A 143,275-nucleotide genomic window follows, 5' to 3' on the forward strand; every position below is an offset into this window, starting at 1 on the left:
CACCACCTCATCATGTGTCAGACATAACTGTGAAGTGGCTGAGCACCAGAGATCACCAACAACACCTGCAGGACAGAGGAACCTGTGTGCTGGAAGGGAATATATGTTGATGGCTTTGGGGAAATTGTTATCACATGAAGGTTCTTCTGGGAAAATCCATGAATATGTAAAATGTAGGATGTAAACAGGAGCTTTTTCTGTACTCAGCATGTAAAACAGGTGGAACCATCCCCTGCATATCTGGTGTGACAATGAAGAATATCCTGCTCCCAAACAGTAAAATTATAATCTTAGAGAGTTTACTTTCTTGCTGTTTTTCAGCAACACTCATAGAACTTGTACTCACAATCCTTCCCCAGTTTCATTAACCTTCTCCAATCTCAATATCTTTCTCATAGTTAGGCATCAAAAACTGGATACAGGGTTCGAGGTACAGCCTCACCAGTGCTGCATACAGGAGAAGAATCTCTTCCTAGTCCTGCTAGACACACTATTTCTGATATTTACACTAACAATGGCAATATAAAAACATGACTTAGCTGCTATGCTAATTAAAAGCCGTAAATATTTTTCCTATCTTGCTCTTGGTATTGCTGTAGATTTTACACACCTTCTTAAGAAGTACACAGCATCAGTGGCAGTACCAGGCTGCCGGACAAAAGGGAAGAGAAAACCTCCACAGTGCCAACAACAGTAGCAATCCAGACCTTCACAGTAACCTATGGCAAAGGCAGTGAAAGTACTAGAAACTAACACTAAAAAGGGGAATTTAAATCACACCTTGTAAGTTTTTTAATTAAAAGGGCAAGCTAGTTTTTTACTTCCTGGTGCCTCCTCCTGGCTAAATTTTTAAAGGCAAGCAATATGTGTGATTGAAGTTTACTGATTGAAGTTTATTTAAACATTACTGTGCTTAAATGTTTACATTACTCAAACAGGTGATGTTACAAGGTGAATTAGAAGCCCACAGTTTAGCAATAAAAGATTAGAATTAAGAGCAAATTATTAAAAGCACTTAAAGGTATTAAGACAATCACTGGAATCAGAATATTTCTAACAGTCAAGCAGAGGTGCCTGAAGAATCATTGTTTGAAGCCTCTCACAATACCTTTCAGTTTTCCATCTGCAAATATTCTACAGTAGTTACTGTTTGAACAAAATTGGGTCTATATGAAGAAGTAGTCAGATTGTAAGTATATCTTATTATCAGTAGGACACCTTTTCCAGAAAGCAGTCTACTAAGTAGAGCAGGCCAGTCCTAAGTATGCTTCTGTAGAGCAATTGGTTCAAAACAGGACTGGGCATATGAATAGTAAATACCTAGAAAGCACAATTTTATCTGGCTAATATCCTCTGAACTAACATTTGGCACCCACAGTGCATTGGCTAATGAAATCATAACTTTAAGTATGAATTTGTGAGCCTTCATTTAGTTGGTAAGAATGCTTCTTATGGTCTATAAAATAAATATTAGACCCCATACAGGCAAAGGTAAGGCAAACTACATTAAACATCACAGTGTAGTGTAACATAGAGAACTGGAGGTAGTTTCACAAGTACAGTGCACATACATGTGTTACAGATGACTTGTGGATCTCCAGCCTACAAGAAACATTTCAGTGGTGATTGAAATAGGGCAAGTTTGCCTTTGGTGATTGCATCTTTTCCATTTCCTTTTTGGTGACAAATACCAGCAAAATAATGTTACTGATCTTAACAAAACACCTGATTCTCTTGTTCCAAAATGTATTTCTGTAACAAAGTAATTAATTTTTTAGTGGAAAGCTTCCCTGTATGTCCTTTTTATTTTTAAGTTCAAAGGGAAAAACAATCTAATACTCAACTGACTAACGAAATTCACTCTGAGACATAGAGAGTTCATAAAATTAATGTTTCTAAATGATATTTGTATTTATCATTTTACTGGATTTGTCCAGAAGGAAACTGACTTTCTACACAGCAGCCCTTTGGGTGCTATTCCGTGCATTCATGGCTAGAACATGGCTGGTAGCACACCTGAGTTTTGTCTATTGCTGAGCAGTGCATGTTTGCATAGGATTAAGGCTATCTCTTTTCTCTTCTCTTCTCTCTTCTCTCTTCTCTTCTCTTCTCTTCTCTTCTCTTCTCTTCTCTTCTCTTCTCTTCTCTTCTCTTCTCTTCTCTTCTCTTCTCTTCTCTTCTCTTCTCTTCTTTTTCCCCTGTGAGCAGACTGAGAGTGGAAAAGAGTCTGGAAGGGCACATGGCCAAAACAGCTGACCAGATCTGGCCAGTGCATTATCTCATACCATATGACATCTTGTTCAGCAATGAAAATTCACAGAGAGGAAGAAGGAGTGATCTTTGGGGTTCTGGTATTTGTCTTCCCAAGCAACCATTACACTTTTGTCCTGCCTCCAAGCAAGCAGCATCTCCCGGGGAGAGGCAGACACTCCTCATTTTGCTTTCCACACATCTTTTAATTTTCTTATTAAAATGCCATTGCCTCTTTGTTGCCTTATTTCTATTTTCTCCACATTGTGCCAAAGTGAGTGAAAAGCTGGGTGGATTTTTGCTGGGGCAACCCACTACACTCACTCTGTGACTTTATATTTTTTTTTTGTAGTACCCATTTACTTTAATACTTGCTCTCTACTGCTTACCTTCTCTGATTAATATATTTACTAGATAATCTTGAAAATACTTTTTTGTCTTCACTCCCCTTCATAGTTCCCCGGGGAAAAGTTTGTTTGAACATTTTAAAAATACTTGGATTATTCAATAAGAAAAATGTAACAATTGTGTGTGTCTTTGATGATGCACACAATTAAGATTCTTAAACAGAATTATAAGATGTTTCATTTTCATAGAACCATAGAATATGCTGAGTTGCAAGGGATCCATCAGGATCATCAAGTAAAACTCCTGGCCCTGCACGGGAGACCCCAAGAGTCACACCATGTGCCTAAGAGCATTGTCCAAATGTTACTTGAACTCAGTTTGGTGCTGTGACCACCTCCCTAGGGAGCCTTTGGTTGAAAAACCATCTCCTGATATCCAACCTAAACCTCCTCTGACTCAGCTTCATGAAGTTTCCTTGAGATCTTTCTCTGAGGATGGGAGAAGGCACAAGGTTTGAGAAATATTTAAGAATATCCATATAGACTCTTCAAAATAGTATAAATAAGCTCAAGGACTTACTTTGGAACCTAATTCAAAACTTTTCAGCAATATCATCTCATTTAATGCCAAATATTTCATGATGACACCATAGTGAACATGAAGAATAATTGAAGACACATTGCAACAGCATCTCATGGGTTTTTTATATAAAAATTTTCCCCTTTCTTTCAAAGACCTCCTTTGAAAGAAAGCACATTCATTTTGCTTCATTGCAAATAAATGAACAAAGTACCTGTGGAAAGCTGAAATCAGAATATGGAGACTCCTAAAAGTCCTGTGCAGTAAGAAGTTGGTTAAAATGTGGATCCTGTGACTTCCCCTTGATCATTTACAGCATGATGAGAAGAATCAAGGTTTGCCAGTAAGCAACAACGTGATGATAAATCACCAATGTGGACATCCATAGAAAACCAGCACTTTTTTTGTACATGCTTGAGTACGTGAAAAAACTCTAATGTTGCTCCACACAGCAGTGCTGAAACACATAGGTAGTTCAGCATGCCAATTTATTCACCAACATAAAATGAAAAAAGAAACTAAGAAAAAACCAAAAAAAATTAAAATGGGGTGGAGACTGTTGTTCAAAAGAATCAGTAAAGATCCTAGAATCAATGCAAATACCATCGGGGGGAACAGCAGATCTTACAGGGTAGATGAGAATTGTTAAAAATGAACAATGTTGCTGACATTATGTATTAGAGAATTATATATAAGGACAAGGGGAAAAATCTATTTAAGGTCAACTTGGTATAAAACAAAAATAATACTGACTAAATAAAAATAAAAAGGGAGAAGGAAGTTTCTAATTGTCAGAATACAAAGCTTGACAAGAGCATTTCAGAGCACTGTTAACATGAACTCATGAAAAGGGAAAGGCTGTTATGACATTTCACATTCTGCTTGGCAAGGAAGACATGCATTCATTGATTTTGAAAAAAGTTGTATCTATCAGAAGGCAGGTTGAGGAAGCAATTTTTGCAATAAAACATATGAGTCTTCCCACAAGAACAGCAAATGTTATTAAAAAGGATTATACTGATAGGTTAGCTTAAGATAATTTTGTTAAATATAACTATAAAGCTGGTCAGTTTTATAGTGATAATGAGTAGACAACTAATTCAACATTCAGTTAAGATCGGGCAATCAAGTCAAGAAATACAACAAAGAACGTGGAGAATCAAGTACAAACTTCATCAACATATTTTCTTAATGACTTGTAAGTTTGGTATGACATCTTAAAGGATTTTTTTAAAATACAAAAATCACTTTGGCATGTGGCATTAACACCTGTGCTGGTTTACAAAAACAATGAAAATAAAAACACTTCCAGTAGCCAGTCAAAGAAGAAAACAGAAACTGCTGACTTCAGTTTAAATAGAACTGAAGACTATTTAAACTTCAGTTTAAAGTTCACTTAAAGTAAATTTTAAACAAGTTTAAAGTTTACTTTACAAGTTGTTCTGCTACTCTCTATCCTCTATATCAGTCTAAATTCTGTGGCTGTTTTCTTTAGCTATCTTCAGAATTTTTCACCAAATCTATTAGTGTTGCAGGTTTTGGTTCTTTTGCTGCGATGGTGTAGCAGACCTTGCTGGAGAGCGTCTCTGCCCAGCCCGGTTCAGCACCTCTGTGCACCAAACCCTTCATCCCACGGCCAGACACTGTGCTCTCACTGGCCAGGGAGCCACAGGCTAACTCTGCTTCTGTCTGCTCTTCACAACGCCACAGCAGAAGAGGAGGCAAGAAGGATCTATGCATAGTGACCGCTGGAGTTGTTTATTCACATGATCACCAGAGGCCAAAGACCTCCCAGGGGCAGAGACACCGAGATGCAAAGACCTCGAGCAAAGACATCCCTGGTGCAAAGATGTCCCTCGTGGATGCAAAGATGTCCCTGGTGCAAACACATATCATGGCAGAGGGTAAGGGTTTTCTATAGAGACACAGGAGTGGGGACAGCACATTGCCCAGTGATATCTGGGCGCAGGGGCAGTACATGGGCAGAGTTGGGGTACAGGAACCAATAGGGAAAACCTGAGGGAGAGGCCAGGGCCAGGACCAGAGGTGGGAAAGGCAGAACAATATGAGAAAGGTAGATAATAGGGAAGAAAAGGGGTGGGGAAATACAGAACTCAGTATCAGGGGCCAGACTGCAACATATTAGTAATATCAAGTTATAATTTCTTTTATGAGAAAGAACTGCAATTTCAACATCAAAAATTAAAAGAAAATAGTAGTTTTCTAAAATAGATAAAATATGCTGAAGATATCTGTAAACTTGGGGGAGAAAAAATAAATAAAATAATTCTGATCTAAAAGGCGTGGTTGAAACAAAGAAAAACCACTGATTTTTTTTAATTGTCAAGAAGAACAGTTAAATAACCTTGTGAAACTTATGCATCCATCATATTAGTCAGGCCACATCCTATATGACATTATTGCTCTGGTAATTATCATTCTGTACTCCTCTGTCTTTCCTATCACATGATAATTTCTGCAGATCTCTGCGTGTAATTGGGGTGGCAGGGAGAGAAAGCACAGTATTGCACACATTTCTGAAAACAAATCTCAGTTTTCAAGCTGAATCAGCAAGTTTCAGAAACCTCACCAAAGAAAAGTTACTAAGAATGGTGCTTCAAGTACTCTAATGAAATTTGGCTTCAACAGAGTAAGACACTCTACAGAAGTGAGAAAACACAGAGGACACCCATTTGTGGGATAGGGCCTGTAATATAATTTAGCTAGAAATCAGTCACAGGGTACTTACATTATAACTTACACTTACTATGAACCCAAGAACTACCTAGAATCCACAGGATATTTGTACCTTATGAATCTAAAGTCATTTCCCATAGAACTGGAGGAGACAGTCATAGGAAATGTGCAGGCAAAGAGAGACATTTGTGCAGCTCCAGAACTAGTCAACAACTTGCATGCAATATAATCACGATACTGTGAATTCACAGTTAATTTTTAATTTTGTGAGTTTATATAAAGACTCTGGAAGTAGAGAAAATACCTACAAGTGCATTTGACAGTCTTTTTCACAGTCCTGGAAGTTTCATCTAGATACATTATACTTATTTGTTATGCAAAATAATCCCTTTCAATCAATTTCATTTCTAGAGTGTACTCACTGCTGTAGTCTTCTCCCTTCAACAGTCCTACTCAAACATCTAATTAAAAAGAAAAATTACGTGAATATAAAATTCATGCTATTTTCTTTAACTAATCTAATATGGAGAGACACTAAAACGTAGACAAGTGTGTAGCCTAAGGCTTGGTACTGCAAAAGAAATTAATGTATATGAATGTATGTAATTTCCTGAAAATTTCTACTATGACTTCAAAAGTCAAAGTAGATTATTGGAACCCTTGGCAAAATGCCACTGATTTCCAAGGCATTAATAATATGGAATCAATCACTTCAATGCCAGATAGCTTCCCTTCTAATAAGACTTTATACACCTAAAGTATGGTAAGGCTTTAAATTAAGGTGCTAGATATTACAGTAAACTTCAGTAGCACTAAAACTGGGGAGGGAAATCTTTGTGTTCTAAAATGTGCTTATTAAGTGTGATTCCTAATAATTTGATCAAAGTCTCTCTAAAGTAGTTGTGAAATAGGAATAACAGAATAACAGTAACACATATATATATATCTCTAGGCCATAACGCCAATCCCAGGGATAAGGAAAACAGTGATACATATGGGATTTGTGCTGCACAAGCCACTTTGAGCAGCTGCATGCCAATCCTGGGCATACATCTTTTCTCCAGACAGGCAAGGAAAGGTCATGAAATGCCAATGAATCAAGGTGCTCTCCCCAGCTTGCCCAACTACTAGTAGGGTAGTATCTGCATGTTGCAGAACCACAAAAAGGAGGGTTGAATCAGAGATTTTAAGATTACTGGGTGGGTGGGAGCTGTGCTTTGTGATTGTGGAGAAATGGCTGGGAACAGCTGGCCAGGTTCCCCCAGGGTTTAGAGTAAGATCAAGGTATAGAGTAAGAGTGGGGAGAAGGGGCTGGAGGCTGCTGTCTCCCCTACGTGACAGTATCTGACAGCTCCAGCTTCTCAAACTTCTTCTTTGTTCATACGACTTGTGGTGCCAAAAATGTGTCACATTAAGAATCTCAACCAGACCAGAAAGCCAGTCTCCCTTGCACTTAGCTGCCATTTCCTCAGCACTCTGCTGTCAGACAGAAGACATGTGAGTAGGTAGCTTGCTTGTCACAACAAAAATCATCCATATTCTCTGCTTGTTTCACTGTCTCCCCTTACAGACAGCCTCTATGGTCCCCTGTGTCCCCTACAAACTAGGAGCAGCTTGCGTCTGGCTGAGTCGGAAGCGGTCCTGCACTTACCTTTAGACTCCTCACTCTGCGTCTATGTGTGTGATGCGGCTACAGCAGTAAATTTCCTACTCACATTACAAATGACAGAAGAACTATATTAAGCCATGGAAATTTATATCAGCAGATGTAGTTGCTATGCTTTCTATGCACAAGTACAGCCTCTCTAAAATGAAAATGAAAATGAAACTTTCTTTCCCAAATATGAAGGACCACAGAGATTCAGAAAAAATTACCTTCCTGCTTCCCACACTGCAGTGCTTGTTAATAAATAGATTTTTTGAAATATAGCTGACAAATTTGTACCTTGAAATGACACAAATGAGGAACAGCTAAATCTTCTGGGCTAAAAATCTTCCTGAAACTTCAGAAAGCAAAGCTCATACAAGTTTGGAGGCATACTTTATTTATACACCATTGATAAATGGTAAGTTGATAACAGCCTTTCATGCTGAATGTAGAACTACTAGGACTAGAGCAGATGGTCTTTTTCACAAGACACAATCTTTGTGGCTGTGAAATGCTACACTTTGTTTACTATCCCTCATCCCTCTCAAAACTAAAAAAAGTCCTACAGCCTCTACTGTCCCTGCTTTGCAGCATTTCTGCTAGCTAGCCAGTCCTTGCTTTTTGCCAACAGATGCTGAAATTTTACCTCCAGGAATAGACAGATAAAGCTAAATTCTAATTAGCTGGCTGTACATTGCTTTTTGTCACAGTTGTTGCTGCATCTGGACACAGGCTTCCAGAATACTCCTTTTGATCAGAATGAAGACAAAAAGTTCCTAAATACAAATGTATTTCAAAGCTACATAATACTTAAGTAATAAAACAGTAAGGGTGAAATGTAGGTTGAGACATGCTGAAGAGGTAAAACAAGGAAAAATCATACCAGATAAAGGTGTTTTACAAGAACTAACCTCGACTGTAATAGTGAATGCAATTTTCAAAATTTCAAAGTTTTAACCTTGCCTTCATTCATCTGTTGATTTTGTTCTGTTATTGTTGGGTTTAGTTTCCATTAAAACTACCTCTGTTTGTAGTTTAGATAAAAATTGTGCTTGCATTTGGAAAGACTTGCATAAGACATGAAGCTGGAGAGAATCAATTTCTAAACAGCAATTTGACTACATAGCTAGAGCAATTATAAGGAGGAAGAAGAGCATTAACTCACACACAAATTCCAGTACGTTTGAAATTAAAAAGCTTCTTGAGGTATTTCAGTACAGCCTGAAAACCCTTCAGACTTGGAAGGGCTGACCTGTTTATATATTGCAATATTAACAGAGAGTGGATAGAAGTGACAATACATTTTTTAATTGAAAAACAGTACTGACTGAAGATGTATATTTCTAATGCTTTCCAAAACTCCTCTCTCATGTACCATGCAGCAATTCTCTAATACAGCCACCTAAAACAACAGCAGGCCACAGAACAAGTGAAAACTTTGAGGCTTCAGATCCATGTAGAAATATAAATTAAAACCTTTCCAAAACTCTCAGGTGTACAGTCATGCATCTTAGACAATCGAAGGCTACTCATTTAATTCAGAAACACCAAGAGAAAGACATCAGTTTTGCAACCTTTTTGGACTTTGCCTTCCCCAAAGCCTCAAGCTTTCCTCTCCATTAAACACATTTATCCTGAAAATACCTCATATGCCTCCTAGAAGTTCAGAAAATTAACTAGGAGAAAAATGTCATAAAACTGGAAGACCTTAAAAAATCTGACCCTTGCACTTTGGATTGCAGTAACCCATTGAACTGCATTTCAAAGTTCATACACATCAGTGTTTCCTTCCAATCAGCTGATCCTTGATGCTGTACTCAAAATTAAAGTCTTACATTTATTTTTTTAAATGCTGAGGTTACAATAATATTCACCAGTTTTCCCCTCATATAGTCTATATGGTTTGTTTAAATTAAAAATTCCAGTGGAAAACTCATCCGGAAATGTTTATCTCCCTCCAAAACAAATATTGGAATGATCAGTGAATTCTCAGTCAGGGGTTAATTTGCCTTCAGTTTTCCTTGTTTCTGATGTTTTTATGTCTATATGGTTTTCAAATAAAAATAGAAATAGATCATAAAGAATTCATTGGGAGCTTTTGAGGAAAGAAAAGGAAACCATCTTCCATATATGAAAGCTCTTGAAATTAGTAACTGAAAAAAGCACGAGGAATTGACTACAATTCTCAGAAGACTGCATGTAAAATGCAATAGTTAAGTATCACAAACATGGCTCACATTTTGTTTTCCAGAGTTCATTCTTATTCTGATATTACAGAGGTGCAAATTACAGTTGTTATTCTGATAGTTCACTGTGGCACTTCCCGTGTGTATCTGCTACATTGATTTTAAATAGATCAGAAAATGTCAGGAGCCAACAACTGGATAACCTACAACTCCTTCACAACCTGGTTGCTAATGAGGGCAAGGCTGTAGTTTGGTCAACTTTTATTTCAGACAAAATGCTTTACTAAACCCCTTTGTGATAGTAGATACAGTCAAACAGAATGAGGATTTATTGGAATTAAAAATAACACTCAAAAAATTTAATCCACAGTGGTTCCCTGAGGGGGCTGAAAGCAATCTGAAAAATTTATTATGCTGACATATCACCACAAAAAGAAATGACTGTCAAACTCGACCAGGATATCTTTCTAATGACTTCAGAGATTTCATCTGAAGCTCTTTTCACCTTCACTTAGTATTGTATATTTAAAACTATTTTACTTATTGACCTGAGCTTCTCAGAGCTACTCATATTTCTGATTTGATTTTAAACACAGAAAATAAGCTGCTTTTCCTTCACTTTTATATTTTTCAACATCAAAAACAAAACACCTCTAACAAAATTGTAGCATCCAAGCACACCAATCCAGTTGCTCACCTAGTGAACAAGTGTCTACCTTTACTGTAGTACTAAAGACAAAGAAGGGAGTACTGTGAAACACAGGATATTTACTGTGCAGATTCCACATTCTAGGTGAATAGCAAATGAGATATAGTCCAGAGATCGTACTTTGACATGAAATCTTGCTAACAGGCTATACAGGTCATCTTTAAGGGCAAGTGTTGGGTCTGCAGCTGGGGAGGAACAGCCCCAATGGCACAGGCTGGGGCTGACCTCCTACAGAGCAGCTCTGTGGAGAAGCACCTGGGACTCTTGGTGGATCACAAGTTGTCCATGAATTAGCAGTGCCCGTGGGGCCAGGAGGGCCAATGGTATTGAGGATTTAATTGATGTTTTAGCCATCAGTATCCCAGGATGCCTCAGGAAGAGTGTGGCCAGAAGGTCGAGGGAGCTGATCCTGCCCCTCTACTCGGCCCTGGTGAGGCACATCTGGAGTGCTGTGTCCAGTTCTGGGCTCCTCAGCACAAGGAGCTGCTGGAGAGGGTCTAGAAGAGGGTCACAAGGATGATTCAGGGTCTGAAGCATCGCTCTTATGGAGCTGGGCCTGTTTAGTCTGGAGAAGAGAAGACTGAGAGGAGATCTTATGAATACATACAAATATCTCAAAGACAGTTGCCAGGAGGATGGTGCCAGATTCTTTTCAGTGGTGCCCAGCAACAGGATGAGGAGCAATGGCCATAAACTGGAACACAGGATATTCCACATCAACATGAGTAAGAATTTCTTTTACATTGAAGGTGGCAGAGCACTGGAACAGGCTGCACAGGGGAGTCATGGAGTCTCTTTATCTGAAGACATTCAAAATTCACCTGGATATGTTCCAGTGTCACCTGCTCTAGCTGACCATATTTTGACAGGAGGATTGGACTGGATGAACTCCACAGGCTCCTTCCCTTCCATCCTAACAATTCTGTGATTCTCTCCATTCAGCACCAAGGGATATGCTGTAGATGCCCAAAACATTCTCACAAGTGTGCAAAATGGCATCATTGCAAACATCTGCTGAATTTCTTTACAATACTCACATCTATTAATCCAAGCATCTCATGCGCAGTACAGTGATACTCATTCAAGGAGATATAGAGAGAAGCAGCTCTAGCACAGACCAAATTTCTCTGTTTATTGAAGTAGGTTCCAATATCCACAAATGATGATGAACGTCAGGCAGTATTCACCCATGACTTAAGATATCATTTCATTTTCTCTCTTCTGAACATTACTGCATTATAGAAATATTCAGTCAGGTTTTATATTTACTATCTCAGAGTTGACAGCACAGAAGATAACACGCTTCCAACAGATCTGCCATAATGAACCTGCACACAGGCCATACAAACCAACTTTCTGTAGTGAAGAAACATTACAGCTGGAATTAGCCACATGAAGAAAAACAATTTTCAGGACACCTGTCCCAGGGTCACAGAACAGTTGGAGATGGAAGGGACCTCTAGGCATTACCTGGTCCAACATCCTGTGCTCAAGAAGGGTCATCTAGAGTAGATGGTCCTGGACTATATCCAGAATGCTTTTGTTTTGCTTTGGTTTGCTTTTTTTGCTTGCTTGGTTCATTTGGATTGGGGTATTTTATTCACCAAGAATTAAGACAACACCTCCCTGGAAACCTGTGGTGGTGCTCAGTAACAGTGATAGTAAAAATGTGTTTCCTGAGTTTCAGGAAATACCACCTCTGTTTCAATTTATGCCCACTATGTCTCATCCTCTCACTGGGCACCACTGATGACAGTCTGGCTCCACCTTCTTTGCACCCTTCCTTCCAGCACTTATATACATTGATGCAGTCTCTCTGAGACTTCTCTTTTCCAGGCTGAACAGTCTTGATTCTATCAGCCTTTCCTTGTAGGAGAGATTATTCAGTCCCTTGATCATTTTAGTGGTCCTTCATTGGAGTTTTTATAGTGTGTGAAGGGGAGGGGATTTGAAAAATGAGGAATTCTTTATTAATTTACCTTGAAACTGAAAGCTCCAGGTATTTTGACTTTATAAAACACATCCTTATACTCATCCAAAGAGGAAAAGGAACCATGGGACATCTTCTGAGCAGAAACTTTCCTACAGCAGGACTTTGTAGCATATGCAAAACCTACTTATAGCATAAATGCAGATATGTAATTTTTATCCATATCAATATGTTGTCAAAAGTCACTTCAATGCAACTAAAATATCATTGCTTTCTTTAAACCTTCATTCCTAAATCATAAGCTACCATAAAATGCCAACATATTATTTGATATACAGCTTCCTTAGTTATAGAGAAATAAAACCTGGCAATATGGGCCTTTTAAAAAGTAAAAACAAGCCATATTTACATTTTTTTTAAAAATAAAGGCTCAGTCTCCTTTAGTTGCCTGTCTGTATCGAGCATTGATGAGTAATGCTGAGTAATTCCTGCAGTTGCCAGTATGTGGCCACTGAACTCACCTTGTCTGAATGCCCTCAGAGCAAAGAGATTACCTGCTCCCCTTCTCTGGGGCCAGGGCAGCACCACAGGCTTGGGATCAACTTATTTTCAAATATTTGTCATGACAGAAAGTTGTATAAATACTGCACATGACAGATCATTGCAGTTTTTAAGTCAGCAGAGACAGAATAAGAATGAAACACTAAATAACATTTTATCAACTTAAAGCCCTGCAGCATAATAATTTTTTTTTTGCAAATGTATTATTTTATGTCATTACATAATACACAGGCTGAAAGGCTGACTTCGCCTCAAATTGTGTGGACCTGTGAAACAAATGAAAAGAAAATGCAATGTTGTATATGTAAATTTGAACTCAAATATTGCTCTTATATAGACTAAAACTGATTTTCAGTTCTCTAAGCTGATATTCTTTCTGGATCTATTCACCAGAATTTGACAGCTAATTTAATTACTTTATAAATGTCATTGTTGGTTTTAGGAAAAAGCTGGAAGCATTAATGAAAAATAGAAACTCTGAACATAGCCGAGTCCATATGTTTAAGATATAATTACATTTTAGATATAAAAAGCAGTTTTACTAAGATTTTGCTGAACGTCGAGTAGTTATGTTGCAGCTGGTAACAAGAAAACAGAAAGTTCCAGGGAGCAGTAAGAGACAGTAATGATCCTTTCATATTAATGACTGTCAGCAGATAACGAAAACACCATGCGAATGCCCTGTTTACACTCAGCAATACCATAGCTGTTAATGGACCAGTGAAGTGAAGAAGAGAGCAAGCTGTAGTAACAATGTAGTCACAGCTGGAATCAACCCAAGTAGCAGATTCAGCTATTGAAAAGCGAGGAGACTGCCTGAACTGCTCAGTGTATAGTAGTTCCCTGAGAAGTGCATAACCGGAGTTATGCTGAGTTACAGTTCTCTTTATTAGGAGCAGTTCAAATGAGGTCTCAAAATCAGGGGGAAAAAATCGCTTATTTTCAACCTCCTCCCACCCACTATGAAGCAGGAGCTAATCTGTGCAGAAAGAATGACACTGAAAAAGTATGAACGTTCTTAGTAACTGCTGATTTCTCACTGACAGTCACTGAAGTACCCATTTCCCATCTGGATCTCTAGAGAGTTTTGCTGTCTACTGGGGCCTCACATTGACAATGTCACAAAGAGGCTGCCACACCTGGTAAACCAGAGAACTTTTGTGCACTCCTACATTTTCACACAGGGTCACATTAGGCTGCAGCGAGGAGTTTGCAAAGTATGAAAAGGGGCTCCATGTCCTTCAGAAAGATGTTGAAGGGATCGGAACCATGGGTAGTGCTCTCCTCAATACCCCTAGCTGGAGACGAGGACTCAGAAAGAAGAGGAATGGATCAAGGGAATGACTGCATGGCTGGTGCCATGCTCAGGGTTTTGGGTTCTGTGATCTAGGATGCGCCTTTGAGAGCCAGTTGACCATCAGTGGGGCTCACCTGACTGAATGGGGTGAGCGTGTTCTGGGAAGGAGACTGGCTGGACTTCCCAGCACAGCTTTAAACCATAATCAGCAAAGGAAGGGTTTGTATTCATAAGTGCCAGAGAGGAACCAGGAAACAACAGCACTTCCAGAAAGCAGCAAAAAAATACCTGTAAATCATCCCCCAGGGATTAGGGAAGGATTGTCAAAAATGTGAAGAGATCTCCAGCCCAAATGAAGTGTCCCTACACAGCCGCATGCAGCATGGGTAACAAGCAAGACAAGTTGGAAACCATGGTTCAATTAAAAAACTATGACCTAATTGCTATCATGGAAAAATGGTGGGACAAGTCACACAACAGGAGGACGCATTCAAGGGCTACAAGATTTTTTGAAGAAAGAGTCTGGGAAGAAGTGTAGCAATGTGGGGTTTTGGGATTCCATGTGCTCCTTTGTCCCTCTGCTTTGTATACCATTAGTTCATTTTGAAATATGCATTCTGCTGTACCCAAAATCTATTGGTGGACATCTCTAATCATCTAATCCCTATGCCTGTCCTCCCTTCAGACTCGCTGGGACTGGCTCTGGGGTAGACAGTCCCTCCCCTTCTTTTCCCTTTATAAAGCGATGTCCGGATCAGCTCAGGGTCTTTGCATCTCTGGGCTGGCAGCCCTTATCCTGTCCCAATCTTTCCTCCCCCCTTCTCCTTTCCTGCAACCCCCTTTTCCCCGTTACCCCAAATAAACCTCCCTGCCAGAACAGAGATGGAGTCCAGTTCTTCCTTCATATCACTATATTCCTGCTTGAATTGGCGTGGTTTGGAGACCCCCGCCATACCGCAGAACCTCGGGGGCTGGGCGTACCAGATCCGGTGGGATTACACAGACCGGGGACCCCAGACCGGGGGGGAGCCGGCTCGTGCAGCCCCCCCGGCCCGTGATACATCAAAAAGAAGGGGTAGGTGTGCTGGGCTCTATGTTAAGGAAGTGACAGATTATAAACTGCTGCCTATGAGAAACAACCACAAACAGTTTGAGAGCCTAAGGGTGAAAATCAAAGACAGGACCAACAAAGGACACCATGTGGCTGGGGTCTGTTACAGGCCACCTGATCAGAGGGAGCCTGCTGAGGAGGCTTCTTACTTCAGTGCCAGGATCATCATGCTCACAGGCTCTCATTCTAGTGGGGAATTTCAACCACTCAGACATCTGCAGGGTAAGTAACACAGATATCTGTAGGTAAATCAGGAGGCTCCTGGACTACATCAAGGACAAATTCCTGGTCCAGGCACTGGACAAACCAATCAGAGGAGACGCATTACTGGATCTAATGCTCACCAGCACGGATCAGTAACTATGCCTTGAGTTCATGATCTCAAGAAACACGGCAGAGTCAAGACCGTGAGCTTTGGAAGACTGAATTCCAGCTATTTAAGGAATTAGTTGATGATATCCCCTGAGAAACTCTTAGTAGGGACAGAGGAGCTGATATGAGCTGGCATCTCTTTAAGGATATTTATCTTAGAGAATAAGAGCTTTTCATCACAGTGTATTGGAAATCAAGTAAGGGAGGCTGAAAACTGAAAAGGATTTGCTCCTCAGATTGAAGAGAAAGAGGGAAATGCATAGCCACGGGAAGAAGGGACAAGCGCCCTAGGGCGCATACAGGAATACAGTTTCAATGCATAGGGATGGGGTCAGAAAATCTCAGGCACAGATCAATGCAACTTGAAAAGGTATGGGAAGAATAACAAGAGGGGAGTGTATAAGCAAATAAATAAATTCCAAGGAGAGTGTTCTCCCATCCCTGGCAGATAAGAAGGGAAGTCTGGTATCAAGAGATATGGAGAAGGATGGAATACTCAACAAGCTCTTCACTTCAGTATTCACTGACCTCAGACTTCCCATGTCTCTCAAGTCCCTGAACATCTACATGGGAATTGGGGGAGTGAGCTCTCTCCCATTGTCAATGAGATCACTTTATGAGGCTGAATAACTGCAAGTCTACAGGACCTGATGTGATGTGTCCAGGGTCTTGAGGGATGATGTTGTTGCCAAGCACTTCTCCATCCTATTTGAAGAGTCGTGGTGACCAGCTGAAGTCTTCAATGACTGAAAAAAAGGAAACATCAATCCTGTTTTAAAGCAGGGAGAAAGAACACACAGGGAATTGCAGATTGAGCAGTGTCATCTCTGTGCCTGGGACGACTGCAGCTTCTCGCTCTGGGACAAGTGGCTAGCCTCAAAGCCGCACAAAAGAAGGCTAGCCGCTGCAACCCTCACACGCCCCGGATCGGGTGCGGCAGTGAGTCCCGCGGGCGCAGGGCGGAGTGCCTCAGAGACAGAGGCTGAGCAGGAGACAAGGCGATTATGAAAGAGGTGTAGTCTCTCAGGTCGGAATCCAGTAGTTTATTAGTAAGAACAGAATGAAAGTGCGGGATGGGGAAAGAGCATAGGGGCAGCTGGATTCTGGACATGAAGAGCCCAGAATGTCCAGGTACAAGGGGTTAAGAGGGACCGAAGGATGAGAGGGGTTTACACAGGAGAACCAACTGGAACGCAAGGGGAGTAGGGTTCACAGGGGCGCCAGTGAATGGGGACGCGAGGAGGGAAGGTACAGAATTTTGAAAACTAATGGTGAAACTCAGCTACATGGAACAAAGAAGAACCTTCTAGTTATTTACTCCATATGGGATAGAGAGGAGGAGATATCCAGAACCAATGCTCTTGTTCTCTGATGCATATTAAGGATGCTAGCTGCAAGGTGTCCTGGCCGAGCATCGCTTTGTCACCCTAATCTAAAGGTCTCCTCACACCCAGGGCTCCTCCTCAGTATCATCTGCTTCTACGCTCATCTGAGCCAAAGCCACTGCTACAGATGATCATGGAGCACATCCTCCTAGAAAATACCTTAAGGCATATAAAAGACAAGGAGGTGACCCGAGGCAAGCACATAGGGACTGCTGGTAGCAGAGAGGAACTGGATCAGCTGGACTAACCCTGAAACCTCCACATCCCGCAAGCCCATCTAAAGATGGCAACCCTTCTGCTTCTGGCCTCAGCTGAACCAAGGCCCCACAATGACATGGGTGGTATGGAATTGAACAGTCCTAGAAACTACACTCCTTTTTTTCTGTAACTACAACACAAAGGGCAAATTGTGTCTGACCAAACTGGTGGCCTTCTAGCTAACCTGCAACAGTTGACAAGCAAAGATTGACCAATGTCATCTATCTAGACTCTGTATGGCCTCTGACACTGTGCCACACAACATCCTTGTCTGCAATTTGAAGACAAATTGTCTTCAAATTGGACGTGGACTTGAAGGGTGGACTATTTGGTAGGTAAGGAATTGGCTGGATGGACACATCCAGAGTTGAAGTCAATGTCCAAGTGGAGCAGATGACAAGTGATGTTCCTCAGGGCTCTGTCTTGGGACAAGTGCTCTTCAATATCTTCCTCAATGACACAGACAGTGAGCTCAAGTTCTCCCTCAGCAATATGAGGTTATTTGCTATCCTTCTAAGTTTCTCTCCCTAGCTTATGCTATGCTATCCTTAGAGACAAGGCTACAATACAGAATAAGGAAAAGGAACAACATTAAATGTGATTATGCAATTTACTTTTGCACATTGAGCCAACGAGTGCTCTAGAAGACACATTTCCATTCTTCCCAGCCTTGCTGCTTTGAAATAGCAGTTACTAGCAAAGCAGAACAGAGTATTGAGCTTTAGGAAGTGCAGTATTTGATAGCTGTAGACAATGCAGTGCAGAAGAAAAACGACATTGTTTTCCTTAAGGTATCTAAGTACCTGATGTCAGAAGCTTGTAAATAACATAAATTCTCATTGTACACAAAATTCCTGTCATTCATGAAATTATTCACTTTCAAATTTAAAAAGAAAGTATTAAACATGTCAATAACAGAATATTCTTTGGTAGAGTTGTTTTTCAATGAAAGATAATAGTTTAAATTATAATTGCTAGTAAAATAGGTTATGTAGAAAAGCAATACAATTAGATCTAATTCAAAATTAGTTGTCTTTTGACATGCACATTTTTTTACTGCTGTGGATGACACTAATAAAGTTATATTTAACATCATATGATAAATATGTTCTTACAGTATTTTTACTGAAAAGAGTGTAGAAGTATATCTCAAATGGAATTATGCTGAAATTAGGCCTTTCAGTAATGACTGGCTTTACCCACCGCATGTCTTTGGTGTAATGGAGAGAGCTTCCCCTTAAACAAAGGTACTAAACAAATCCTTTGACAAAAATACTCTTATTTATGGATAAGATTTGAGGAAGTAATGTTCTACAAGAGCTACAAATACAAGGTCCCAGCCCTGTGGAAGACTTGGGGATACTAGTGGATGAAAATTAGACCATGAGATGGTCATGTGTTCTTGCAGTCCAGAAAGCTAGCCTTATCTTGCAAGAAAAGGAGCCTGGCCAGCAGGTCAAGGGAGGTGATCATCTACTCTGCTCTCCTCTCCCCTGCTCTACTTTACCTGAAGTACTGCATTATTCTTAGCATAACAAAGACAAAACCCTGTTAGAGAAGATCCAAATGAGGGCCACAAAAATGGTCAGAGAGCTGAAACACCTCTCCTTTGAGGGAAGCTGAGAGAGTTGAGGTTGTTCAACACGGAGAAAAGACTTATTGCAGCTATTCAATATAAATAGGTTTATAGAAAAGTTGGAAAAAGACTTTTTGGTTTTTAGTGACAGGACAAAGGGTTACAGTTTGAAACTGAAATAAAGTTGGTTTAGTTTTAGGCTGGATCTAAGGAAGAAATTCTTTATGGCAAGGTTTATGAGTCACTGGAAGCAGTGGGTGGCCCATCATGGGAAGTGTTCATGGTCAGCTTGGAGTGGGCTTTGAAAATCTGATCTAGTGAGAGATGTCCATGTCTGAGAGAGAGAGGTTGGAATAGATGATCTTTGAATGTCCCTTCCAATTGAAACAAATCTGTGACTCAATGAAAATTGGATTCACAGGTGTCTAAAGTCAAGTAAGAGGACACTACTTGGACCCTCTGTATACTACTGACCTTACATTTTCCATTACTTAATTGTTACAGATTTGTTGGGTTTTTTTTTTAGGAAAGTGTTAACCTGAACTTAAAGATAGCTAGTGATTGATAATTTGTGTTTTATAATTCATGCCATGGTTAGTTTTATGGAAACACAGACCTTTTGTTTCTACTTAAGATATGTGAATTCAAGTTTTAGTCTTCTCCTTTGTATTTGCCTGCTCCACTAAAAAAATCCTGCTTCTACACTGTGATTTTGCTTTTATAAACATTGACAAGCAAATGAACATGAGAACAATGCTGTTCAATTAACTTCAAAATATATGGGTTTTATTTATGCAATTTTTTATTTCTGACTGTCCCCCAGATTATTTGTAGCACTCTTACCCATGAACAGCAAAAAAAATTTTGAGTAAGATTAGCAGCAATGCTAAATAAGTTTTAGTATTTACTTCTCTATTAAAATACTTTCTGTTTATATATCCAATACTGCTGATAGTAGATTTTGCACTGGCACTTTTGTTTTTTTAACTATGTTTGCATCCCTAGTTTTTTGTAAATATACAACTCCATTCTGTAAACAAAGCTTTTGTGATTTCCATTCCTATAATTGTCAGTGGATCATATTAGACAATGACAGAATTCTAGAAATAGAATTTCAAGCAATATCAGAACAGATGTCTTACAGAAGTTTATTACACCAACACTAATACTTAATCAAGTAAATTTATAATTTCAATAAAAGAAAGTTTGGCAGGGTAGTTTCACACAGCCTAATTTCTGTAAGCCCACTTTAACACTATTTTATCCTATTTCAGTTTCCTCATAATAATAAAAAAGTCTTCTATTATTCTGCTTCAGATCAATATCAATTTTTCTTATTTTTTTAGCTTTCTTCTTGATCAGAATTTGCTTAGAATCTGCATTAACACCTAGAGACCAACTTGAGTGTGTTTCATTTTGATAGTAATTCAACTGCAGAAGTGTGTAATGGGAATAAATACCACACATACTTTTTATTTTTCTTTTAAAAGATTGAATGCTAGAATGTTAAAGAGAAAACATCAAAAGTCTTTTTCTATCTGGAAGCCTGAAGAGCACAACCATCATTCTTTGCTTCTCAAATATTACAACTTAAGTGGCATTCTACTGCACAAAACTGAAAATAGCTCATCCATAACAAAAAAGAAAGATGTAAATATTGTTTCACCTACCTGCAGTCATAAGTTTAGGACCATTTAAATTCTATAAATTGGGTATAATTTGATTTTAAATTCTCAAAGTCTCAAATATTTTTAGATTAAAAAGATTGTTTTATTAAACAAAAAGTACATGTAAAACTAGGTCTATGAAACTCTATATATACTTAAATAATTATATATAAAGAGATTATTAAATAGCGAGCAAAATGACTTTTTACCAGCAAACTCATTCTTACACAACTTGGAAAATTCCAATAAACGTCCACAAAATCCTGTGATCTGAAACCATTAATAGAAGACCTGTATCATCATTTTGCTGATAGTGTTAGCTGACACAGCTTAGTGCCTTAAAATCTTTCTTAGTACTCTACTATACTACAAGACTGCTTAGCACAGGAATTTTCATCACATTGGTTTGAATTTGCAAACAAGTAAAAGCTTATAATATGCTTGAAAAAAACAGGAGAACAGGTAATATGTAAAGTTTTTGAAACTTATCTAAACTGAAAATCCCCAGGAGGATAATTTTATTATAGAACAGAAAGTAAATGCAAACTATGGGTGTGTTCTCATTTTGAATATTGTAAATAACTAAATGTGTATTTGGTCTTAAGAAAACAACAGATTACATTCATTTTATAAATCAGTCTATCCCCTTTTATAAAATCAAATCTCTTCTTAAGATCATGTTTTGTGTTGCGCTGTTTCAACTACAACATACAATGAATTCATTCTTCACCTATGCCTGTGTATACTTTATCACAGTGAATATTTACTTTCAGCAGGACTACATGCAAATTAGTGGCTGTTGCTGTGAACTTGAAAATAAATATGTTGACTTAAAATATGAAACAGCATCTTATGCGTGTTCTACTGCTCCTTGTTACATCTGTAGTCACTTGAAAAAAACTACAGTAACAAATAAATATTTCAATATAATTTTGTTGTGATCCTGGCCATCTACATTTTCCTGTGTTTACTATTCAGATAGATAAAAAGCGAGTTATTTGGATATTCAGTAGAAATCTAGAGACTTTTAATCTTCAGAGCTGGAGACTGAGCATTACTTTCGTAGTGTAGGAAGGAGTAGACTCTGTGAAAAGAGAAAAAAGAAATATATCTCAGACTTTAGTTGTGTAATCCAGCACAAATAAATGGAGCCCTTAGCTAGAAGCAGCTGGGTTTGGTCTTATTTCAGAGATATTCTATAAATGATCTCTCTGCTATCTTTCAGAAATTCTGCTGGTTCATATTTTACAGAAGATATTCCTTCTTCAGTCTGGTTTTCAAAAGCAGATATTGGCATTATCTATAGCACAAAACTTCAGAACCAGGACATAAAAAGTGATTCATGATCCAACCTCTTCATAAAAAGCAGGGAGGCAAGTTCTGTCTAGGAAGGCAGAAGAGAGTATCCCTGAGCTGCTTTGCCCCAGAAGAGCATAAAGCTGGCCTATTCTCAATAGAGTCAAATGCAGGTTTCAGGTAGCCTGACAGACTTCCACCTTTCATAAGAAAGTAAATACAGCTCCATCACTACATATTTTATGACTGCCTCTAAAGCCAGATTATGGCCTCTGTTTTTCCTCTGTTCCTTTCTTCTCTCCATTTCTACCACTGCTGTTACCATCATCAGAATCCAGCGCTTTTATAGCAGACTTCAATTTAGAAATAGACAGAATCAATACTCAAATGCACAGCTTATAGACGTTAAGGAACAAAAGTTCAGCATGGGAACATGAAAAGTATTCAGAAGACACAAACTGCGGCCTTTCTTTATATTTCTCTTGTAACATGTTTTGTAGGACTGCTATATAGACCACTTAAATTAAATGCAAGGAATGAAAAGCTAATGTAAGACTCATTCCACAAAAAGCCCTTTCTACACACCAACTACGAAAGGAATTAAAACAGAGTATGAGGTATTCTGTCTCACAGGAAACCTCTCCCTTTTTCCCTAACAAATTTTATTAAAGAACACTCAAGTGATCAACGGTTTCTTAATTATGGCAAATAATACAGAGTGGCAAAATGAAGTAATATGTAAAGTTTCAGGGACTACATAATGAAGATAAAAGCAGATATTTTTATATAATTGTACAATGATGATATAATTAGTACCTTGAAATGGATAATATTGTCAAAGAATATTCTACCAATACAAAGAGCCTTTCCTATATACACTGTGTTTCTTTTCGAGGAGGAGAAACTTTTCTTCAGGAATTCAAAATCGCTAATGCTAATCCCAAGAAAAGTAAGTAAATCTAGACAATGAAAATAATCTTTGTGTGCATCATCAATCAATTCAGGCTAAGGAATATGCAAACACAATTAATTTTTTATACATTTTTTCAATATCAAGGGTCTTATTTAGTGTCCAAACTTTTAACAAAACAGATTTGGCCTTTTCACTATTAGTCTTATTTAATACCATAAAAGACAATTAGAGTTTAAGAGCATATTGCTTGCACTCTTAAAATGAATGTTCATAATGTATGTCTGCACTTATATCCAAGACAGCAAGAAGCTTACTGCAAATTAACACATACCCCTTTCCCTTAGGTCTTCAATGTATGCTTTCATAAACTCTTTCTCAATTTGCTCACGTTCACGTTCATCTTCTATAATTTCTTCAGTGTCTTTACATACAATAGTTTCAACTGGACTGTCCTTGAGACTTACAAATCTAAAGAGAGATTAACACAAGAATATATGTACAGACTGCTGAATGTCACTGGCCAACATGAACAATAATTTAGAAATTGCTACCAGAGCCAGAAGGAGAAATCTGAAGAACATTAGCTCAATTTTGCATTATGGCATTGTTAGGATGCATATATTATTAGAAATACAGATTTCAAATGGAACTTTCTCTATAACCCCCTTTCCATACAAAAATGATCAGATTTATCTTTTCCCCATCTATCTACATAAATCATTCTTTGTAATAACAAGTATATTTCTTTATTATGGAACTTCTGACAGACTACACTGTAATTTCCCATCTGTTGATGGGCAATATGAACACTGCTTGGCAATTGCCAGAATCACGGGTGTGTTATCAACACCTTTCTAGCCACCAGTGGAAGGAACAGCCCTAAGAGAGGATGGCTATGAGGAAAGTTAACTCCATCCAGAGCTAACTCCACTCTGAGCCAGACCCATATAGAATCTATAATTATTACATAATCAAAGACATGGGTATTGCCTGTAGAAATGCAAAATCATTGTAATTCCAGATTAAAAGGCTTTTTAGTCCAATCCTGCATGCAGCAATAAGGTGGTGTTTCACAGCAAAAACTAGTAAACCCGTGTGTCTTTATTTAACATTTTACTAGCCATGTCTGCCTCTCCCATCAAGATGTTTTTGGAAGCACTGAACTCATCAACAGCTGATTTCCAGGCTACTGGTTCCACTCTGAAGAATGGCTTTGCAACTCCAGAATTCGACCTACTGTCACCCAGTCTTCCCAGGAATAGTAGTTAAACATAAAGACAAATAACATGGGTAACTGGCAGATGAAAATCACAAGACTGCAGATCCTCTGCAATTTACAATCTTCTTAATACCTCCTTTACCACTCTGATATAAATTGGGTCAGAATTTGTAGAAACTGATCCTCATGAAAACATTTCTCCTGTGTGTACCTTACCTTATCTTCTTAAGGACATTTATCTTTCCCTCTCACTTTTACTTACTTTAAACCTGTGGTTGACTCACAGACAGCTGTGGGTATCTCAACGAGGTCATCACCACTGACAACTAACAAACTGAGTTTTGGCATATTGACAAGAGCCCGTGGAAGATAAGTCAACTTGTTTTTCTGCAGGAGAAGTGTCTGCAATTCATCTAACCTGTAGAAATGTAAAAGACAGAGATGACTTAATATATTTATTTCAGAAAGGAACATCTATCCAAGATACTAATACTCACTTAATCTTGTGTGTAACAAAAGCAATTACATGTAACATTTTTTGCTTCTTAAAAAGTCACTCAGCCCCTACTTCCACAAAATTTCATAAACTTTAATGGAAATCTCCAGTAATGGTTCAGCATTGTAATATTAATAGAAAACCTCTGACAAGTAATCAGAAGCATGCTCAAGCTAAAAGATTACAAGATTTACTGTGCTTTCATACAGACGATGTTGACAGAACATGATATAAGGCTTCATCATGTGCATCCTGGAACTAATGAAAAATACGGGTCACCAGCTCACACCTTTGCCCATATGCTGGTTTCTACGAACTAGGTAAGTCTGTGACAGGCAGTACATCCCCATTTGCTGGTTTTCACTAGTAATTAGTACTGTGGGGAGCAACAAAAAGACCAGCTCCTGGTCATAAGGCTCTTGCAAGTTGTCCCAGTGAAATCAACTTAATGACAGTGTTTTGTGCAGGAGCTTTTGCTTTATTTCCCCTGGCTTTTCCTAATGCAATAGGAATTTGTGTCTGTGCCTTTATTCCTTGGAGTAGATAGAAGACAAGAAGCATAGCAAATTGATGAAACAAATTTCTCTTATTTGACTGGAAGAGTCCATTCCTAAAACACTGTTGTAGGCTATGCTTATCAGGCCCATTTAATTTGTTTGAATTCAGGCAAAAATATTAAGGCTTCAGTTTACTGTCAACTCATCTTTGTTAATCACAGATTATTGTAATGCTATTACAGACAATGGTAATTCATTGAGGTTCTTTGATGTCACAGACATTGAAGTCATGAGTCTGAATAAGAGTATTAGTTTACTGATGCATGAGTTATCCTGATGTTTTCTAGTCTTCTGAATGCACATGATGCCAAAGTCAAACAAAGAAAACCTTATTTTGTGGTGTCTGATTATGATATTCAAACATCAAGTCTGGCAACTCAGTCCTAAATAGAGAAGACAAAATGTAGAAAGGAAATAATTTGGAGCTACAGGAATAAAGTTTACAGGGGGAAACAAAGGTTCTTTAAGTTGAGGGGGTATACTTCCATAAAAGAAAAATATCCTCTTAGAAATTCTTTGAAGTTAATAGAATCTCTGGTCAGATCCCTTTGGAAAAAATAACAAGTTAATGTCATCTGTAGCTAAAGCATGTGAATTACTAACACAATTTAAGCCTTCAGCACTGCTGTCAGAAAAATCTATGATTACATAATGTCCCAGAAAAGTCTTTTTTCCCAGCAAAAAAGGCCTTGTGAAAGTTAAGGCTGAATGAGTTTTCTGTGAAGTTTCTTCTGCCTCAGGGAATACTATTCCCAGATCAATAAATAATCCAGAATATTGTTTAATAAACTTTAGTTAGTACGTTTGGGTTTTTTCCTTTAAGCATAGGTAAAGTCTTGTAAACCAAGGCACCACAGCATTCGAGGGAATTTAAAAGCTCAGGGATAAGAAAAGTGTTTTCTCAGGCTAGCAAGTCCCATTAAAAGGATTTGTATAATTTTTTTAAAAACTAGTTCTAGTGGTTATCTGAACTGGGAGAGAAGTATATGTGCACTCATACACATATACTTCAGAGTAGAAGGGGAGGATTGTCCAATAGGGTTTTTGAATCTTACCAATATTTTTCTGCTTTACTAACAAAGTTTATCTGGCTCTTTAAGTAACTTAAATATGCTTTTGTCCACCTTTTCTTCCTCCCCATCTGCCCTCCAGAAGCTTACTGCTGCCAAATCCACATGATGAGACCCCTTTGGTGGAACAGGGGCAGAGTATACTTGGTGAACTTCCCAAAAAACAATGTCCAGATATAATGACAAATTTTTATGAAAGCAGCAGAAAATGTGTTTAGTTAACTGACTGCCATCAATGAGCTAGAAAAAGTAGTTTTTGTTCTTAGACCTTGTCCATCAATAATAACGTGAATGTTTACACGCAAAAATATGTGATACATTTCTAAATGGGACTCTCTATCAACAGTGTCCCTCAGAAGCTTGTTATTTTCTAAATTGTCTTAATAGTTCATAAACCTGTCATTGAATTAAAACACAAATTACCTGTCTATGTCTTCTGGGAGATCTTTCAGGTTGTTGCTGCTAATATCCAACCACTGCAAATTAGACATCCGGAGTACACAAATTGGAATAGAATGGAACTTGTTTGCTGACACATCCACAAATGTGAGTTGTTTCAGGTTACTTAGCTAGAAAGAAGTGGTGCTTTATTTTAGTTACTTTTTGCAAATACAAGAAGACATTTCATTCATCAATCCTTTTTATTCCTCTAAAAGCACTTAGAAAGATAAGAATTCATTATTTTTTTACTCAAACTTTTTTGCCAGCCCTATCTCTTAATCATCATTTTATAGAAAAAAGGAATTCAGAAATACCTACCTCCCAAATTGTTCATCACCTTTCTAACAGCATCAGGGAATTGAATGAAATTTTTACTCTTTAAAACCCTACAGGTTTAGATGACAAGCCTGCAACCAGAAAATTACTTGGTTCTGAAGTGACAAAACACAATTTTTATAACTAATAGATTCTAGGTTACCATTCTCAAAATCAGAGATTTGATAACCCTATCAAAATTACGTAGATTCCCTTCACTACAACTCTACTATGCACTGAGAGTGTAATGCTAGGACAAGATTAGAAAATGCAACTATCAATTTAAGCCAACAGAAAATTTGGCCCAATATTCTTCAATGATCTTTAAAAATATATCTTCCATAATGTAAACTAAAAATATAATAAAGTAGACTAGATATTTGTATTGGAATATTTTTCAAAGGAATTCTATTTTTAAGTAATAAACATTTAGTGCAATGAAGGTTAAGTACTAATGTAAAATATACCTGTTAAAGAAGTTAATGTGTTAAATAAAACTCTCTGAGTGCTGAATCAATTATGCACTCTACCAGTGTTCATAAAACTATGCAGCTAGCTAAAGTGAATGTCAAAGTATAAATGTTAACCAAAAAAGTATTGTAGACTGGAAATTGTATTTCTGAGCTTCTAATAATTTGTCACCATCACAAACAAATTCTACAGAATGTGATACAGAAGAAAAAGTAGCAAAAAAATTTCCTTGGTCTTTGCCTGAAGGTATCCTAGAATATAGAAAACAAAAACCCCAAACCAGACACATTTTCCACTTCCAAGATGAGCCAAACACATGGAAAGGATAAATTGTAAAAAAATTAGAAAGTAGTAAGATACATTCTGAATCCTTAGGAATTATTTTTTAATAATTAAGAATCAAGACCTAGGGGGTTTTTATATTATCTATCCAAACTCCTTTTTACTGCAATACTGCCAGACTTTCATCTTAATTTTACCCTTGCTATTTAAAATGCTCACATTCAGAGCATGGTCAGAGTCAGTTTCTTTTAAGACTTTTTGGTGATGGTTTTCGATGTTTGTGGAGTACAAGTTTCTTGTTTTGTTGGGATTTTGTGGGTTTTATTTGCTTGTCGTTTGTTTTTTTCAGTTATAACCTCATATAGCTGTAAAATCTTATTTTGAGAAATATTTTCAGGGAGATTTATTGAAGCTATCCTATTACAAATGACTACACAATGAAGTTTATCTTTCAAAAACATAATAGAGGTTCGGAGTTTCTGAAGTCAAAGGTATAATTTCAAGATCTCCCCCACTGTCTTAAAACAGTCCTGGTGAGTCATTACCATGGACATGTCTCACTACAGATTCAGAGCAGGCAAACACACATTTTATTCTGACACTTCTTACTTTCAAACCATTTTGTCATTTTGGGGACTGACTACTAGAAATGAACACTCACTCATCATCTGTAAATTTTCCAGGTATTGACTCATTTTTCCAGAAAAAACAGAACCTCTCTTTGAACAAGGAAAACACAGTAACTCTTCTAGATTGTAATAACGAGAGCACAGAAAACAACTTGCACCATCTTTATACTGCATTTACTTTGCAGTTTCAAATTATCATCATAATTTCAAATCCCAAGCAAATATTTCAAGTTTCTCTGGACTCAGAACAACTTACTAAAACTGCTGATACATATATTTCAACAAACTCTCCTCCCAAAAATTTTGCAAATATGGAATTAAAACAAGATCCCACAGGCTTAAATGCCACCCAAAATGCTTTCAAATCATCCCCAAAGGAAAAAACCACAATCTCTAAATACAGAGTAGCAGATATATATTAAAATATACTTTCTTTACTGTTCAATCAAGTTCCTAAGCACTTTGCTTTGCAGTCACTTGCTTTGCAGTCACTTGTCATGCTGAAACAACTTGGTAACATTAACACTAGATGGTAAGGTTATATTCCTTCAACAACAGTAACTAGTCTTATATGCTTTCCTGAAAGTTCTTTATTGAATTAAATATTATAAGCAATTTTAACATAACAGTATTATCTTTTCAATTAATATAGTTTTGTCTTACATTTTTCAAATAGTATGGTAAGTACTTTGGTATAATACTTTAATACTAGGTTAGATTAAAATATACATTTTTCAGGAGTTTGTGTTCCCATCAAAAATTGCTAGCAAAATTTAGGGCCATCTACTTTATCCATGCAAATTTTGGTTCAGCATGCCACAGAACATTTAGAGCCATGATTATATTGTGTATGCTGCAAGCCCTCAGTACTTGTACTTTTAGGGTAATATTTAACAAAACCTTTCAATTTTCTAGAGTATGTTGAAACCTAATGGAGTTTTTAATTTAATCTCTTCATGATATGTTACTAAGAAATGCCTATGACAAATGATGCATTGGAAATTACGGCATCTGTGTATTATATTTTCTAAAGAAAACACTGTATTTTATTTCTTCTTAAAGGACTGATGGATTTTTGCACTTTTTACAACGTATCATTTTCAAACAAGCATGGCTCCCTTATCATTTTTATGTTATCATTTATTTTTGCTTGATGTTGATTTTTATTCTTTTCCTTTGTTAAGTAACTTTGAATCAATCAGTATATAGGCTTTATGCAAGTTCCATTTTTTAAAATAAATAGCTATATTTAATAGTCTAGCTACCTGGACAGACTTATTGTGGTACTTATGTTTAATCATTCTTGTCATTTTTCTTTGACAAACTGCACCATTTTACTTATCTCCATAATTTTGTTCATGGAATTAATCCAGATAACTTTGTAGAGCTCCACTGCTTCTTTTTCTCTCTGTCAGTTAGACCTTCAGTTGAAAGAAAAGGACACCACATCCTGGACTAAACCATTATTTGATTAATGGGTGTGATTTTATTTTTCTTCTGTTTTTTTGCTGTGAAAGGTATTTACTCATAAGGTTCCATGCTTATTTACCTTAGCACCAACAAATTAAAAGATGTAATGTTGTATTAAAATATCATGTTTTTTCAGTGACATATAAGCACAGGAAAGACCAACCCATCAAAGTCAATGCATGACAAGACATGCAAAGGATTAACCTAGAAATGTCTATCCATGCATTATAAATGCACTTTTGCCCAGAAATTTCAGACTCAATGAAGTCAAAGATAAATTTTACCACTTCAGTAGTATAGGCTATCACATATATTGTTTCTCATGGACTGGCACTCATTAACCCACTGAACGCAGTAAGATATATTTGACAAAGAAACACTCTAGGAGTATACTGCACAGTTGCCCACTTCAATATCATTCATTCAAACCAAATCCCTATCTTTGCTTTCATCAAGCTGTGTAACCTCTTCTATAATCTCACTGACATTCATGGATAAAAGCAGCAATTACAGAAACTTAATACAAGAATTTTTAGAGGCAGAAGATACCTTTCATGAATATATATTTGTACCTTCATAGACCAGTTCACCATCAGACTTCCAAACTGGACTCTTAAACTTCATGAGGCAAAGGCATTCAACAGTCAATCCAACCACTTAGAAACACTGTACTAATTCATGTGTTTTGTGACAAAAGCCAAAAAATATGTAACATCAAACAGCATTTCTTTTGGTGGCATCTTGTGTAATGCCTTAAAGACAACAGTTGCCTGTCTCAAGCACTGTTAAGGCCACAGTTAAGCAGAAGGACTTTGCCATGAGATAAGCACAGACTGGAGTGACAAGATGGCTCTAACTCCAGGCCTCATGGAGCTGAGATCTGGCTAGTACATCCTGGGCAGTGCATCCAGACAGAAAAATTTCACACTGTGGTAAACTGTGTAAAGAAGCAACTGCTCATGTGCTTACCACAAGTAAAAAAAAGTTCAGCCCAAGTTGTGGGATGGATGGCATCCATAACCATCAAAGCCCCTCTGAATATGCCTCTGTGGATACCTGGAACTTGGACAGTAAATTTAGTCACCGCTTGGGCAGTTAATTAAGCTCTTAAGCAGGAGCTTAAGATAAAGGTGGTGTTACTGTCTGAGTGTTATCTCAGATCTAGAGGGAAGTTAATAAAGTTTGGGGAGAAGGATCTATCACTGATGAGGACCACAAAGAATGCAAAATTTATGTGCTCCAAGGAAAGCCAACTAGACAACTGTGAGAAATCATCTCCATCTGGGTAAAAGGTAATTCTGTCAGGGGAATATCATGAGCACCAACTCACAGCACAGCAATCCAAGAAACCCACCAACTCAAAACTAGAGAAAAACTGTGCATGTGGACTAACTGCCATCAGAAGTGAGGGAATCATTTAACCAGTAGAATAAGAGAACCATGACCCAATGAACTTTAATTTCTTTGCGTGCTAAAACATATAAATAGTGAAAAGTTTTGAAAGACCTCTGGAATCCCACCACAAAGAAGTCCAGGGTGAAGGACCAACGGGATGCTTCTGGATCTTAGGGTGGTAACTCTCTTCTACTTTGTCTCTCCCTTTCCCACCTCTGCCTTTTCCATTTCCTTCTTTCTACTTCACCCTGATTGTTAAATAGAGTCTGTGTTGTTGACTTGAACATATGGTCATGTTTGCACCTTAATGAGGGGAGAGGCATTTCTCACTAATTGGATCATGATACCTTCATAAGCTATATCCAAGAAATGTAAGTGGAAGAAAGCATTCACCACAATGGCACCATTCTGATTTTGCAACGCTAAAATTCTAAATCTTTTGTAGCGTTAATCCACCAACAGACACTCTTATCCTTATGCCAAACTGTTTACTTGGAAGTTAAACATTGTCCCATTTCACTCTTCATCATTTCATCATTCAAACAACTAAATGTTATTTAATGTCTGATAGATAATTATAGCTATGATAATCTAAGCATTAGAAGTTCATAGAAAGGGACTTTGTTTATTATTAAAGCAGGTTTTTGTATGCACAAATCTTTCATCAAGTCTACAAAAAATGAAGAAATCATTTTTATTCAATATCCACAAAGTATATGCAATACATAAAACATATGCAATATTCACAAGAATATCAGCTATTGATTATACACAGGTGATTGAAGAATGACATACCAATAAGGGCAGGACTATCACCACACAGTTAAAATGCTTAAGAATATGACTTGTGTTTAAGTCTAAGTATAGGAGTTGTTCCAAGCCAATAGAAGAGTCACATGTATGAAATTATGTACCCAGTTAATGATTTCCCGGACTAAAGCAAAAACAAATCTTCTGTCGCAAAAAATAAATTTATGTTGATTAGTTACATTAAATTTTCATAGTTTTAATGCTGCAGCTCCACACAGTCTGCATATATTATTTCACTTTGCCATCACAAAGTCATCTCATTTTCAAATTTCCAAAACTTGTAAATTAAAGACACATATTAGAATGGAAATTTAGGCTCTACCAAAAGTCAGTTATAGATTTTTCATCAACTTAAATAGGTCCAGTACCTCGCTTTGGGAGTGCAATCTTCATATGTTTTAATTAAAAACATTAGAACAGGAAGAACAGCAATGTCAGTAGCATATGGGCATTAACTGACCTAGCCAGGATGTTTGGAGACAAGTGTCTTTGAACCTATTAAACAACTCTTTGAAGATATATTCTGTTCCATCACCAGGAGATGATCAATATTGCTAATTTTCATAGCAGAATTGAGACAAAGCCAAAAACATTTTTTTTATTTCTTCTTCAAGATGCATAGCAATGCAAGAAATACTATTCAAATGGTGCCATCTTAATTATAATTTAAGGATGTGCAACAATTCTGGTTTGCCGTGATGACAGAATGCACCCTGTGAAGTTACCCTTTTCATTCACAAAACTGAGTATGCTCATTTAAGCTCATTCTGAAACCCAGAATAAATCAATATTTCCCAAATTGGGGCATGGGAAGAACATCCAAAATATATGAAAATTTTATTCTGTAGCAACTTAAAAAAGGATATTATAAACAAAGGTAACAGCTAAAATAAAGAATTCTAATATATTGTCTGTTTTGTTTTACACTGATAAAATAGGAACCATTCGCTTGAAAGGCAAAAATTATCAAGGGTGTTTGAAGAAGTAGTATCAGCAGAAGAGAACCAGGTAATGAGGCAATATTGACAGATGCAAAATAAATAATTAGGAAAGTTGTGTAAGAAAAGCAGAGACATAAAACTAAGAATGTACTTCTGTAGCTCTAATTTGTTACAGTCACCCAATCTTGATGACTGATGAAATTATTTTATGTTGTATATACTGGGGCTGGGCAACAATATGTATTCTACCCCAGGCTGAGCAGAGATAGCCTGATAAGCTTGGAAACAAGACTTTCATGAAATGTCAGTCAGAAATCAGCTTGCTAATAAATTAAGTGGAAGACAAAATATTAAGGGGAAAAGACATTTCTACTTCAGCAGCAGAGGTCAGAAGGTTTGCAATTTGTGACCCACCTTTATGATACCAAGAATAAGCATCTCTATGGGTTTGCTGTTTGCTTTTGCTTTGCAAACAGAAATGGTGGAAATACTTTTTGTCTCATCACAGATTAACTTCACCAAAATGCACAAGATTCTTGCCAGTTGTGGTGCTGAGCACTACAGTAGTTTTGAAAAATTTTCTACCAGAATGAGAACCCTGCAACTCGGATCTGGATTTGTCTTTTCTTGAAGCAGGAGATTCATAAAGAAAATCTCCAGATTTGGGAAATTCACAATGAAGATAAGACTACTTTGCACATTGTGACATATCTGGTCTGGAATTAAACCATATCTAGTCAAGCATAATTTTGTAAAATGTCCATCATCAAAATTATTTTTCTTTTAACTCCACAGACCACATGTGTATGACACTGATAGTACACAAACCTACAACTGAGAATTCTGACAACAATTTAACAAAACATGTCACTGCCTTGTGGCTTGACAGGATTATAGCAAATTTTTCCCCCTCCTCCTCTTTCCTTTCTTATAGTGCTGCTAGATACACTTGGGCTTTTTATATAATTTCTTTCAGGTAGGGAAAAAGCTAATAGGAAAAATATTGAGCTAAATTCTTCCCAAAGGATTCTGTTCTCCCTAATTTATAACAGTATTTCTAGGACATTTTATGTCTTGCTTTGACACAAACATGCAAAAAAATTGAAAATAAAGCTAATATTAGTAAAATAATCAGACATGCGAGAGGTCTTCTTCTGACTTGGACAAGAAAGCTAAGGAATGGCACATAGGTTGTGTGTCTGTCCAGTGGGCAGTCTTTTTGTACAAATAGATATCTGGCTACTTTCTAAGAGCTTGTTGGTGCAATTCCCTGGATTGCTAAATATTGTCCTATGTCTCTTAAACAACAAGGAAAAAATGTCTAACAAAATCAGTCATCTGGCCTGTCCCAGAGTAGCTGTTCAGGAGATAAACTGTGTAGAATCAGGTTTCATGGTACCGAAACAGTATAAGCTCAGATACATTTTACACTTTAACTTCTATGCCCTATATCAATATAAGTAGCTTACAAACAGATGTTTTACTACTCAATTCCCTTCAGATTGCAACCAAGATACTTATCTTTGTTTAGTTACACACCGCTGCTAGAGGCATACATAGCCCTAATAATTTTTTAATAGTAAAACAAAAAATCTTTGACATACTTGTGTATATCATGTGCAATATCAGATAATATTTTCTATGACCATGACATTTTACAAATACCTATATAATGCTTGGAGCATATAAAACATGAATATAACAAAAGAAAGTATGACTGCTGAACAAATACGTAGGAGTAACATTTATTATTAATAGCAAGCATCTAAAACTGTCAAGATTTTCACTACCACAAATAAAATCTAATACAGAGAAGTACAAGCTAATGCAGGAACATTTCTTAAACTGACTGAAACCTGGGAAAAGATGGAAAGATGAAAAAAGTAACTTCATGTAAGTGTTGTGTTCATTATGCATTAGTGGTCAAAAAAGCAAATAAATAATTGGATATATATGTGATGCGATATACAGTGATTACCCCCAAATTATTTCCCAATAAATAAAATAACACTATTTACAAAACACCATAATTCCCTTTTTTTCTCAAGGTAAATTATAATAGTATATGGGATTCAGAGATGAACAATAGATAATAACAGAATGGAAATACATTGTTATTTTCATTAAATTTTTGGGCTACAGTAGTTCTGAAAGACCAAAATCATTATTAGGAAAAAAATGTAAATATTAGAACAATTGAGTAAGAAATCGGTAACTCATTATGTATTTTTCCTTCACAATGTTGTTCCCAAGAGCAACATAACTAAAAGGCATGGCACCTCTTGATAAAATGAAACCTCTATACAATTAGATTCTAAAATTTGCAACAACATGGGTTTTTTAATAACTTTGCAGAATTCTGAGGAAAATTATATTTACCCAAATAATGAAAACCTGTATCTCTATGTCACAGTCCAAAGAAGCACAGTTCAAATTTTTTCAGCCTCAGAATATAGCACAAACATCTTACCAGTGTTCTAGTAGAATAATACTTCTTATCAAGATTTCAAATGTCAAAGCTCATAAAAGTTGAATTTTTTGTAAAGCAAATCTACAATTTAAGGTTTATTACTGTACAGATGTCATCATTACCACAGCACAAAAATCTGCAAATAAATCTCCGTGATGCTATGCTGTAAAAAACATGTTAAAAGTTCTCTTTTGTGCTATTTCAATACCTTTAACAGTCAATAAAAATAAATGGGGAAAAGTGAACAGAAACACAGTGGCAGGAAGTCACATACTAAGGTGAAAAAGTACATCAGAGAAAGTACAACACAAGTTTCCTGATTTCTTGTCTTGAGATGCTGCTGACCTCTCCAGGTGTGTAATATAACAAGTCTATCAAGACCTCAGTTATGTTATTGAAATTAATTGAGATTTAAGATGACCTGTCTTTCTTGTAACCTCTTCATTTCTTCCCTTTTTTTGAAAAATGTAGTCCAGCGTTCTAGAGCTCTGAAGCATCACATTAGGCCCGCTAATCTCAATAACTTTTTTGCTGTCTCTATGTATAAGGTTGATTTTGCAAAGTAAAAGATAAGGGAAGTCTGGAAATCTTATTCTTGCAAAGCCATGTTTTAACCTTTCCATGACCTCTATAAGTTTTTGTTCTTGTTGTTCATAAAATTACACATCTCCTCTAAACTCCATCAGTAGTAAACAGCTCTGTGACAAGTCAAAATAGTGAAATAGATGGGTAGTCTAAACAGCAGGTGAAGAAAAGTCTCTATTTTTGTATTTATTCTGAGATTTCCAGCCATTCATTTCTTAACCTGAGTTATCCTGCTTTGTACTGCAGTTTTGAATGACAGAAGCCCCGGCTTGTGAGATAGCATCTCCTCAATAAGTAAAGCAGGGACCACTGGGACATATCCTTCTTTGAATTCCCTCACAAATTCAACATCTCTTCCACTTTACATTGGGTATAATTCTATGTTCTTTTGTCCAGGACTAGTAAAGCAGAGATCTTACCTGAATTCTGTATGAGATAAAAAAAATTGTGGGATGATGTCTACTTTCAACTGATCTGGCTGTCTGTCTTTATATCTTTCCAACTGATCAATGACGATGATGATGAACAAAAATCACAGTCATCCTCACCAAGTTTTTTTTACTGTTGTGAAAAGTTTTTCAATCATGTAACTACCTATAATTAGTTAACAGCTGATAGGAATATATTCAGTGATAAATTAAACACATTAATTTCAATTATACTCTCCAACTTTATTCTTCTTATGGAATAAAAGATACCTCTCATTAGCTGCACTTTATGGAAAAATAAATAACATGCTTTTCTCTCTGTTCAGCTACAACTCCATTTTGATTCTCATCAATCCATGAATGTTGGCACTAGAGACATTTTTCTGCAAGACAAAACATGCGGATCTGAAAGTGCTGTGTATTTGTTCTGCTCTCTGCTTCTATTCAGTTGCTGTATAAAATCCGCCTCAGATTATCTCACAGATGAATGGAGGATATATTACCAGAATTTTGAAAGCCTATTTTGCTCTCAAAGAGATTTAGAGCTGTTTTGAGAGAAAGCAGAGCTGGAACAGTACCAAATACTCTTTCCTATCACAGAATTCTTTCACAGTTAGATTCATGCTTTTTGTAATAATATAGCCATGTTTTAGTGTTCACATTATGCCCCTTTGGTCATTGTTAAGTCTTCCCTTATGCTGTAAAACTACTTGTCTGTCATTCCCCATTACAAAAACATTTCAGACTGTGAAAGGTGATATTACTTTTACAGAACTAATGTGAAAGGTAAAGGAAAGGTCACTGGCACCACAGCATGGAGATAAGCATGGGTCAGATCTCCAATGAAGTGGACTGTTATTATTAGCTGCTGACTTATTCTGATAGTGAAGTGGTTTTAAAATTATGCTATATTAATTAGAAGGCTTTGGAAGCACAGTGTCAAGAGTGGGATCAACTGACACACTTTCCTGTGCCTAACTGCATAATCCTGTTTCCTAACATAGATCCATGTCCTTCTTTAGCCCCTCGTCTCTTTAAACATTTATGAGAACTCCTGCAGCAGTAAGGCCTCCAAGAATCTCCTCTGACACCTAACACCTTTGCACCTGCTTTTTTGGTTTTCACACCTCTCCTGCTAATGTTTGATACTGCATCTCATACCAGTTCTGTAACACAGCTGTTGTTTTTCATGGATTGACACTTTGACCAGCTGCATTGGAAAGCAGCTCATCATGAGCTTTAAGCAAATTCAAAGAGAATATCAGCCCTGAGCAAAGAAGGACAAGGTGAAATTCTGTCTAAAGGAAATGCAACCAAGCCAAGTTATTGGAAAACCATTTCTGAGACTGAAATATGTACACACAGAAATGTTGGCCAAATTACAGTCAACTGGACATTTCCTAGTGATTTAAAATGAAAAATTTACCAGAGGTTGTCTTCCCAGTGCCAAGTTAAGCCCTTTATTACAGAACTCCTCTCTGCTTTGTGGTCCTGAAAAACCCCCACAAATAAAATTCCATTTTTAACACATCTGATACGTGACCTACGAGTGAGTTCTTCCAGTACCTTATTGGATAGTAAAACCCCTGGGAAATTAATGTGCTGTACATCCGATTGCATTTTTTATTTATAATTGTCACACACATTAAAATAAAAAAAACAAATCGCAATGAAAAGAGACAGGTTTGGAAGCATATGGATTTGAAGAATAACGTTGTGGTAAAAAAGCTGGGTATTTTACATTTCTATTGAGACTGCTGGTATCCCACCTACCAGGTAATGGCTTTGAGATGTGTCAGTCATGGATCACAAAGACAAGAAGTTACAGGAAAATGCCCAGTGGGGACTTATTTGAAGTCTTGCCCACACAAGAATAAATCTTGTGCCTCTGTTCTTCCTGCTAAATGTGTAGTTTTGATGAACAGGACCAGAAGGACAAAAAGAAACAGGACAAAGGAGACTGAAAATTTTCCAGTTGTTGAGTCTCATTTTTAAAATATCAATTGGAATTGTATTGATATATAAAAAATTATTTGTTATCCACTTTCTTCATTAACAAGCTCGGGAGCTGGACCCATGTCAACATCATGAGATTTAACAAGATCAAGGGCAAGGTGCTGCACCTGCAACAGCACAACCCCCCTGTCAACACCACCAGGGGATGAACAGATGGAGAGCAGCCCTGGGGAGAAGGACTTGGGGTGCTGCTGGGTGAGAGGCTGGACATGACCCAGCAATGAGCACTCACAGCCCAGAGAGCCAATCGTGTCCTGGGCTGCATCCAAAGCAGTGTGGGCAGCAGGGCCAGGAGGGCATTCTGCCCCTCTGCTCTGCTCTGCTCTGCTCTGCTCTGCTCTGCTCTGCTCTGGTGAGACCCACCTGGAACACTGCATCCAGCTCTGGGGTCCCCAGTGCAGAAAAGGTGTGGACCTGTTGGAGCAAGTCCAGAAGAGAAACACGGAAATTATCAGAGTAATGGACAACGTCCTCTGTGAGGACAGGATGAGAGAGCTGGGATTGTTTGACCTGGAGAAGGCTCCAGGGGAGATCTCACTGCAGCCTTTCAGTTCTTAAAGGGGGCTTCCAATATAGATGGAGACACTTTTTAGTAGGGCCTGTTGTGATAGGACAAGAGGCAGTGTTTTTAAACTGAAAGAGTTTAGAATTAGACTCGATATAAGGAGGGCATTTTTAATAATGAGGGTGTTGAAACACCGGGACAGGTTCCCCAGAGAGGTGGTAGATACCCTATTCCCGTAAATATTCGAAGTCAGATTGGATGGAGCTTTGAGAAACATGGTCTAGTTAAAGATGTTCCTGCCCATGGCAGGGGGGTTGGACTAGACAATCTTTGCAGATCCTTTCCAACCCAAGCTATTCCATGATTCTATGATTTTCAAAGGTCTTCATGTCTGCACTTGCTTGTATAAGGACTCAGCTGAAACTGTCTGTGCATCAGAAATACAAGATTTAATTTGATTTTTTGAAAACACAGTGTGTTAAAGCAGCCAGAAAATATAACCTTTTAATTTCTCTGAATTTCAAAGATCAGTTTATACTGGATTGACGTGAAAACATAAATATGCACTCCGTTCGACAAATTATTCATATGCTTTAACAGTCACTAATTCTTTCACTTTGGTCTACCCAGATGATACAGGAAACATTCAGATCACTTACTGGGACTGCTCACATGTAGTATTGAACACTGTTCAAAGCAGAATAACTTTGAAAAAAAACCTTTTTCAATTTTTTTTTGTTTCAGAACATCTACTGCCAGCATTTCTGCGCTGTTCCTGGTGGAACTGTGGAATGACTTGCCTGTCCTATGACTGACAGCATGTGCTATACCAGATGGTATGGATGGAGGAAATTAAAAGTTCTTCATCTGCCCTCTCTTCTCATTGAAGCTCCTTTGGGTCACATAGATACTGCTGGCGGCAGCAATATTAGTGGAAGAAAAAAAAGAAGCCCACAGAAAAGATATATCTTTGAAATATCATGCGCAGGAAACTCTAATTGTGTGATTCAGTAAATAACTGTAGAAAGTAATACTTTTTTAAGAAAGTGCACCTGAAAATAAGTTCAGAGCAGTATTTCTACAAACTTTTATCAGAAAATATATTATTTATAATACAGCTTTTATTCCTCGAAGAACAAATTTATTGCACCACCTGCATGATGATGATAGCGAGGAACTCTATCCAGTGGTTAAAACACAAATATTAGCATCATACTAATTCTTAAATTCACATGAAAATATACAAGAAATTTGGAAATAAATCCATCTATTTCCTTCTTTCTGTAGCTACTAATATATAGCCTCCAGTGTAATCAGACTATGCTAAGAGAGGGACTGGATAAGATACAGGACATGCCTCTCCTGAGCATGTTAGCTAGAAGAAAAAAGTAATCTCCTCCTAAGAGACTTACAAGCTATGTGCCATATTAGGGAGGATTGTGCCCTAAGCCTCGCAGTGTACTTTCCTCTGCTAAACTTTGTTACTGAGGTCTAGAGGTAGCTGTTACAAACTGGCTGCATAAACATAATGCCATGTAGGTTCCCTTTTCTAACATTTACATTTACATTTTATTTCAATTTATATTTCCACTCATGTCCAGAAGAAGATGTTATTAATTTGCAAGTATGGCTAATGCAGATTTGAATTCAACTGCAGATCCATAAACTTTTTCTGCCAAAAGTTTACTTTCAACTTATACTAATCAAATACTGATGTTAACTGTAACTTTTTAATATCAAAAAATCTTAAACATCCAACAGTAGAATAAATAAAAATGAATTTAAAAGTAGACATTCAAACAGATAGTCCTTCTTTGGACATAATATAAAATGGTATGAAATCCTAAACCTCGAGAAAATAAAAGATGAGGTCATACATCATCAATTCTTTTCATGAAACATCAGATAACCTCATTCTAAGATTTAGTGAGATGGTTTGCAGAGTGCTGAAAGTGGCATTTTCAAACAGAAAAAGAGCTTTCCATTAGAAATGAACCAGACAAGTGAGCAGTGTGCTTTCCTCCTGATGTTATGGCACTCAGCATGTCCCTCAAGGAACAGTTCCAAAGCACACCCAAATAGAAATACTGAAGTCCAGGCACTGGACATACATGTTCCTAATAGGTTGATACAGTTACTCCATGAGGTACATTAGGATAAGAAAAATGTTATGGTTTCAGATGGAGTGTCTCTCTGGCCATTACTCTATGTAAAAATGCCAAGGCAAAATTACTTTCATCATATCTACTGGGCAGCGGCTTGCCTTTATTATTTTTGACTGTTTCACACTGAAGAATACTGATGCTGGTCTTACACACTGCTTTAATCTTCCCTGAAGAAACTTTTAAGGATTTGAAAGTCAAATAAAAATTTAACTTCCTAACAGTGGATAAACAGGAAATATTATTTATCAACACTCTATGTTATGTTTTGTATTAGTTGCCAAGATTTTTCTTTCTTCCTGATGTTGTAAAGGGAAACCATTCTCCTATCAAAACAGTTTGCAGATATTTGCTTGTTTATAATCTCCGGTTCTCAGTACTCATACCACAGCAGAGACATGACCAGCACTTATGAGCATTTCACTCAATTAATGGATGTTAGCAACAATTGTGTTAGACAATAAATGATATAACTTGAGGTCATAACTACTTGTATTGCTTGTCCATGACAAGGTGCTGGCAGTGTGGGGAATTCAGGGTGGTCTCTGTGGGAAGACACCAGGGGCTGTCCCAAATGAACACCAACACTTCCAGATGTCTCCAACGGACCCAGCACAGGACACAGCCATGCTCCTCAGTGAAGAGTATGCTGCCATTCTAAAAACTTGTTTAAGAAAGGGTGAAAAAATCCACCAGAGAAAAGGGGTGAATGAAAAAAGTGCTAAAGTACAGGAGGAATAGCAAGTCAGAGCAGGAGGAGGAGGAGGTGCTGCATGGAGGAGTAGATCTCCACACTACGGCTCATGGAAGACTCATGCTGCTGCAGATGTATACCCCTGAAAAAAGCTCAGCCTGTGGGGAACCCACACGAGGGGAAAACCAAAGTGTGAGGAGGAAGAAGTAGTAGCTATAAACCACTGTGTACTGGCTGTAACTTCCCTTGCCTCCCTGCACTGTGCAAGGATGGAAGAGGAATCTGAAGTGAAGTTGACCTCAGAAGAGAGGGGAGGAAAGATTTTGTTTTAGTTTTTTTCTTACCACTCAAATCTATATTGACAAATATTAAATTAATCTTCCCAAAGTACAATCTGTTTTGCCTACAAAAGTAAATGAGAAACAATCTCGCTGTCTTTTATCTTAAACCATGAGATTTCTTAAACCGTTATATATATATAAATATATATATATATCCCAATGGCATGCTGAGAAGGGAGATGAAGTGAGAAAAGGGTGTATTTGCTTATTAGCCAAACCTTGACCACCACTGTCTTTCTGTTTTCCCTCTTTAGACTGTTCAGACCAATTCAATATTTTAATTCATTAAAGAGTTTCCTGCCAATCATTATAACCATTTGTCCATCTGAGATTCAACATCAGACACCCATTACGTTAGCAAGGATATTGATGCAATTGTTCTGAATAACATGAGCCATATTGAGTATGCCAAAGGCCAAAAACTTTGCAGCATTTCAAATCATTTGACAAAAGTGCTCCTTTAATTGAATGTTCAGCTTCCAAAGCTGCCCTTGAAATGTTGATTCTGGGAAACTAAATTTCTAATCTAAATCAAAAGAGCTTATGTAGCCTACCTCCCAGATCACTACAAATATAAATTGAGTTCCAGCCTCTAGAGAAACACAATAGATAATGTCAGTACTTTTCTTCTTGACCTTTTGTGCCATACTAGCATGAAGTTGCTTGCAGTTTTTGCTGTTATATAAAGTTATTTGTACAGCTCCAATTTTTTTCCATAGCTTTTAAGTGAACCATTATGCAGTAACCTATACTCGGTTTTGTGGCTTTCAATCTCGTTGAATAGGAGACTTTCAGAAGGGAACAATATTTCTGAGCTCTCCAAAAGAAACACTGATCTCTTAGGACTCAGCCCTGGGAAGATTTACATGCACAGATAGGTTTACAAGCAAAGGCTACCCATAATGCGTAAATATGGATAAACCTTTGCACTACAAGACCTCTGCAGGCAACTGGGAAAATACTCAATTATTTTAACATACTGGTGACTGAGGGTAAATTTACCATCTACAGGCTTGAATATACTCACTTTTCTAAGATAATTTTATTTAATTCCTTTGCCTGTTCAGGACATGACTTTCTGATTCCATTATGGTTCCTTTTTACCAGTTAAATTCTACCTATTTTGTTCCCTCGTTTTGCTATCCAAAGAAGGAAGAGAGGAAGGAGAAATGAGACCTGCAGTGTTTATTCTGTTGCTAGCATCTCTTTGCCAGGTCCACTTATGATGGGAAGGTTCACTCTTTGTTTCTATATCATTCACACAATTAACAATTCTTTTCAGATAAACAACTTTACTATGAAAAGTCAGAGGAGAAAATTAGTTACTATTACTTTCCTCAGAAGAGAACATAAGCAGGGCTCAATCAGACCTCACATAAGTTTAATCCACTCCAATATTGCCTGTGAATCACCAGTAACAGATGTTTAGAGAAAAAGTAGGAATCAGTAAAGAGAAGCCTGACCCTTTTCCTTTAAGATCCCCCACTACATCCCCCCAGAAATCAGGATATTAAGAACCTGAGAAATACAGATGACAGCTAAAATTGTGGTTAGGTACCAGCCAATGATTTTATTTCTCCCTGACAATATGTCTCAGAGCAGCTGTGGCAGAGAGCAGTTATGCAGCCAACAGAAAAAAAAAACAATGGTGGGAGATCTTTTCTCAGTCTGTTATATATTCATGCCACTACTCACATGTAATATCCTTTTCAGAGAGATATTTGTAATCATAGCAAAATGCAGTACTGTTTATAGGACTCTCCATACTGTTTTTAAAGGAAAACAGACACTGGGAACAAAAAAAGTATGTATGTGAATTTGACTATCAAGTTACACTTCATTTTTACAGAAAATAGCTGTTTGCAGTCTTCTGCTTATTACCACTGGCCAAATGTCCTTTAGGATCATGTCCTCCTTCATATATCAGAATATACACAAGTAAAACTTAGTCACTTGAAAACCAAAACAAAGTACCTTGGCCCTATTCAACTGCTTCTAAGGCATTTTCAATGATTGTACTAGTAAAACATTACTGCTAAAAAGTGCAAGGAATGTGATTCAATCTGTTAATAAAAGATTTGAACACTGTGATAAAATACCTTTTAAGCCAAATAAAAAAAAAACATGGAAACAAATATAGTTATCTTACTTCAAATGGGAGCTCTGTTATTTCCATATTTCCAGACAAATCCAGTTTTTCTAGATTCTCACAATCACCCAGTTCTGGAGGAACTGACTTCAAATTATTGAAACTCACATTGAGCACTTTGAGGTTTATTAAGCAGCCTGTTAGGGTAAGATAATTCAAATCAGTGTACTTTAAAAAAAAAAAAAAAAGGAAAGAAAGAAAAGAAAAAAGGAGAAAGTAAAAATAAAAGGTATACTCAGTTTAGCAAAGTGAAAGCCCCTTATTGTGATGATGAGTAAGAATAATAAATATTTTCTGCAGTGATCACTAATATTTGAGGAGTTATAATGCCCCTTAATCAGCAATGGTTTTGGTGGGAGTTCGAAAGAAGGTAGCAAACACTTGCAAGGTCTTGTTTCTTCCAATGATGAGATACCTCTTGACCTCAGTTGAAAGCAGAGAAGTTGGCTTTTGGTTTGGCCATTGCAGAAAATTTTCCTGCCAACCGAAAATCATCTTAGCAACTTTTATACAACCTGTTCATTGGGAACAATCACTCCTGCTAAACTTACTATATCAAGAATTCTGCCTTTAGTATCCTGCATTTCATACTTTTGATTATAAAAGATAATGAATGTGTGTCTGTTTCCCTTTATTTTCTTTATTGTGATTTATCATACCTATTGGCTTAATTTTAAGGCCATTATAATATTCTAGGCTACATTTAGTCACAAAGTGTTTTGTTTCTTCAAATTGTAACATTACATAACCTTCAGCAAAAAAAAAGGGTTAGAAACATCATTAAAATGCATGATCCCGAAAAAATGCAAGTTATACTGTGATATAATCAAAGGGGAAGGAATTTGCATATATCAAATAGCCGATGTGTTAGCAAAGGAATAATTAAATACATAGAAAAATGAGAACATTTTATGGAAAGCCCTGTATTACATGGATGATCACAGAGATGCAGAGCCCTTAAATGGTTTCAGTTGGAAGGAACCCTCAAAAATCATTTAGTCCAAAACCCTGTCCAACCTGACTGAACACTTCCCATGATGAATCATCCACAATTCATTCAGGCATACTGTTCCAGTGTCACATCACCTTCATCATAAAAAATTTCCTATGTCCAATGTACATCTACTCTCTTTCAGTTTGAAGTCATTGTCCCTTGTCAGTACAGGCACTGGAAAAAAGTCTCCCTCTATCTTTCTCATAAGCCTGGTTTATATGTTGAAAGGCAGTAATAAGGTGCCAGTGGAACCTCCTCCAGTGTAAACAATCCCAACTGTCTCAGCTTTTCCTCTTAGAAGTGTGCTGGACCCGTGACAATCTTCATGGCCCTCCACTGAAGGCGCTCCAACAGGCCCATGTCTTTCTTGTTCTGGAGGCCCCAGGACTGGATGAATTACTCCAGCTGGACTCTCACAGTGATACCCTCCCTTCAACCTGTTGGTCACACTTCTTTTGATGCAGCTCAGGATATTCTTTGCTTTCTGAGAGCTCATATCCAATGCTCATTTACCAGTATTCTCAAGACTTTCTCTGCGGGGCTGTTCTCAATCCATTCATCCCCCACTCTGCGAAGATATTGGAAATTGTCCCAGCCCACGTGACAGACTATAGCATTCAGAAGGAAATGCAGAAGTGAGAAACATAATTCAGCAGCTGGAAATTGGGAGAAAACAATTTCATGTTTCAAAAGGCTCTCAAAGAAGACTAGATATTGGAAAACCAAGGCAAGATATACAGGATTCACAATCATATATTATTTCAGAGTCCTGGATCTGGTCACAACAGGGTTAATTTTTCCAGGAGCTGATATAGGCCGTGGCTGGGACCCAGAGGTTATTCTATACCACTTTACATAATTTTCAGGATTGGGAGAAAGGGACTTTCTTCAAGGAAGAAGGGGTTCTGGTTCTATCATGTAACCATGGCAGATGGAGCCATATGGTTTATTAATTTTCTATTATCAGGGTTTTTTTCTGTGTGAATTGCTTCTTTTTTTGTACCCTCTGTCATTAGCATTGTGGTTGTTATTGTACATTCTATTAACTTATTGCTGTTTCCAGTAAATTGTTCTTCTCTAAATCTGTAATCTTTGCCTTTTGTGCCTCCAATTCTCTCCAGAGTGCTGCAGGGAGAGGAGGAGGGGAAAGCCAGGGAGTGAGATGGAGTAGTACGTGGTTTGAAGAGTCTCAGTGGGGGCACTGAATTGGGGGATACCATTCCTAAACCATGACAATCAGTCTTCTATTTACAATCAATTTTATTTAATGATTCTGGTGTTTCATTAGATTTGGATGACATTGGAGTGCACAAGACAAGTGCTCAAGTCAGTGTCATAATAGTGAGCTTATCCTTAAGACATTAACACTTAAACTTCTTCCAAAGCAAATGTTGGTTTAGAGTTGCTCACATTTTGCAATCTGTGGAAAGCCTTACCAGAGGCTGCTGGTGCTTCCACAGAAAAGGATATAGCAGTTGAAAGTCCTACATTTTTCCCTGAGAAATTGCTGTTGTCAGAGCCAGAGACATGCAATCTGATGGTCAACACTAGCAGCCACCAGATCACACAGCATTTTACATAAACACTGTCATTTCCCTTGGACAGAACATTGTCTTCAAATGATGATTGGACCACCCACATCATCTCACATGTGGCAGACAAGACATAGATTGTGAGAATTCTGTTATATTAATCTCTATTGGTTACAACAAAAAAAAATAGACTCTTCCACTCAGTTCCTCACAGTTTCAGCTCTGCCAGAAACAGAAACTGAGGTGTATTTCAAATTTCAGCTGTCTTTCTAGGATGGTGATCTTCTTTTCCTTTTCTGTAAGCTGCTGGTTTAGTTAAAAAAACAGAAGGAAAATTTTCTGTGAGACTACAACTGGCATTGTTTTTACACCACACTGCTATCTGACAAGGGTCATTGGCATAATAAAACTAATTTAATGGTGCCGATGTATGAACTACTTTATTTCCATAATTTTAAGCACCTAAAAATAATAGAAGTTTAGTCTACCCATCAGGAAGCCTTACCAGGTGTAGTATCATGATGAAGATATTATATCACATGCTAAGTGTCACAAACATGAATTTACCACTTCATTGCAGCAAAATAATCACTGAAACATAAATGTCTTTAAAACAGAGATTCAGAAAATCACAGTTTATTTACCCAATCAATTAATTCCTTGGGAAAGAAGAGCAAATCCCATTGGAATGAAAAAATAACTGTTTGTTCACTAGCCCTGGAATATTTTGCCTGTTCTTTTAGCACTGGAATATTTTATTGGTTCTATCGGGAATGGAGTTTATGTTTCTCATAGCAACTCATATGGTGCTATGTTTTGGATTTGTGACCAAATAATGGTAAAAACTGAACAGTGCTAACACAGCAGAAAAGCCACTTGTTTCTCACTCTGCTGCCACAGTGAGTCAGCTAGGAGCAGGCAAGAGGCTGAGAGGGGACAGGGCTGAGGCACTGGATCCAAATTGACCAAAGGAATATGCTAGAGTGTAAAAGGTCACATTCAGCAGTAAAAGCTGGAGACAGGGGAGGAATGGGAGGGAGTTTTCCAAGGTCCCTATTGCTCAGGGACAGGATGTGGATCAATTTGTGGTGAGTGAGTGCTTTCACAACACTGGTTTGTTTACATCATTTTCACTTATTAAACTGTCTTTATCCTGATGTATGAGTTTTCTCACTTTTGTGTTTCCCTTTCTCTCCCCATCCTTCTGTGGGAGGCTGAACTGCAGGGGACTGAGCAAGCTGTGTGAGGCTTAGCTGCCTATGAGTGTTAACCCACAACAGATGTAGTTGTTAATTTTTCAGTCTCTGAAATTTCTAACTCTCAGTTCCATTAGTAGCTGGAGAACTAATGCAGGCAGGGCATCTAGGGTTACCATCATGCTAGTCACCCTCTTGTCTAACTGTGTTCAGATGGTCATCTCTGACGCATTAGAGATATGCAGCAGAAACACTTATGAAAAGAAAATCACAAAAAATGTAGCAGCCTTCCTGAGTACTGTGATGGACTCGAGCACAGCTTCTCCATCTGACTTTCACAGCATTGACCATGTATGTAAATGCTCCCAGTATGGCTTGCAGGTATGAGAAAAAAAATAAGTAGGAAATGCATCATATTTTTTCTTGTGATATATAATCTCTCTCTAACCCAACAGAAGGTCATTACAGAATCTACAGTCAATTTACAGTAATAGCTGTGACTAAGATTATGAAAATTACTGGAAAAAGCCATGAATCTTGCAACTGAATTTAATTTCCATAACAAACTCAGGGCAACACAGATGAATGGGATGAATTTTGCCAAGATATGCCTGCAGGGAGAAATCTCTTGGAATTCTGTATAGGGGCTATTTTTCACCTGTGGGGTCTGCAGAGGATTAAGTTATGCCACCTGACAAGTGAGCAGTAGTCAAACATTAACAGCCCCTCTACGATGATAAAACATATATAAGACTAACCAGGATCTCCTGGATAAAATCCTTACATGACTACATAATCCCCTTTTTTTATTTATCATGTTCCATTTTAAAAGGAGTTTATTTTTTACATCTGCTACTGTCATGGAAAAACATAGTTACTGAGTTTCATAATTTTCTTTATTTTTGGATAGTCTTCAGATTGCTAGCCTAAATTTATTCATGGAAGTACTTTAACCATTAATTCTTTTGTCTGTTTTATCTTTAATTAGCTCTTTCCCTTCTCTGGTGTTTACTTCTGTGATGTTTTCATAGGTAACAGACATATTAGAATTTACTTTGCTAGCCTGAATAAGCAATTTTTTCTAATCCCTGCTGACAAAATAAAAATTCACCTCCTTAAATGATCCTAATAGACTTATTTTGCATCTGTTCTCATCTAAAATTACTGGATAGTCCTCCTGTGACTGTTAGATTTGGAATTTCATTTCTTCATTTTTACACTTAATGATCTCAGAGTTGCTGCACAAAAACTGGATACATGACCTTGAACTTCACAATTGTGGATTTAATCTCTCTATTTTTTCAGAAGCCTGTCTGCTCATCAACCTTTCCATATTTCCATGTGTTTTGCAGTGACAACAAACAGCCCAACTTTCTCAGCAGAAAATATCAGTAACCTGGTTCCTCAAAATTACTAAATTATAAAGTCAAGACTGATCCTTGAAAAACTCCACAAATCACCTTCCTCAAGACAAATACCTCCTCTTTCCAAAAAAGCACATTTTTGCCTCTGGTTTAATAAGTCTTTCGTTCATTTTTACAATTCTAATCAAAGTCCATTTTGTTAGATTCAAACATCCATTTTCCATAGTTCTTTGCATCAAATACAGAGATATTCATGGAATACCAGGCAGAAAAGATCTACTACTTGAAACTCAATCATCTTCTCAAAAGAAAGATAGAAACCTAATGAGTTGGGAATAACTTGCTTTTCCTTTATAAATTTTTTATTTCAACCTAGTTTCCATTCAGCACCACATCTTTAATTACTCCTTCATCTAAATAACTTTTTAAATTTTTTACAACCAGCAATCTACATAAGGATAGAGTTAGGCTGTATGACCTGCCAAAATGGTTATCCAGATTACCAACTGAGATGTGTTAAGATAACTTTGTTAGAAATAGAGCAAAAATGTATGACTATAAAACAACATTCATGAAAACTAAAGATTCTCAGATCCTGTGCCTTGACTGAAGGAGCACATAATTGTGGAGCACTGAATCCCAAAATAGTCTTCAAATAACATAGACATTGTCAGCTGGAGGAGGGGGAATAAGAAGGGTGGTAAGGCAGTATGTATGATTTTCACTACCCTGAAATTTTCATTTAGGGGTTTATTAACTTCTTCTTAGTGCAGAAGTTCTCCATTGCCTTTGGTATGCTGCCCAGTCAACATCAGGCTTAATGAGCATTCAATACAGCCATTGAGGCAGCTGTAGGAGGGCAGAAAGGAGGTGACATCCCTTCCATGACTTCAGAGATGTAGAGCAGGGTTTGACTCCCACACATGCTACATATACATTCAAATAATATTCAAGCACAACTTCTAAATTGAAAGTAGTAATAGCAAAATCATTGCTGCTACAATACTGCTCTTGACTATGCTTAATGTCACTGAATTTTCATTTCTATAAAATATGCAAATTCTACAATTAAACAGCTAACATCTCTGTGCTTTCCACAGAGAGGCAGTAAAAGCCATAATGAAATCCATGGTCTCCCTGAAAGTTTCACAATTAAGATTTATTTTCTCCTAGATGGGAGATGCAATATCATAGTTGTTGCCTTAGATTGCATTTATTCACAGTTTAAATTTTTAATTCATTTAAAAAAACCCTGAACTGGTACTTAAATTCTTTAATTTCTTATATGCAATGCAGCATTTTAATAATGGTAATACATCTTCACATTTAACACAAGCCTACGTTAGAGAACCTAGCAAGGTGTCAGAGACAAAATAAAGATAAGGTTATAGAATGCCCTTATTGTCTAAGGATCCCATTCAATGCAAATGTAGATCCACTTGTGCAAACTGTAGTAAAACATTAGGCAAATTTTTACATTAATCTGCAATCATACAGTCCTTGAATTATGGAATGGCTTGGGTTGGACAGGACCTTAAACATCATCTATTTCCAGCCCCAGAGCCATAGCTAAGGTCACATTTCATTAGACTAAGGTTCTGAAAGCTCCATCCAACCTGGTCTTTAACACTTCCAGGGATGGAGCATCCACAGCTTCTCGGGGCAACCTGTTTCAGTGCCTTACCACTCTCACAGTAAAGAATACCTACCTAATATTTAATCTAAACCTACCCACCTTAAGTTTATGGCCATCACTCTCTGTCCTGTTACTACCTGTTGCTGCCCTGGTAAACCATTCCTACCCAGCTTTCTTACAGGCCCCCTTCAGGTACTGAAAGGTCACAGTAGTGTTACCCCAGAGCCTTCTTTCCTGCAGGCTGAACAAGCCCATTTCTTTCAACCTGTCATCATAGGGGAGGTGCTCTATCCCTCTAATCATCCTTGTGTCTCTCCTCTGATATCATTCCAACATGTCCATGTCCTTCCTGTGCTGGGACCCCAGAGCTGGATGCAGTGTTCCAGGTGGGTCTCACCACAGCAGAGCAGAGGGGCAGAATCCCCTCCTGGCCCTGCTGCCCACACTGCTCTGGATGCAGCCCAGGACACATTTGGCTCTCTGGGCTGTGGGTGGATATTGCTGGCTCGTGCAGAGCCTCTCAGCCATCAAGTCCTTCTCGGCAGGGCTGCTCACAATCTGTTCATGCCCAGCCTGTGCTGATGTCAGAGTGTGCCTCAACCCAGGCACGACACCTCACACTTGGTCTTGTTAAACCTCACAAGATGCGTGAGTCCAGTTCGTGGGGTCATGTCCAGGTCACTCTGGACGACAGACAGATTAACCTATCCTTCAGACAGGTCAACCATACAACTCAGCTGGGCGTCAGCTGCAAATTTGTTTGAGGATGCACTCAAACCCACTGCCTACATCATAGACGAAGAGTTTGAATAGCACTGATTTCAATACAGACCCCTGAGGCACACTGCTTCTCACCAATGTCCATCCAGACACTGAGTTCTTGACCAGTACCCTGGGAATGAGACCATCCAGCCAATTCCTCATCCACTGAACAGTCCACCTATCAAATCCATGTCCCTGCACTTTAGAGAGAAGGGGTTTGTGGCAGACCATGTCAAAGGCCTTACTGAAGTCCAGACAGATGACAAGTTAGCCCTTGTCTTGTCCACTGATAAAGTCACCACATGGTAGAAGGTCACTATGTTGATCAAGCAGGAATTTTCCTTGCTGAAGCTATGCTGGTTTTCTCAAACCATCCCCCTAGCCTCTATGTACCATAGCATAGCTTTCAGCAGAATCTATTTCATGATCTTCCCAGGGACAGACCCCAAGATCCTCCTTTCTATGTTATTCTAAAATGGGTGCAATGTTTCCTGTTTTCCTGGGACTTTACCTCACTGTCATGACTTTTCAAATGTCACAGAGAGTGCCTTGGTGGCTACATCAGGCAGTTCCCTCAGGCCTCTGGGATGCACCTCATCAGTTCCTTAGACTCAACTATATTCAGGTTCCTCAGGTGGTCATGAACCTTTACTTAGAGTGCAAGTGACTTAACTCCCCCAGTCCCTTCCTTCACTCAGGAAGCATGAGAAGAGATGTTGCATTGAAAACTGAGTAAAAAATCCTCATAAAAATAGTCAACTTGCAATACCAGTGTTTAATACTGCCTCTTCAAAGAAGGAATATAAACAAAATTTTCCTCTTTCATACAAGACTGAGCTGTTGGACAAACACTGAATGCTGAATAAATGACAAAGGTAGTAGATGAGTTTACAGTTCCTCAGAAGTAGATGGCATTTAAGCTGAGAATTGTGAGTTTCTTCTTGGAAACTCACAAAACATATTAGGAATCTTATTAATGGAAAAGGTTATTTTAGGTATCTAGAAGTCATTTAAAACTGTATTACTAATAGTTTTCCCCTCTGAGTTCTAGAACTTTGGATAAATGGTATGCAAGAATGAAATTTTACACTGTGAAGTAGGAAAGAGACAAAAAAATCCCTGTGATTCTTATTAAAATATGTTTCAAAAGCAGTTATTTTTAATCTTAAATATTTGGAAAATGAAAAATGTGAGAGAACAAGGTACAAATATTTTATTAACAGCTCTGAGATGTTTAATGAATAATTTGTGAGACAAAAAAAATCCTGATATAGCCTTACAATCCCATCCCAGCATAAAGCCTTTGGGATCACATGAAACTGCAGTTCACTACTTCCTATGTGAATATGACAATACATTGTTGGATATTTTCATTTATAGCAATTACTAATGTACTAGCACTAATTTATACACAGCAACTGCACTGCAGCCACAAAGTCAAAGACAGAGCTGATATCTCACTCAGAAGTAAAAAAAAAAAAATCTCCTGGCTACACCCCATTCATTATTTTTTTCTGTTATTCCTAGACAAACCAGATCTCACCACTTTAAGACAGAGAACTCCATTCTGCACTTCTCTTTTTTTTTCACATGATTCCCATTGAAATATTTGCTGTTACACAAAAAAGTATCAAGTCAAAAGTATTCTCAACTGTCTTCAGTTACAAATTTGGTCTTGTTCAAGTACATATATGACTATAAAATTGAAACATCTGATAAGAGATTCGAGTCTTTCTACTCTGATTCAGAGTGGAGTACTATCTTCTAAATCTGGTAAAACAGGAGTGTGAACTTCAATATTCCAAAACTTCTACTGCAGCATTATTTTTTTCAATGAAAATATTCTTACCACCTCATGTTTTCTCATACCTTTACCTCTGGTGAGCATCAAAAGTCATCCCAATATGGCTCACCAGGTTATCCTCTGCTGGATGATTTGTTGATCTAAACTTGACTTCAATTCTGTCTGAAGATTACACATTCAACAAGATGCATGTCACTGCCAACATCAACTATCTGTCATTACTCTCAAGTACATTTTAGCTGTGATATTTACCTAGTTATTGCAGTTTTGTAGACAGAAGACAAACTGATTAATACCTTAGCACTTAACTTTTCCATACACCTTAACTTCTGATTTAACACCCAGTCCTCACTCCTTGCTTAGATAGAGCTCCAAAATCAAACCCACACTGATTATTTTCCATGTGAAAATTTAGTAGATAAATTGACTAAAGTATGAAAGGTTTCATTTTGAAGCAGTACACAAAAACTTCAAAATATCCAGGACTTTTCATAATATTGTCTTATGAAAATAATTAACATTTCCAATACACACTAATGTGTCTGTCTCTGTATGCATATATACATGAAATAAAAGCACAGCTATTTGCAATCATGTACCCCTACACCTAAACAAAGAAAGCATTACACAAATTGAGACAAAACTTCTCTGTAAATTATGCCTTTGCAAAAAGGGCAGTTCTGCTGCCATATTATCAGGTGGCCTATCAACACAGGACATTCAGTAAGACTGCAAAAGATCAGGAAGTTTTGGTAAAAATGTGCTGAACTGTTCAGTTGCACAGCCTTGGAGTACCTTTTTTGTATTATTTCTTTTAGAACTACATCCGTGAATATGTAGAATTCTTGAAAAATAAAATTTCTGAACAAAAGTTAAGAGGAGGATGGTGAGTGTTATAACACTGCGTCTGAGGGAAGGCCTACAGCAAACAATTTTCTAACATTCTCTGGCCCTTCCAGGCAAACATTTACATAAAAAAAACAGCAACAAAAACATTGAAAGGAAAAAATCATGGGTATAAGCTAGCAGGATAAACATATTGGAGGGAAAGTGAATAAATGGGAATAACATAAAAGCTACTGATGAGCAGAAATCACATCATTTCAATGCAATTGAAAGAACAGTGATTGCTACTAGAAACACTGAGACTTTTTCCTCATTTCCCAAAAAATATCTCATACTGGCTCTACATTACCCTCTACTAGAACAATGTACTTGTCATCTGGTCACCAGTGGTGTTCCCCAGGGCTCAGTGTTTGGGCCAGGCATTTTTACAGTCTCTGTTGTTGTTCTGGATGTGGAGATTGAGCGTCTCCTTAGCTTGCAAACAACACTAAGTATTGGCCAGCTACAGGATAGGAAAGATGTTCCGAGTCATCTGGACTGGTTGAATCAATGTGCTGAGGGCAGTTGTATGAGGTTCAATAACACAAAGAGCTGAGTCCTGCCCTTGGGTCACAGCAGCCCCATAAAGCACTACAGGCTTGGGGAAAAGGAGCAGGAAATCTGCCTGGCAGGAAAGGACCTGAGAGTGTTGGTTAACAGTCAGTCAAATATGACCCAGCAGTGTGCCCAGGTGGCCAAGAAGGCTAAAGACATCCTGGCCTGTATCAAAAATAGTATGGCCAGCAGGACCAAGGCAGTGATTGTCCTGCTGCTCTCAGCATGGGTGATGCCATACATTCATCCTGTGCTCAGTTCTGGGCCCCTGTCCTGGCTTTGTCCAGGACAGGGCTAAATTTTGCAGGAGGGGGCATTGCTAATACCAAGAAGGTATTCTATATCACCTCCCATCATTTTTCAGGGGTGAGGGAAAGGGTCCCTTCCAGTCAAGTAAGTGTGGCTGTGTATCACTGCTGTGATCTGTTACTGACATTCTAGCTGTTTCCAGTAAATTGCTCTTATTTGAACCTATCATCTTTACCTTCAGTACCCCAAATTTTCCTCTCCACACTACCGAAAGGGGAGAGGGAGAACGAGAGGGAGAGCGAGAGGGAGAGCGAGAGGGGAGTGAGCCCCACATGGTTTGGAGTGCTTCAGTAGGAGCATTAAATTGGGGAATACCACTTCTAAACCATGACAGCCCCAGTGCCTTGAGGTGCCCTCCAGAGAATGGGGAAGGGTATGGAGTACAAATATTTGAGGAGCAGCTGAGGGAGCTGGGGTTGTTGATCCTGGAGAAAAAAAAGGTGAGGGGCAACCATATCACTTTCTACAACTACCTGAGACGTGGGTGTAAAGGGTGAGAGTCAGTTTCCTTTCTGGCTTGAGAAGTGGGAGAAGTGACAGGCTGAGAGGAAATTACCTCAAGTTGCACAAGAGGAGGTCTAGATTGGGTACTACAGAAAAAATTCTTCACTTAAAGATTGGCCAGGCATTGGAACAGGCCGCTTAAATAACAGGTAGAATTACGACCCGTAAAAATACTAAAAAAAATGTGTGCATGTGTCACTTAGGGACGTAGTTTAGAGATGAAGACAGTGGGGATAGGTTTACGGTTGGACTCAATGATCTTAGAGGCCATTTCCAGTCTTGACACTTCTGTGATTCTGAGATCTGTGTTTGTGCCTTTATTGTGGAAACAGATTTTAAGAGCATTAATAATATTTTTTAAGAATCATTTCCATTAACAGTGCATAATATTATGAGAATAAAGAAAAAACTTTTTCTGCCTCTATCTGCCTCAAATGTTAAGCAACAACACCTTAAAACCTTCTGTTTAAAGGTTCATGGTAGCTTTGGGCAGGAAACCAGTAGCCTTTCCCCTCTCTTCCATACCACTTCTGCTTTCTTACAAACTCCGTCTTAGAAGGTGTTTGTCCATTAAACTCACTAACCTATCTGAGTTCTGCAGTCAAAGTGCTGATAAAACAGTTAGTGTTCATTTTACGTCCATTATCTCCTGCTCATCTCTTTTTCATTATCTGCTAGTGTGTTTAGATACCAGATTGAAACTATAAAACATATCTCAATCTCTACCTAAAATATGCTTGCAAAATGTAGCGCCAGTAACTAAATTAAAAGCATAAGTGTTACTTCATGAATAGAATACTAAAAGAGTAGAAAGTTCTAGCACAGATTTCTGTGTTTGAGGACACTCTTCCTCTTCCTGTTTTTCTAAGTTAAACCTATGATATTAAGGGAGGTGGAGGTTTTAGTCTTTAAGTTGTTATCTTTTAGTGTACATAAGTAATGGCAGTTGTGGGGAAAGCTTAGGACTACTGTGTTTAAAATCAAAGGCTGAGGTATTAGTACACCTGGTTACATGGGCTCAACATTGGTGAACCCATAGTGGGCCCAGTTCCTTCAGCTCTCAAAGATGCCACCTGTTACAGCTATATTTTCCCTTGCAACAGCATTAAATCCCTCTCAATACCAATACAATCTGTCAAACAAGCTTTTATATTGTAAGATCAAAAAACACAGGAGAAACATTAAAATTATTGTTATGTAGCTTAAAATGGCAAGTGCCAAATTATGTAAGCATTAAGAATTTGTTTCTCTAAAACTTGTAACGTCAGGTTGGGTAGATTTAGATAGCTATTAGGAAGAAATTCTTCAGTGTGAGGGTGGTGAGGCACTGGCAGAGGTTGCCCAGAAAAGTGGTGGAAGACCCATCTGTGGAAACATTCAAGACCATGTTGGAAGCGGCTCTGACCAACCTGGTCTAATGGAAGGTGTTCCTGCCCATGGCAGTGAGGTTGGAACCAGATGACTTTTAAGGCTCCTTCCAATCCAAATCACCTGTGATTCAATTACTCTATGATATATCTCTTTACTGAATTAAGATCATTACTGAATCCTTTAAAAAAATTCAAATGTATACTTTCTGCAGGATTCTATTTTTGGTTCCTTTTTCCCAGAATCTTATGTTTCAGTTCATCTTGTTTGAGGTTTAAAATTCTGTAATACTTCTATTTTTCTTAACCTGTGAGGAATATAAAACACCACCTGTTCCCAGAAACAACTCTCCATCTACTTGAATACAAGACATAATGCCTTATAATCAGAGAACAAAAATGTGTCAACTTTTTCCCATGTTTGATCCATACTATATACATTGTTTTCAATACAATTTGGCAAGTATAATTTAAGCCATAGAGATATAAAAATGTAGAGGGGACTGTTCACTGTAAACAAGGAAGACAATTGTCAGAAAATTAACAAGAATATCCATGGATCCTCATTTCCCTGTCATAGTGTAAAATGGCACAACTATAAATAGCTGAATATCTTGGACCAGCTTACCAATCTCTGCTGGAAGATAGGTGATTTGATTTTTTGACAATTCCAGTACTCTCAGATCTTGAAATAGTGCAATGTAGGCTGGAATGGTTTGTATCGATGTATTGTACACGTGCCATTCCTTCAGATAGGTCTGTTCTTTCAGAGAATCTGGGAGTTCCTGTAAAAGAAATAAGAACAGGTAAATAGAAAGCATGAAGCTAGAATTTTTTTACCATGTTTCCAAATAGGGAGTAAAATGCACTTTGCCTTAATTATCTTGATGTAGAATAGCAGTTTGCCAAAGCCTTACAGAAGTTGTCTGCTTTTGAAGAGCATTGCAGCTGTCTTCATCACATATTCATTTTTTTAACTCCTAATGCAATTATTTGCTCTAAAACAAAAACCTATCTGAAGAACTCAATCTGTTTAGTGTCTCGCACATTATCTCCTTTTTCCAGATGGAAGATTTTTTTTAAAACACATTTCAGTGCTTTAATTCACACATCAAGATGCAGTAAAATGCGACACAGAACAGAAGAGTGCATGGAGAATATCTAAATAGGGTTTGCTAAAAAAGAAAGAAAAGAAGGTGTGACTGTGTTCCAAGACAACTGCCAGTGTTTCAAAACTTGTTTGACAAGATGGAACAGAAACATTTCAGATAGTATACACACTTATCACCAGGACTAACTTCGTAAGCTGTTACAGCAAGGTTAAAAAAATTTTCACAGGATTTCATTAGAAGTATAAAATTGATTTTTAAATTAAATAACAAAATTGGTTTTCAAATCAGTCCACATTTGCAAGTCATTTTTGTTTTAATCACGCAAAATCCCTAATTTTCAAAATTCCAGTAATTTTGAAATTTACCAAAATTTCTCAGTAATTTTCAGATTATTCTATTTAACAAAAGTCTTCAACAACACATGAAACTAACATTTATAAAACCTTTAATTCTTACTAAATTGCTTTAATTAATTGGTATTCACTTCATATGTACATATCTTTGTTTGAATTATGTCACCAAATTCCTTGGACTGGAAACACACAAAAATCAATTCCAAAAATTGACGGTCAGATCATTTAAACTCCACTTCCTTAAATATCACATAATTTACCAGTCTGTCTTAGGTTTTATAACACTGTGCACTGGTAACATGTGGCATGAATAATCTGAAACAGTTTCTACCATTAATTTTTCTCTGTAAGAAGAGACATAAGAGTTTAAACCTTTGATTCTTTTATAAGTTTCAGATTTGTTTCCTGTGCCTGAAGAATATGACACAGCAGGAATTACTGGTTTTTATTAAGAGGATATTGCCCACTCCTTTTTTCCTTCTAGATTTCACAGATCTCCCAAGACCTTTATAAGAGTGATGCATTAAATTGTTTTTTTTATTAATGCTGAACTTCTGGATTAGCAATGGTACTACTTAACTCTTAGTTAAATTAAAACATCTAGTTGAAATTATAGATATAGCAGACTGTTGATCAGAAGCCATTTTTTGGTAATTACTGCCTCTCATTTCAGTTCTTTTCAAATTTACACATGCAGACACAAAACCTATGTTATGTCATTCTGTCTTGCTACCTTCCCTTCCATATTTGTTACAGATAATTTTACTTCTTAATTAATTTCCAATTAGGGGTGTGTGTGTATTGCATTGTGATCCATCTTCTATATTTGTCAGTTTATGACAATTAAAAAATAAAATGCCTCCAATGCCTCAGGGCTAGTAGTGAGAAATCCCTCCAGCTCTGTGGAATTAGTTACTATTTTTCATCTTCAGTGCTGCAAATTTTTCTGCAGCAAAATAAAATAATGGATGACAACTGCAAATTCAATTAGTATTGTCTTTCCCACCTGTAAAGAATAGAAAACTTAGCACATAGGGGATAGTATTTAGCTGGAGTGTCATAGATGTCTCTGTTGGGAAGAACCATGATTCAGAGAGAGAGCAGAATAATCACACTGGAGAGGAAAAGATGCAAACAGACACTATTTTCCACTCTATTTCTTCAAAATTCATGTCTGTCTTTGGCTTTCTATTGACCTGCTGGTTTTTGTACTTTGCTGTCACAACACACCATCTCCAGCTCCTTGGTGGTGAATACAGCCTTTTCCCCTCTGAAGCCAACAGCTATGCTGTTCTCCCACACTTGTTGTGAAGGGGGTGCTCCACAAAATTCTCCTGTGCAGCACACAAGGCTCTCTACCAGATCAAGATCAAACTCATTCACCACTTTAGAAAAATTAAGCCAAAATATGAAAAATATTTGTTTGTTATTAATGCTTAAAATTTTATAAAATCTTTGTCTGCATTAAGGCTAGTGCAGAGCACCAAGATGTTCCTATGCAGCAACAGAAATACATTTAGACATGACTTCAAAAGAATGGAAGTAGAGTCCGTTCTTCTAGCAATTGCCAACTCTCCTTTCTTGAGAATATTTCTTTATATTATATGATCATATTTACAATTTGCAAATGCAAACAGGCAAATACTTTACTACTACATGCATTTTCAATATTTTACATTTTAAAATTCATTTATATTTGTGTTGCTGAAACATAAATTGATGTGATATTTTGCTTCATTTACAAACTAGATAGGGATGGGAACTGAAACAAGCTTTACATTTGCTTTACTCTCTGATTCTCTTATGTTCTTTTGTAATCTGCTGCTGCCATGCTAAAGCTGGCAGCCTGCTGATAAATTGCTGCATGAAGATTGACACTTGGAGGATAGCCAGTCTTTTGCTTTTAACAGCAAAACAATACCTGAAACTTGATTGATTTTTGGGAGAGAAAAAGTTGTAAAAGGAAATAAGTAACAAACATACAACCACTGCTGATTATAATATTTCTAATTAGGAGAGAATTTACCTACTAGATATGGGCCTGAACTAAAACTGTGATCAAAGCTCTAAGAAGTTTCAATTCTGTTTCTTTTCCAGCTCTATAATTTTATCTGTCATGGGCCAAAATAAAATTTTGGATCCAAATCTGCCACTCTTCTAAAGAAGTTTTAAGCTAGTCCCAGGAACTCCCTGTTGCAGGTCCCCTGCATGACACTGACACTGTCCTCATGTTCCCCCTGTTGTCCCAAAACAGCTGGGGAGTGTGCAAGGGACCAATCCACACACAAGAGTTCTTTGAGTAATTTACAGCTCAGCACAGAAAGGCTTGCTAGGTGGCAAGCCCTAAACCTTAACAAGGCAATTCTATCAACAAGTAGTTTATCCTTCTGATGTCTGGACTTCACCTCCTAGCCATTGGCTGCCCAGGGTGGTGGCACCCCAGGCAGCTGAAGGCAGACAGGGCTGAGCTCAGCAGGGCCACAGGCATTGGGGCTGTGTCCATGGGGATGGTTTGGGTCAGCTGGACACTCTGTCAGGAGAAAGCAGGGGCTGCCTTGTGCCAGGCATGGCTGCTTCCAGCTGGGTCTGCCCTGTCCAGCTGGCTCTGTGCATCCCACTCTGCTGTTACAGGGGTGCTGGGGTGTGGTCCATTGTCACAGCAGCACATTCCCTGGCCCTTTCTGATGCAGGGCTCTCATGGTGCCTAGGGGCCATTGTTATGCAGGGCCACACCCTGACCGGGAGGTTATTTAAGAGCACTAAGACCTGGGGTGCCCAATCCCAGAACACTTGCCTCAGGAGGCAGCATCTCCCCTGGATGCCTCAGCGGCAGGGGCTGCCAAAGAGGCACAGGGTGAAGGACTGGGGAGACTAGACCACCATCTTCTCCTTCTCCTCCTCCTCCTCCTCCTCCTCCTCCTCCTCTTCTTTCTCCTACTGCCTGTAAGTGAATCACAGGCAGCCTCAGCCAGCATCGCAGGTAGAGGAGTGTTGTGTACCTCTCGCTGCCAAAGCTCAAGAGATGGCAAAGGCAGCAGCTTCTCCTGCCTTCATCAAGCAGGTGACAGCAGAAGAGGCAGAGAGCCAAGGAGCTGCTGCACACAGCCCCTGCAGCCCACCACTCAGCTCCTCACCAAGCCCTCTGGAAGCCCACGCCCTGAGCAGGCAATGGGCAGAAGCAGAAGCAGGGACAGTCAGGGAAGCGCCAGAGACCAAGAAGGAGGTCTTGTCAGAGGAGGGGGAAGGCTTGAAACACTACAACCCCCAAGAGCTGTCTGACGTGGAGCACAATGAAGACCAAAGCTGGAGTGCTAAAAAAGAGAAGCCCCTCATGCCTCTCATACATCAGGCATGGTTAGGGTGCTGGGGCTTTCACACAAGTATATGCCATGGCAGTAGCCCACCTCTACACAGAGGGAGAAAGAGCAAAACTTTGACCATGACTTATCATCCCCCCTGGTCGGCTGAAATGGAAAGTATGACAGCAACAGACATAGAGGGATATGAAGCTGCATTTCCCAGGCCCCACTGCTCACCCCCCAGCTCCTCTTCATCAAGCACGATGGAAGCCCACATCCTCAGCAGGCAGCAAGTAGGACTGTCAGCACCAGTGACTCGGGCAGAGGTCTTGGCTAATAGGGAGAAAGACTGGGAAGATAACAGAGACCAAGAGCTGCTCCAAGTAGAGGACTGCACAGACGAAAATTGGAGTACTGAAGAACAGAGACCTCCCATGCCCCTCCCACATGAGGCATGGGCAGGCCACTCGGACAGTCAACTAGACACACCCACAAGCACTAAGCTGGATCTGACAGGGGGAGTCCATAACACGCCTTCTGATGACCTGGATCTGCTGTCCTACTTGGAGGAAGCCATGGATTGGGATGAAGCAAGTGATTTCGACCTTCAAAGCGAAGACAGATGGGATATAAGGGAAATAATTGCTTTCGAAGCGGTCACTTTATGGGATGACAAGCTGGTGGCATGGGATAGGAAGTCATTTGAGGGTTTGCTACACAGGTCCTCACCCACAACTGTCTGCACACAACGGGTCTCTCTCTTCAGGAGAGCACTTGGTGCTCTGTGCAGGGTGTTCTGGTGCCCTTGCATCACAGCACAGCAAGAGCAGTGACACCCTGCTGCCAGCATCAGGCAGATCTCTGGAGATGGTGGCTGGCCCTGAGCCTGTGCACAATCCCTGTAAAATCACAGAAGATAAGGGACTGGTTCCAGGAGTTATGTCTCAAAACTGCAATATATGGATGGCTGTGGATCCAACCAAGTGTTTTAGTAATAAAAGACAAGAATTGTTGATAACAACCAAGGATTTTTGGCAATAAGATGCCATGAGAAAGATCAGGATGTGTCTGGAGAAGGCAGCCATGCAGATGTGTCTGGAGTAGGCTCTACTGGCCCAAGTAGGGCAGCACTTTTGCAAGACAAACATCCTTGTTGTAGCTCCCAGAGATAAATACAACACAATATCACCTAAGGAGGGGAACAAGGCCTTGGACTGTGGGGGGAATATCAAGGCCACCCAAAACCCCCAAAGCCCTCCAACCCATTTTCAGAAAGATCTGAAAGAATGGACTGTGCATAATGACAAATTTCCACAGCAAGTGAGAAACCTGACTTCAGGGCGGGAAAACCTCTCTATAAAAAGGTACCTCCATCAAGTCCAGGAGGAATTTCCCATGTGATATTAGACTTACACAAACAGGAGATAATAGTTTCCATTCACTCTCCTTGTAACTTTTCTGTTTGGCCAGTAAAAAAGCCAAACAGAAAATGGTGACTGACCACAGACTATGGAAAAATAAATGCTAATACTGCACCTTAAACAGCAGCAGTGTTAACATTGCTAAGGTAATTGCCATAATACAGGAAGGTCATCAAAGTTTAGCTACCACCAACATGAAAGATATGTACTTTATGGTTCCATTTCAGGAGAGCCATTGGAATTGTTTCGCTTTCACGTGGGAGGAGATACAATACACTTTCACCCAACTACTGCAGGGATACCATCACTGCCCCATGCTAGCACATTTTACCTTATCCCAAGAATTATCTGGAATTCCAGTGGATGAAGGTAGAAGGACCTACCAATATATTGGTGATGTATTAATTGGGGGTACAGACATGGATAAAGTGGGAAACATTAAAAAATATAATATTGAGAGCCTTGAAGGTGTAGGGTTAAAGATCCCAGACAGTAAGATTCAGTTCCCTGCTTCAAAGATAAAATTCTGGGGAATGGAGGTGCTATTAGTGTCCCTGCTGAGGCATTAATCTCCCTGTAGCAAGTAACCATGCCACAAACTAAAAATGAGCAAAGCCAGCTGAGCAGCTCTGCTCTATATGGCCTGTTGTCTCTGCATTTCCATCCCAAAGTGGCACCCTTTGACAAAGCACTGAGGGATGTTACCACCACCATGCTCACGCCCCACAGACCTAACTTTGGAATTTTTCACCCCGTGGCTCAACATTGGACCCAATTCCTGGAAATCAAGATGCACTGGACCCATATCCAACAGGCAGTACTGTGGAATCCCTTGTACCCACTACCTGTTAAAGACTTTTTTGTTCCCATCATCTCCCTAAATATATTTTATAGACTATAATGACACCTGGTGTCTTGGTTTGAAACACAGATGTCTGCTAAGGAAGGTGGCAACCTCCCTCAGAATAGAGAATACGACCCCACTTCCCTCTGAATTATTATAACTTTGAAATCAAGGGCTTTCAGGCAAAGATATGGGGAAAGGAATAACAGTTCTTTACCAGTATCTATAACGAGGCCAACAAGCAACAACAGTAGCAAACAACAAACAAAACCAGAAAACTCAGTGGCAGCTTTCCCCAGGCTGCCAGGCACTGTCCCTTTAGTGCAGTTACAGTCGCAGCCAGCAGGGGCGCTCTTGGCTCCCAGCCGGGCAGGGCAGTGCAATGATTCCCCAGAGGCTGCAGGGGGCGCTGTGGTGCGAGGTCAGGTCTGTCTCAGTGGGTAATGGCGGACAGGCCTGACAGCAGGGCAGGGTGCAGCAGGGAGGGCCTGACAGCAGGACAGGCCTGACAGCAGGACAGTCCTGACAGCAGGATGGGGTGCAGCAGGACAGGCCTGACAGCAGGACGGGGTGCAGCAGAACAGGGTGCAGCAGGATGGGGTGCAGCAGGATGGGGTGCAGGGAGCTCAGGGCACCAAATTGGACACTCAGCACTGGCTCACCCAGGCTAGCCAGCAAAAGGTGGCAGAAACTCTGCAGTTGTGGCAGAAGCCGCAGTGCGTTCTGACAGACAAGGGCAGCTACAGCCAGGTTCCTCCGCAGCAGCTGCAAACGCAGCTGGGCAGACGCACACCCCGGGAGGGGGAGAGGGTTGGAATCCCATGCTGTTCCCAAGCAAAAGCTTACCCACCAAGGAAAAGAAGGCAGTGCAGAGCTGGGCTTCCCATGGTGGCAGTGAAAGGAAGACAGCAGCCTCACTGATCTCCCTTGGGTGCCCAACGAGCAAAGTGAAGTTATCAGAGGCCAAATGTTCCCCTTCCCTCACCACACCCTAGCCACGTCTTTTGTCTCTTAAGTATCTATTAGTTTCCTAACAATAGAATGGAGAAAATTCCCCGATTTCCCACACCTGGATTTGCAAGATTAGAAGATATCTTGTACCATTTGAATTGGCTTATGATTTAAGATAATTTTTGCACCTGATATACTTATCAGACCACATCAATGGGCAACAGAAAACATCACATGGTGAGTGTATACGTCAAGTAACTGGACAAAATATGCCTCTGGAGAACTTAAATTCCAAGTCCAAGAAGTGTCAAAAAAGGCTTTACAAAATCAATGAGCATTAGGTATGTTACTATTTAAAGAACAAGAACTATGTGGAATGTTAAATTTAACTGATACAGAATGTTGTATTACCATCTATAATGCCTCTACTTCCATTGAGGAAGTGTGAGCTAAAATTAAAGAAGTAACTGTCCAAACTGCAGAATTGTTTCAACCCATGAAACCAAAAGAATTGTTTCGTGGCTGGAGCCCCAGCTCCTGGTTGGTATCTGTGCTCTGATCATTAGGACTCATATGAGATTGGGGCTCATGGTTACTGCAGTTTGGAATGATGTTGCTAATTTAATTTATTTTCTTAATGATTGGAGTGGCAATTGTTTGATATATGATCTGTTGCATTATTTCTTCTGCTTCATCCTTCTTTTTTCCCTGTGTTTGGTATGTTCACATCACTACCATGGATTAAGACAATGATCAACGATTTTGACCACCAATCAAAATTAAAGTAACAAGGCGGTGTAAGGAAAGAGTTTATAACATTTGCAGCCTATACTTTAAGCAAGCCCTCTGTGCTGGCTATCTTCTGCTTGTACTATCTCCTCTGTCTCTGTATCTCTCTCCCTCCTCACCACCTCACCCTTTTCCCCCCATACACTTAATGAAGTTGGTACACAAAGTAAAGCTGGTATTCTTGAACCAGCATTTGGCATCACTTCAACCTTCATTTGGGCAGAGGACTTTAATATCGAATTGTAACAGTAATTTACTAATAAAACTTAGTGAGTTTTTTTGGACCATCTGACTTTGGTCATTCCTTTTAACCATGAACATTTAAAAATCTTGGGTGCTTCTTCCCCTTAAGGGTGGGACATCACAGTCCCAAGGGAGCAGCATGGGGGGCATTGTTGTGGACATGTTAATAAAACAGGATGATTTGCCAACCTGTACCTGTTGCTTCTTGAGAGAAAGACAAGAGCAGGCAAGGCCAATGCTGACAGGCAGAGCAGGATGGCCCCCATGCTCCTCTTCCGTGGGCAAAGCAGAGACCCTGCCCTTGACTTCTCCCATGCCTTTTGCACTCCAGCTTCTGACCAGCTGGAGCCCAGAAGCACAGAGGGGCTGCATCCCAGCAGAACCACAAGGTTAAACATTCCCCAGGCATTTAGGGTCACAGGTTGGTGGTGGACCTGACAGTGTTAGGTCAATGGCTGGACTTGAATATCTTAGATGTGTTTTTGAGCCTTGCTGATTGCATGATTCCATGAAATATAGTATGTCTCAGGACCACCATTAATAACAAAAGTGGCCATGACTGAGTCAGGAACGGTATGCCGTTTTTTTGGAGGGGGAATCTCTGGGGAAATCTCTGCAATTTACGTAAGAAAAAGAGAGATTTTCTTCATCCCTTCAATGCAGCAATGTTACATGACCCTTTGTAGGAAATGAATACAACACTATCATAAACAGTTGGGAATAACAAATGGAAAATCTCTGTTCTCAGTGAAAATATCTACTATATTAAAAAATAAAACTATGAGAATAAATACAAATATAGTAATTTGGTGCCTTATTTTGTGAGGAAATTATGTGCAAGAAAATCATGATTTATGAGTTAAGAATTTTGCCTCTTCTAATTTACTTGCACATCTGACATTAAAGTTTTTTAAAGCAGGTATACATCCAGATCCTCTACTTAGGTAAAGCAACATGGCCGAGAACAGTCCTACGCTGCATTTGAGGAGCATCATCAGATTTTCTCTGCCAATATTGATATCACAACATTAAAAAATTTGTTTATCCTGAATATTTTGTGAAAAACAATTAGAATTCACTGATTCACTAGAGAATAAACACTCATTAGTTAACTGGAGAAAGTAAACACTCAGAGGGGAAAAGCAGAGTTAAAGTGATTTAATTTAAAAATTCATATGAATATTCATTACATTATTTTGCCTCAGTTTCTAGTTCTAATAGTGTTGTTTCTCTGAAGAACTAATTTAATTGAGTAGATACATGTTTATGTGCACAGAGGTTCTCAATTAAGTGTTTCATCAATTCTGCATTGTTCTTTCCTAGGGATCCAATTCAAACACACAATTCAAAGGTCCATAATCCTTATATATATATTTTCTTTTCACAGTGTGTTTGCCTGTAAAACTCTTAAATTTTATTTTTTTTTCTGAAACATATCTTGGGAACCTGAAATTAACTGTGGCACAGCATACAATTCTCATGCTGTCAAAGTCCCAAGTCTTTCACAAACAGGAAGATTTGCACAGGAAGATTTAGGAGACTCACTGCTGGAGCAATACAACTGAATTATTCCCATTTTTTATTAAAAGAGAAAAATCAGAGAAAACCTGTCTGATTTCATTCACAGTATCAGACTGAGATTCTATGATTATGAGACCAGCACATTTTTTATTATATGCCCTTGTCTTTCCTAACTTCGAATATTTGTTCATTACTGTTCCCAGCTGGCAGAAATGCACACCCAGGAAAGTAGACACTTGAGTCACAGAATCACAGAATTAACTAGCTTGGAAGAGAACTTTGAGATCATTGAGTCCAATCTATGGCCTACGTCACCTTGTCAACTAGACCGTGGCACTCAGTGCCATATCCACTCTTTTCTAAAGCGATTTTCTAAACACCTCCAGGGACAGTGACTCCACCAACGCCCTGGGCAGCCCATTCCAATGCCCAGTCACTCTTCCTGTGAAGAATTTTTTCCTAGCATCCAGACTAAAATATCTCTCTGATATGTAAAAGGGAGACAATTACCCCTGAACCTTAAGGAGGTGTTCAAACAGCCCTAGCCAGATGGAGCTCTGGCAGACAAAGGTAAGCCTATCTCATCAATGTAGTTATCAACCCATAAATCACTCTATTAGTCTTATTCACATAAATACATGTCTTCAAGGAGGCCTATAATCACAAACACTAAAAGTAAAAATGTACCAAAGAGTATTAAAGGCTAATTATTACAAAATTATTACCCCTTTTTTCCCTCACTATTTTGTTGCTGTTAAAGAGCTTTATGTTTTCTCAGATATGCAACAATAATTACAAGTATAAGATACAGTGGATCTCCACTTAATGAAAATACATCATCATATCAATGATATTTTAGAGGTGGAAAAAAAGTGACATGAGGTCTCGAAGGAAGGAATTCCTACTAGGAATTCAAAATGTGTGATCTGCTCTGATCGTCACCTATAGTAAGATCCTCAGAAGATCTGACATTATTTTCAAAAAAACATGATCCAGATTATTTTCAAAATATTTATCCAAGCTATCCCAAACTCTTGTGTCTGAGTGAATACTGTTGCCTATCCTGAGTGAATACTGTAACCTATCCACAAGTACCCTAACTATCAGAGATAAGGAGAGACTATGTTTTCTAGGTGCCAGCTAGCCTCATGGTGCTTCTACTGAAGCATGACCAAAAGCATTGGCTGTATCCCTTATCTGCTAGGTTAATGGTTTGTCTCAATGGACTTAAGGACCTTCTCCAGCCTAAACAATTCTATGATTACATCATAGCATGTTTTATAAAACCATTTTTTAACCTCCTACTCTTAAAATGCAGAATCAGTAAGCCAGATTTTATATGGATATAGAGAACAAAGAAGCAGCTTCTCTCTAGCAAGATTATATTTATAGATAGCCTGGGCACTCTGATATCAAAACCTACAGGAAGGACATGGTAAAGCCACATCCCTGTGCTGGGGATTACTACTCTGTGAGACTTGGCTTCCCAGCATCCATAAAAAGAGCTGGTATAGCCCAGAAGCAAGCCTTGTTCTCAAAATTAAACCCCTAAGTCACACCAGCAACCTACTCAGATTTAGCAATCAACTGTCTAGAGGATATATTACTGCTTCATCGATGAAAGGGGAAACATAATAGAAATACTTATCAGTGAAAAGGAAGATAGAAGATTCAGCAGCTAGTCCCCAAATTGGTACTTTACAGGACTGTGCTGTTTGCTGCTGCCAATGGTAAGTGGCCCATCAACAGCAAATCCAGCTGGTTACGTGCCCATAAATCTGCAAAGGTAATCCCAGCTCTGACTTCTCCAAGTCCCTGAGTGCTTAATCACCGAAACTTTCAACTCATAGATGTATTTGTGGGCAAAACACATTAAAAAAAAAACAAACAAAAAAAAACCACCTAAACCACAATTGACACCACAGCTCCCAGCTACATAGCATACAGCCTTCTCTGATAGAACTATCATATGTCCACAGATTTTTTTCATGTGCAGATTGCCAGACTTGTAGCATTAGTTTTATAGTCTGAAAATTCATTTTGCTTAAATGTGAATTACTTTCTTTTTGTGAGAAAGTAATAGGGGAAGACAGTATAGTGTCTGATTCTGTCTTTGGCTGAGAAGCATCAGTTCAGATTTCAAAAAGCAAGATAAGTGGTATGATTTGTTTAACAGATAAAAACTTTACAAAATTTCTGCAGTAAGTGGATATACACTTCTTTCAGAACTTTGTCAAGTGAGTTTTCACAATTTTAAAGTAATTTTCAGCTGTTAGAGAGTGACATTTCTTTTTTATTTTGAAGGAGCATTAATCTCTAAATAAATCAGCTGTGATTGTATCTTTGTCTGCAGACATCTGAACTATGTCACAGTTTGTCGTTGAAACAGGAAACCCTCCTTAGCTAGGCTAGACCTGGACGGTGAGACTTGATGGCTGTTTGATGTGGCCACACTGAGCATCTGACAAGGAGATATCAAACTCCATGGTGGTTAGGAATGTACTGCTCAAGGTGGCGTAATGTACGTAAGAGTACACCAATTTCTCTTAAATGGAATTTTTTCAGAATTAAAATTAAATGCTCTGGAAAACAGAACAAAACATGCATGTTTGATTTTACTTCCTAATGTAAAGCCTGGTATATGGCGACAAAGCAAAATTTTAATGGTTTGGAAAAAGAGAATAAGCAACAGAAAAGTTTAGTTATGCAACTCTCTGCACCCTGATGCACTAAGGATATTTGCAGTTCCTACTGTATCAGTGTCTAAGGAGCAGTAATCTCTTTTTTTTCCCCTAAAGTACCTCTGAGGTTTACAATGCCAAAAAGAGTGCAGTATTAGACTACACATCTTAAACATCATTTTCAAAATGCAAAGTTCTTGAATGAAGAGATGTGATAGCTCCCCAGCAACCAGTCCATCAATAATTGGTATCAGCTGAAGAAAGATTCTCCCTAGCAGAGCTGAATGGGAAGAAGGGTTTTCTATATTACAGAAATTTCATGTATTCTATGTTTATTCTGAAGGAAAGGAAAGCAAGAAAAATAAAGAAAGCTGAAAAAGAAAACACCATCAGATCCACAATCAAATCTGGGGTAAAGTTACATTTCAGGTCAATCAAAAAATAGTTTTATTTTATTAATTAATATTTTGACGTATTATTTGTAATGAAAATACTACATAAAGGTCAAAATTTGAATTTCACATTATCATTAATGTAGTGTTTCAATCAAATCTTTTGCAACTCCAGAAAGCTTCAGACCAGCTCTAAACCACCACCAGCTCAATTTCAAGCCAGCACTAATTCAGATCTTACCTGCAAACTGCTATTTCACATCAAACACATCTGCAAGTCAAATGTGCATTTTTTTCAGCAAGATCATTGTGTATTGATGCTAATATTAGTTTTAAACTGAGCAGAGCTTGAGAAAGTGTTATCACATCACTAGAGCAAGAATACAGTTCTCTTATTGGTAGAAGACAGCAACAAGCCAAGAAATACTATTTTCATCTCCCTCCACCCATAGGGGAATTTCAGAGAAAGATACCTTATTGCAATATTATTGCTCATACCAACATTTTTGAGAGGGATAAATTACATGTTTCAGCAGAGAATTTAAAATAGACATAGCTGAAAACTAAACCACTAGTTCAGGCTGAGGTAGAAAATGCTTTGGTCACTTCTAACACTGTGAAAAGCATCAAATTCACATGCATTTGCAAAAAAAATGGGGGATTAAAAGTTACAGCCTAAGATACTCAAACTCTTCACCAACAGAAACATATTTTCCATTATATTTACCATCCACTGCTCTCCAGAAAGATGAAAAATAAACTTGTTTTGTTCCTTATTTACTCCATCTGACAAAGCGTGCCTCTTCTTGAGCTCAGGAGTCTTTCCAGAAGTGTCCAAGTTCTTCTCATTAATGTCTACAAAGCCATTCTTGAGGTATTTTGATTGAGGAATGCCTTTCTTACGGCACTCTAGTATGAAATTCCATTCCTGTTTTATCCTGAAATATTTCCAAAAAATGTTTATGTGAATCAGCTGAAAATATATGGCAGGTAACTTCTAAAGCTTAATCTGTGCTCACACAAGTTCTTAACAAACTATAATTATTCATGTATAGTATTGGCTATTTTATTTGTATATAAATATATAAATATATATGTATTATATAATATATATTTTTTAAAAATGCATTTCCTGGAGTTATGCTACAATTTTCTAGACATACATATAGATTTCAAATTATCAGGATTTCATCCACTGACTATAAAACAGTGATACCCAGAGAATAACAGAAAAGTGGAGACTGGGCAAACTGTCATGGAAAAGAACAAAAATTATACTCTTTATTTTGATAGAATAAGAAATGTATTCTCACAGAACAAGTTATATGCATAAACAAAATCAAGTACCTGGTGATATATGAAAGTATTTTCCTTGGGGAAAAAAAGTAAGAAATGCCATTTTTTTCCCTATCTTTTCCTGTTCACGTATAATGATTTAATTTTTACACTAATATCTTCATAAAAGGTAAAGGTCAAAGTTAGCCCATGCCAACTGATTTCAGATGCAATTTCAATGTAACTTCTGCATCACTTCCAAGGCAAACTTTTTCTCATATAACTTCAGGTGCAAATTCAATTTGACATAATTAAGCATTGTCAAAACTCATGCCTTTAGTTAGGAGAGATTTATATCAGCTTAGTCAGTTAAAGAATGGGTTGATTAACAGAAGCAAGTCTTCCCACACCAAAATAAGACTCTGCAGAGCCCCTTGTATCATAAATCTGATCTCACACTTTGAATTCTAGTTCCTGTGGTACATGACACTTGTTTATGTTGTCTCCATCCTCTGGTAGAAACCTTTATCTAAACGATTGAAGAAAACTGACAAATGAAGAAGGACACAAAGTTCAGGATAAAGTTCCCTAGAGAATATAAATGTGTCATGTCCTAGAAAGAGGATTACATGCAAGTTTGCAAAGTTCAAGTAGGAAGTAACAAAAACTTTACATATCAAATTTTAATCATGAGATTTTTCTCTACAATGCTGAGATGTAAAAAAAAAGTCACATGAATTATTTGGTTAATAATTATAGAATTATTTGGTCTGAAAGGGACATTGAAGATGATCTAAATCCAACCCCACTAGATCATCTAGTTCAATCCCCACTGGCAGAGACACCTTCCACTAGACCAGGTTGCTCAAGCTCCCCCCACCAGCCACAAACCAGCCTTGAACACTTTCAGGGATGGGGCATCCCCAGTTTGTCTGAGCAACTTCTTTCAGTGCCCTCATCACCCTCACAGTAAAGAATTTATCCTAACATCCAATCTGAACCTACTCTCTTTCAGTTTGAAGCCATTCTCCCTTGTCCTATCACTACCCTTCCTGATGAAGAGGCTCTCTCTGTCTTCCCAGTAGCCCCTCTTCAGATACTGCAAGGTTGCTATGAGATCTCCAAGCAACTTTTGCTTCTCTGGCCTGAAGCACCCAAGCTTTCTCAGCCTGTCTTCATAAGGGAGATGCTCCAGTTCTCTTACCACCTTCGTGGCCTCCCCTGAACTTGCTCCAACAGTTCAATGTCGTTTTTATTTTGGGGGCACCAGAGCTGGATCTGGAGTCTCACAAGAGCAGAGTAGAGAGGTAAAATCACCTCCCTTGACCTGTTGTCCTTTTGATGCAGCCCAGGACAAGGCTGGCTTTCTGGGCTGTGAACACACTTTGCTGCTTGTGCTCATTTTTTTGTCGAACATCACCCACAAGTCCTTCTCCTCAGGGCTGCTCTCAACCACTTCTATGTCCAAGATGTACATATGCCTGGGATTGCCTCGACCCAGGTGTAGGACCTTGCACTTTGCTGTGTTGAACTTCATAAATTTCGCACAGACCCACCTCTCAAGCCTGTCACAGTCCCCCTGGATGGCATCCCTTCCCTCCAGAGTGATTGCCCCACTCAGCTTGGTGCAGTCAGTTAACTTACTGAGGGTGCCCTCGATCCCACAGTCTGTGTCACGAGCAAGGATGCTGAGCAGTATTGGCCCCAACACTGACTTCTGAGGGACACCACTCATCACTGGTCTCCCCTTGGACACTGAGCCATTGGCCACAACAGTTGGCATGCAGCCATCCAGCCAGGTCTTTATCCAGCAGACAGTCCATCCATCAGATCCATGACTCCCAGCATAGAGTCAAAGATATTGTGCAAGACAGCACTGAATGCTTTGCATAAGTCCAGGACGATTATGTCAATTTCTTTGCCCTTATCCACCAATGCTGTAGCCCCATCATGAAAGCCCCTCAAATTTGTCAGGAATAAAACCAGAATGCCTGGTTTTAAGTCCTGTACAAGAAACCAGTTACAACCTTTGGTACGAGAATCATGTCCCAAAATCTTGTTGAAATAAATAATTTTTGCACACCCATAACAAGGGTGGATAGGATACTGAAGTGCAGAGTACTGTTATGGAAACATGATGGCACATATTAAAAGTCATAATTGACTTAATGCTAGCAAAATAAATCTTTAGAGAGCAAAACTGCATGCCTAAATAGGAAAGGTATTACTGAGACAGTTGTATACATTCTGCACTGACAGAGATCTCAGGGGATGTTAGAGATGCTTGAAAACAGAGAGAACAGCAACGGCAAAGACATACACAGAGCACAGGGACACACTGCAGGCACTTTGTACACTTTTGGAAAATACATATAACCATTTATCAGAGAAGCAAGCCTGAGGGATTGCCAGAGGACAGTTTGAAGGAGCAGCACACTACACATGGAACATAAGAGAACTGCAGAAAGCCCCTTCTGTAATAATGACTGCAATGTGTTCCCAAGTGACATCTTTATAAAACACAGAAAAGCACCTTCTACAAATATTTCAGAAGTTGAATTAAGAGTGAGGTTGGTTGAAGTGTAGCTGGCTGGATAAAAGATTGGCAGACTATATGAAGACAGCATAGACTCAGACTAAGTACATTCTAATGACAAAGTAAGGATACCTTTCTCATTTCAAAAAATACAAAAATATTTTTTAAAAGGTAAATTTGTATTTATCTTCAAACGAAGGAATTAGAAGGAAATATAAGCACTGATAAGCACAATAAAAAAGCAAATGAAGTTGCTGCAGGTGTACAACTGAGTAAGAAAAGGATTTGTAGTACATCAGAAGAACGAAGCCTCAGAGAGATGATGGGAACAATGACTTTTCAAGATATGAAGGGAGCAATAAAGGAATAGTTAAAAAAATTATTGATAGCTGCTGTGTTGGTTTTGCTTGGCCCAATATTTGCTAGTGGGGGGGGGGGGCACAAAACTGTCTCCTGTATGAAGGTTCTGGAAGCTTTCACCATGTTCAGCAGAGCCAGTCTCTGATGGCTCTGAAGATGATGGACGTGCCTCTGGTCAAGCCTGGGCCAATTGGAGAGGTTGGTTATGCCTCTGTGATAGCATATTTAAAAAGAAATCAAAACCATGTGAGCACACACTTCTTTCTAGCCAGAGGAGAAGGAGGTGAGAATATGTGAGAGAAAACATAATGGAGACTCCAAGGTCAGTGGAGAAGGCAGGGGAGGAGGTGCTCCTGGCACCTGCACCAAGAATCCTCTGCCAGCTGTGGTGAGGTCCATGGGGAAGCAGGTTGTCCCCCTGCAGCCCATGGAGTCTACAGGGGATGCAGAGTTCCACTTGCAGTCCATGGGGAGGTGCCCACACTGGTGCAGGTGGATGCCTGGAGGAAGCTGTGATCTAGTGGGAATCCCAGTGGAGAGAGAGGCCTTGCTCTGAGATGGAACAGCCTGGCCTCAGAGGTCTGCACCCCATGGGCGAGGGACCCATGCCACAGAAGTTTTGGGAGGAGGCTCACATTGCAGCAGGTTTGGGCAGGCTGCTGCTTGTGAGATTTGGACCCGCACTGGAGAAGTTCACAGAGAACTGTCTTCCATGGGAGCAACCCCACAGCAATGTAAAGGATGACTCCTCTCCCTGAGCAGCAGAAGAAGATCTCAGTGATGAACTGACCAAACCTCCGTACCCCTCTGCTGCTGTTGGGAAGGAGGGAGGGGAGTAAGCGGACAAACGATGTCTTTAAGGGCTTTATTTTAGTTTTCATTGTCTTCCTCTGATTCTGTTAGCAATAAATCACTTTGCAGCTTTAAGTTTCAGCCTATTTTGACCTCAGTGCATCTTCTCCCTGTACCTTATCTCAACTCATGAGCCCTTTGTGTGTTAACTTTTTTCCTCTCCTCTGCCCAGCTGTGGCGGGGGAGAGCAGAGAGAGGAGATGTCATAGGTGCCTGGCATTTGAGCAGGGTCAAACCACGACAGCTGCATAAATGTTACTCACTCTTGGCTTCAGTTTTCATGAAGAGACCATAATGAACTTCATAAGTAGACATCTGGAAGAATTCCTGGTATTTAAAGTATAGATAGAGGAGGTGTGAGAATACTGAAATATATTTGAAATAAGTCTCCCTGTTTCTCTTAGTGTCTACTGCATTGTAGAATGCTACATACCACATCAAGCTGTGATATGTAAATGAGTTAGGAAGAAAAAGACTGGACAGACAGAAAAACATTCAGCCCAGGGAGTCGCTAGAGTGGACTGAAGGTGCTAGCACAATCAGCGAAGAGTCCACCAACTATGCACAATATCTCCAAATCTTTTCTAAATTTACTTGACATGACAAAGACAAGAAAATAGTTTAAAGCAGACACAGCTCCTTAGCCCATACTGTGATATGTCAACAAGCTGCAGCTAGTGTTTCTAAATTTTCTATCATAGAGGGGGTATCCCCACCAGCTGCAGTCTAGTAGTGCTCAGATGAGAGAATTTTCCAGATCAACATACATGGTAGTTCAAATACCTTTCAGATGCTTTGACATATGAGCCAATTCAATTTTTAGTGTTAATCTGAACTATTCAATCTGTCATTTGAACCCCAGAAACTGCCAGCACAACAGAGTGTGCACATTGTAATGGCAAGTAATAACTGAGAAAAGCTACCAAAAAAACCCATTTTCTTATACTACAAGAAAAAAGAAACAGTCCCAAATCACCTACTCATATTTTGTTCCAAAACTTGTCCACCAGTGAGCATAGCTAAATACCTATGTATTGCTCTGTATTGCTGGGAAGTGAAGTGGTATGGGGAGAGTCTTAAGTGAATCTCAAGGAAGAGAATAAAATTACATGAACAATTAACAGACAGAAGCCAAAAGGACCATAGAATCAAACACCTGGAATTCTTTTATCCTGAAATATTCCAAATTTTACTTGCCAGTACTGTACTGCTCTTTCTCACATTCTCCAGTCCTCCACATATAGCTTTTCTGTCCCTCTGTGAACCTTAATTATGTGTTATTTCCCTCTCATTTCCATAGAATTCCTTCATTTTCTATCAAAGCAATAAATACATCATCTCAGTGCATAATTTAATGCGCTAAAAAAACTTGCCCATAAAATGGGGAGTTTTTGTATTCATTGCTCTTCACTCGAGCACAAAAAATGACTGACTCATTCCTCACCATATAAGTTCTAAGGTTAGCGACATAAAAAACAGAAAGAAGAGGTGAAAAAATCTAACTGAATAAAAAGTAAGCTGCATTGCTACACATCAGTGTAGCTCTGTAGGGTGGACCCCAGGAACACTAGAGCAGAGGGCTCAGATCTAAAATTTTACTCTCTCCCAACAAGGAATATAGAAAATGGTCAGACGGGAGCTACATTGAATTTGAAAAAACAAATTGCCCTCTGACACTCTGCTGTTAACTTGTACAAAACACAAAACCCAGGAGGCTGTTGCTAGCCAAGTAAAATAAAAGGCATATAACAAAAAGGCTATTAAGCAAATCAGTCAGTGAAATATTTACCTCAGAAGAAAGAGAGGCATTAAAAATTAAACTTATTAGGGAATTCAGCATGTATATTACACACTGATATGGAAATCCTGTGTCAAATTTCTTCTTTACTCATACATTTTATGGCAACATGCTCTGTTAAGCTTTTAAAGAATGCCAGTATTGTGTACAAGCACATTTAGAACAGATGGAAAGTGAATTAATAATGAAGCAACAAAAGTGCATAATTTTGTACAGTACATCTCAGAATGAAAACATTATATGTCCCATGGGCAAAGGGTCTAATAATTTACAACACCTGCCTGTACCCTTGGGTTGCACACTAACCAAATTAATCACTATAAGCCTTACTGGCCTGGAGTTGTTACTTACATCAACCCAGTGTGTATCATAAAGCAAAGATGACAAAGCTTTAAATTTGCAGGTTCAGTTGAGATGAAACCAAAGGCATCTATTTGGCTACATGGTTGTCATTCTGCTCTGTCATTGTCAAAAAATGGACATGGTGGTACTTCTTAGGGTATCGTTATGAAAATAAAAGTTTTTAAATCTTCATTTATTCACAATCCTCAAACAAGACAGAATTTCCACCATGTTTGTCATATCTGGAGGCTGTTGCATGAATCTTCAGGAAAGACATTTAAAGAAAAGGCATCTAAACTAGTGAGGCAAATAGAAAAAAATATCCACACAAATAAAATAATCTCTTTAATTCTAATACATTTTCAGAGAAAGTGTATTAAATTTCTGGTCTTGACACTTTAAAGACTCCTGATATTCCAGAAACACATTTTCACAGATGACAAATGAGTTACAAAATCACAACTCTCCTGCGGTTTATGTCTTTTTAATACTGTTTAGCAATAAAATATTTTCACCTTCTTCTAGGCCTTGATCAAATGATTCCAATCAGATTAAAGAAACAACAATCACTTTCAGTGTTAAGAAAGCTGAAGACAGGCAAGTCAAGCCTAATTTAGGTGGGACTGTGAACACAAAAAATAATTTCCCTGGACAAAGGACCCAGATGAGATCTAAGGTTCCAAGTCAGCTAACAACTACAGTATTTCCACTTCAATCATACAAATCCTTCCATTAATTATAAAAAAGGCTGGTTGCATGCTGCTTATGCTGGTCCAAAAAAAAGTTGCATTTCATACCTATATATCTGTAACACAAAAGCACACCTGTCACTAAGGCAGATACATGTGGTGTAGAGGAAATTTTTCTCTGGCAAGTTATTTTCCAATACATTGCCTTTTCCCAGTAAGCTTTCAGGACAATACACTTGTTATGAAACAGGATCAGCAGGGAAATAGAAGATTCAAGTATTTCCATTTTATTTAGTGCTGAATTTCTCTTTGGGTAATCATTTCCCAAATGCTACTTCACTATTGGAGTATAACTTCAGAAAAAAGGTTCACACCATATAATGTTTTTATTATTATTATTGTTATACATATTTCATTTCAAGGACATGGGAGTTCTCTGCTTGATATTCTATTTTCTCCAACAAAAATATGAATCTGATCAGCTTGATGCAAAGAGTTACTATGCAATGAATTCAATGATTGGACCCTTCAAAGGAGCAACCAGCTTGGAAAACCAGTGTGCATTGATAGGGATTTCAGAGACACCAAAGCAAATGAGGAGGAAGTGAGTTCCTTGCAGTTGCTCTTCTTTCTTCAGTTACCCTCTGCTCAATGTCTGAGTAGAAGCTCTTGGGGAAAAGCTATGATTCTTAGGTAAGGAAAGGAAGTTTTGTTAGATGGCACTGTTTGCTCTAAACCAGGACAGAAGAATTGACCGGTACACCTCATGGTGACACTAGTTTAGAACTCCTGAGTGATATTTAAATCAGAATCACTAGCCATGCAGTATCATTAAATAACCCTATGGGATTTTTAGAAGAGCATTGCAGTAAAACTGGAGCTCAGCCCAGAATAATACTCCTGATGGATGGATGAGTAACATTTGCTTCAAATTCAATTGGATTGATTCAATTTCAGTATCACTGCCAGGCTCTTCCATGTGTTTTAAAGGATTGTGGCTGAACAACAGCTTTTGTCTTGCAATGCACTTCCATGCATTGCTTTAGATGCATGGTCTGTATGCACAAGTGCCTACCAACGAAGGCAAATAACTTACATTTATAAATGCTGCAGATTGAAAGCAAACTTGTTGCCTGTAATTTGTGTTTGGGGCCAAGAGACTCCCAGTCTGAGTTTTAGACTTGTTTGGAAAAAGTTCTGAATGGGGTATTGAGTAGAAGAATAAAGATAAGCATTACAAATAAAATCTTAGTTCAGGTACAAATTGAGTTATAACACTGAAGTTTGGCAGAGAGATAGAGACAAATCTTTTTTATTAAACAAACATATAACCTCTCAGGGAAAAAAATCAGTCTGCCCGTAGAGTGTAGTTTGCTTTTTCCTTTTTACTTTTAGCATTCAGGAAGCATATAACTCAAAACCTGCACATTTAATTAGCCAGAGTTTCAGAGAAATTTTTTGGAGAAGAGGCACATTGGAAAAGGTAGCTGAAAAAATTTTATTTTTCCTGCATGTTTTTTGGTGGACAGAGGAGACTGTGCTGTTTCACAGCAAAGATTTAGATAGCTAATCTGGGCAAACAGCTCTGGCATTTCCTCACTTGAATGCTTAATTTGTTAGCCTTCAGATTTATCTTCCTGTTTTTCATACAAATGACAAACATATTGCAATCCTTCAAAAAAATCTAACTGTATACTTTCACTCTTATTTCCTTAAAAAAGAAGAGAAAAAGAAAACAAGTAGAAAGGAAATCTCAATGCAGAAAATCGTCATACTGCATCAAGGTCATCCAACAGCATTCAGGACTTTGGGGCACAATAGAAGATTGTTCACCATTGCTGGAATCTAGAAGATTAAATCTAAAACACTGCTAAAACCTCAAAGTTTTTTCCATAATATGCACTTTCATAGACATATAGAAGATCTTAGTACAGTGCTCACTTTTTTTAGCAATTTGTGTTTGGTATCCAATGGGAGATTTCAAATGGGCTTGTCCGATGGGATCAAGATCATGAAGTAAAATGAAATTAAGCTTACCTAACACTTTTATATTCAGTTGCTGGTTTACCTGTGTTCTTTAAATTGCCACACTTTCACAGTTCCACAGAACAGAAGAGGAAACAGAGAACAGAATTAAATCCACAAAAAAATGTATCCAAGTATCTCAGAAGGCCAGTGTTCTCAGTAGTTGGTTGTCCAGAATGATCTTATACTGGCCAATTGCTTAAACATCTGCCCTGTAAAAAAAAATCTTTACAAGACCACACTATTAATGCAAACACAATTGAAGCTTTTCATTCATTTGTGAGATTTTCCTCTTCAGAAAATCTTCAATCAAAAAATATCTTACAAGTTACTCTTTAATGATGCTGCAAGAACTAAATTACCTTGGCCCAAGGCAAGCAAAGTTCCCTGGAGGTTAACTGGGAGTTTGTCCTCAACTAATACATAATTCATTTCATTGCATATTATCAGGTCATTTTACATAGTAACATGGCATATAAAGGAACTGCACAATCTTGAGGGCATTAGCAAATTGTAACCCCTTTGAAAAAGACTGGGTTTTCTTTTAGAAAAAGGAAATAACAACAAAGCAGCCTCAAAAGGCCAGATTCCAAACTCATCTGTTACATGATTGTATTTGTAGAGAAACTCTATTAATTTTCACCCTATTTAGGAATTCATTCTGGCTTCTGGCAAAAGTAAATATCTAGAATCTTAAATGCTTAAATAATGACTCATAGAACTACATCATCCCATTGAGAGATGCCCCGCCCTGGGGGAGGAACCAAACATTCCTATCTGCTTATAATTGGAGGCTTGGAACACCACGGGAGCACTACCACTGCATTCCCAGAGGATGAGAGCTCAACAACCACCACTGGATGTCCAGAGAAGGACCAGACCGTTCTACAGGATCACTGCCTCGACAGAGCCACATCCTTCACTCCAGTGGGACTGTAGCCACCATTTAATTGGACTGCCACCAGCACCCTGACCCACAGGGTGTCAGGTTGTATTCTGACTTTGTTAGATTAAGCCAGTGTTTCTGTACTATTGCCTTTATTTTAATTTTCCTATGAAAGTGTAATTCTGACTTAGAATCTCTTGCTGGTTTGCTTTCAAACTAGTACACATGTGTTACTGACAAAAGACTAACATAAGGTTACCCTCCTTCCCTCTTACAGAGAGGATTTACCCATGCCTGAATCCTGATTTGCTTTTGTACCAGTGAGCTCAAAAGTTATCCTCTGCACCACAGGAAATCTAAACAAATTAATAAATATATGGCAGGGGAATGTTGACCTGTTGTCCACATTGGGACAGAAATAAGGTTTGATCAAGTTTCATCCCAAATCCTTTCACTTGTCTTTTCCACCATAAGGGAAACAACAAACACTCATCTCTCAGCTGTCAAGGTTAACCCCAGATGGCCAAGTACCACACAGACTCTCACCCCCCAGCCTCCTGGTGGGACGGGCAGAGAATCAGGAACTAAATGTAACACTTTTGCATTAAGAACAGTTTAATAATAAAAACAAAGTAAAATATAATAATACTAATAATATTAATATTAATGGCAATAATGAAATAAGAGGGAGGAAGAAAACCCAAGATAAAAAAATTATGCCAAACACAACTGCTCGCAACCTGCTCTACAACCAACTCCTAGTCCATTCCCAAGAAATAATCACTCACTCCTGGCCAACTCCACCAATTTGTATACTGAGAATAATGTTCTATGATATGGAATATCACGTTCAGGTCAGCTGTCCTGGCTGTGCTCCGTGCCAGCTCTTTCTGCAGCCCCTTACCGGGAGAGAATGAAACACTGGAAAGTCCTTGACTAAGTAGGCTAAGCACTACTTAGCAACAACCAAAACATCAGTGTGTTATCAACATAATTCTCATACTAAATCCAAAACACAGCACTGTACCAGTCACTAAGAAGAAAACTAATTCTATCCTAGCTGAAACCAGGACACAGCTCACATCAAAAAGGGAGCTTATTCTTGCTAGAGAATCAATCATAAGGATGAACTTAGTTTTCCTTTTTTTTTCTTTTTTTTCTTAGAATTGTGGTTGTTAATGCAAACTTTGGTAGAGATGGGAGAACCAAGACTGCTACTCTGGCTGTTTTGAAGAGAAAGATCCCACAGTCAGATGTATTAGCCTGGTTTCCTCTTAGACCGGCTGCTCTGTTGTCACTGTTGCTGCACAGGCAGTGACAATCTGTGAGTGAGGGTGTCCTGAGAGTGCTGAAACATCACACAAAGGTTCAATGCAATTATGCTCTAAACAAGGGCATGGTTTAACCCTGTGCATTTTATTTTTAAAACAGAAAGTGATTTTTATTCTTTTTTGTCTTCTCAGAGGGACGAAAATGATAAGTCATATGTATCAAACATTGCCAACATAACATAAAATTGAACTGTGTCTTGTGGGAAGCAAAATATTGCTTAAAGAAAAAATAAATGTAAAATAATGAAAAGAATAAAATTATTAGTGGGTATATGATTATAATCAAGGTCTTCCTTAATACCCCAACAACAAAAAAATAATCTAACAATTTTTACTCTATTCGCTATCTCCTATTCAGAAGCAATTGAATGTGTCCACTAATTTGACTCCTTTTATTTCTCCTGTCAACTCAACAAAAACACTTAAAGAATTTCTTATGAACATGTGTTCATAATTTCCACAATTAATAAGCCATACTTTTATGCAGCACATGAGAAATAGAAAGGTACAGAATGTGTTATTTTTCTCTTCAATTTATGTCGATGATAAACAATAAAATACATCATTAATATATCACAATCTACATAAGACAGAGCAGGAACTAATGAAATACAAATATCATTTGTGCTGCATTTCTCTTACTCCCATGTGATGAAAGCAGTTAAGAAGTCATTGAAATCAAACACAAAAAATAATTTTAATAATCAAAAATTGTTATTTAATAGATTTAGTATATTTATTATATATATTTATATTTCATATATTTAGTATATGGCAATGTTAGTGGATAATAAGAACAGATATGGTTAAAATGAACAACACAAAAGTAGTCTTACTTCTCCAATGCACTCTGCTCTAATCTTTCTTTCTCCTTTTTCTGACGTTCTTTGTTCTTCTTAACTCGAGTTTCCCACAGTCCTCTTATGACAGAAAAGTCAAATATTATCACCTGATGCCCCATAGTGTTGACATTAAGCTTCTCCTGCAAGAACAAGCCAAGATTTCAGGAAAGGAATAATGAGAAAAAGAAAGATCCAAACTATCATGTTTCATTAAAATTGTCTGGGGAAAAGAGCTGAAGTCATAAGAAATATTAACAATATGTTTTCCATCTTATCCAATTTATCTAGGGTTTTGTGCTGGCAGTAATCAATGTAGCACACAATTGACTTCTACATAAAATCCATGGCAACAGCTACATGTTGAATTTTATTCCTTACATTTTTTTCTTTCCAAGATAAGACAGAGTTGCAAAAAAATACTGGTTTGATTAAGTAACACTGATGAAAATAGCTTTAAAGGCTTTGCATTTTTAATAATTTCTGTGACTAATATTAAAATGAATGCTCATAAAGAATTTATTCATTTTAAATCATGCAAAAGCACTTAATCTGGAGTTCTTGTGTATTGATCTTTATGACCTCGTGCTATCCTATTTCAGTGGAACTTGTGAAATTCCAGTGTTCCCATAAGAATGTGCTTATCTGTGAAAGACATTGAAAACTAGCCCCATAACACAAAAAAATTTACCTGAGGCAGAGACATGGGGAAGGTTTTATGAACACATCACAGTTCCCACTTATTGTCATGTCCTGATTCTGGCCAGAGCAGAATTGACTTTGCAGCAGCCAGGAGGGCCATGGCCAGGACCCTGGGGTTATTCACCTCAGCACACAGTGAGGTGGTCACCCCGCCTTTTTGGGTTTGAGGGAGTGCTCAGTCAGGTAATGCCAGGTTCCTCATAGTGAGCAGCCTTGTGAGTCATCCACCTGTCTTGTACCCTCTGTTATCATTTTTGCCGTTCCGTTTTTTTTTTTTAATTTATTTCACTGCTTTTTCCACTAATGGGTTGAGATAATTTGTCTTATCTCAGCCCATGATCTTTACCTTTTTGTGCCTCCCATTATCTTCTTAATCCTGCTACAGGGGAAGGCAGACAGTGAAAGAGCAGCACATTGTCTGGAGTGTTTTGAGTGGGAACATTAAATTGGGGAATACCATTCCTAAACCACAATGCATGTAGAAGCACATTCCAACAGTCAAAGGCTTGGCAGCAGTGCATCAGGTCCCAAGCAGTTAAGAGCTGATGTTAGCCAGAAAAGGAAGGTCAAAGAATATGTACCTCCTCTAATATAAAGTGTTGGAAAACTGGTAACAACAGACGAGGAGAAAGCTGAGGTACTCAGTCCTTAATGGCAACCTCTTTTCCCACCCTTCTTGACTGGGTGGACTGCAGGATGTGGACTGGAAAACTCCTTGCCACAAGATCAGGTTCATGACCACCTGAGGAACCTGAACACACATAAGTTTCTGAGGCCTTACAAGATGCCTTACAAGATATCAGAGTCCTGAGGGAATTGGCTGATGTAGCTGTCAAGCCACTCTTCCTGATATTTGAAAACTCATGGAAGTCAAGGGAAGTCCCTGGTGAGTGGAAAAAAGGAAACACTGTACCCATCTTTAAAAAGGCTAGAAAGAAGGACGTCGAGCATTACGACACTGTCAGCCTCACCTCTGTGTCTAGGAAAGTCCTGGAACAGATCCTCCTCCAAGCTATTCTAAGGCACATGGAAAACAGGAAGATGATCTGGGACAGACAGCACAGTTTCACAAAGAGCAAGTCATGCATAACCAACCCTGTGGCCTTCTATGATGGAGTGACTACACCAGTGGATAAGGGAAGGGCTATGGATGTTATCTATATGGACTCCTGTAAAGCTTTTGATACAGTCCCTCTCAATGTCCTTCTCTACTTTGGCAAGGCATGGATTTGACAGGTGGACTGTTGGATTAGGAATTGGCTGGACAGTCACATCCAGAGTGTAGTGGTCAATAGCTCAAAGTTCCAATGGATATCAGTGACAAGTGGTGTCCCCCGGGGGTCTGTAGTGGTACCAGTGGCATTTAATATCTTCATTTGTGATCTACTCAAAGGGATCAAGTGCACCCTCAGCAAATTTGGAGGTCACACTGAGCTGAGTGGTGGTGTTGGCACACCTGAAAGATGGGATGTCATCCAGAGAGACATGGACAAGCTTGAGAAATGGGCCCATGGGAATTTCCCCCTTCTTTTCCCACTTTCCCACTTGGCACAAGCGCAAGCTGCTGCACCAAGTGCAAGTGCAAGAAGATAAAGTGAAAGGTGCTGCCCCTGGGTCAGGACAACCTCTTACAACACAGGCTGGGGATGAACAGATCAAGAGCATCCCTGGGGAGAAGGATTTGGGGTGCTGGTAGATGAGAGGCTGGACATGACCCCGCCATGTGCAGTCACAGAGAGCCAAATGTGTCCTGGGCTGCATCCAAAGGAATGGTCAGCAGACTGAGGGAGGGGATTCTTCCCTTTTATTCAGCACTTGTGAAGACCCAACTGGAAGTGCTGCATCCTACTCCATGTTCCTCAGCACAGGAAAGACATGGAGCTGTTGGAGCGAGTCCAGAGAAGGACCACCAAGATGACTAGAGTGATGGAACACCTCTCCTTCGAGAAAAGGCTGGGAGAGCTGGGGTTGTTCAGTCCAGAAAAGAGAAGGTTTCAGAATTTCCTAAATGTGACCTTACAGTATATGTAGGCAGCCTAGAAGAAAGATGGAGAGAGACTTATTTACAAAAGCATGTAATGATGGGACAAGGGCGAATGGATTCAAACTGAGAAGGTAGTTTTGGATAAGATATTCTGAAGAAATTCTTTGCTGTGAGGGTGGTGAGGCGCTGGGACAGGCTGCCCAGAGAAATTATGGATTACCCATCCCTGGAACTGTACAAGGCCAGGCTGGATGGGGCTCTGAGGAACCTGGTCTAGGGGGAGGTGTCCCTGTCTGTAGCAGGGGGATTGGAAGTGAATGATCTTTAAGGTACCATGCAACCCAAGCCATTCTATGATTCTCTGTGTGAAACACAACATGACTTACAACATGGTGCTCCCTACTAAATTGTTACAGTGGTTCAGTACCAACACAGGAAAATAATCACCTACTAAATCTCTAATGCAAGTACACATACAAATCTTGATAAAAGAGGCGAAACTGTACTTTCTTGATTGGAGTCACTGATGGGGGTACAATCATCACAATATACTGGCTTTCATGAAATTAGCTAGATTACCAACAGATGAAAATCAGTTATTTAAACTTTGAACGAGGTTTTATTAGAAAACACATTTATTATACCATTTATAAGCTTAGGAAAGAAAATAAAGAAATAATAGATGAAAGCCCTGATTAACCATCTAACAAACTGTTAAAGAGCAATCTGCCCCTTCCTTTCCTGTGTGTTTTCAAGCCTGCGTCTATATCTTTTTCCTCAGATGCTACTGTGATCATTTTTTTCAAGCGTTATGTCCTTCAGCTGGAGCTATTTATTATCCGTACTCCTGTTATAATATTGAGGACAAAGGGGAAATTATTCTCCCCTCTGTATTCTTCCCCGTGTAAATTTGTAACTGTCCCTTTTCTTTCACCCCCTTTCACCTATACGTCCCACTGTAGTACATAACACATAAAGGAATAATTTATTCTGAGCCAGGAAAACACCCTCATGTCCTCTGGAAAATGCACAGCATGGACTAAAAAGAATTATGCACAGGTACATCCAGAGCAAAGGTATCTACCTGTTCACCTTATTAGTCATCACAGTAAGAAAGGCCCTTACAAATACCTAGAAGTACTGGCTCAGAAACTGGTCAGAGACCACTATCTTTCTATTTACATAGCCTTCTGTATCTTAGGATTTTTATATAAAATGTTATCTTTGCTGTTCATAAAGCTGCTCCTATTGCTTGTTTATGTTTGTGAGCACTAAAAATGAGGCAAAAATAGTTCCCAACCTATCTGGAACTAACAGCTGACAATAGCTAAGTCAAAACCCCATTAAAGCAGTGTAATTAAAACAGTGACCTTATTCTCTGTGGAAAGGTTTATCCTTCTAAAACATACTCGCTATTAATTTACAGGAACTCTTTACCTCATAAAATAAAATGTTCACCTCTGGTTACAGGACAAAGAAACTCAGTGACAAGCACTTCACTCCTCACAGTAACTGCAGACCAGCAGTCACTCTGCAGGGTTTAATTCATTTTAATAGACCAATTCATAGAAGTATGTTTTGGTAGAAAGGCTATTGCAGGAGCTGAATTGTTGCAAGACAGTGAAGTTGCAGTTGGACACTTGACCTCTGCTGGAACTAAATGGCCGTAATCAACAAAGACTCTGAATAAACTGTGAAAGTGCTCCTTTTTCTTGACTTGTTTCCCACCTTCCTGTCTCACAGGTTAAGTCATCTGTTCTTTATTGAGACACTGATTTATTAGATGCTAGGTTGGAAAAGTTCATACAGCTTTTATCCACATATTGCACTAAGCTGCAAGGCATTGTGGTGTTTTCTCCAATGGTAAAATCAAGCAGAGGAGGAACTTGAGTGGGAAGTGAGAGGTGTCCATCATAACCCTCAGAATTAATCTCTTCAGAAGGAACAAAGCCACAAATCCTGGTCAGATTACAGGGTGACTAAGGCTTTAGAAATATGTATCAGGACAAACATGAAATGCTTTTTGACATCTACAACTCTGAAAAAGGTCACCTAGCAATCTTCACAGGGCTGTTGCCTTACCCTATATCGTTATCTAAAAAATGGGCATGAAGTATCTAACATGATGGCAGAATATGTATTTGCCCAAGTTCAGACATTCCCATTTTCCTGATGATGAGATCAGGCTCTCCAGAAAGGAGAGCCTGGCAAACTGGCTAAAGCTAGACTTATCTAATACTACAGGTAGGTTCTTCAGGATACCTACTCATCCATGGCAAGAATTTATGACAGATGAAGCAACTACAAATAATGATTTCCATTCCTATAAATACGTGTTCAAGTTCAAGTGCAGTAGTTTCTTTTTTCCAAACATCAGGTTAGGCCTGCAGAAGGAAACTCAAAGCCATCATCTGTTATTCACAGATGGTAAGTTACATTTTGATAGAGAAATGTCTCATTATACATTTCTTCCTAACTTCTTCTTTTCAACTGGGAACACAGCTGTGTTTCCTCCTATACTTAGGTTATTCACAGGTAATCACTGTTATAATTTTGTCCATTGTCAGAAATCATAGGGAAGTTAGAAAGGATCTCCAGAGATCACTTCATGCAACTGCTCTGCTCGAAGCATTCATACGATTATTGACCCAAATCTGTACATCCTGCAGCACTCTTCCTCTTCCAATTTCCCCATTATTTTGTAGTTCAGCATTGCTCCTTTCACATCCCATACCTATACATGCTCATTAAGGACAAGCTTTGGCTGTACTTGTGAGGATTACCTAACCCACTCATATGGCAGTTCGTGAATAACAAAAAACTATTTATTACCCGAGAAACTGGTAATTGTTACTTGTTTTCATTAAGGACAAGTCCTGACCACAAAAGTAGTCATCACCTGCATTCACAAGACCCTACTTCATAACTACACTGAGTATGCCTCTTAAAGTCATCTTCCTTGACAGACATCTACACTTAAATTATGCTGTAGATCATCAGCACACGTTTCTTAGATGATTCACGGTTATAACATTTATCAGGCTTTTAAGTTATTAGTGGGATAGATCACAAAAGCAGTGCTATACAGTAATGTGATAATTAATGTACAGTGCTTTCCAGGGGGGAAAGGGATTCAGGAACACCAAAAAAAATGCAAACATGTAATTTGCAAGAGAATCATATATGGAGAAACTAGTTCTCAGTGTGCATCTATGGAAGCAAATAATCTTATCCCTAACCATTTACACCTCCCAAGAAGTTATCTGCAAGACCTTAATCCATACCCTTAAAAGGAAACACACTGGGAAGTCAAGCTGATCTTGTCTTCTTTGTAATGATTAGCTCAGAAACATAGCTGGCCATTCAGGATACTTTTTTTTTAAATTAGTGAAAGATTTTAATTAGTGAAAGATTTTCACTAATTAAAGCTGTACTTTACATCTAAAGAAATATGTTTAAGTAATATAATAAATAAAATAATATCAATATTTTAAAAATAGCTCTTTTTTTCTTGGTTTCTTTTTTTTTTTAATAATCATTGCAATATTTGGCAAAGTGATACGAGAGTTTGTAACCAGAGAAGCTTGTATTAGAGGCAGAAGAAAGAAATTTTCTTTGGCTTCACTCCTTCCCACTTTTTATGCTTTTTTTTTTAGGAAGAAGCAGAATAAAAAATCCCTTTGAACACCATGGATTTTGCAACACCTTCGCTTTCTCAACCAGCAGGCTACATCATCTGAACCTTGTCGCAGTTTTCAACAATACAGAAATCACAGGAATTTTTATACCTAGAATTTTCCCTCTCCATTCTAAACCACAGATTCTTCTTTCTCTCCCCAGGGATGTACCTTCAGTTCAAGATACTATAGCCTGCAAAATGTTCTCAGTTTCATTCAAAATCATTTCAGAGTCCTCTGTCTTCCCTAGAACACCTTACCAAGCACCTCTTCTACCAAGCAAGTCTCTCTGACTCGTCCTATGGCTGACCCCATCTCAACACTGAGACCCATTTCCTTTACTAAGAGAATTTAATAATCTGCCACATCTCTGGGCCAGCTAAGGTGAGAAGAGCTTGCTCTGTAAGAGCACTTTTTTGCTGTCAACGTTTGTACTTGGATGGCTTAATGCTATGAGCTATCCCTGCACACACAGAACAGAACAACTGCCTTTACAGACACTTCTGTGCAATTTCTGGTCTTAGAAAGAAGAACCTTTCCTTAATTTTGCAGAAATTTTATTCATTTAAATGCATCCATAAATAGGGCTATTAAAATCAAACACTTCTCCTCATTTATAACGATATTGATGCTCTTAGGCATTTGGAGGATTAAGTGGCAAAGTCATAATCTTAGGGATGATACTCATCATATGTTTTTATTTAAATGCTATAACATTAATGCCAAATATTATTGCTAGTAAAAGCATCTGCCTAAGTATCTGCATGGATTTTTTTTATTTTAGCATTTATTTTATTTTATTGTATAAGCGAACCTGAAGATAGGCAGACTGGTCTTTAGCATCTACTTCAGACATTCTTTTTTAAATAGTAGAAGTATTCCAAAGCTCTAAACCAGAATCTCTTCAGCAAGGTGTTGATAATATACAAGAAGGAAAAGAAGATAACTCCCTTGTAATGTCTATAATATTTATATTTTTTTTATTTATTACTGTTCATGTTGTTGCTACAAATATATGCATACTTCAGATGTCGACTCATCAGTAGGTCTGGAGAAATTTGGTATACTGTGCCTTAAATGCCCTTGCTCCCTTCAGCTACTGGTATCTCCAGCTGTTGTTTACAGGTCTGCCACAGACCTGCCAGATGCTTCCATAGCCATCTGTGATAGCAGCCAGTGGTCTCGTGACCACCTGTATTTGTTTCCACTTGACCTCTGAACCCTGAGCAGGCATTTAACAACTCTTTCTTTTTATTATTCTTTTTCTTTCTCCTTTTTCTTTTTCCTTTTTCTTTTTTTGTCCTCTAAGCTTAATATAAAGGGGGGAAATGATGGCTTGCAATACGTCTGGAAGTGTAACCAACCTGGGGATATGGAGCAACACTGGAGGCGACCAGGCTTCAAAACTGGGAAGCCTTTTGGCAGCTCCTGGTGTTTAATGGTGAAGGAGTTTCATCTCAGTCACCTGCACGTGCATCACAAGGGGGCACAGACTTCGAAAAACAGTTTAAGGGTACGTGAGTTAAAGCAACACTGAATTCTGGATGGAAGACCTTCCACAGAAAAAGAGTGCTTTTCAAATCAGCAGCTTCATTGAAAGAACAGTTTCTTTCTGTGTGCAACATCTGAGATATATCAATCAATGCATAGATGCATTGAGAAGCATACAAAAAAAAAATTAAGGCAAGGCCAAGTCTTGGAAAAGAAGAGTAGTGGAGCACAAGACAAGTATTCTTAGATATGATGACTCTGTGGTCTGCCAGGATTAACTGTACCAACTCTTCTACAGCTCCTCCCTGTTTACCAACATTATCTGTCTTGTCTGCAGTGGGTAGAATACCACGAGTGATAAGCCAAAATTACATTGGCTTTACTATAGTAGAGTTCAACATCCTCTGAACATATCTGGCACCAATGTTAATGCTGACCAACCTGTGTGTGCACAGTGCATTCTGTAGAACAAGAACTGTGTCTTCTCTTGAGCCTGGAAAGAGTCCAACATAGTTTTGATACTACAGATACAGCCAGTATTAGTCTCTGTTAACAGCTCTCCTGATGTCATATGGTGCCTGGTTGCCCTCAAAAACACCACTGTGTATACTTTCCTTTGCTGCTTTACATGAGTTATTAAATTATTAATGTTTTGGTTTCTTCAATTTGCTTAACAACCTGGTTCACTTGGGCCCTATTTCTTTCAGATAATCACTGTGGGAGATCTGCTGAAATGTAATGAATATTACTGTCAGGATTACATGGGGGAGAATGTGAGTGAAATATTTCCTACCAATCCTACAAATAATTTCTCAGGAAATAAGCTCACTCACACTGTGCTTCAGAATTATCAAGTCATTTATCTCTCAAGTCTTTAAATAATTCAGAGGAAACCTGACATTTGGATAGCAACTGAACACATTTTTTATGTTATCAGGAAAAGATTAAATTAGAGAAACATGCTGTGATTGAAAGAGCAATAGAGATTGTGACAGTGTTCATCGTATACAACTATATTTTGCTAACTGTGCACAGCTTGTAAGTGGTGTAGTGCTTCCCTGTGCCACTTGGGGAGTGGAAGAGGTCTGCAGAGTGGGAAGTTGCTCTGCCCTGCTAGTTTTGCTGCTAGTAACAATCTCTTACTGTTCTACACCAGCAGGGAATTATCCCTCCTGCTAATTTGGTTGGTTTATCTGTCACTAGTCTTGCCAAATGTGCAGATTTGACTGTGAGAGTTTGAGGTCCAGGATCTGAGATGGATTGTGCTTCAGAACACACGTGCATGCATGCATGCATGTGATTTCTGGGCCCTGGGGAATATGTGAGCAGGGCAGTGCAATGGAGCACAGTGGCTGTCCCCCTGAAGGCTGGGTCCACAGAGATCCAGTAAATGTGGCGACACCACAGAATAAATACAGGAGGATAGAGACAAGCTGCTCCAGGGCTGGAGAAAGCAGGCCTGACACCTGGACACGAGCCCAGATGTTTTGGGAGTTTGAAATGTTCCTTCCTGCTCTCTCAAGAGTATTGTCTCAGCCAGCTGGCTCCTACATAAACAAACACAGACAGACAGTGACACTTTCAAGCTACTAATTAGTCCAACTTTCAGTGCAGTTAATTTCAGAAATTAGTGTCTTTCCATATCATGGAGTTTAGTCCTGAATGCTTTGATGAATTAAATTCTTTTTTTTGTTTTCTTCTTCAGTCATTTCATGAAAGAGGTAATTATGAATAGAATCTGACATTAGTCTCTTTCACGCACAAATAAATAACTTTTTTATTGTTTACACACCACAACTAAGAGAAAATATAACTTTTATTAATCTACCCTCATACTTCAGGTAAAAATAGCTATGAACATCATAAAATTAAAAATAGATATGCAAGGGCTGAACTTGGTTCCCACACATTTTTGTGTGCATACTTCTCTTTGTCCAGTGCTGCAGCATAATGCTTTACTGACAGTTTTCATTAATCAGTTCCTATTCTAGATGTAAATTAACCAGTCTCACAAACAAGAGTCCTCTTTATCACTGCAGTCTTCACATCTTGATTTTTAGACAATTTTTCACAGGGTTATTCATTAATTAGGTCTTTAATTATGGATTAATTAGCAGTTGAATTACAATATTCCTTATACTTTCTCAACTCTTGTAGCACTAATATGTTTGCCATCAAGCATGATAGATGTTACATATGCAAGGGGATTTATTACAGATGTATTCCCCTAGCATTTCAGGGAGCTGACTAATTATTCTTCCACTGACAATGAAGCTAATGAAACACTGGACTGATGTCTCTGACAAAAATCCATTCTTTTTTTTTTTTTACTGGGTATTGCTGAAAAGAGGTCTAATTGTCTTAAGACTGAGAGAGGGATGATGTATTTGAAATGGGCATGTATTTTGAGGCTGTTTCTTATCAAAGGGAAAACAGTTAGCTCAAAAGTGTATTACATATTTGTAAAGGTGTTGAATCTATGAATGTAGGTGTAGTCAGCAGGTGTAAACAACTGTCTTATGTAGTACACAACAGAGTCCAGGGAAAACAAGAGCATGTGCTAAGAACTGATTAGAGAGACCCCACTTAACCACTCACACATAGATCCATGGCAAATACATTTGCACTCATTGCCACTGAACAAAACATAGAGGCTTTCACATACAATTAGATTATCTTAATTAAGCATAATATTACACTCTTGGGTTTCTCAAACCTGTTTCATGCGCTACGGTTTTTTAACAAAATGTTTCATTGACTTAAGGTTACTGAACATTTGTCTTAAGGTTACTGAACAATTCTCAGGAAGTGAGGCTACTATTACTTTTCATATACATTTAGAGGGTACACCCTCTGAAAATATCTGTGTGGATGACCACATCACCCATATTATTGTAGGCCCTCTGTCCTAATTGACACTAATTAAAGACCCTCAACATTTATCATTTTCTTTTGCTCCCCGGGGGCCATTTTACATGTGTTGACCTAAGAATCCAGTCCTGTCACCTGCCCCTACTGCAGAAGGACAGCAAAAACCTACATCTGGCCTATGCAGTCCTATTTCCAGTGTTAGACACAAGATCATTAGTCATTTAATGAGTAAAACACTCATAGCCAACAGCCAAGATGTGAAATTCTGTGATTTAAGATGGCAGATAATTTAGATAAGTGAGAGATGAGGCTGCTTTCAACTACTCCAGCAGCCAAGTTATTTTAGCTCTAATGGTCCAAATCCCACCATACAGTCATGAGGTGGCATCTGTATTTTATCAGTTCTCTCACCAGAGCTGTGTCTTTAGTCTTTCCCACAAAACTTTTATGCCTGTGAATAGGAGACACAGCTGGACACCTTCCTTTGGAATAATTCTCCACTTTTACCTTCTGTAAAAGGTAAAAGTGCTCTTCTTCTGAGAAGAGCAAAGTGAATTAAAGTCTTTGGTATGATCTACCTTTAGTTAATAAGTATTATCATCCATCCCTGATCCTTGAAATTCTGCTCAGTTAATGACTGCTGAAAGAAAGAGAGCTGGTCAGTACCTTTTAACCTACAGAAAGTAACATGTCAATGACAGCACATAAATATTTTTGGTAGCAGCAGCAACAACAATAATGACAATATTTGACTTTAAATGATAGGCTGTGTTCGCAAAAGATTTAGCAGGCTGTATTTCCTATGCCAGTTAGATTAACTGTAAGTAGCCTTCAGAAACAGAAGTTCTATAACTCTTTTTAAATTCCACTGTAAATTTTGACAGACAACAAAGATAAATGACCGACCTCTCAAACCATTTTTTTATTGAAAATAATTTTCACACCAGCATTTGTCCTTGAGATGTAATAGCAAGAGTTTATTATAACTGAGTCACAGAGTGGAACTTGAAAGGTTTCCTAAATTATAAAGTTTGGATTTGTCACAAGTGTAAATCTACTCAGAGGAACTATGTACAGGGTAAATCTCACTCTCTTTAAAGATATCCACCAGACATACTGCCTTGGACTATATGATCTCTGTTTCGGCTATTTTTCCCATATGCATTACTTTTTAAACATCCATAGCACAACACCAGCAACCTGATAGCTACTTCTCATTTTCACTGCCATTTTCCACCTTGACCCCACACATCTGAAGAAACACAATAATCAGCAAAACTGTCACTTACCTACTACTAAAGAACACAAGTGTCCAGAGCTCCTGAGTGTGCTCTGTAGTTATTCAGTGCGGGACACTGAGGTTGTTTATAGCATAGCATAGCTCATGGCCAGCCAGTTCTGTTTGAGCCCCACAGCGTGACTAGTCTTCCAGATGTACTAATATGCTATATTTGTAAAGTGATAACATGATCTGTGGTCTGACAGCAGAGACACAGGCAGGGTAAAGTGTCTGCACTGCATGACTCAACACAGGATGGAAACAGCAGCACTAGGACAGCATCTCATTTGCTTCAAGGAAAGTGTGACAGAGCCAATGTTACTCATGCTTATGTATTTTCTTTGGAAAAGGACAAGGCGAATAAAACAAAAAAATATATATAGTCTTCATTCCTCTGTTACAGGCCACCTTTTCCTTCCATTGTCTATTCAATTATGAGAGAAATATATATGTACGTACACAATCATTATGCAGTTTTCATGACTGATTGATTTACAATAATTCTACTTTATCTTGCTGATTGTGGCTCACTTTTTTTTACATCTACTGCTTGTCATTGATGGCAGTATTCCTGCTTATTGTTAGTGGACCAGAAAAGCAGGGCTATGGGCAGCCAGAGATCACCTCTGCTGCAGAATCAGCATTGCCAGGGCAGGGGTTGGTAACCTTGAGGGGCTGGTGTGAGGCCCTGAGACATGAGCAAGTGGGAAGGGTACTGGGGGTGCAAAGGGGAAGATGTAGATCTGGACAGAAAAGCTCATCGGGGCCCTCATGGCCCTCCCTGACAACTCAGCATGAATGGTTGACATTTTCTGATTGTACCTTTGATGAAATAAGCCCATTAATTTCTAAATAGAAAGTCTTTCTTAGTCAAAAAAAAAAATGGTTTACACCTAACCAGAGAAGGAAGGAAGGAAGGAAGGAAGGAAGGAAGGAAGGAAGGAAGGAAGGAAGGAAGGAAGGAAGGAAGGAAGGAAGGAAGGAAGGAAGGAAGGAAGAAAGGAAGGAAGGAAGGAAGGAAGGAAGGAAGGAAGGAAGGAAGGAAGGAAGGAAGGAAGGAAGGAAGGAAGGAAGGAAGGAAGGAAGGAAGGAAGTATTAAAGAATTTTTTGGGAGGATTTGGATCTGATGTTTTCAAAAAAGTAGTTTTTTAATCAGAAATATTTCCAAAAAATGCTTTTGATTTAATTTCCTTTTAAATTTCATTTAAAAGCTTTTCATCTTTTCAATTATATCATTATAATTTTTAATTTTTAAAAAAACAGGCTTTTTCAAGAACCTCTGTTTATTTTTCATCCCTGACATTAATAATAAGCATTAATTACTGTAGCTGGGCTTGGCTTAAACTTCAGATACTAGTTTTACATTGCTGCATTTTCAGTGTCCTTGCTGAAATCACATCATATTGGAATGGGAAAGTCATGAGCTATGAATTTAAACATTCAATTTTGTCTTCAAGTCTGAAGGAGGGAGTATCAGGATTCACTTTGATCTTTTGCAGTGCAGCATGTTTCAAGCTATGGTGACATGCCTGAAGGATTCTGCATCACAAATCCTTACTGTTCAGTCACCTGATTCTTCACAAACATCAGTAACAAAAAGTGATCACCACATCCAGGTTTTCTAATACATTTTTATTTTCTGATACAACTACCCACAGATTTCCATATTTTTGCGAAATAGCTATCTGGGTTTCCTGCAGCAGTGAGAATTATCAGACTTCAGCTACAAGAGTTGATGAAGTAATCAGTGAGAGAGACAATATTTTGGAGCACAGAAATAGCACCCATTCTGTATCCAAAAGCATGGTCTACATTCCAGCTTCTGTGCACACTGTCTAGGAAAACTTGTTGCTATATTTTTGTTCAGAATACAACAACATGAAATAATACTTAATTAGAAATTATATTAAGAAACATGTGACCTCAATCTTACTTTTTCAGGATCCATCACTTGCTGTACAGGTGTTGATCTTGGCAAGGGAAGAGATCTTGTGTTCTTTAAATGCTGAGATACTGAAATGTGTTTCAGTAACAGAAAGCTGACCTTGCAGTTAATTCCCTGGCCCTAGCCAAGGATTCATAGATCAGGTATCCTTCAAACTACAATCATAGCTTATCCATGACAGGGAGAGCCTTAGGATGTTTGCTGGAAATGGAATGAGAAAAAAAATCTGCTGGCAAAGTAGGCATCACCTACTTGAAAAAAAAAAAAGGTTGTCCTGTTAAAGAAAAGGCACTAAGGATGTAAAAACATCTGAGAAAGGCCATGAAAGATTTAGAGCAAGTATGAAAAGTGAGTGACTGGGAAGCGAGAGAGAGAGAAAGGAAAGAGAGAAAAGAGAGAGAAAGAATATATAATATTGTTTAATTGTGGATCTTAGTGTACTTGGAAAAAATACTAAGGAGAAGGAAAATTGTAAGTCAATATCTAAATGCTTGCATAGGATAGAGATACCACAAACAAGGGAGTAGTAGACAGCACACTACTCAGGCCAGTGAACAGGCAGAAAGCTTGCTTGCAAACAGCCAAGCCCATCGGTGGGCTTGAACCTATTGAAGGCATGCTTGAGTGACAGAGGCTAGGTCATTCAAAGGTGTTCTCTACGCACTGCATCCTGCATTCTGGTTCAGCATCAGCAGTATTAGTCTGCCAGAGCCAAACTGACCTTGGCTCAGCCTTGCATGCCTGCCACAACATTCCCACAGGAAGTGTTCCTCATCCAGGTGATCCAGTAGACCAACCAGCATCTATGTACTCATATGACACTGCAGTCTACTTAATCATCTTCCTCGACAAGGACTTAGGCCTGGGAAGTGGTACAAAAACAGTCATTTCATAAAGAGGCAGGTCCATTTTGGCTGCTGGAGCTCATCGGTCTCACAAACGGGAGCTATTGCAAAACAGAGAAGGAGCCAGCACTGGACTCCTGACATCCAAGTCTTGGAAACAGCTTGCAAAACTGCCCAAGCTGTTGTAGTGCAGAGCCAGCTGCTCCAGAGGCAGCAGCTGTATTGCTTCCAGTGATGAGTTCACTATGAAAGCAAAACAGCCCTGGTCATGAATCAGTGTACTATCCTAGGATAGCAGATCCTCTACCCCTGAAACTGACAAATCCACAACTCAGATAATCCCAGTGGGGTACATGAGAATTGACTATAAACAAACAAACCAAAGGGTATTGTCTTTTTCCACTCGTGCATTCGCTGGAGAAAAAGCTCCCTGCCTAGCACAATCTCATCTTTACATAGAAGTCACAAAGTAAAGGAAACAAAGGTACTAACAACACACTCTGCGGTATAATTGATTGCAGTAGATATGCTTATTTTTCTGTTCTATCTTCATTTTTTGTTCTATTAAGGATAAGAATATGGAATTAAATTAAGGTCAGTAGAAAACTCTAAACATCAAGGTCAGTTTCTGCATAACACAGACTGCAGTCAAGACCTAGCATGGGGTAGAAGTGGGAACATTTCATGTAGACAAGGCACCTTCATACCAGCACTTCAGACCTAAAAGACTGACAATAGAAGTTACTCTAGTACAGCTGTTATCAAAACATCTACTAGAAGGAAACATTTGACAAATAGGAGCTTTTTAGGGACACATTTCCCATAAATACAAAACCAAGCAAAATCTGTGAAAATACTTACCCAAAGTCAGGCTAAAGAAAGGATAGAACTTGCTGTAGGAATTTATCATTTACTGAACAAAACCATTCAGCAAAAATAAAACATTTTTGTTTGTTACTTTGTTTTCATATTACCCATATGGCCTTCAGTCTCGAGCTGTCAGAGCTGCTGAGTAACTGTAATAATACTGCAGAATCTGTAAGTCACATTAGAAATCACTTCAGCAGGTCAGATTCTTATATCAGTGACCTTTCAGTATTAAGGGGTCAGTCCTTTCTGATACAATCTCAGTATGCACCAAAGAAAGATCCAATTTATAACTCCTGACAGAGCTACAGCCCAGAGATGACTGTTCTGAAATGTGCCTGGAGCATTAGTATGATGAGCTGGGTCTCAAGCAATGTTCATAATTCTGGGCTCTGAGTCACACTGTTTTGCTGTCCTACCTGTGCTGTGAGACCTTTTGTACAGACTTACTTCTGTCACTGCAGAACCACCTCAGCAGGCTTGGCTTATGGTTCATCTTGAAAGTTTTTTTGTGAGGTTGCACAGCTCTTCTGAAAACAAACCCTTCCTCTGTTGCTCTTTAGAGACTTCACTGGAGACTTTGTTGACTTAATGCATAAGTCCTCAAAAGTCGCAGCTCCCAAGTGATCTTGGCATAAGTAGCTCTCAAAGAACGACAAGAGACCTGTATTCTTAGGTATCAGAATTCTCAATACTCAGAATTTCATCAATGCCTTAAAAATAATTTCAAGTCAATAAGACAATTTGTCCAGAGGTAAGTCAACCTCCAATAAATGTGTGAGGACTTTCAAATCATAACAGGAAGAATGTCTGAGTGTTCGTGAAGATTGCACAGGTACTGTGATGAAGAAATGTAGCACTTAATATTCAGAGTTGTACGAGACACCACAGACTGTCAGTAGCCAACAAGGCTGTGGCTGGTTGAGGTCCTCCCAGGAGATTGTTAACAAGGTTATAAAGATTCCCAAGATGAAAACATGTCAGTACTTATATTGGAATTAGCATTTGGTGATCAGCCCTCTGTGTGAATGATGCACACATTTTTAAGTGCAAGCAGAGTTTTACTCAGCCACAGATTCCTTTTAGAGCTACTTACACTTGTACCTGATTTGAACTGAATCACCTCATTTAAGAAGCATTTTCTGAACTAAATAATGGGCATGTTATCTATTGATCTCTCTCATTACATTTAATTGTGCAACAAATTAAAGACACAGGAGCCCACCAGGAGCCCACTGGTGTGAATGAACAGAAATGAGATGTGTGTTACGTTTGATTGACCAGTAATTGCTGAGAACAGGAGGCTTTTTGGTAGGCGCCAGGCTTGGTAGACAGCCTCATTAGATGTGTCATTAAAGGGAGCCAACCATAGCTATCCCTGCACCCTGACCAAGTCAGTGAAGCAACACAAGCTCTGTCTGGGGGTGCACATCTTCATCAAGGTGTAATAGGGCACTATCAAGGGACAAAACTCATAGCTTTCCAGGGACTATTAAACCTGGAAGAAGGAGGGGAAATAAAGGAAAACTCAGTTCCATTTATAGTCATCTTTGCCTGCGTGGAGCACAGGAGAAAACACACCACTGGATTACCAAACGGAGCACCCTGTGCAGGCAGCTGTAGTGCGTTGACCCTGGCTGAATTCGAGGCACACACCAAAGCTTCTCTATCATTCCCTTTTGCAAATGGATGGGGAGAGAAAATATAAAAAGGTTCCTGGGTTGAGATAAGGACAGGGAGAGATAACTCACCAAATACCATCATGGGCAAAACAGATTCGACTTAGGGATATTAATTGAATTTATTAGTAACAAATTCAGAGCAGAAAAAGTGAGCAGGAGAAGTGAAATAAATCTTAAAAACACCTTTCCCCTATCCCTCCTCTTTCCCAGCTCTATCTCCTCTGCCCTGGTGGCACAAGGAGATGGGAAATGGGAATTAGATTCAGTTCATCATTGTTGCTGTTTCTCCCACTGCTCAGGGACAGTAGTCCTTCCCCTGTTCCAATGTGGTGATCTTCCCACTGGAGAGAGTTCTCCAATGTGAGTCCATCCCATGGGAAACAGTACTCCACAAACTGCTGAAATATGGGTCAGTCTTCCATGGGGTGCAGTCCTTCAAGGATAGTCTTCTCTGTGTGTCCCCCATGGGTTTACAAGTGCTACCAGAAACCTGATCCAGCCTGGGCTGCTCTTTCCATAAGTCTGCAGGACCCTGCCAGGAGCTGCTCCAGCACAAGCCTCTCAAGGGGTCACAGCCTCCTCTCAGGCACCCACCTCCTCTGGTGTGGGCTCCTCCACAGGCTGCAGGCAGATCTGTGCATTCGCATGGACCTTCATGGGCTGCAGGGCACAGCTGCCTCACCATGGGCTGCAGAGAAATCTCAGCTATGTGCCTGGAGCACCTCCTCCCCCTCCTTCTCCACTGACCTTGGTGTCTGCAGGGTTGTTCTTACATTTTCTTACTCTGCTCATCTCTGGCCACAATTACATCTGTACAATAACTTTTTCTCCCTCAAATATGCTATCCCAGAGGTGTTACCTCCATTTCTAATTGGCCCAGCCTTGGCCAGTGGCACATCCATCTTTGGAGCTGCCAGGGATTTGCTGTGCCAGACATGGAGGAAGCTTCCAGCAGCTCCTCACAGAAGCCACCCTTGTAAGCCTCCCTGTTCCAAAACCTAGCACACAAGCTAAATACAGCAGCCTATTCATGCAATGCGTCTGAGAGGACGAGGCAACTCTCTACCCTGTGAAAACCGCAGCACACCATAGATCAACACAGATTTATGGCTTGCACTCTGCTGTGGTACAAAAAAGGAAATAAAGAAAGGTTCCTACGCTGAGCTGACTAGGAAGCAGAACACATGCTGTTGTCACCCTCCTCCTGCAGACTTGCTGCTTTGTGAAACCGCAGCAGAAGAGATGTTTTCAAGAAAGAAATAAAGGGTGCCATCTATTGTCCAAATTACAGGGACACCCACATCCTCGCATTTGTTGCATTGAATCCTGAGGTCCTTCTGCCTTCAACTATACTGCTACTGTGGAGAGAGGAATACAAATATCTGCTTTTTCCTTCACTCACATGTGCCACATGGAGCCTCAGAGACAGATCTGCTTTGACAGTCTATTTTATGGAGTGCAGACACATGCAAGAATATGTTACTAGAACACAGAGTAATGCTCTGGCGTGACTGCCTCATCCCAGTAGTCCCCACTGTAATGCCATTCATACACAATATGCAGTTCACAGGGGTCTATGTGTCTATTACTAGGCTACAGACAACAATTTTCCTGGATGTAGGAGCCTTAGCTACAGATAGAAAAGACAAAGAAGAGAAGCTGTCTCTGTCTACTAATCCAGAAGTGTTTTTAATTCATGATCTGCTGCTAGTAAGCTAAAAGGTTCACCAATAAACAACCCTTAATATTTACCTTTTCCTTTTGTTTTTGTTTGTTTGTTTGTTTGTTTGTTTTTATTTTGTAGCCCACATGCCTTGTAAGCATTCCTAAACTATCTCATGTTTGGAAATAATTGTCACAAGATGACACAAAAATAAAATAAGAAAATAAGACCAGCATTTTCAGAGCCCCTGATCCAAAGGGAATTATCTTGAATTTTATTAAATATAGGAAAAGAGGTACCAAAGAATAAAACAAACAAAAAACAACAAACAAAAGATCAGTATGAGCTCATGAGGCTGTCACATGAGTCAGGCCAGCGAGACAAAACTGTGACATCAGAAAACAAATTTGGCCTGCAGTGCCAGCTGCCTATTCCTGTCTTTACAGGAAAAAAGGTGTAATCTGACCTCATATCACCATTCTGACACATGGATAATCAGAGGAGGGTAAGCTAAAGGTGTAGAGAAACTTTGGGATTCTGACTCATGACCGAGGATTGCCTACCAGGATAGCAAATGCGCTTACATTGCCCATTGCCTGCTTCCCACCAGCTGCATTGATGTAAGAGCAGACTGTAAAGGGTCTCTGAAGCACGTTTTTCAGCAGTACTTTGGGCTAGCACCAGAAATGCCAGGTAGTTTTAATGTTTTGCCAGCTCAGGATACAATTCTTGAAGGGCACATGAGCTAGAAGAAAGAGTTAATTACAATAAAATTGTAACCCAGGTGACTGAAAGAGAAAATTTGCCTCCAGAGTTTTTAAAACCTTTTTCTCACTTATATGCTGCCAGCCACCTCTTCTCCCCATATCTGCACAATATTTTTGAGCTTTTTCAAAATTTTTATCACTGCTTTACAATGGAACATAGAGCCATGTGGGAAACAAGTTTTAGTCCATACTTACAAACCATGAGCAGAGGAAGTGTAAGTATGAACACGATCTCCTTCAAGACAAGCAACTTTCAGATAAACACAGCAAAAAAATTGCTAAGTGACTTCTCATCTCAGTGCCGTGCTACTGATTATACACTAAATTTAGATTACACTGGAATGACCTAGTAAGTATTACCACAGTTCAAGTGAAATTCTTATGCTTGCAGCTCATATGACTGAGATAATTTCTAGTTTCAAAGTGACACATAAGAAGCTAGCTCAAACTAGGGCAATAAAGCTCAATCTAGGGTAGTAATGAAAAGTTTGTGGTCACTGCAGATCTTGTGCCATCAGAGTTAAGCTAGTTTTGTAGTGCTTCTCTCTGTAATTTCTTTCATTCTCTATAGTGCTGAAAGAAATTACACTGAATGAAAGTTCAGCCTCAAAATTCAGCATTATAACACTGCAATTGTAAAGACTGCAAGAAGAACCCTGAAAGGAAGAGAAATAACTTAATTGTGCCAGTCTGATGGGTTGTTAATGGTTTTCGTTTATATGAAGTACAAGGTTTTAACTTAAAAGGAGAGAAATACAAAGAACAAGATTAAGAATGGTGCACTGAAGGTGGATAAGGAGAAGTTTTAATTTTATGAGCATTCTTAGCACACATGAATATTGATAGGGTAATTCACCCAGAAACAGTCAGGCATCTCCTCTACACATGACTCATGGGGCTAGTTACCAGAATCAAATATTTAGCTGGAACAGAGCACAGGCTCTTTGCAAAAGAACCTCTATATTGCAAGGACATGACATCAAGTTTGCTGACCCCACAGCTTATAAATGTTCACATAGCCAAAAGCCACAAGATATATATTCCAATGTCATGGAGAGCCAGAGGGCCTGGGAAGCTCTGTGAATAGTACACAGCATGAATGTGGCACCCTGTTCCAGAAGTCTCACCAGTCACCTGCGGAGGAACCAGGTCTGGGTTTGGAAAGTGCTTTGGTTTAGGGATGATTACTGTCACAGGTCCTAGCACCCCTTTTTGAGTCTCCCAGCCAGACAGACATGCTAATCATTCCTGTGACCACACAAACCCACCATCATGTCTTGTGTGCCACAGTCTTCAGATGGAAGACACACTTGAAGATCTTGCCAGCCTTTGCAATGGAAGGCATTACACCAATTCACTCCTAGCAGCACAGCAGCAACAGCATTATCCATTACCAGTACAGCTTTACACATTTGAGCTTTGTATTGTTGACAACAGCAAATATTAAAGGTGCTACAATCATTAAATATATATTACCTTTCAGTCTGTCAAGCAAACATTACAAGAGGGGGCAGTGGCAATTACAGAAGGTAATTACAGGTGGAGACAAAGCAGTTTATCACAGCAGAAGATGAATTGTAAGAAAGGATGAAGGTCCCTTGTTCTGTCTGGGCAATTCATACAGATTAAACAATAACTTTAAAATAATTAACCTAGTAGGATGTAATGATTTTTAAAAAACAGTTTAAATGGTGTTTAATTTGTTTAAATGAACTATCCCATTAAGACCCAAATTCATCATTTTGATTTGGAAGGGAAATTTTAATAAGCCAAACCTTTAGCACAGCTTTAATAATTGTATTACAGATTTGCAGATGAATGTCTGAGGTGGAACAGATCCTAGTACAATGAACTCATAAGTAGGACTGGTAATGATTTCTCAGAATGCTTAAAATCAGAGACACTGAGAATAATTTTGATGGAAATATTTTGCTATGTTTTTAACTATTTCCAACAACAGATAAATGTACGTTTATACTAGGGCATAGGTTCCTAACATAGATTCAAAAAGTCATGTGAAGTACCCAGGTACTACAGTGGGTATAACAAAATATCCAAAAAAGAAGAGGAATTACTGAAATTGCATTTTATAGAGAGTCACTGTGGTGAAAATATCTTTTAATGAGGCCCTTTTAACTTCAGGAGGTTTTGAACTAAGTTTCATACTACTGCGGGCTCCTGTCAGACAGTGTTTTTCACCAGCTGATCAAACTCCTCCAGTGCTATTGAAAAAGAGTCTCCTGCATCTCATTTGTTTGGAGGTGAGTAGCCCTCTCCTTGTGTTCTACCCATAATTACTCACAGAGAGTTTGTGCTGGTTGTGCAAAAGCTAGCACAGCCTTGACCTGGAAAAGAACAGGAAATGAATAAAGGATACCTCAGTCAGATTTCTTGCCTCTGCAATAATTAAAAAACATGCAGGATGCCAGGATTAAATGAACTAGGTAAAATACACACTGTGTGAAAAAGAGAACAATTAAAATCTATGTTTCTCAGTACAGGAGAAGAAAATAAGGATTTAAGCAGCATTTCACTGTGTATCCTCAAGCAATGGGTGCCAAAAAAAAAAATGGGAGATGATAAGTTGTTTTCTGACTGTCATTGATTCTCAGGTAGTTTGTGTTTTAAATAGTATTCCAATCCAATCTGATAAGGCTAATCGGAAGACTGTATTTCAGAGATTTGAGATCTGCATTATAAGCAAGTAATGAAGGAGCACCAAAAATCAGATAATTTTTTTTTAAGGTGAAAAGTCACTTTTTGACTGATTCAAGTTTGTTTTTAATCTCTTGGGGGGCTACATGAGGCTCCTGATAGGAGGCAGAAGAAGCTGACATAAAATCTGCCAGAAAAAGAAAACCTACCGGACCTCCTTCAGTCATTTTACCTTTCTCTCTGCCCTGGACACATCCATCTGCCCTTCACTTCTTTTGACACTGACCAGTGTATCCATGATATCTCTTAGGAGCTATTATTTCCCTGTTTGTGTCTGGTCCATATAGACAGTAGTTTGCTGGTATACAATTTTGGGAGCAAAACTAACATTTTCCCAGTGTCTTCAATGACCTATTCTGGAAGAGAGTAATGCACACCATAGCAGCTTCTGCCTGCAGACCTAAGGTCTGAGCAGCATATATAGGTGTATGCAGGCCTTGGTCCTCTATGATGGCATGTAGTCCAAGCCTAAATGTAGTGTTTAAGGCAAAATTCCATGAGACAGGGCAAGCTGAGCTCAATTTCATCAAAAGGGAGGAGTTTTTATGCTCCTTTTTTGCCTTATGTGTTAAGATCCAGAGCAGGAGATGACAAGAGACAATCTTCAACCTGGAGACTCCTTGGTAGAAGAGCACAGTAAGCTACATGAAAATTCCCTGAAAGCCCTAGTTCCTTCCCTGCTCCCATGTGGATACTTCTATGCTTTACCTTGTAACGGCACTGCCAATAAGCAGTTTCTCTCTGTGGCTTATCATTTACTCAGAAGAAACTGTTCCAGCAAAATATATTAGCAGATTTCTGAGAAAGCAGTTATTTTGTAGCAGGATTTCTGGATCTAACACATACCAGCACAAGTGGGCTGCTCAGATGAGAGTGGAAAGAAATAAAAAGCAGAAGGGCAGAGGGAGATTTCATCATATAGTATAGAATCATAGACTATCCTGAGCTGGAAGGAATGCCCAAGGGTCATCGAAGTCCAACTCCTGGCCCTGTAGAGGACAACCCCAAGAGTCACATCATGCGATTTGCCCTAACAGTGAAAAAAAAATTATATTCAGTACATCAGGATTTGAAACCACTTAAAAATAAGCAAGAGGTTTGGAGGTTGTGAGGGGAGTGGGCCATCACAGGTGGAAGGTCACGGAAAGAATGTAATAGCACCATTGTGTGGCTAGCACAGGTTTTTCCCATGAGAACATTCTTGTATGTTTTATAAACAAAGATAAAGTTTGGATGTTGTTGTTACAGTGTCTCGAGATTTAGACAGTTCAGGCCTGGCCAATCAGGCCTAGGGGGAGGTTTCTGGCTGACCAATCTGGGTGACCTTTGAAAAGTCTATATATATGTTGCATTCGAATAGTAAAGTGCTCTTTTCTATGCCACGCTGAGAATCCGGGTTTTCCTTCTCTGCTAGCGGCTCAACAGCGACACCGTTGGTTTTAAGTCATAAATGCTTGAGACACTCTTGGAAGAGAGGGCATTCAGTTTTCTCATCTGGAGTCATCTTACTTCACTATCTAACTCAGGATCATTTAGCATTCCATGTCCACATCATCCCCCTAGGATTTAAATGTATTTACAGCTACACGGGGGGAAAACTCACAGTACGTCTACTGACACAGGCTATTTTACTTGAATTTATACCTTAGCAATTGCAAATACAAACATGGGTAAGAGAAGATTTAGATTTGCAGGGTCTGTAAGTTACTGCTCATGTTTGATACATTCATGGCACAATTCTTCCTGAAGAATACAGAAAACATGCAAACAAAAACATACTTTATTGCATTCCAATTTACACAACTGGGAAGTTAAATTACGTAGTTCCAGCAACCTCAGCACATACCCATCCTGTGTTGCCTAACCAGTCTGATGCAAAATGGTAATACATATTGACAGATATGATCCAGATGAAAGCATGCTGTTGGCCTGCTGGCCAGTCCTTCTGCTAACATATTCACATGGAGGTCATAACAATTGTCTATTCTCATCACACTGCAGATGAGAGAGGTTGAGGTGTTTCTGACTCAGTTTTTTGATTCAACATTTCATCTCTACATATGAAGCTAATTCTATTCCCAAGGCTGATTTCAGTGGGATTGGTGACCTGGCAGTAAACTGCCAACAACAGAAGTCATGGTTCCCACTCTTTTTTTCCAAATCCCTTTCCCACTTCCACTTCTTTTGACCAAGAAACACGCAATCTGATATCAAATGAGCCAATTCAAGTCACAGACCAAAAAAAATAAAAGCAACCTGTTTTGTTACTCAGTGTGGTTTCTCTCTGTAGGGATGAGAATGTGATCAGCCAATGACAAGGAATAATATGTATTCCACATTAAATAGCATGATCTGCCCTCCCTAATCCAGAAAGAACTGCATCACATCAGTAGTGAGGAATACCAAGGGAATTAGAAGATCTCTGCCTCACTCAGACATCAGGGACCTCCTGTATTTCCAGCATGATAAGAATAATGTCATAACCAACTCACTGGCTTCACTGTTGAAGCACAGCCCCTCCCAGCTCTGGCTCAACAGTGAAATGATGCATACTGCTTGTAAAATTGTATGAGCATGTCTGATCAAAAATTTTCACTGCTGCTTGAAATCACAGCTCACCGTGGGAAAAGGGTTACATTCAAATGTAAATCTGCCTAAAGGGTTATAACTTGCACCCCATATAAACTGGTTCATATATATATATATATATATACATATATATGTGTGTATATAAAAGAAAATTAATCCCTTTTTAATCAAACTTGGAAAGGCTCACACAGCTGGAAAACTCAGGACATTTGTGTGGAGAAGCTGATAACTGTTATCACTGGCTCCTCATTGACTCTTCATTGGCAGCTTCACACTTCTTGCTGTTCCACAAGTATCAATTTAAAATGGCCTGCAACAGTGCCAGCTCAATTTAGCACCAAGAAGCTGAAGCTAGTAAAAAAGAAAGTATTGAAAAAACTATACAAGTTCTGCAAGGGAGTCCATGACTTTAAGATAGCTCTTAGTACAACTTGGAAGACACATTGCTCCTCCCTTTCTGTACATTTCTCTTTTTGCTTTATATATATATATGTAATTTTATGAATATATATGTATGTTTGTGTGTGTGAGTATATATATATATATATATACACACATGTGTGCTTTATATCAAGGAATGTTGTTGTCCCAGAGTAAAATTTTAGTAATCACCTATTTATACTTGGCCTTTAAAGTTCCATTTCCTCAAGTTCACCAGCAAATCATTACACGTTTTTCTCACAGCTTTGCACATAAGAAAAAGGAGATGCTTTTTTTCCAAGGACTGCATTACAGTCATTCTGTTGGGCACTCAGTAAAATGCACAAATCCTGTGAGAACCATCCCAAATAGCTGCAGATGATGGTGTACTCAAAGCACAAGCAGTGGTTACCCAAGGGGCCACCACTAATTTCAACAGTAGTGGAATTGACTGATTATTAGAGCCTATTTTGGAATTTTCTTTAATGTAATGGAGGTATGGCTTCTAGTCCTTTATTCTCTATTGCCTTGACCTTGTGTTTTGTCCTTGTATTGCAAAATGAGTACATAAATCCATATTGTCAAACTATTTCTCCCAAAGGGCTGAGCCCTTTGACATGGCAATTTATGTATAATTTACAATGCCCACAAAGCTTCGATTACTTGTGTTAGGCTTAAAGAGCCTTGGCCACCTGCCTGACATTCACCTCATGATTTGTTCAAATTTAAACTTTACAGGTGCAAATTTCCTTGAGGCAGGCACCATCTGCATACAAGGCAAGGTTAGCATACAAGGCATTCTGTTTTGTATCGACTTGGCAGATCCTTAAGCCTACCTAGAGATCCTGTGATTTCATGAAGCTTTGACAGGACTAAAGACTTTGTTTGTTCCACCTTTCAGTTCCATGCCCAAGTAATGGCCAGGGCTCCTGTTTGGAAAGGAGGAGATGGGATCAAAGTTGTTTGCTACTGCGTGACTGAATGCTATTAGACATCTAGTCTAAATTTAATTAGGATTCTTTCAAATATGAGAAATCATTCAACTTATTGCTGCAGTGTTTCAGTTTTTAATTACAAATTTCCTTGAATGTGTTACAGACATGTTTTTTCATTCACAAAAAAATGTTCTGCGCTACCTGCTGGTTTTCAAAAATGTTCCTGGGGCAATTATATCTGTGCGGGTATAAATAAATCTTCATCCCAGGAATATCAGTGAAAATACATCTGCCTCTGACACCTGCTGAAAAATGTGTGCAGTACTGGGACAGTATGTGCCAGAAACACTGGCAGCCTGTATTTGCCATGACATATGTTCACTCAGGTGAGCTGTGGTGGAAATATCCATACTGGGAGTGGGGGGTAGACAGGTGATAATTGCTTTTCAACTGCTTATTGACTAACTTGCTAGGCAGGAAAGCAATGGTAGTAGCATTTAAACCTTTCAGGACACAACTTGGAAAGCTGCTTCAGGTTCTCACAGCGAGTTGTTCTTGAAAGCAGACGATGGTAAGCAATGGCTAGAGACACTTGACAACAGAATATGCTGTTATTTCTTCCTTGCTTGTGGAAGTATACAGAAGGATAATGAGTAAAGAGCCTCCCCACTAGGCTAGAAAGGTCAAGATCCTCTTTACAGCTCTGTTAGTGCTCTTGACTGATTTTTTTAGCAACTCAAGGGGAAAGATTTCTCTGCTTTTCTAGTGGATTGAATTTTGTTTACATGAACTTTTGCTAATTTTTTTAAAATCATATATACAACTTTTTGAGGAATTCCCCCACGTTTCTCACCTATGCTGCAACTTAGACTTGTCCTTCTTGCCTCTGCTGATCCCCGTTTTGTGCTGGGGATTCATTTGTGTTCTGCTTCTGTTCTCTGACACAATGAAGCTGAGACTGTTGTTTGGTAAGGGCTTTTCCACCCCATATGCTAGGGAATATTTTAAAATATTTTCTCCTTTTTGTTGTTACGGTATATTTTTCAGTTTTTAAAATTAAGACCACAACAGAATGCATCCACAGAAATGGACAAACACTGGCACCAGGACACAAATTTTTGATTCTCCCTAGAGTAATTAATGGAACTAATATATTTTCAAACGTATAACTCTGCTACCTCTCCTTGGCCTCACAGGCCAAGTGTTCCTGTGCCACCCTGTAATTAAAGATTATGCACTGGAGCAACATTTCTGCCATAGGAATTGTGGAAACATGGCTGAATAATTCACACTAACTGCCTTAGTGACTTTTGCCTCTTCTTTTTTGCTAACTGAACAGATTTCTTTACTCTTCAACTAGTTATTGAGAAACTCTGATTCATTTCTATCTAATTTTGAAACTTTCATTTCACCACCATAGCTCTCCGCATGTTCCTAGTCCTTAATTTAGATGATCTGCTCTTATTTTAAAATAATTCCAACAAAAGATCTCAGGTTTTCTGAGATCATTTTTGTAGGAAAGTATTTTTGCGGATAGTAAGTTTTGTCACTGTGGAAAAATTAAAATGAAGAAGTACTACCATTTACAACAATTAAAAAATGTAACCTTGTTATGTATCCACCAACCTCTACTTGAAGATATTAAAAGTCTTTCATGCTGGAAGCCAGCTATAGCTTGCTGTTTTCAAATAACTTATTTTCCAACCACTTGAAGAAAATACTTTTGAAAAGGGAAAAGTCATTTGGGAAATGAAATATACATGCTGTGCTTGAAAAATATAATTTTTATACCAGAAGAGACTTGGTCTTGATATGCAAAAACCACTGATGGGTGAGGGAAACAGCCTTTTACAATCATACTTTAAAACTTTGATGATATCCAAAAGTCCCTCTTAAAACAATTTTTTTTAAGGTGCACTTTTACTTGAAAACAACTCTGAAGTTGTCTCTGTATCCTTGCCAAAATATTGCTGGCAATAAATTAATGCAGCTCCCTGACCACTGCAGAGAGGTGATTTTTTTTACTACATAAGGCATTACAGAACCATTTCCTCCTGTCACCCTGACTTCAATCTGCATTGAGCAATAACTTGAGGAGAATACAGTACTGAAGGACAACCCCGTTTCTCAGTTTCTGCTGAAAGAATATCAAGCAATTACAGAGCCACAAAAAAACAAGAAAGGCAAGACATCAAGAGGTTATCTTACTGTCCTGCCCTGTGGCCCAGGACAGGATGGAAAATATCCAAAAGCAATCTAATCCTTGTACAACAGAGATTTCCAATATTTCTGTATTTTAAAGTGTTTTTCCTTTATTTTTTTCACTACATTTGAAGGAACTTCACTATTTATAACTTTCAGGTGATCAAACACAAAAGCACATGCATGTGCGAAGGTAGGATTTAGGAGTGGAGCACTGTTTTTAACAGAACTTTACAGGCAAGTTGTTAAATTCGTTAAAATTTGCTGCAAAAGTGAAGAACTTGTACATTTGGGAGTTGGTTTGGGGTTTTGTAGGGGAGGGGTGGGGTTTAATGTCCTAACTCTTCTGTGGCTGGTACTGTGACTGATGAATAAAAAACATAATGGAAATTTTTAGAAGAAGTCTATATTCTACTGGTTTACCAATAGGCTCGTTTTAAAATGAACACTGTTTTTTCTGTACATAGCAGAGATTGAGATGCTGTAATCCATGCTAAAAAAAGGAACTGGTTCCTTTCCATACAACTGTGTTTGCAAGGCTCTGCCTAGCATAGCACATATTTCAAGATGACTGTGGTAAGTAAATTAGCATCAGGGGCTGAGACAGCACGTATATAGTGTGCATTTTCTCACTAAGCAGGATCCTAAGCTGCTAGGTTGCAGAAGGCTGCTGACATTAGCGTTACAACTAGGACATCAAACATGCCAAACAGCATCTTGGAGAAACCTCCTACTACAGGACAGCTGTCTAATTAATTGAGGGGGAAAATGCTAAGTCAAGGGTCTGTGTTAATAAAACAGCGAAATAGGGAAAATCTAGGTTTATAAAAAGATTATTTTAGAAAACTGCCTAGAAATCCAAGAGTCTGACTTTTGCCTACTAGGTAAGGTAAGGAACAAACTGCTGCTCTAGCTTTTCTAGCTTCCACTATCTTCTCTCTTCTGAATGCAACTGTTAACAGCTATTCACAGCTCCTTTCAAATTTCCTGTGCTCCTGAGTGCCCGCCAGAAATGCATTCCAATGGCTCAAAAAGGTTTTTGAATAAAAGGGGAAAATGTGCATGTTCACTGCTGAAAGAATTCCTCCTTTTGATTTGGACTTTTCAAGGAAAGTAAAGATGAAGAGGAGATTCTCAAAATACTTTCCCAGTGTCTTACCAGCAGAAAACATCTGTGGTTATTTTCACATTACTTGTACTCTGCTTTCCAGCATGGAAGCAGAACAGAAACATTCCCACTTTTCTTTAGGCTTAAAAGTGTGATTTCAGGGTTGGGTTTTCTTCTTTTAATAGAAACGTTTTGTAGTACCTAACTAGCAATATCAGCTTCTTCCGGATGTTTCAACAGTCCTGAGAAATTAAACGAGAAATTTCTTCTAAAGCCGTGTTTTTCTGTGCCTGCAGGGGCCTGTCTCTACCACCGGGAAGGTGTAACAGAGAAATCAAGCTGATTGTCAGTATACCTCAAGTCACTATCCGGGGATCTTCACACCCGTTTGTCAGGGGGAAAAGAGGGGGAGGGGGATGGGGAGATTGACAAACAGAGATTTTTACACAGGATGTCATTTTCTACAATGTGTAGAGAACATAGTTCTTCCCTTAAATATCTATAGTTTTTTCATGGACATCTGACAAGCCTGTTAATGTCTGTAATTCCCCAAATTACCTTCCTTGAGAGGAATGGAATTTCCTAAGTGATGTTTTTGTCCTCATAAGAACAGAAAAGATATTTTCTTTAGGAAAGACTCTAGAGTTATAACATATTGGTTTCAATGACTGACAAAAGTTAAAAGGGCAAATTATATAAAGCAGTAGCCACTTTCATAGTTCAAACAACTCCTTGTTAAACCTTTTTTTCCTAGGCAACTAGGTTGCTTTCCTTATGAATCTTCATTAGATAGATGAGGAGACTGTTTCTCAAACCTTGGAAATTTTGTTTCTTCTGCCTCATCAAGAAGTTTAGTTTGAATGCCATGCCTACTTTAGACTTTTATGTGTATACAAATATCCTTCTATGGTCAGAAACAGCTCCTGCTATGCATGTGCAAATGCGGCGAAGAGTTACAAATGTAATTGTGTTGCAACCTGGTGTTTTAGCTATCTCAATGTCTGTACTTTAATCATGGCAAAATAAACGAAGTTCATAATACTGTCCCAGGGCCTACCTTAAATCTTTTACTTCCTATTAGAAGCTTACACATCTAACAACATTTTAAAATATTTTTTAATTTTTTTTTAATTAAAAAAGGCTTTTTAGCGTCTTAAGTTTACTGCGTTACTCCTCTAATTGTTCGCAGTTTTCAAACTTCACATTTGTCCACAGTTGATACCTACTTTGTGGTTTTAGCATATCCTTTTACTTTAAGAATATCTTCTCTGTAAAACTCTTTTTATAGCATAACAGTTGCTGGGCTTTTTGAGAGGTATTTAAACAAAGTTGATTTCGATCTTAGTGTGGCCATTCCCTGATTTGTATAGTCCAATGAATCAGAATTTTTCATGTGTACACACATGCAGCCTTCTCTAAGAATGGCTGTAATGGGCAATAGCTTGTGCTCACAACTGCTAATAGGCTGTGGTTTTCCATGAAAAACCAACTGCCTCCTACTGCAGGGCTCTAGAATGCTTAGCCTTTGTTTTAATCAAAGCAGTGGCAAAATATAGCTACAAAGACCTATTGTGGAAACTCTCTGATCCCTAGAGGGTTTCCACAATAGGTCCGGAGGGATTCCAGTACAGTCCCAAACTGCTGACCTGAAGGGATTCCCTGAAAATTAGCAACTACAAGATGTACAAACATGCTTTACAATAACATCCCCTTTGCTTGCAAACAAGATTAAGATCTCACACAGATGGGTCCAATACAATGAGAAGGAGAAACAGATCCTACTTTTGTGAAGATGACAGCTTTTACTGGCCAATCCAGGTTAATTGGGAATAAATTAAAATTCACCAGCCTTTTAAAGGTGTTAACCTGGATCCAGAGACAACATAGCTGTGAAAGAAAAGGTACTCTTGGAGAACATAGCACTAGATTTTCTGAAGCCCAGAATGGTGACCCTGCCTTAGAGCAGTGGCTGTTAAGTTCAGAGTTTGATCAAAATCTAAATGCTGAAGCAAGCGTGACTTTAATGTTCGTAGTGAAAGTTTGGAAAGTACAGGCCTTCAGATCTTTGTAATCCAGAAAAACTAGTTTTATTGCAAACACAGCGCTCCCAAGAGCTGCAGTTAGTCTGTGAGGAGATGTCACTGGGGAGAAATGCGTAACATCTTGTAATAATTCTTGTGTTATCTTGGCATCAGCCTCTTTCAGAATCTAGCTAGTACATGACTGTCTTTAAAGGATTACCTCATATTAACTGGACAGGCTCACTTATGGGACAATCTGACCCTTATTTCTGTTGCTTTCATCAAAAAGTACCAAAATTTTAACCTGCTTTTGAGTTTCTTCGCTTCTCTCCCTCCCAGTTTCCTTTCTAGTTTCTAATCTCATTACTACCTTAGATACCATCTAAATAGGTTAATGGACTGCTGCTGTGGAGCACTGAAAATCCATCTAGGCAATCAGTCTTCTGTTTAAAGCAGTCAAGTGAAGCTTTAAAGTAAAGATGGGGCCTGAATCAAAATGTTAGGTATAAGCACCTTTACCCATTGGGACAGACTGAATATAGGGCCATGGTCTGTGGCTCTTTTCTGAGCTGTTCAATTATCTTGCCTCACATGCAACCAGCAGTGGGAGTTTCTCATTTTCTTTTCAAGTGTTTCGAACAGAAAAAGCCCAAATATTCAAACAGAGGTATAGTAAACAGAAATGCTGCTGATTAATTAGTGTCAGACATAATCTTTTCAGTAGGTGAACTGAGAGGTTCAACAGTCTATGCATCACATGGATAGCTAGGTCCTGATTCTCCTTGGTGTTCTATCATTGGTCTCCTTTCAGTTCAGGGGTAAAACACATTCATGCCTTTGGGTCATCCCACAAACTGTGTTGAAGAATACAGTAGGCCAAAAATGTGGGGGGAAAAGGGGCTTTGCACCCCGTGTTGTCCATAGATAGACCTTTTGTGTGGTGGGCATCCCTGAAAAAGGGGAAGACACCCAGACACAAAGGCATTCAAACACCACTGTAGGTTTGGACTTAGCTTCCAGATGTCCAATAGAAGTATGTGGAAGAGGAAAATAGCAACACTGTTATCCAAGCAGCTTACACTGCTGAATATTGAGGTGTGTGAGAGTGAAGTGACTCGATAACTAACAGCACCCCTAATATAAACCTAAACGAAGAAGCTTCCACTGGCAGGATAATCCTTTCTTTGGCAATTTCTTCCAGGACACATAGATGTAGCAGGAGATTCTAGCTACGATGTACCTCAAAAGTGTCTTCATTATGTTGGTATAAACTAGAAGAAAGCCTGGAGAACCACAAACTAACACTTCACACCAAATCTACCCCTTTGTGAGGGTACAAACAAAATAGTACAACAGAGGTTTAAAGCCAAAGTCCAGGCCAAACCTGAACCATTCTTTGTGCTTCTCCAAAAATATCACACAGATGCATAATATGAAAAAATACCTGGAACCAGCAAGAAATAAAGCAGCACTACCACCATGAGCACGAATATGTGACTGCAAAGACACCCAACAACAAAGCTGATCTTAGAGGCATTTTGGTGGCACAGGCCTAACTGGAGAAACTCTTTCATACATTTCTCGTTCTGACCTATGAGTTTTGCTGCCTGACAAAATTACCTTCAGCAGTATCTATCAAGTTTTTCACTGCAACTCTGGCCACGACATGGATTCTGTATTGCTTTATCTCCATCTGAGGCAGCTGAAAATATAAGTATGGATTTTGCTGATTCTCAAGGGAAAAGAAAAGAGTATTTTGGTGGTGTGATTACACCTGTGGTAGGTTTTTCAACATTTCTAAGGAAATCTCTGTATCAGCAGAATTTTTACACATAGAGAAAAGGAAGGAGGGAAGGAAGGAGGGAAGGAAGGAAGGAGGGAAGGAAGGAGGGAAGGAAGGAAGGAGGGAAGGAAGGAAGGAAGGAGGGAAGGAAGGAAGGAAGGAAGGAAGGAAGGAAGGAAGGAAGGAAGGAAGGAAGGAAGGAAGGAAGAGGAAGGAAGGAAGGAAGGAAGGAAGGAAGGAAGGAAGGAAGGAAGGAAGGAAGGAAGGAAGGAAGGAAGGAAGGAAGGAAGGAAGGAAGGAAGGAAGGAGGGAGGGAGGGAGGGAGGGAGGGAGGAGGAAGGAAGGAAGGAAGAAAAGGAAGAAAGGAAGGAAGGAAGGAAGGAAGGAAGGAAGGAAGGAAGGAAGGAAGGAAGGAAGGAAGGAAGGAAGGAAGGAAGGAAGGAAGGAAGGAAGGAAAACTTTACAGAACTTTGAGTGTTTTGATTGTGCTCACCTAAATTCCTGGGGTGAATTTTTTTGCTAGTAAAACTCAGAAACAGCATCTTTAATACTGAATCTGTGTCTATCTTGTTGCTTATAAATGCTTTTTTCAATCCCATTTCAGGATGGATCTATATCCTCTTGACAAAGCCAGAGGTAATATGTATTCCTCAAGGAGGGATCAGGAGAAATTCTGATCCTCTTTAGTGTCTTGTGAGTATATGCTCTAGTTTGCAGGGGAAATGCCTGCTGTGCACAGCAGGAGCTGGTGCCAGGCTGCAAGCTCTCAGGATATTTTGTGACAAAGTCTGTTTTTTCCCAAATGTTTAAAATTAACCCCCTCTCTGCAAAATCTTGGCAACTGGCTTCATAAATTTCAATTTTTCATTGTAATTGAATAATATGATGATGTAATTATATGTCATCCGAGTGTGATAATTTTTCTTTCTTTCCACTGAGCAGTTATTTTTTTCTTTGGCTGGGTTTGTTGCTTGATTTGTTGGGGATTTTTTGTTTTGGTTTTGGGCTTTTTTTGTTGATGAGAGGCACTTTTTCCAAAACCAGCCTACAGATAATATATCCATCTTATGAGTTGATTTTCTCTTTGAAAATACAGAACGGTCATCTTGAGCTGCTGATGCTGGTGCAAAGACTTAGCATAAATTGTTTGCCTGACCTTTCTAGAACTGAAAGTCTTATTTTTTTCTTTTTAGCGCATAGTAATGTATTTATTTTGTAAGTGCAGAGAAAGCTTCCGCTGTCATTCACCCTTGCTCCAGGATGATAGAAGGGGATATATGCTGAGATTTTGCAAGTTATATCACCCTAAATACCTCTTTATGGATTGGTTCAGGCTTTCCAAAACAGTAATCCTTCTTATGAAAGTCATCATAATTTATCCTCCAATTTTGAGAGAGGTGCCATATTAACTACATAGTTAATATTTATGTGTTACATAGTCTAGTAGGCTAAATCAGTACCAATGACTTAAAGTAGATTAAGTCACAGCAGTAAAAAAGGGTTTATAATTATTCCTGGACAATTCCATAGTTTGAAGCTCTTTACTACACCATAAGTGCACAAGCACGTAAGGATTTAAATCAAGTGATCATACCCTTCACCAAAGTGAGTGTAACACAAAAATACTTAAAAGTTTAGGCCAGTTAAAATTATCTTGAGTTATTTCATATATTTCTTCTCTGTAGCAATGTTTTCTCAAGGACTGCAGACCTCTACTGGGTAGTTATATATATAAAGGAATTAAGATTCACCAGGTGTTGTCCTGTGCAGTGGCAACCCCAGTGTGAAGATGCTACACCCCCCTCACTGAAGCTGGTACAAGCTGCATTGTTTTTTTTCCCTAAGGTCTTTCACACAGCTTAGGCCTGGGGGAAGGGGAAGGTAGGTGCACCTCTTCTCCAACAGCAAAACTTGCACAGAATTAAAGAGAAATACATGTTGTGTTGTTTTACTAGGCCCAGAATGCATGTCAGAATTCAACTCAGAGAGAGCACTTCAAATTTTCAGTAATATCTGATCTGTTCTTAGACTTTCTACAAAAGTGTTTTATAAAGCCATATTAATAGTCTTATTGCAGAATTTTATTCCATTCTGACCATTAATGAAGTTTAAAAGTTTGAACAGGGAGAGACTGAGGGCCAAAGTCACCTCTTTAAAAAATGAAAAATCCACTCCTAAATTCCTGCTTCTGCTGGTACTTTTATGTCCGTATGTCCCAACCAGTACCTTCAGGGACTGGAAAAAAATTCTTGTATATTTCCATCATTAGGACAGGATATAAATATGCTAATTGATCATTAGGATAAAAATATTTATGTATCAGCAGGATTTCATCAGTTTCATGGGTAACCAAAGAGTCACTCCACATATTTCCCTCTATTTGAGACCAAATCAGTTCTACAGAAATTAATGAAGTGAGCTGAGACCATGAGAGACTTAAGTTAACAAGTGCTAGCCTCTCTAGTGGAAGCTTCTCTCTAAAAATATTAATCTACAGTGAAACTATAGATAAATTCATCCTGGGTATTAAATATTGATTGTGAAAAATTGAACAGGTATAAAGAAGAGTTATAATTTAAAATGTAGGCTACCTGTTCTTGATTTCTTTGTCATTATTCATAGACAAACATTGCCTAGATCACTGTCAAAAGTGGGTTGTCCCTCACTCTCTAGCACAATGGTGTGCATAGCTAACAGAAATGTGCAAGGTTCTTTAAGGAATCGAGTCATCATACCTCTTCAGCTGACTGCATTTAAATAATTCTATGATTCTGATACACATCTTGATATAGACATCTGCTCATCTAGAAATGGAAAATCTGTTTTTCAGCAGAGCAACTCGTGTTCATCTCTCTCACTCCCAAGCTGAGGTCTGTAAGCACCATGTTAAAGCTTATCAGTAGGGGCGTCCTTTACTGCAGCTGCTGAAGCTGTGCCAGCACAAAAGTTCCCTGGACGAGCAAGAAACTAGGGAGTTCCACTTTTGATTTACTCTGGTGCTAAGTGCACTCATTTTCAAAGCAGAGGTCTAGGCTGCATGTATCCATTTACAGATTTATTTCTGATTTGCATGGAGTTAGTTGACATAAAAATACATACATTTGTCACCACACAAGGAATACAAATTCATACCTCAGTTCTCTATAGCCCATAGGGCTTTTTGGTACATAGGAACATAGTTTCAAAAGATTGGTTTACAAGTATAACCCACTCTCTGCTAGGAGTTTAGTCTTTAGTTAAGTGTTAAGGTGATTCTCACCAGATCTAGGGGATATGAGTTTAAATTGCCTTGGGCTAGAATACATATCTCCAGCCACCTATTGTCCAAAATTCTGGTATCACTCTTTTCAATAAAACGTCACAAAATAGGGGCACAAAAGTCCCACAGATTATGTATGTTGAAGGCAACAGTTCATGAGACACATGGAGAGTCAATCTAGGAAAGCACTCTGAACACTCAAGCTGTGACAGTTAAAAGAGAAAATTAAGCTGAGGAGTATTAGAAGTCACTCATCACCCTCTATTATTTAAAACAGATAGTTATTTTTCCTTTGGTCTCACAGTTGTTCAATGTCTCATCCTATTCCTACAGAAATAAAAAGAACCCAATCATGGCCTGAACACTGGCCAGAAAGAAAAATTGAAAACAGACATTTAGCTTTTCTGCAGTTTTAAATAATGCCACTACAGCTGCTGCTTCTTCCTGCCCTGGCATATCCCAGACCCAGTGATCTTTTTGCGTTGTCAGCACAGAATTTTATTTACACAAGCATTTAACAGAAATCTGTTCAAGTCTTTTATGCCCCAAGGAAATCTTAAACTTTTCACTAGGCAGGGTAGCAGGTCAGGCTCTGGCAGGAGCTACCTTGGTAGCCCCAGCAGGTGAGCTGCTAAGGAAATATTGGCTAGCAGAGACATGAAAGCAGAACCTTTGCCTGTGAAGGGACAAACTGATGTCACAGTAGTTGGTCTTTTTGTTGAATACTTAGTGATTACCTCAGCTGGATCAGCAAAATTGACAGGATTCCGTGATGTAAGGAAATCCTGGATGTGCACACCCTCAAATCCATTTTCCTTTATCTGTGCGTAATGTAGGGAATTTCTATTCTCTATACTTTCCACTCCTCACGTAGATTGATCAGCACGTCCCACACATTTTATGGTCACTGTGGTTACATTTCAGGCAGTAATTTCCCACACCAAGTTGTCAGAGACCTGAAAGCCATGCAGTAAGTATTCACATGGTAGCTCTTTCACAGTAATTGAACAGATACTTGTTCTGATTATGCAGTGAATATGAAGTCCACTGCCCTCTAACGAAAAAAGAAAAAAAAAGGGACATTTTCAATTCTATAAGGTAATATTTTCATGTGACCCTGCCTGTACCTCACAAAAAATTCTAGGTTATCCAAGGCAATGTGCATTTTATATCTATTTAATTTGAACTCATTTAGGAAAAAGAGAGACTGTTAATCAACCCTAAAGTTTTTGGTGTCCACACTTTCAGAGAAACCATGGCTTAGAGCAAAATGCTTTACAAGTCATTGCCTGTATTGAGCTGCATAGGTGGAGAACCAGACAACCTGCTGAAGTCAGGTTTTTAAACTGAGAGTGAAAAAGTCATCATAGTCATCCACTTATGACTATGATGGATAAGTTCTATGGATAAAGTTTGGCAAGACAGAGCAGGCTCAAAACATCCCCGAGCACATCCATGTAATGTGTACACTGTGAATATAAAGTTACATGACTGTATTCAAACCTAACATTTTCAAATTTCTAAGAAGATATTTAAATTTTCTACTTACCCCTCTCCTCATATTTGTCATCTTTTGGCTTGTCCAAATAACAGTTTCAAAGGGAAAAATCTATAAACCCAAAAATGTTAACTTCAAGAAAATCTTTTTTTTCTCCCACTCCTTTCCAAATATCTAAATACAAAAGTGAGTTGAATCTAGATTTCATTTCTTTTCATTGTCAATAATGGCAAAACTAAGCATATGTGCAGGAGCACCAAGCTGAACAGCTCACAAATCTTTCATTATGAGAGCAAAGAAGCCTGGTGGTTGCAAAATTAACAAAATAATTAACAAGAGTTAATTTTAAAATTACATTGTTGGAAAGTAAAATGACATTAACAGAGATTACACTCAAGTCCAGAGTTTCTGCAGAGAGGGAAACAGATTAGGTTTTGTTTCGTTGCCTGTAGGCTTTACTTTTAGCCTTTTTTTCTATATTTCCAGCCAAATATAATCCCTTGCTTCCTCTGAATTCTTCTGTTGGTTCCAAAGTTATTTCATCCTTCATTTTGCCTTGTGGTTTCAGAAAAACCACATTTCTGAACCACAAAATTTCAGAGCTTTTTTTTTGTTTTTACAGTTTGTCATGTCCTGGTACAGTGAGTAAAGACCTGACCTGTGCTGACTACAGACACACATTGGAGCTGTGACTGTCCCAGTACCCACAGCTGAGGCATCATTCTTGACTTTCCCCAAAAACACTGCCTAACACAGCTCCAAAGCCAGATGCACAACCTTGGCCATCTTCTTCTTCAGGTGCACCAAGCATACAGCAGAACTGCATGTCCTTTAACTGCTGTGTTGCACTACAGCTTGCCTTCTTCCACCTTCCCACATCTGCATGTGGGAGTCAGAAGAAAGTACAGGCAGCAGCAACAAAAGCTCAAAGCAACAAAAGAGACCCCTGCTGAAGATTTGTCCCCGGATATGACCTTCATTTGTCTGATGGATTGCAACACACTGCTTGTATCAAAGCTATTCACTTCCACCATGAAAACAAGCAGGTTGACATGCTTGTTATTAAAGAGATAATACCTTTTGCCTGCATGAGGTAATTCTACTAGAATAAAATGAATGCAAAATAATCCTGCTCAAAACCAACAGTTTAGCTGCAGTTAGTTTCTGTGGGAAGAGCTGGCTTTGATTAGCCCAGCAAAAAAGCTCTGCATTTATGCCAAACAAATACATGTATTACTGCATACACAGGCATAGAACTTTTTTTCTCATGTTGACCATGCAGGAGAAGCAATCTGCCAAGTTGCTTGACCAAGACAATCTACCTATAACCATTTAATTATGCACAGAGCATACTTAAACAGGCTGAGTCCAAGGACTGTGGTATGTACGCCCTGGATGCCACACATACTCTGACATCTGAAATTCAAAAGTTCAGAAACGGCCCAGATGCAGCCAAGAACTTTTATCAGATGTAAACCCACAGTCAGAATGAAGGTATCCTATCTCCTTTCCACCCCTGATTTCTGCAGCCATTCAGCAAAACAGTTAATTCTGTTATAATATTTGAAAAACAAATCCAATCTCACAATGGAAATCATGACAGTGTCCTTTAATGGCTTTTTTCTCCTGTATGATGATTTCCAAATGGACACAGAACTTATTTTTTGCTTTATGGTGTCCCCAGTTCTCACTCTTGAGGCCATGGCAGGTTTTCTAGCCACCAGTGTGAATCTAAGAGTAGAGGGAACATACTTGCAACTAAGAAACGGTAGGATTACACTGGGAGCTGAAGAGATTATACTGGGGATTGAAGATTGCACTGAAGAGAAGGAAAGGTTTGGACTTCTGCTGCAAAAACATTCTTTCTTTCTCCATTCAGACAATTATAAAAATTAATTGATGCCATCTGGTAACTGTTATTTTTTACCTGTTTCCTTGCCTTACACAAAAACAAACAGACATGGGTCAATAACAGAATCAATAATAAGAATTAAAGCTAAGGATATTAAAATTGCCATAATTACATTCCAGACAGAGCTCAGCAGAAAATTGATTCCCTGTCCTGCAAATGTTGAGATGTAAAACATATTCCTGTCTTGTATCAGGACAAAGCCAAGGCTTTACTTTCTTTTTTTTCTCTTTTATTATTAAAAAATGGGAAAAAAAGAATCTGCAAGACATAAAAGACAGAGGAAGACAGAAACAGAAGAATAGAGACAGGTTTTAAATAGCTGATAGTCTTTTAGCTAGGTCACTAAAATTTGATTTTTGTGAAAGTCTGACTCCATTCCTTAGGCTAAATCAGAAAAAGTGGGAATTCAAGCCTAGGTCTCACAAATCCCAGCTGAGAGCTACAACTGTCATGTTATTTTCCCTTTTTTGAAGGTGGGTCCCTCTTCCTGAACAATACTCTGTCAAAACAATACATTTCCACAGCATCTCATTTAGAAATCAAGCCCTCTCCAATTTGTCACATTTCCAAACAACCATAGTTACAGACTGCATGCTTATTGTCAGACTCATGGAATGGTTGCCTGAAGCTACCTCTATGCAAGCCCAGAAATTCAATCTGGCATAAACACAGAGCATTTTATTTTTTTTTTCTTTGCCTCCAAAGATGAGTCTTCTTTTGCTAAATGGACACTTGGGAATGCACATAATTTCTGACAGAATGAAAGCTCAACACAGAATAAGCTGTACTGACAGTAGGACTCTGGGTTTAAAAAACAAAACCAACCCTTTATCTGAATTTTTCACAATGAACAGCTTTCAATTTTGTTGCGATTTTTCTCTCTTTTAGCCCCTACTAGAGGTTTAATTTCCCTTTCAGGAGCAGTAACAGCTAACAATATTCCCATTTCCTCTTCTCCTTCCTCCAATCTCCACAGCGTACTTCACCTCACTCTCAGGCTACTCAAGTGTTTGGGAAGCTGTATCATAAACCAAATGGGAGAAAGTTATCAGATTGAAAAATAAACTGTTGTGAAATCTTTTATGCACCTGGTTCAGCAAAAGCCAGGAGGTTCTTGTTCACAGTTTCACTGATCTCTGGGCTGAACTCTTTTCACACTCGGGCTGATCATTCCTTTACAGGCAACTTAAAGCTCACATTCAATCCTTCTGTGCCACGATAGCATCACACCAGCAAATCTAGATTCCCAGAACTGCATTGAAGCACAGTGGAATCCTGTGGCAAAAACAAGCCTGCAGCATTAACACCACCCCCACTGGCATTTCCCTGAGCATCAAGCATCACTCACCCAAAACAGAAGAATTATATCTAGTGTATGTAGTAGTACTATATACAAACCACAGGTTCTGTAACCTTCAAATATATATAATTTGCCATTTTCTTTCTATGCATCACTAAAGTAATCCAGTAGTCCCTGTGATTTGTCTTTTTTTTTCTTTTTAAGTGTGATTTCTTTATCAGACACTGTGTTTTGTCTAATATTGCAACTCAGTATTAGGACTTGCTAGACTGAGACTTCCTGAAATGGCAATCTATGCAGAGGGAGTCTTCTCACAGCTGGAGGAGAAGGGGGAGATGCAAAGTCTGTAAAGGGGAACCCTGTAAAACCAAATGTCTCAAACTACTTTTTGAGTATGCTTGATATTTTGCCTTGTTATCATAAATATATACAAAAGTCTCTTGTTAGCAAGAATGTGACAAAGTGGACATAAGGGAACAGAAGTGGAGTGGTTCATTGAAAGAGCTGTTTCATATAAAATGAGATACTGTTCTGGTCCGTTGATCTACAGAGGATTAGAGATGCCACCCCAAAGCTCCTAATGCTGTGAAACCATCAGTCACTAACGGAGAGCTGGACTGACTTTGTGCAGAGTAACTCTGCTCTGAGAACATCTCTACTTGGCCGTGCTCCTCTGCACAGCCTGAAGGACGGCAAGCACAGACACTCACCACCCTCTGCCTTCCCATGCACAAGCCTGTGCAATGTTGGGACATCCAGGCTAGGGTGAGGGATACACACTGCTACATTAAAATGTTAACACTGGGGCAAGATTGGGAGAGAGAGAACAGAGAGAATTCAATTCAAGAGAAAGAAGAGCAACCAGACTGAAGATCAAGGTGTACAATCAGCCGGTAGATGATTGCTTTGAAAAGTAGCTATTCATTTCCCCTATTCTCCCTTGCTAACATAAACCTTGAAGCTAGGAGTTACTCTAAGCACCTAGTGATCTATAAACTTTAAAGAGCAGAGACTTTCTCACTCGTCAGCAGTTGGTTACGCCTATTCCAGCAGGGTCCTAGATAATTGCAAGGCCCTGGCTGACAGCAGCCCAACTGGGAAGTGGTAATGCCCAGCGGAGACATAAAATGCAAACTATACTGACCGATGAGAGGTTGACCTCGGGACATCCTGATGAACCTTCAGCCACAGTGATACATACTGACCAATCTGCCAGTGCAGTGTAGGAAGGGGTAACAAAAAGCAAAACAACTCACTTTGATCCTTAGTGTGTACAGAAAGACACACACTAGCCTGCAATCCCAACACAAGGCCAAAGAAAAGGACTGGCCTATGCTCATGGTTCAAACACAGACATGAAAGACTCCAGCTAGCACCTAAAGAGTTAACAAAGCAGTGTGGCTTCACCTCAGCAGACATCCATGTACTCAGCTGTGGTATTTTTAGGGAAAAGGCAAGCTTAACTGGAGACAGTTCCCTCAGAAAAAAATGACAATGAAGACAAGACACATAAAAATTATCCTGATGTAATCACTCGAGGTCAGGCATGCATATATGGGCATGTGATCAGATCATTATGTGGGTGCCAAAATAATCCCAGAAAGCAGTGCGAGATTAAATATTCGTTAGTGTAGCTCTGCATCTAATTTGCAAATTGCCTTGCCAGCTGTTTTGCAGTAGTTTATAGATGTCAACCATAATTTTGATAACAACACATAAGACACATGCATACTAGTGCAGATTTATCATTGTGGGATTGGTGGGGAGGGGTGCTTCAGTGAGATTAGCTCCAGCTAACATGATACTTCCATGTTTCAGAGGATGTATCATGATGATATGATTACTTCACCTACATTACTTCACCAGGGATTGTGTTTCTCTCCCACAAATGTTTGTGGCTTTATTCTTGGGAGCAGGGTCTCTTCTGTTGAATAGGTTTAATCTATTACAAACACACACATAACCAGAGAAAGGACTGAGGAAGAGATTTTATATCACTAGATAAACATCAGCAGAATTTACTAAGAGAAGAAAGCATTTTTGTCTTGTCAATTTTTGTGTGTAGAAATAAAGGGCAGTTTTCCAAACGATGAACTGCCACTGGCCCCTGGAAATCTGTGTCTCTGTAAACACAGGAAGATTTAACAGAGAAAATGGTAGATTTTCACTTAAAAAGGAAATTTATAAGTGTTCCCAGAGCAACCATTATGCGCCAGTGGAAATGAATTAAGCCAGGCCAACTTTCACCATAAATGTTAGACTCATACTCAACTCAAACTGTAAAGTCATTCCAAATTCGCAGATATTCGCAGATATTTTCTTGCTGTCATTGCATGAGATAAAGTTTACTGCTCACTAGAATTCCCCAGATATTTATTTTTCATCTTTAGACACACAAAACTACATTATCAAAATGCACACAGACTGAATTCTCATTTCAGGCCTCTATGTCTCTTGGAGATTCAGGTCATAGCAGTAATATATTAAACTGGCTCAATCTTTTTTTTCTGTTCTTTTTGTTTTTTCCTTTCTCCATGCCCCCTACCCCAATCCCTAAAGGTGGTTATAAGTGGTTAAGCTACACAGTACTTGAAAATTACTGTATTTCCACTAGTTTTGTTTTCTTCATCAGTCATTCAGGTGTGCCATATTCAGACAAGCTGAGCACATGGACAAAGATTTCCTTTAAACACAGTCATGTCAATTCAAATTTTTTATGATGCTACTGTCTATGCTTGATCTGTAAAAGGACCAAATTTTAATTAAGTAACTGGAAACTTTAATCTTTACTCTGCTGTGAATGATGACTGTATTGATCTGGCAGCATAACTGAGGAGACAGAGTCTACGAGAGGAGAAGTAAGGCAGGAAGCTCATAAAAATTAGCTTTTCTGAGGAAAAGAAACAAGAAAATGCTAGTTTACCTGTCCATATCACAGTGTGAAACTGCAGCCAGCATCCTGTCTTGTGCCCTTCATAGCTCTTATTATCAAGAATAATTGTGTTCCAGAAAAAGCTTCTCTTAATTTACCATTCCTAGGTTAAAGAAATACCTCCTCTGAATGTTTTATGTTACAGCAATGACATCATTAATGTAACCGCTCACAATATACCCATTTTAGGTGACTTTTTCTATCTTACTGTCTTCAGGGCATTATATTAACAATGTTCATGCCACAACCACTGGTTTCTGTGGTCAAGTGAGTGCCTAACATGCCAATGTTACATTCCTAACTTGAAGAGTAGCTAGAAAATTCAATTTTCACATTGCATCTATCCATTCTCAAGCAGAGAATAACAAATTTCATCAGGCAGAGTTTGTTATAATCAGTTATGTCACCCATAGCTGTTTCCTCTCACCATATAGCTTGAAAAACAAGAGTAAGTTTTACTATTTGCATTTAGTATCAGATTATGGAACTACACCATTCACTTTTCTTTAACTCTGTGATTATTCTTCCCAAACCAAAAGGGAAAGTGATGCCAGAAGGTCAATCCTTGAGTGAGCAGTATGTTGAGATGTGTGCTGTCCTTAAGAGCATGGCTCTATATGAACAGATCCCACCTTCACTTTTGCTTTGTCCCACCTTGATCCTGCTGCCAGCATAGAGTCCTCCAGCATACTGGAGTCAACCACTGCTGAAAGAGAGTGACCTCATTTCCTTCTGGAGTTTCATGTGTAATCTGATTCCTTAAAATAACCCCTGTATTTCATATTTCACTCATGGGGTTTACAGTTTGTTCTTTATCATGGGATTTTTTTGTTCTCAGCACCAGTTCACTGACTGTCCCTAACATCCACAGCCTAGAAACTTTCAAAATTCCATTTTGAAATGACAACCTGTTCCGAGTGCCTGGATGAAGACATTAAAATTTGGCTTTGCAACTCTTCCCAAGCATATTGCATATGTACTTCATCTGATACATACAAATGGTTTTTAGAGATGCTGACCTGCACAGCTCCAGTTCAATTCGTGCAGTTCCCCAGTTAGCATGAAGCAGAAACAAAGGCATTGTAGTGGCAGAAGTTCAGCTTCAACACACACCTCGCTCTTTGAGCACAAGCCATCTGCAAATGGTGGCAGCAGCACATTTTGGATTGTTGGGCCAAGGCCAAGCTGGAGCCCAGGGCTGGCACAAAGGACAAGATCCCTCAAGTGTAGCAATAGACTGAAGACAAAAAGAAGGGCTGGCCTGCTGACAGCACTGCAGATTATGATATAGTGCTTTGTTTCCATTTTAATTGATACTAACATTTAGGTGCTATTATCATAGATTAAAATAACTGCTTGATCTCTCATTTTTGCTTGGCATCCCTGGTGCCTACAAGGCTACTTCCAAGAAGTGTCAGGCCTGTTCCTTATGCAAGTCATATCAGAGATACCCATTTGTGCAAGGTGGCTTTTATATATGTATGCATACATGCTGTTTTCTACTTTCAATTTGAATTCAGGTAGGGGGAGAAAGAGGGATGAAGGAATCCACCAAGGATTGTTTAGGATAATCTGATAGGTCATAACACCTGAAAAAGTGTCCTGCCTTCCTCCTTCCTTCAGTGTTTTGCTCTCAGCCACAAATTCCCTCACTCCCTGCTTCCCCCACTGGACCTCTTGCTGAGATGCTTCAATTCATAAGCATCTCCATGGTTCATCTCCATAAGAGGTTAAATGCCACTAATGCCAATGCAAATCTGAGTGTATGCTTGTGCCTTGATTTAGCTTTCTAACATTGTCTCTGCTTCAATGTAAAGCTTCATCTTAAAGAAATGCAGCATATTTAGCTAGCTTGAAGATCAAATGCAAGATCTATGCAGGGATTTCCATTCATGGCTGACTGGGATATGCATCTCCATCCCTGAATTAAGCTGTGGGATCAGCACTTCCTCGGGGACTCCTCTAAGGCTGCTGTGAAATTCATAGTTTGTATCTTGCCACAAAAACCCAGAAAGCTTTCTTGGGTCATATCCTACTGTGGCACTGCTAACAGCAGCTTAAGCCACACTGAAATACTTCCAAATAAAAACAGTGGGGGAAACAACTGACAGCTATTCAACCTTTGAATTGCTTGTGTCTTTACTGCTAGGGTGAATCATTTCACTGAGTAAAAATTTCACTCTAGTTTCAGTTGACAGCACCAAACAAGACTGCAGAGCCAGGTCAAAATATGCCAATAAACTCAAGCAATTGTGTTTTGTGTATGGTAAAGATAGATTTTTGGGTAATTTTGCAAGAAAACTACAGCTTGAGTGCATGATTGCGCTAATACTGTGTCCCCACATGGCCCCATAATAAGACACTACAAAACTTGGTAAGTTTTATGCAGCCAAAAAGAGCCAATTCTTAAACCCGAAATGTTGAGACAACTTCCTGAATGGTAGTCAAGACAGTGACACACACCAGAGAGCATATGGAAGAGAAGTTTATTCAGCTAGAAATCAGAGCACAGCAGTACTAAAACTCCACAAAAACACTTTCTGTCTCTCTGTGATGCTTGTCGCGGTTAAAAGCATCATCTTTTTAAACTTCAAAACAAGTAACTGTGCAAAATTTCTTTTCCTTCTGTACTCAAATTTTCTTCAGTAAAATACTAAAACTTTAACTTGAAAAAGAAGAATCAAAAAAGTTTCAGTCTTGCAGTCTCTTGGTGTTGGTATTGATTCATTTGCCAAAGCAACTTTCCCTCAAAAGAGGATAACTGGGATCTTCTTAATCACTTCCCATGTGTACTGTCAAATTTTCATTTTCATTTTCTTTATTTTTCTACACAAAAGACATGAAATACTTTCATTTTCATTACAAAACCTTTACAAAATCATATTGTATTTTGTTGATGACTAACCATGAGACTCAGAGGAAGGAAAACCTATATAATGCTCTGTTGTGAGACTGGGTTTATTCTGCAAAATTGTGTCAGCCTGTTACAGAGCATTACATCATTGTATAACATCTGCATAAAGCTCCCTTTCCAAGAGAGTGCTGTAGATGTTTCTTTTCATTTGGTAATATTGCTCCCATCTCATTTGTACTGAACTTCAGCCATATGTTGTCAGTGAGATGTGGGATGACTGCTCTACTCTGTATATAATGCTAATAGGATGAGAGCATTGAAGGTGGTATCGTTATCAGTGTATTACCTGTGGTTTATTTCCTAGGGAAGGGAAGAACAATTTAAATATAGGAACTGAAATCTATCTACACATTCCATAATCAATTTAATCTGGTATAAATCAGCCCTGCTACAGAAAGAGGCTGCTTGTCACACAGCCATAGCTACTTCTCCCTGCCTTCTGTTTCTGCCAGTAGTAGTGTTCATGTGACAAACCACATCAGGGAACAAATTCAGCAGAAAGCTAACTAATTTTTTTTCCCAAGCTGAATTTTCATTCAGATAAACTCCCTGCTTCAGCTCATTCATGGCCACACAAACAGTAAAGACAGCATGAGGGAGGCAGTACAAACAAATAACCCATGATGTAAGAGAGAGTGGGACTCACCCTTTTAGCAGCCACAGCCATTTATCCTGCTTATGTTCATCATGGACCTGTGGCATTAGTTAAATTGTGCCAGTCACAATATGGATTCTCTAACTCTCCTACATATTACTTTCTCAAGTCAATTAGTGGACAATTCCAAGTAAGTTAATGTAAGCCATTCTTAACTTGGAGTGAAAAAACTGTTCAGGTAATTTATACTGTTCATTCATACCATGCATACATACACAGAAATGCAGAAGCAACAGCAGCAACCTCTGCATGGTCCTATAGGAAATTCCTGACAGTAATAAGGGCTGGCCTGACCAGCATCTGTTGAGAAAGTTCTATGATACTGTAAAAATCATTCAGATTCAACTGTGCTGAAGTTTTACATAGCCCTTAAAAAGAAAGAGTACTTGGGTAGACGTCAATAGCCTTAGTAGCAAGCCAAAGACCACAAAAAAATCAAATAAAAATCTCAGGCTGGCTAGTGTTAGGTTTTTCCATCCAGTTTTCTTAACATTTAATGAATTAAACACGCTCAGAGACATCCCAGTCTAGGTTGCCTAGGGTCTGCCCATTCTTCAGAGAACTGTAAGTCCCCCTGACTGGGAGTTCTGCTTCACAGAAGTCTATAATGCCAAGATTTCAATAAATGTTTGGGGGGGATAATTGATTTTCATTATTTTCCACAATATTCTGCATAGAAGAATAGATTTAACTTTGCCCACTCTGGTTAGAAATCTAGTCCTACCAAAGATGGAATTTTGGAATCTAAAGATTTCTAGTCCATAGATATTTTGACTGCATTGACCAGACCGTGAGCAGGCTTTCAGAAGTGCTCCCAGCAAGCCAGGGACACTCACATTTTCTTCATCCTTGCTTCTGACTTTTTCCAATGCTACATCCAGATACTTCAGGCATCTATTGATCCTGAAGCTTTCAGAATTACAGAGCAACTGTAGAGCAATACGGTTGGTATGAAACACTGATATACAAAGAAACAGCACATATTTTCCACACTTCAGCCCACAGTGTTGCTGTTCACTTGCATTTTGGGAGAGTTCCAGAAGATGCAGGCCACAAACCTACAGCTCCTGGCATGAGCACAAGAGGAGTTTTGTGCCTGGATAAAGTAGCACCACATTTTCCTACCACACTTACACATATGGGCTACCTAATCTGTTGTCAGAACAAACTGTGCTGAAGACCCCTAATTAATGGTTAGCCTTCTCCTGTGTGCGCAGGGCTTGATTGAAATGCTCAGGGCCAGCGCCTTGGTTGGCTCCACTCTTATCTCCCTTGAAGCTGATAAAAGGAGTGCATCTACCCTTACTGCCGCTCCTCACAAATCCCTGGGCAGAGCAATCACTTTCTGGCAGATTCTGTCAACAACAAACAGCAGCACTTTTCTGCAGTGTCACACCAATCTCACCTCTGGTGCAGTCAGGCAACAGCAGCATCTGAGCAATTTTCCCTGTCCCACTCCTGTGTGTGTGCGTTGATGGTGAGACTATAGGGCAAAGGAAGAAACAAGGTAGCAAAAGCAAGAAATGTTTACCTACTGCTTTACAGTTCTCCCAGGTTGTTAGCTCTTGCAGTTGCAGGAATGACTTGTGATCTCAAACAAATGGCGCAGGGTGTGAAAATTGATCAATATTTCTTCACCAGCAGCTGCATTTTAGAAGTTACCTCCAGTATAGGGCTAGGAATTTGATACCCAAAAAACTACCCAGGAGAACTACATTGACACTGAATTTAGTAAAAAAAACATTGTGTGATGTTCTTGTGTTTACTTATCTCTGTTTATGTTTTTCTACCTTACATCTATGGAAAGGGGAAAAACAGCAAGCTAAATAGTAAATGACAGCATTTCAGCATCTGAAAATTGTAAATTAAATACTACCAGTTAGACCTAACAGATTTTTTTTCCTAATTTACTAGTAAAAAAGCCCTAGAGAAAATGTCACTTCTTCTTTTTAACTCAAAAAAAGCTCTTCTTTCTAAACTGAAAATGCTAGCTCCATTATATAATTAGACAACTCAAGAGAAAAAAAGAGTTGTTTGGATTGTAAGAATTTTCAAAAGTAAACATTTTCAAATGTGGATAATACATAACATTTTCTGAATACATGCAAAAATGGCAAATCTTTTATTTGTGTTAAACATTTAATAGTCCTAGTTCAGAACAGTATCTGTTGTTACAACAGTACTTTAAAATGTGATAGGTTTTAACCAAGCTCCTAAACTTTAACACATTTAGTTTAGAAGTCCTTGTCAATCACAGCAGGTAGAGGCAGACAGCATAATGGTAAGACTAATCTGTCTCTTCAAATTTGTTGCTATTTAAGATAGGAAAACCAAAATCCCTTCCTGAATTAACATGTTGTGATTTCTATCATAACAAGCTTTTTATGAAACATCTTACCCACAAGTGTTAGGATGAAAGTTTTAGCACTGATTTAGCTGAATTGCACACAAATGTACATCACAGGCTCTGAATTCTAAAAGGCATGGTAGTTCAGTCTGGAACAAGAATACAGCTTCATCTAAATCAGTTAAAGTCAGTAACAAACATAAAACACACCATGAAACAAGATGCCGTGAAGCTAAAGAGTTTGCCTGTATCTACAAGAAAATAGTTGAGTTTAGAACAATTGGAGTCAATAATTGTAGCAGCACTGGGAATGCCTTATCCCCTAAGATTGATGTAGCCCTGTGGAGCATTACCCGCAAGAATTCCCTGCAGAAACAGCCATTTCAACCTTCAGCAATGTGCTTCTTTCTTCTTGTTGAAGCTCAGTGCTCCCACAGGAGACATGAAAGAGCTTGTCATCATAGAATCATAGAATGAGCTGGAGCTGGAAGATACCCTAAAGATTGTCAAGTCCCAGCCCCTCTGCCGTGGTAATGGGCACCTTCCATTATACTGGGTTGCTCAGAGCCCCATCCAGGCTATCCTTGAACACTGTCAGGGATAGGTAACCTACAACTTCTCTGGGCAACCAGTACTAATGTCTCAGCACCCTCACGGTAAAAATTTCTTCCTAATACCTAACCTAAACCTACCCTTTTTCAATTTAATACCATTGCCATTTGTTCATATAAAAAGGTCCTCACCCTTCTTTTTATAAGTTGCTTAAGGTACTGGAAGATCACAGTGAGGTCCCCCCAGAGCCTTCTCTTCTCCAGGCTGAACTGCCCCAACTCTCTCTGCCCATCTTCAGGGGAGAGAGGCTCCATCCCTCGGAGCATCTCATGGTCTCCTCTGGACTGACTGGAACAGGTCCACATCTTTCTTGTGCTGGGGACCCCAGAGCTGGAAGCAGCACTGTAGGCGGGGTCTCAGAAGGGCAGAGCAGAGGGACAGAGTCACCCCCTCAACCTGTTGGACATGCTGCTTTGGATGCAGCCCAGGACACATTTGGCTTTCTGGGATGCAAGAGCACACTGTTGGATCATATCCAGCTTTTATCAACAAGAATTCCCAACTTCATAAGTCCTTCTCCCAGTCTGTGCTCATGTCTGGGATTGCCCCAACCCAGGTGCAGCATCTTGCACTTGGATTTGTTGAACTTCATGAGGTCCTCATGGGCATAATTCTCAAGCTTCTCAAGGTCCCTTTGGTTGGCATCCTGTCCTTTTGTTGTGTCAACTGCACTGCACAGCTTTGTCATCTGCAGACTTGCTGAGGCTGCACTCAATCCTCCTGTCTGTGTCATTGAGGAAGACACTGCAGAGCACTGGTCCCAAAACAGCCTGAGGTACATCACTCATCACCAGCCTCTACCTCAACACAGAGCCACTGACCACAACTCTCTGGCTGCATCCAGCCAGACAGTCAGTTCCTTATCCATGGAACTGTCCATCCGTCAAATCCAGGTGTCTCCCATTTGGAGATAAAGAGCTTCTGAACAGCTTGTAGCCTGTGATTGCAGAGCGCCAGTTGTATGACTTTTCCCACTGTGTTTCCATGATAGTAATTAGGCCATAGTTTTCTAATTTTGCAATGGTTTCCATCTTCTCTTGTTACTCATGCTGCGTGCAGTTGTGTAAGGGAACATGTCCTCAAAACACTCTCCATCTGCTTTAGTGCCATGAGGGTTGACTTTAATTAGGACAGCTATCTTTGCAAATTAAGCCGGCCTTTGTACCAAGTTGGATGAGAAGTGATCACAGCTTCCAGACCATTAATTCAGATGGGGCAAATCTGACAAGTGACAGCCACAGGAACATACAAACAAAGGATGATAATGTCTTTAGTCAGTGCAGCCATTTCTCCAGTGACAGTCTGACCCATACTTGCGTGGTCTTGTATCTAGCCAAGGTGAAACTTCTACTAGCTTGGTTTGCAGTGACACAGCGAAAACATTCCTCTTCTGTGTGCCACTCCAAAACAAAACCAGCTGTATTGCTGCAGTTTCCTGTCACAATTTGAGTAAAGGCCATGCATACTTGGTAGTACAAAATGTGGGAATGTGATGATAAAAGCTTACCCAGAGCTGCTTTTTGTACTTGGTGGTACAAAATGTAGATATGTGATGAGAAAAGCCTACCCACTGCCCAGCTGCAAGTCTTTTTGCTGATGCTTCTGAGCCATAGAAAAGCCATGTGAATGGTCTTAGCCCATTTCAGTACGCATGGTAAATTATATCTAGATGTCTGCTGATACTGCATAAGCTCAGACTAGGATACTTACTAACGCGCCTAATTTTACCAACAGTAAAAATTTTCAGAAAATGTTTCAAAAGGTTATTAACAGCTCTTGTGAGACAACAATCCTCTCTCAGGGAACTTATACTGCTTTTCCTAGTACTTTTAGTAGAAATCTCTAAAGGGGGGTTTAAGGATCCCTGCTGCAATGTGGTACAGTCTCATAAAGCAGATCTCTGGTGGAAAACCCTGGCAGAGACAAAGCATATAGGTAAGTCTGAGGCTTTTTAACCTTCCATATATGTACCTGCTGCAGTTCATCATACACTTATTCTGCAGGACAATGTCTGTTTTCTTGTTTTTCTCGTGCAGTATATGGTGGTACATAGTCGTCTGCGTTACGAAATATACTGGAGTTGAGATCTTCCTGTCTTGGGCTTTTTGTTGTGCTCATAGGCCCTTAACTCTCCCCCCAGCAGTAAGGTGGGAGCAAACCCCCACCTTGCTCCACCCTGCAGCAGAGCATGTAAATCAGGGGCTGGCCAGGGAGTCCCAGCCCGGAGGGATGTTCCTGGCGCCCGGTAAGGGCTCAGCAAGCGGCACGGCTGGGGACTATGCCTCCGGCGAGCTGGACAGCAGCAGGAAAGGTTCGTCAGCCCGGCTGCCTTCTCTCCCCAGCGGGGTCTACGGTGTGAGGGCTGCCGCATGCAACAGCCTGCAGTGAAGGCCTCCGGACCTCTTCCTTCTGCTCAAGCTCTCCCGGAGGACCTCACGGGTATTTCAGACTGCAGGAAAATGTACTGGGGAAATCACGTTAGGTGAGTTTGCCTGAGCTGCCGGGGACCTTCTCTAGCCCCAGGTTCTTATTCCTTTTAAAAGTTCACACACTCACCATCGTTTTAGCGTTTGTGTCTTACTAGCACAAAATTAGTTAATTTCTTTATGTTTTTCAGAGTTCTTTACACTGTGACTCTGGTCTGGCAGGCTGTTCATTTAGAAAAAGGTAAGGGAAACTTCGTGTTTTTCCCCCCGCGCCGTCTTTCTCTTGTACATTTACAGTGTGCATTTCTTCATTACAAACTACCTTTCCCTTCCAATTCTGCGCTTCTTGTCAAGGCCGTGAAAAAGAAGAACGTAAAGAAGATGTGAAAAGTCTCAATGCCACAGCACAGAAGCAGCAGCCCAAGAACGAAGGGACCTTTATAAACGCTCTCAGTGACATGAATCAGAGTTATGAAAGTAGAAAGCAACAGAGTTCCAGGTCATTCGTACCTTTCACTGGAATTACAGAGAGTAGGTAACATTTTTATGTAAAAAATTACATTAGATTGCTTTTAAAAATATAATATAGTAATGATTTAACTGTTTTCCTGGAAGATTACAGCCTGTTGGTTTTCTGTGGCCACTCATTTAAATTATATCCGTGGCCATTTAGTAAATGGTGATAAAAATTTAAGGTATCCTTAAGATCTCTCACTTGCAAAATGTTACAAGGAAAAACAATGAAGGATACTAAGAATGAAGAACAGTTTGGTCCCTCGTATTTACAAAAGCATCTGAAATTTTGTAAATGAAACTCTGTTAATTTTTTTTAGTTCACCATATTTCATGACCAAAAAATGTTAATTAAAACAAATAAGTTTTAGCTGCCTGAAAACACCAGTACTAACAGAAAAAAGAAAAAATACTCTGTTTCCTCCCACATGTAAAGTTTAAATTAGTGGTCAATCCCAAGAGTCTAAGAAATGCATGAAATTCCACCCCCCCCCAAAACAAAACTGCTTTATTCAAAAATATGCATCACTTCCCAGTAAAAATGTTCCATTTCTTAGTGTGATTGAAACCTTTGTCTGTCAAAGTGAAATATTTCCCTTGAACACATGCTGCTGCTACAGGACTCACCAGGCATTGCTTCTTTGCCATCTTGTAATCCCTAGTAGCTTGTTTCTAATCCTTAACTAAACAAACTGGGTTTAGCTGAGCAAACACTCCTAACAGGCATATAATTTTATTGTCTCTAAAGACAATAAAACTTGATATCTTGATATCCTTAAGATACTTTGAGAACCAGAGAGACCTGAGAGGACAAGTGAGGAAAGGTGAGGTTCATAGCCCCTGAGATGCATGTTAACCTCTGCAATATTCTCTTGCAGGCAAAAAACTGAACAGACACTGCTGCCAAAATGGAGGGACCTGTATCCTGGGGACTTTCTGTGCCTGCCAAAAGCACTTCACTGGCAGATACTGTGAACATGATGAGAGGCAAAGGTAAAAAAAAAAAAAAAAGAGAGAGAGATTAAATCAGAGGAAATGAGTGAGGTTCTCTGTATGTTTTTTTTTTCTGTGTTGGGTTCAGGGACGTACCAAATGTCTCCCTTGTCATTGACAGCAACTGCGGCAGCATTGCCCATGGCGTCTGGGTCCTGAAGGGCTGCTGGCTTTGTCGGTGCGGCTATGGTACTCTGAACTGTCTCCCAGAAGTAATGTACAATAACTGTGGTAAGAAATGGCGTTAAATCAAGCATTTTTATCCCATGGGTGACAGAATTGCCTTCAGCATTGGTGGGGGTGTTCAGAGGACGCTGTAAGTGTACTAATTAGACTTCTACAGTGTGTTGCTTTGCTTCAGAGAATGCATTAGTGAGACAGTAAAATGTACTGCTCTTGACTTGTAAAGTACATCACATAAGACACTTCCAGATCTTTATAATTCTGTGCAGTAGGAAGATTTCCACCATTCTACTTGAAAATTACAGAGGTTAAATACTTCTCTTCTGTAAAATCTGTGCATGTCTAAGACTTTCCACTTAACCAGGAAAATTCCTACAACTAAACTAAATCCAAGTATACAAATATGATTCTTGAATAAAGAAAGAGAAAAAACAGTAGTGTATACTAGTGTGGTAGAGGCAGGAACCGGCATTACACTAGAGAAAAGAAGAAACTGAAAACTAACATAAGTTATTTAACACATAGAATCATCAATCATAACACATAAATGACACAAAACTAATCTGAATCTTATTTCAAGACCTGTACCTCAATCTTCAGAATATTCTTGTATGAGTTCTAAGAATGAGCGCACTCCACATAAAAAAATATGTAGCTATAGTCCCGATCACTGTAAAACAGTGCCATCTAGTCTCCTCAAAAGCACTACATCATTTTAAGTCAAGTCTTTCTATATCAGCCTGTGGAGAACCCTGATTAAATGGTTGAATATTTTTAAAACAATGTGTCAGCAAGCATAAAGACTTAAAGATTGCTTTACTGATATTATTTCCGTGGAGAATTGACTAATCCAGACTGTTTTCAGTACTCTTTAATTGGGTAAGAAAACAACAGAATTAAGAGTTTCAAGATTCATTTGCACCCCAAGCAGCCTCTTGTTTCCTGACCAGATTCCTACCTGAGTAGCAGTGCCTTGAAGCTGTGACTTCTGAGTTGTAGCAGCAACTCAGATGTAAATCAAAACATTAGAAGGTGACATTCCTATCTTTGTAACCCCACACCAAAAAAAAAAAAAAAAAAGAAAAAGAAAAAAAACTCCTACCACCAAAACCACTTTTTCCTCGAACTTTTCTGTATGGAGCAGTTGTATGTGACACTACTCTTTAAACTCTGCATGTTCACCTTTGAATCAGCCGTATATCACAGCAGCAAAAGACATAATGGGCTTCCCCATGCTCTGGAAAAGCAGCTAACTGCTTACTACTCTTGAGCCCAGCTTAAGAAAGGCAGTAATGGTCTCAGTGGAGAATCCTCTGAGTGGCTTTCACGTACATGAGGGTATGGCATTTCTGCTTTTGCTAAAAGTGAAGTCCCTTGTTGAAGGAAGGGTTAAAGCCGACATTCAGGCTTGAGTACATATCGCTTGTGAAGTTCTTCCTCTTGCTTTTGCTTGGTATTTACTTTTGATTATTCTGAGATTAATGCCTGCAGGAGCTGATAAGTGCTATCAGTTGCTCCTCAAACGATCATTGATGGGACATCTATTTACATCTCTCCCCTGAGAATAGTCCCTTTGATTGGCTTTAACAGCTGATACCTTTAACTTAAGTACCTGTGAGATGTCAGAGGACTTTCCAAGTATGTTGAAAATCCTTGTGTTTTCAAATTTACATATTTACTCATTAACCATTTGATTTTCTTGATTTTTTTTAAGAACTGAAATCGGAAAAGGAGGAAATTATCATACTGTATTCTAATGGGTTAAGATTACAGCAAACAGTGTTTGCAGTCACTTGCCTGCTCACCATCCTCGTGGAGTTCTGCTAGCTGGCAGTTGTGAAACTGGACAAGGAGAAATACCTTAGAGTTGATATAACCCTCACCATGAATCATACATTTCTTCTATGAGCTACAGAAGATTCTTCTATCTACATGTTAGAGGCAGATTAAGATGTGTTAGTTAATGTTGAAATACCTGGGTTATTATAAATTCAGATTATATGAATGTGAAGTATTTATTATTATATTATTATATTAATACAGCTATCAATGTCTGATTCTAATGATTCTATTCCTAAGATACTGCTCTTCCAGTGGAAGCAAACCCCCTCCAATATTCTATGCCTTAAGTATTGTAAATTATAGCAATTTCTATTGTACCCAGTACAACCGCTTTAACAAATAAAACTGATTATATTTCTGAAAAGCATTGTGTTTAACTTTATTTAAACTTGAAAATTCTATCTACCAGTTGTCATTATATCTTATCTTGTAATAAAAGTGCAGAGGAGAATGAGCAATCAGAAACTTGAAGACAAGGAGGAGTTTAAGTGTAGATATCTTTCAAGCCCTGATATAGAGAACTGTAAAAGTTACATAGTCTTCAGTTTATATTCTTATTTATTATAGCAAAATTGTACATATGCATGATCTTAGGCAGGAATCATATGTATATTAAGAACACATAAGTGATTTTTGGGGGTTTATTTCACATCCTAGTAATATGAGTTTCTCTTTTTTAAAAGGAAAACAAAGAACAGCTTTAACTTTTTCTATAACAAAGTTTTCTTGACTTATACAAATTTAAAAATGAGTATTTAGAGTCTGTAAAATACAAAATGCTTGAACATTTAATTTCAATTACAATGAAGATGTAACATATTTTAATGCAAGTTTATAAAACAGAAACAGTTTTGTTTTGAAAAGATTGCAAAGATAAACCTAAAATGTATCTTCATCTTTAAAAGTGGAGGATAGAAACAATCAGAAACATAGAAAAAATCAGATTTTATTGACTAAAAAGACATTAGTGATAAAGAAAATTCTTTATGTCTTTTAAGAGTTCAATATACTTAATTCTTATAATGTTTTATTTATTTATTCATTTGGTGTCACAAATCAGTTCTTAAGCAGAGAATGACATAGTATTGTGGCTGCCTTTAAATCTATGACTACTGAGAATCAGACTTTTACAGGGACTCATTGTGTAGAAACATATTCATGTTAAGTACTGCAAGGATTCAGACTGCTCCTTTCCAAATTTTAGACTTTAGCTGAAAGACAGGGCTTCTTACTCTTCATATAAGATACACAAGACTAGAAATGGTCCTTTTCCATTATTTGGAGCTAACTGGTCTGTACCCATATTCCTGTGTTTCCGCAGACCAGCTTAGGATAATTAAATATCAAAGAGAACAGCTGGAAGAAAATACTTGTGCTTTTATTTAACAGATGCTGAAATTGCAGGAATGCCATTGTGAAATCATCTTGGCTTGCCATAAAGCATACCTGAGAATTCTGTAGGCAATACAGCTTGTAATGTGCTTCAAATAGTCTTTACTTTTTAAAGGAATGCAGCAAGATATGTGGAAAATACATAGTACAGTAAAAATACATCTGAACTAATATTTATTTTTCAGCCCTGTAGAAAATATACAGAGCCATTAAAGATTGCTATTAACAAAACAAAAGAGTGCTTTAGTACAGGTTTTACAACAGAACAGCTATTTCTGTTTCAATAACATCCACAGCAGATTTAATTAGGAAAAACTGAACTGGAGTAACTCCTTATGTAGATGAGCCTGTGTGCCTGCTAAAGTTACCCTGATGGAGTTATTCAACATTGGGTCAGTTTGATTTGCAGAATTAGAGCAAGTGAAAAGTTCAGCAAAGCAACCTTTTCCTGATGTACCAAAACATTGGTACAGGGGATCAAATTAAATGCACAGTTTCTATGGTCTCAAAGCATTGCACAGGATCTTAGATAGGTAAGTAATTTTAATTATGTCAGTGTAATTTGTTACTGACTCTGAAGGGTAGAATTTGAAAATTTTCTCTGGAAGAAAAAACAGAGGTTTTTGTTTGTTTGTTTGTTTGTTTTTAAGATAACAGCTCCTTTTCTATCTTTTGCCAATGCATTGTGTTACTAGAAAATCTGAAAAAATCTGCTTCAGGAGGGTTTTATATCAAGCATACTATGGGAAAACTACTCCCTCAGTGGCAGTTAGTTGTGGAAAATGTTCATCTCACATTTGTGTCAGAACTCTGGAGGTTGTGAGGCATAGGCATAACGAAGTACAGAATGTGTTGTCCTTGCATACTTCTGAAGCAGAGTCAACCATAGGAGTTGAGTTTGAAGAAAAACAAGTATCTTCTTAAGTTGAACAAAAACAAGAGGAAGGGAAAGAGAAAAAGCATGCGTAAGCAGTCCCGTGCCTAGTCTCATTTGCAAATAAAAATGTAGCTTGGAGGAAAACAGAAAGCACTGAGGAACAAAGGAAAGCACACAGTCACAATCTTTGCTTAGGTTAAAACTGTCTCCGCTTTTATCTGTCTCCAGCTGTTTGCAAGAACAGATAAAAGAAAGCATTATTTTCCTCCCGTTACCATCTAGGCCTGGCCAACCTTCTAACAGTGCAATTACAGGCACTTTGCTAAGGTTTGTTTATAGCAAACAGCAATGCTTACTCTCCAGCCCCATGCTAACTCGCAGACTACTCTGTCAAACA

At 38.8% G+C, this 143,275-nt stretch overlaps 2 protein-coding genes across 2 annotated transcripts; one reads left to right on the forward strand and one right to left on the reverse strand.

Moving 5' to 3' along the window:
- Nucleotides 1–20,041: 20,041 nt before the first annotated feature.
- LRRC2 (leucine rich repeat containing 2) lies at nucleotides 20,042–95,826 on the reverse strand. The gene is made up of 9 exons (XM_085042254.1): nucleotides 95,691–95,826; nucleotides 83,674–83,819; nucleotides 71,471–71,681; nucleotides 57,766–57,922; nucleotides 44,230–44,366; nucleotides 26,549–26,694; nucleotides 24,265–24,420; nucleotides 23,115–23,251; nucleotides 20,042–21,658 (listed from the first exon to the last, which is right to left on the reverse strand). The coding sequence occupies exons 2-9, from the start codon at nucleotides 83,796–83,798 to the stop codon at nucleotides 21,609–21,611; spliced, it is 1,119 nt and encodes a 372-aa protein (XP_084898380.1). The 5' UTR covers nucleotides 83,799–83,819; nucleotides 95,691–95,826; the 3' UTR covers nucleotides 20,042–21,608.
- Nucleotides 95,827–136,889: 41,063 nt separating this feature from the next.
- LOC146424698 (cryptic protein-like) lies at nucleotides 136,890–140,754 on the forward strand. The gene is made up of 6 exons (XM_085042993.1): nucleotides 136,890–137,134; nucleotides 137,270–137,319; nucleotides 137,433–137,609; nucleotides 138,470–138,584; nucleotides 138,706–138,815; nucleotides 140,482–140,754. The coding sequence occupies exons 1-6, from the start codon at nucleotides 137,022–137,024 to the stop codon at nucleotides 140,592–140,594; spliced, it is 678 nt and encodes a 225-aa protein (XP_084899119.1). The 5' UTR covers nucleotides 136,890–137,021; the 3' UTR covers nucleotides 140,595–140,754.
- The last annotated feature ends 2,521 nt before the right edge of the window (nucleotides 140,755–143,275 follow it).

This window comes from Lichenostomus cassidix, chromosome Z (genome assembly GCF_008360975.1).
Source record: "Lichenostomus cassidix isolate B80296 chromosome Z, HeHo_3.0, whole genome shotgun sequence".
NCBI classification, from domain to species: Eukaryota; Metazoa; Chordata; class Aves; order Passeriformes; family Meliphagidae; genus Lichenostomus; species Lichenostomus cassidix.

Excerpts from the sequence above, each read along its gene's own strand:
- LRRC2 (XM_085042254.1), bottom strand. The coding sequence starts at position 83,798 with ATGGGGCATCAGGTGATAATATTTGACTTTTCTGTCATAAGAGGACTG. Across the intron at positions 44,367-57,765 it reads CTATCTTCCAGCAGAGATTG|GCTGCTTAATAAACCTCAAA; the intron begins GTAAGCTGGTCC and ends TTACCCTAACAG. Across the intron at positions 26,695-44,229 it reads TAACAGAGCTCCCATTTGAA|CTAAGTAACCTGAAACAACT; the intron begins GTAAGATAACTA and ends ACTTCTTTCTAG.
- LOC146424698 (XM_085042993.1), top strand. The coding sequence starts at position 137,022 with ATGCAACAGCCTGCAGTGAAGGCCTCCGGACCTCTTCCTTCTGCTCAA. Across the intron at positions 137,135-137,269 it reads TACTGGGGAAATCACGTTAG|AGTTCTTTACACTGTGACTC; the intron begins GTGAGTTTGCCT and ends TATGTTTTTCAG. Across the intron at positions 138,816-140,481 it reads AGTAATGTACAATAACTGTG|AACTGAAATCGGAAAAGGAG; the intron begins GTAAGAAATGGC and ends ATTTTTTTTAAG.